General features: G+C 45.6%; 2 protein-coding genes across 2 annotated transcripts; both read left to right on the top strand.

The window, feature by feature from the left end:
• Nucleotides 1–32,946: 32,946 nt before the first annotated feature.
• Nucleotides 32,947–62,354, top strand: LOC309551086 (perilipin-3-like). Its single transcript, XM_082251534.1, has 8 exons — nucleotides 32,947–33,021; nucleotides 38,175–38,370; nucleotides 52,589–52,671; nucleotides 54,587–54,884; nucleotides 57,027–57,141; nucleotides 59,094–59,178; nucleotides 59,274–59,399; nucleotides 61,987–62,354. The coding sequence occupies exons 1-8, from the start codon at nucleotides 32,965–32,967 to the stop codon at nucleotides 62,338–62,340; spliced, it is 1,314 nt and encodes a 437-aa protein (XP_082107660.1). The 5' UTR covers nucleotides 32,947–32,964; the 3' UTR covers nucleotides 62,341–62,354.
• Nucleotides 62,355–86,183: 23,829 nt separating this feature from the next.
• LOC309551087 (perilipin-3-like) lies at nucleotides 86,184–111,053 on the top strand. Its single transcript, XM_082251535.1, has 8 exons — nucleotides 86,184–86,248; nucleotides 91,505–91,700; nucleotides 101,251–101,333; nucleotides 103,243–103,540; nucleotides 105,683–105,797; nucleotides 107,749–107,833; nucleotides 107,929–108,054; nucleotides 110,686–111,053. Exons 1-8 carry the CDS (start codon nucleotides 86,192–86,194, stop codon nucleotides 111,037–111,039), a joined length of 1,314 nt encoding a protein of 437 aa, XP_082107661.1. The 5' UTR covers nucleotides 86,184–86,191; the 3' UTR covers nucleotides 111,040–111,053.
• The last annotated feature ends 19,952 nt before the right edge of the window (nucleotides 111,054–131,005 follow it).

The raw sequence follows: 131,005 nt of genomic DNA, 5'->3' as shown, positions 1-131,005 counted from the left end.
CTGCAGCTGCTTCCCCAGCACCTGCTTCCCCACCTTCTGCTGCCTCCTGTGCTATGGCCTCCTCAAACAGGGCACCAATAAATGCGAACATCGCACTTTCTAAAAGGCTTTGGTTTTCCATTTTGAGCGCGGGAATTCGCGGGTATATATACAAACGGCCGCTAATTGCCACACCTGTGAGCCTGCTATAAAATCAGCACATGGCCAATATGGCTGATGGATGTTACAGAGTGAAGTCTGCCAGCAAGACCCCGTGAGCCACAACTTCCATTATCTTTAGGTAAGACAATTGTATCTCTCTCTCTCTTTATATATATATATATATATATATATACATATATATACATATGTCTGTCTGTCTGTGTGGTCTTGCTCACCGTTATTGCTTCCTGAAGTATGCAATTTTTACTGATCTTGGGGGTGATTTAGTTGTCTATGGTGAATCCCCTCCAACCCACAATACCTCGGGAACCCCTCAAGTGTCTTTTAATCATTGTCAGTTGCCCCCATGTGCATGTTGTTTTTACATGTGTTTTCTCGTGTTTGTTTAATGTTTGCAGTCTATATTTTGCCTGAAAACCTGCCCCCTTACCTTCCCAGCTTCCAAAGACCCCCTTTTTGCTTTCCTGCTAAGTGTCATTTCCTCTCATGTGCAGGCATTTAGCTCATGCCATTTCTCATGTTTGTTTAATGTTTGCAGTCTATATATGGATATACCTTCCACCACCACCACCAAGCAAGCCAGTTTAGTGCCCTTAGGTAAGTGTTTTAAGGGCCTCGTGCAATGTTTTTGCATATGCGATTTCTAATGTTTCTATTTTCTTTGCAGCCTCCTTTTGGCTATACCTTCCACCACCACCACCACCAAGCAAGCCAGTTTAGTGCCCTTAGGTAAGTGTTTTAAGGGCCTTGTGCAATGTTTTTGCATATGCGATTTCTAATGTTTCTATTTTCTTTGCAGCCTCCTTTTGGCTATACCTTCCACCACCACCACCACCACCAAGCAAGCCAGTTTAGTGCCCTTTGGTAAGTGTTTTAAGGGCCTTGTGCAATGTTTTTGCATATGCAATTTCTAATGTTTCTATTTTCTTTGCAGCCTCCTTTTGGTTATACCTTCCACCACCACCACCAAGCAAGCCAGTTTAGTGCCCTTAGGTAAGTGTTTTAAGGGCCTCATGCAATGTTTTTGCATATGCGATTTCTAATGTTTCTATTTTCTTTGCAGCCTCCTTTTGGCTATACCTTCCACCACCACCACCAAGCAAGCCAGTTTAGTGCCCTTAGGTAAGTGTTTTAAGGGCCTCGTGCAATGTTTTTGCATATGCGATTTCTTAATGTTTCTATTCTCTTTGCAGCCTCCTTTTGGCTATACCTTCCACCACCACCACCAAGCAAGCCAGTCAGTTTAGTGACCCTAGGTAAGTGTTTTAAGGGCCTTGTGCAGTGTTGTTGCATATGCGATTTCTCATTTATTTTTTTTCTTTGCAGTCTATATTGGGCTATACTTTCGGCCACCACCACCACCAACGCAGCTTGGAAAGCAATCAGTGGCTAGCTTTGGTAAGTGTGTTCTGTAACTGTTCACTAATTATACTGTATTTTTTTGCATTGTGAAACTCATGTTTTTTTCTCTTTCCTTTTTGCTCTTTTTTTATTGCAGATTGTGGCGTTGAGGCTATTTGCTGCTGCTGGGCAGCCAGATTACCTGCCCAGCTCATGCTCCCATGGCCCCACCCACTCGGACAGGGACTAGGAGGAGTAGTAGGGTAGCGGGTAGGGTGGCCAGGGGGGGCAGATCGTCTGGCTCTGGTGTGAGGGAGGCTCCAGCTGTATCCAGAAGGGAGTCCACCGTCTCCATCCCAGAGGAGGAAGCCTGGGGGGGGGGGGGTGTTACCACACCAAGTGGACAAGCTGCCTATTCTCCCAGTAGTCCTGGAGAGGGAACTTCCACAAGAGGCAGCTTGTCCTCAGTCCCCCGGCGTCCCCGTTTCTCCTTCAATCAGAGCCGGGTCCTGGTCCAGGCCTATATGGCAAGATATGATCGCCTACAAGGGACCAGGGCCCAGGCTACCTCTGCCAGTGAGAGGTTACGATTGTGGGAGGAAATCCGGGATGCCGTAAATGCACTGGGTGGTACACATCGCTCTACTGAAAGTGTGCGGAAGAGGGTCAATGACATCCGTGGGTCCGTTCGGAAGAAGCTAACTGCATGGGCTGCGGAGGGCCTTTATGACCGACAAGGTCGGCTGAATCCAGGTGCTGAACGTTCTCTCTGGATTTATCAATTGCCTTTTTTGAGGATCCTTGGCCCCGACACCATCTTTTCCAGGGAGGACGTCGATTTGGATGCTTTGCGCCAAGGTAGGTTATTAACTTGGATGTAAATTGTGTGAGTTGTTGTGAAAATATGAACTACTATCCTATGTGTGTCATGAATTGACTTTTATACTTGGCCTTCAAATTGTCCTTTTTCTTTTCCAAAACCTGCAATTTGTTCATTTGTAGCACGGATATCAGCCCCTCCACAGCCCATGCAGCTTGGCGACCCGGACGGACTCACGGCTGGTGACATCAGTGTTGACCCTCCTCCTGGTAGGTCCCATATCGTACTTTGCTAAACAATGTAGATGGCTATTTTATCCTTTCAAAGATAGCTCACATTGCTATGTCCTCTTTACAGAAGAGCAGTAGCAGGGAACCCCCCCCCCCCCCCCCGCCCAGTGAAGCAAGGCCTGGAGGAAGGTGTTGGTATGTATTGCTAATGTTTATTTTTAGGAATGTTATTATTAACCCAGTTGAAGCAAATGTCATTTCTTTAGAAAGAGTGTTGGCTTTTAGATGTCGACCCTTCAAAACACCGTTGTCATCATTCATGGGTGCCCTATTTAGTATTCTGACCATGCCTTCTTATCCTTTGGGAGGGTGCTAGCAAGTGTCCTATGAGCCCAGGAAAACACTTTTGAATGTTTGGCCTCAATGCTTAATTCCTGAAGCTAGGATGGAAATCTGCCCCAAATCTTTACTGCATAAGGTTATTTACTAAACCTTTTATTTCTTTTTTTCAAAGAACATCAGGCCCCTCTTGAAACAGCAGCTGGAGTTGGACCAGGAGCTGGCGAGGATTCTGCATCCAATGCTGGGGTATGTGATATAAGGGAACAAGGTGCAAATGTTAAATTTCAATGGTAGTACTGTTTTTGGGCTAGATGTGGCTTACATTGTCTGTGTGAAATTTGTGCAAGGACATTCTGACGATGCACCAGCACCACAAGAATTAGATCCTGAACGTCAGGGAATTATTGTATAATTTCGGGGGCCAAAAAAGTTTCTAAAACATACAGGACCTTTAAAGTCCTGCCAGTCTGTGATTTTCCATGTCAAACTTCATGTGTGTATTTTTGTGGGGGTGTCATGTAGCCTATTTCTGGCCAGATTTTAGACAACATACTTAGATGTTGAAAGTCATTGGTGTAGTAACAGACTTTGCTAAACCCGAATGAACCTACCAGACCGTGGTTAGTTTTGAACTGGTTCATGTAGAAACTGTTTTGCCATTGCCATATTAGTAATACAAACATAATATGTACCCATTATCAGAAGTGTTGCTAGCTTGGATAACATTACAATGAACAAGTATTTATTAGAAGCACATCAACTGTTCTAAGTTCTGCTTGGGGTGTTAAGTTGTCAAACTAATCTTAATTCTTTTGTAATGATGTTTTCTTAATAATTGGTCTTTTTCTTCTGATTTCAGCCAGCATTGGATGCAGCGGGATTGTCACCTACCCCACCTCGTCCATCTCTTCTGGATGTGGCCCAGATGCTGCTTGCCAAGTATCGGCTCCAAAATGAGTCAAGGAGGCCTGCTGATCAATTTAGTGAGTTAGTACGGTTGCTAGGGCTCATACAGGAATCTGTAGCAATGATGGCCAGAAATCAGACAACTTTGGTACAGGTTCAACAGGATATGCGTGACTGCCTGCTAAGGTTAGCAGACCAGCATCCACGGGATCGGCAAAGTGTTGACACTCAGGTGCTGGCCACACACCATGCCTGGTTGGAGCTGAAGATGCTCCATTGGCAGAGCCCTCCCAAACACCAAAACCACTGCAGGTTGTGGTAGTGGGAGGGCGATGCCAGTGTTGGCCACTTGGCAGGCAGCTGGGGAGGGGACAATTCCTCCTGTAGCCACTCCCAGCACTTCACAGTCCCTTCCAAATCTCACACCCCTCAATGAGCAATCCTCTTGCACAACCTCATTGCGAACTGGTTCCACAATACCCCTTCCAACAGACTACACTCCCTCCACACCTTTCTCGGTTCACTCCTCCCCAGGCCGTCCCCCTTATTTGTCACCACACAGACATCTCACTTACCCCCGCACCGTGGCCCACACCGTCAAACAATCCAGCACAAGTCCCCACACATCTTCACAACCCTTGCACCACCAGCAGCCACAAGTAGCCTGGGTGGAGCTGCAGCAGCCATAGCCGCAGCCACAGACACAACAGCAGGCACTACTTCAAATGGCACAACTGGCACAACTGCTGCATCTGACCCCGGAGCAGAACTTAATTTTGACTCAACAATTTTTGTTAGGTTCTTTTCCTGGTTCAAGCACACCTCATCAGCCACCACCTTAGTTTTTTTTTTATTTGTAGTGTTTTTGGATATTTATTGTATATATTTGTTCTTGATATATGTGACCATTGGCCAAATTGTGGGGTCATTTTTTTATTAAAAATTTGAGGGTGGCAGGATATTATTTATTAATTGTTTTTTTGTGATTCAATAAATTTATCTAGAAAACGATTAGTTTGTATTTGATCTCTGGTATTTTGGGAGTGTTGGCCAAGTAAGGGCCCTGGTTAATGTAGGCCTTTCTACGCACGTGCTTCTCTATCTCCAAACATATGGTTAAATTTGAATTTTATAAACTCAATCTTCACATAATGACCCAAAAAAAGGTCTCCCTTCAAATTTAGCCTGATTCCAGGTCTCATGGAGAACAGAAACCAAAGCCAACATGCAAACAATTACAGAACACCCCACTCAGAATAAACTAAACAAATCCAACTCACAACAGATTCAATGTTGAAAAAGACACAAACTTATTTTTGTTGAAAACATACATATTTTTTTTTTTTTTTACTAAATGTGTAATAGAAAATTTTTATATTTAAAAAAATAATATTTTAAAATCAAAATAGTAACAACATTCTGTTGCAACGTGCAACATTAAAAAATAAAAACAACATTTAATGCAGTGGGAAAACATCCCGAACAAACGGATCTCTGGGGTGAGGATCAACCCCCAACCTCTCCTCCAAGTCGGCTATCCGATCCCCACACCACTGTAAGTATTCAATGGCCCCCTCCTTGGTGAGGTCGGTGTGCCCTGGGTAGAAAAAGAGAGGATAATTATCTTGAGGCAAAATGAGGCAAACAAGGATTGTAAGAAATGTGCATCAACAAATATGCTTTGGAGTATATTGGGTGGCTTTTATCAACATTGTTGAGAAAATATGATATATTGCTGGTCTAAATATTTACAATCAAAAGCGTTATACACAAACATGTTTTGGGCAGCTGTAAGGTGAATTCTATAGTCCACCCAAATACATTTTTCTTTTTTTTTTTTTTTCACAATAATAAACTTTATTTAGAAAAAATACAAGGGGCATACATAGTGCAATACAATGAATAAAGTGCTACATGCACTCAACATAAGATAAAAATAAAATCTCTTTCAGTAACAAATGTTATGGAGCATTACATCATTGCGAATACAAAGTATGAATTCTTATAAATATTGTAGAAGAAAATATTTGGCACATACTCATTTGCTCCTTAACTTAGAATTACTTATATATAAGTTTTGATTCTCATAGTTACTGTTTTCCAAAGGTACATCATAGATGGGCCTAAAGCAGAGGTCCATCTAAGATATATAGAAGTATTGGAAAGTATAGAAAAGACTAGAAAGAAGAGAAGGGAAGAAGGGGGAGGAAAGGGGGGGGGTGGGGGAAAAGCTCTGATGTTTTGACAGCATATGACTTTCAATTTCAACCTTACATTCAGCTTTTCTTGAGATCTAAGTATTCCTGTGATACTGTAAAAATTCTCCAGGGGTACCATTGTTTATGAAACAAATCATTCCTTTCATTTTTAATGGCAAGTGTTTCTTCCATTTAGTGAATATGTCCTACTTTAACAAGCCAGTCATTAACATTTTTCACTTCAACCTCTTTGCATATGGATTGTTTGGGAATGCTAGACAATTGCATACACACAGGAACAGAGCTTCCCTATTGGGCTGATAATTTGAGTCATCACAAGTTTGGGAAGGGAGGAGGTCTAGCAACCTTAGGTGTGGTCTTTCATCTCTTACCATTGAAGCATGAAGATGGTAGAGATGACAGTGGAGCAAGCACTTTGTTGGTGTTAACACATAAATCCTAGGTGCGCCAGCTTTACTAGGACCTAAACCTTGAACTCCAACTTCCATGGCAAATTGTTCCAAAGGTTACACAAGATGGCTTGGAATGTTAGTAGCAGTTCCACCAAAGCAATGTAAAAGGCTTTCCATGTCAACACAACCAAACATTTAGAACAAATGTAAGGTGTGGTGTTCAATTGCTTCCCACAATACATGTGCACACATCTCTCTCTATCACCATAATAATTTGGATTGATTACTCTCTCCCTCCTACTTTCTATAGATTGAAATAGACACATTGTAGAGACTCACCCCTTGGAAGACGGATGCCAAAGGTTTTCAGGGCTTGATTCCTCCCCAGCCAATATCCGCTTGGCTGCAGTATAACTGTGTTAAGAGAGAGAAAAAAGTTTATCAAGGAATGTACTCACACTAAATGTAGGTTAGGCAGTCTGGAAAAAGCTGTATCAGCCACTCCTTCCCCTCCACACTCCCCTGAAAATGTGAGTTTTGTCTTTTTGGTGTAGGGAGGTTGATTTCTATACTGCAAGCTTAAGGCTTTTGGGTGAAGGTTGTAGACTTTAAGATATGTAATCCATGTTTTGCTGCTGATTGTGTTTCTGCCTCAGCCCTGCCTGTTCTAAATGTTGGGAATATCTCCTTTTTGGATGGCTGGGCTAAACAAATCAGGTTATACTTACCCGCTGTTGCTTGTTTTGGACGAGAGCAGTCATGATCCTCCTCTTAAAATGGCTCCTCTACACCCCTATAGGCACCTCCCTCCTGTTGATTGACCCCACAGCAGGCAACTTGCTATGGAGGCACCTGAGATGAAGCCAAGCACCATGTGTGTGTTCAGGCACTAGGCTGTGAGCCAGCCTGGCCCCCCTCCCTTCCGATAGTCTCAATGATTTGGAGTGACAGCATTAGGAGGCAATCTTGGCATGCTGTCACCTCAGCTAAGGAGGAGGGGGAGTCAGGATCAGACAAGTGTTTGCTCTAAAATTAGTGCAGTAAGAAAAGGGCCCTGGTAAGTGTAAGGGGGCATATGTACAACAAATACTTGGAATAGTAATGGATAGAATGCATTTACATAAAGAACCTGCTGCCTTTATAACTACTTGAAGCCTGATCGGGGACATACACATGTAGCATTTCTCCACTTACTAAGTAGACACACATTACAGCAAAAGCACACATTACTTACCATTAGCCATGTATTTTGTGGCCAATGAGCCAGTTGGCCTTTGGTCATGAGAATCTGTTAAAAAAAAATCAAAATGTTACCTAGAATTTGTGACATTCCCGGGGATGAGCATTTTTGACATATTGTGAAACACACACAGTGTTCAAGCCAAGCCACACAAATTTTAAGTGTTGTCAAGATCAGGACATGAGTTAATTAACATGGTCCCAAACAAATTAGAAGTCCAAAGAACGCCATTTCCTTTGTAGGTAAAAGAACACAAATTTAGAGGAGGGTGGCTTGAGAAAGCAAACAATGACTAACATGTCCAGTAATGCTCCCCAATACCACCTTCCAAACATGAAGGTTAAGCAATAGTGTTTCATTATCAACCTTCCTGTCACATGTAGCAAAACTACACTTGCTTTGACTACAACTTAGATTATCACAGATACACATCATCCTAGCACACACAATACATGTGATAATCACATTTAATTGTACTTACAGTCTCGTTCAGGGGAGCCGGACAAAAATGTGGAGGAATGATCCTCCACCCCTGGAGTGGGGGACGATTGGGGAGACCCTGCATGGGGTGATGGTGTTGGAGATCCTAGAAACACAAAGACAAGAATACAATCATTGGACAACAGCAATTTTATAAAGGCACACAGAAAGTAGTCCCTAAACATTGAAGGTAGTAGTTACAGTGGACTGGGTAAGCAGCAGCCCCTCTTCCCCAGTCCTCCACAACAAACATCCTCAATGTCAGCTGCTACATAACCCCAATGGAAAAAAATATATATTACAGCCCTTATATTTACCGGGACACATTGAACACACAAACACATGTAGAGTACTTACTTCCCATATGAGGAGAGCTGTTGTCCTCATCACTGAGGGACAATTCTGCCTGGTCCTGCCCACCCACTTCCTCATGGTCCCGGCCCTCCTGCCTCGGGGCCACGTTACTTGGGCCTGCCTGCTCAGGCTCCGCTCTCGCTGAAGCTACATCAAACACAAAAGAGAAAAAAAAAATCATTCCTCAAAGTTAGACCTAATACACAACACACCAGCACATCCACATTACTTACAGTGGGCCCGAGAAGGCTGAGCCTCCAGCTCCTCGTCACTTGTTTCTAAAAAAAAAAAAAAACATCACAATTTACACACTATTTTTGGACACAAATAGGCAGAAACCTCTCAACATGCTAGCACCATACTCAATGCCCCTACAATTCTGCACATAGAAGAGCACTTACATCAATGAGATGCATTGATCATGTTTAGAAACAGGAGGCCAACATCCATTCACAATGGGTCACCCCCCCCCCTCCCCAATATCATGTGTTCACTCTGCAGTCACATTAGTCTGAGTTCCAGAAAGTGGATGATAAAGTTTGTTAATCTGCCCTTGATTTTACACATTGACCATGTAAAGTTTCATTTAGGAAAATATAGCAAATTAACCATGGACACATCTACACACTTTTCGAGTATTATACAATAACTTTAATTTGTCAACATTGCTTATACACCTCCACTCCTGAGTAGTTTGCTGTTACCATGTTGCTCTAACACAGTTCAGCATGAAGTGTTAGATAACTACATACAAATACATAGGTTCAAACAAATGCACCAACATTATTAGTCCTGATCACTAACCCCCAAAAATTTTCTATTTGACATTTCTACAATTAAAATGTTTCTGCTTACGATCAACAATTCTGAGCCGGTCTAGCGGCTCGCTCCCAGGTACCACATACTCCAGTGTGGCAGTCCTCCTCCTCCCCTTCTTGACCAAACACACCACCGGGTGTTGTCCGTCCACTTTGGCTAGAACCAGAAGATAAAGAAGAACAAAATAAAAGACCAATGTACATAGTAGTAAAAAAGGTTGTGAAGAGACACTTGATGGAGGTGGGAAAGGTAGGGGGCAAAGGGAGGGGGGGATTGTTGCATACCTAAACACAGGCCCGCCTACCCAAAAATTAATCACATATCTGGTCACATGTAATGTATATCTTTACTTACCGGAGATTTGTTCCACAGCTTTTCGCAGCAGTCTGGGTGATCGTCTCTTTGCATCACTCCAAGCCCGCTGCAGGTCCACGAAAAGGGCACGGAAGTGAAATCTCCGCCGCAGCCTCATCCGGACACGACACAGGATGCTGTGTTTGGTGTGAAGGTGGGTGTTTATCTGGTCATAACCACCGAGGAGGAGGAGCTGTGGAAAGAGCAATGTATGTTTGAGTCAAACTATGTTCAAAAATGTCAATTATTCCAAAAACATGCTAGATCGTCTTTTAGATATTGTAGAACAAAGAATCCCATTTCTGGTGATACATATACATCTATGTTCAAATCTAGCTCCATGACATAGGTTGACCCAAACTGGTGATTACCTCAACATGATGTTGGCATTGTGTCAATTGTCCATTCAATACACACCTCAAAGTATCATAACAACATGTAGAGGCTTATACACATCACCATGGCTAGTGTTTGGGGAGGGGGGGGCTGTTTTTTTTAGCACATAGGCAGAAGCCACATTACAAATCTGACAAGCAGATCCTGTCCCCACCCCCCACAAACAAAAGTCTACTAAGTACTTTAGTTATGTGTTACTTAACACAATACATACTCATTGACAGGAGGGAGGGACATTTGAAATGGTGAGGGCCTATCATAGGTGAACACACTTTTTTCATGAAAAATTACAACATCTCAAAGTCTCATAGACACAGAGATGAGTAAAGCCTTTAGGGCACTTCCCTGGAAGAATGCCCATGTCCAAGATATGGACACGCTTATTTAGGTTATTGGTGACAGGGCGCCTAGAGATGTTAGTTTAGAGGGGAGCTCTGACATTCCCTGAGCACAACTTTTAGCCTATTTATTACTTCCCAAAAGCTAGACAAGCAAGAAAGGGCACAATCTCTATTGTTGGTGCTTTCGAAGATGTTTTATTTTTGAGGTGTTTTATCATGTACATGCTAAAGTGACTCTTTACACATCTTGGAATCTATACCAATGGAATTTGTGGGATCACATGTTAGAGCTAACATCGAAGTCTCGACACAAACATACGTTATTGATCAAGCTAATCATGTGTTGACGCCCTTTTCACACTGGGATGACTTGTGTGATTACTTCGGCTGCCCATACACAATACAATTTGATTATAATTGGCATAACAAATTTGGATCAATTTAATGTGGCTGAATTATCAACACAATCACAGTCAAATCACACATAATCCTTTTTTGTGGTCCACAGCAGAATTGGATCGCATAGTGGTTCACAGCAGTGCCATCCGATTCATGTTCGACCTGTAAAATCCCAAAGCGATCTGATCTGGGGGTGTTGTTAACTTGCAATGGACACCCCCATGGATTCACATATGCCAGTGTGAGATGCCTGTGCTGTGAATGCGATCCATGAACACGCAGGCAACTCGCAGTGTTATCACATCAGTATCAAGTGAACACACACTCATGTCTTGCCTTTTTTGCTGCTTTATCCAATGCAATCCTTTGAAGACATGACCAGGCCAGATTTTTGTGATCACTCATTCCATCTCAGGTGAACAAATTAGCTGCTGTCTGCACATCCATCTTATGATGGTGACTCTCTGTAACGCTCCTGCGTTTTACGTATGATGTGGATTTTCAGCTGCAGAAATATTCCACTTCAGTAGTCATGTAGAGAAACGCTGAGACACCATTCCCAACTCTCAATTACTCATCATGTGTGGATGATCTCAATTCAGCAAGTAAATACACACACTCAATAAGATGTTTCCTAGAGTGACTTATGTATATAGTAACACAGTGATGATAGGCTGAAGAGACAGGTTGGGTAGAGATGGTAGATGACAGACACTTGAAAGGAAATGTTCTTGAAAGTAAGATAGTAGCAGATGGGATGCAGATAGGTTTAGCAATCATGTATGGTAGCAGATGACAGAGTAGCAGGTGGACATACAAGAGAGATCAACCCAGTGCAAGAACAGGTGGTAGTAGGCTCAAGAGCTAGCAATCTTAGATAATGCAGATGTAGTAATAGTCCTTAGTATGCAGAGCTAGATAGTGTAAGCTTTAGTATAAAGGTTATAGAGGTTTCCCCTGTGGGGTACTTATCACTAATAGCAATGTAGCAGAGGAGAGGTTCGGCAAGAGCGGATGATCCGGTAGCGGGATACAGGGATCAGCGCAGCGTGGTTCCGACAGCGAGGTATGCTTGCAAGCATGAGAGCTTCAAGACAGGTTAGCATCAAGGCACAAAGCAGTTTGAACGAACACATGTGAGTGAGAGCCGGCGATCTAAATAGCCATCCAGTCCGGCGCTCAGTGATGACAGCATCAGTCTTAAAGGTGTATGCGCACCTTACCAAAAGAGAATGGTGGGGCGCATACACTTATGAAAGAGTAATTAGGGTACCCAAAGGTACCAGAACATTACAGTACCCCCCCCTTAAGGCCGGCTCCTGAAGGCCTCTGGAGCTGGTTTGTCTGGGTACTTCGTATGAAAATTGCGGATTAATCTAGAGGCATGTATGTCAGAGGTGTTTAGCCAGGTGTCGCCTTGGGGCCCATAGTTCTTCCATCGAACCAAGTACTGAAGTCTTCCTCTGTGGATACGAGAATCCAGAATCTCTTTTATCTTATATTCTTCTCCACCTTCAACTTGTACAGGAGGAGGAGGTGGGATAGTAGGCCTTATTCCTTGGTCAGGAACATAGGGCTTCAGTAGCGACACATGGAAAATGGGATGTATTTTGAGGTCTATTGGCAATGTAAGCTGTACTGCAGCTTTTCCAATAAGTTTCTTGATTGGGAAAGGTCCCAAGAACAGAGGTCCAAGCTTTTTGCTAGGGATTTTCAGTCTTAAATTTTTTGTTGAGAGCCAAACGAGGTCCCCGATAGCGTACTGAGGAGAAGGTCTTCTGCGAAGATCATAGTACTTCTTTTGTTGACTATGAGCGTGTGCAATGGTAGTATTAAGCAAACCCAGAGAGTCCTTTATTTGGGTAAGATAGTCTGAGGCTACTGGGTTATTTGAAGGAAGGATGCGTGGTGGAAGAATAGAGGGATGAAACCCATAGTTCAAGTAGAACGGACTCTGCTTGGTCGTACTGTGGGTTGCGTTGTTGTAGGCAAATTCTGCCAGAGGGAGAAGATCCACCCAATCATCCTGTTGGTAAGAAGTGTAACAACGTAAATATTGCTCGATGCATTGGTTGACTCTTTCAGTCTGTCCGTTGGTCTGCGGATGGTAAGGAGAAGTGAGCTTCCGCTCGATCCGTAGTATGTGACATAGTTCTTGCCAGAACTTGGAAATAAATTGTGATCCACGGTCAGACAGAAGAGTTTTTGGGATACCATGTAACTTAAAGACATGTTTCATCAGGAGTTCTGCCGTTTGTTTGGACCAAGGTAGTCTGCGAATAGCAATGAAATGTGCCATTTTTGTCAGATGGTCCACTGACACTAAGATGGTATTAAATCCTTTGGAAGGAGGCAATTCCACTATAAAGTCTAAGGACACAACTTCCCATGGAGTTTGGGGTATTGGTAGACTGCATAGTAGACCGGATGGTCTCGTAGTGTCAATTTTGGACCTGGCACAGACATTGCATGAGGAGACGAATTTTTGTATAGATGTTTTCATGTCAGGCCACCAGAATTGCCTGGCAATCAGATTAAGAGTCTTTGTCATACCCATATGTCCTGCCATAGGCACATCATGCGATAATTCCAAGATCTTGGTGCGTATGGTAGGTGGTATGTAAAGTTTGTCGTTGTAGTAGAGGAAGCCTTCTGCTTCAGTATTTAGTTGTGGTGGGGGTGAATCCAAACTTATACCATGCAAAACCTCTTCCTTCAAGGAATGGACAACTCCAATAATGCGTTTGTGAGGTATTATAGGAACGGAAGGGATTTCAAAGTAGTTTTCTTCAGTTAGTCGTGATAGTGCATCCGCCTTTTTGTTCTTATCTGCAGGTGTGTAGGTCACTAGGAAGTTAAACCTTAGAAAGAATAGTGACCATCGTACCTGTCGGTGAGAGAGAGTTTTGTTAGTCTGAAGATATTGGAGATTTTTATGGTCCGTGTATATAAGTATTGGTAATTGGGTGCCTTCGAGTAGATGTCGCCAATTCTCCAGAGCCAATTTTATAGCAAGCAGTTCCTTTTCACCCACGGGGTAATTTATCTCTGGACTGCTTAGGGATTTAGAAAAAAAGGCGACTGGATGAAGTGGTGAAGTGTGAGTTGGTCGTTGGGAGAGTATTGCTCCTACTGCCATGTTTGACGCATCTACTTCCAGAATGTATTGGAGGGATGGGTCTCGTTGGCGTAATATGGGAGCAGAAGTAAACCTTGTCTTTAACAGGTGAAAAGCTTTATTTGCTTCCTCTGACCATTTGAATGTTTTTTTAATGCTAGTGAGCTGTGTGAGGGGTCTCACAATGGCAGAGAAGTTTCTGATGAACTTCCTGTAGAAATTAGAAAATCCAAGGAATCGCTGTAGCGCCTTGCGTGTGGTTGGTGTAGGCCAATCCTGAATGCAGGATATCTTACTCATGTCCATCTCGATTCCTGTTTTGGATATGATGTAGCCTAGAAACAGTACCTCTTCTTTATGAAACAAGCATTTTTTCAGTTTCACATAAAGGTTGTGTGCAAGCAATCTCGATAATACTAGTCTTACATGTCTTATGTGTTCAGACAGGGATCGTGAATATATAAGTATATCGTCCAGATATACCACAACACAGACATCTAGTAAGTCTCTGAAAATATCGTTTATAAATCGTTGAAAAACTGCAGGGGCGTTGCATAGCCCGAATGGCATTACAAGATATTCGAACAATCCGTATCTGGTTCTGAATGCAGTCTTCCACTCGTGTCCAGCACGGATTCGAATGAGATTGTATGCTCCTTTCAGATCCAATTTTGAAAAATAGGTAGCTCCACGCACCTGCTCAATGAGCTCAGGGATAAGCGGTAGAGGATAGCGATCTTTTATTGTAATAGCATTCAATTGCCTATAGTCGATGATAGGCCTGAGACTTGAGTCCTTATTGCGGACAAAAATAGTCCTGCTGCTCTGGAAGAAGTGGAAGGTCTAATAAAACCTTTCTTCAAATTCTCATCCAAATAGTCTTTGAGATGGGAAAGTTCATCCTGTGAAAGAGGATAAACATGACCGAACGGCAATTTGCTATTTGGGAGTAGATCAATGCTACAATCATAGTCTCGATGGGGAGGTAGTGCTTGAGCATTTTTTTCAAGAAAAACCTCAGAGAGATCCTGATAACATAGTGGTGCAATCTCATCTGTCACCACAGACAGGATCTTCCCGAAAGACGGGAGGTTACACGTACCCTCGCAATAGCAAGAGAGGAAGGCCAGGGTCCGTTCCTTCCAATCTATGGTTGGTTGATGTGTGTGCAACCAGGGAAGTCCCAACACAATGGGAAAGTGGGGTGAAGGTATTAGATCGAAGGTAGTGGTCTCCACATGAGACCCGTTAGTAGTGACTAGGAGTGCCTGTGTCTGATCAGTGATTGGACCAGAGGATAAAGGAACACCGTTAATAAGACTTACTGAGACAGGTTTAAGTTTAGAAATAATAGGAACTTTATTTAAAGCAGCAAAACGTATGTCAATATAATTTCCACAAGATCCTGTGTCAATCATGGCCTTAGTAGTAATCCTGTTCTGGTCCCACTGTAATGTTAAGCAAACAGAAAGGTAAGGGTTAGTGATTGAAGTTGTCAATCCCCCTAGGAGGACATGTGAACACTCACCCTTCTTTTTGTAGACTAGGGGACAGACGTTTATCTTGTGATCCGGGGATGCACAGTACAAGCAGAGATTACCAGATCGTCTTTTGGCTCTTTCCATAGTTGATAGAGGTGGGCGTATGGTTCCTACCTCCATAGGAACGGGGTCAACGGCCGAAATCCGAGAAGAACTGGATAATGGCATTCCCATTTTCTCAGCCTTTCTTTCTCGTAGTCTTCTATCTATGGTGATACTGAGTTGTATCAATGCATCCAGGGTTTTTGGCAGATCCGCTCGGGCGAGCTCGTCTTTAACGGCCTCTGATAGGCCAAGCCTAAATTGGGTTTTCAGAGATGCATCATTCCATTCTGAATCAAGGGTCCATCTCTTGAATTCTGCGACAAAGTCTTCTACAGGTCTCCTACCTTGTTTCAAGGATCTTAATTGAAGATCGGCAGTACTCTGCCTATTGGGATCATCATATAGGCTAGTGAGTTCTGCTAGGAACAAGGCATAGGAGTTGAGAAGCTGGTCGTTTTTCTCAAAAAGAGAGTCTGCCCAGGCCCGAGGATCGCCTGTTAGGTAAGAAATAATAGTACAAACCTTAATGTGATCAGTAAGGTAGGTACGGGGTTTTAGCAAGAAAAGTAACTCACATGCATTTTTAAATTCGCAAAATTTTTTGCGATCGCCTGTAAATACCAAAGGAGGATTTATTTTGGGTTCAGGGGACTGAACAGTGGTAAGTTGTGTCAGTCTAATTACCTGCTGCGACAGAGCCTGATTGTCTTCTTTTAATTCAGCAAGTGCGTGTATTAACGCAGTTACTTGCTGTTTTAATTGTGTCATCTGAGTGGTTATTTCTGCTGAATCCATTTGTGGTTCGTTCAATCTGTAACGCTCCTGCGTTTTACGTATGATGTGGATTTCCAGCTGCAGAAATATTCCACTTCAGTAGTCATGTAGAGAAACGCTGAGACACCATTCCCAACTCTCAATGACTCATCATGTGTGGATGATCTCAATTCAGCAAGTAAATACACACACTCAATAAGATGTTTCCTAGAGTGACTTATGTATATAGTAACACAGTGATGATAGGCTGAAGAGACAGGTTGGGTAGAGATGGTAGATGACAGACACTTGAAAGGAAATGTTCTTGAAAGTAAGATAGTAGCAGATGGGATGCAGATAGGTTTAGCAATCATGTATGGTAGCAGATGACAGAGTAGCAGGTGGACATACAAGAGAGATCAACCCAGTGCACAAACAGGTGGTAATAGGCTCAAGAGCTAGCAATCTTAGATAATGCAGATGTAGTAATAGTCCTTAGTATGCAGAGCTAGATAGTGTAAGCTTTAGTATAAAGGTTATAGAGGTTTCCCCTGTGGGGTACTTATCACTAATAGCAATGTAGCAGAGGAGAGGGATCAGCGCAGCGTGGTTCCGACAGCGAGGTATGCTTGCAAGCATGAGAGCTTCAAGACAGGTTAGCATCAAGGCACAAAGCAGTTTGAACGAACACATGTGAGTGAGAGCCGGCGATCTAAATAGCCATCCAGTCCGGCGCTCAGTGATGACAGCATCAGTCTTAAAGGTGTATGCGCACCTTACCAAAAGAGAATGGTGGGGTGCATACACTTATGAAAGAGTAATTAGGGTACCCAAAGGTACCAGAACATTACACTCTCAGCCAAACCTGTCGACCACCAGAGCTTGCAGTGTGTATGTATGTATTTATACCTAAAATTGTTGTTTAAATTTATTTAGGGAATATCATGTTTCTAATCTTGCATCTATGAAAAGGGGCAATCCATTGTCTTTATCTAGACAGATTCCAAAACGTCTTAGCAATATGTAACTTATTTGTTTATTAAAATTTTTACCAAATGTTAATTATTTTTATATATATATATATATATATATATATATATATATATATATAAAATCTTTATATATATATATATATATATACACACACACACACACACACACACACACACACACACATATATATATATATATATATATATATATATATATATATATATAGACATACAGTATATACATACATATATACACATACACGCAACATAGCGATAAAGATTATGTCGCTATAGATTTGGGAACAGGTTCACATGCAGGAAGTTTCTAGAATAGGGAAACTGACGTATATTAGGCAGGAAGTGCACGTGTGGGAAAGTACACTAAAACAAAAATTACTTGGACACCCGCTAGATAGGCGACAGACCCCCCCCACTGGCTAACAGAGATCTCGCACATTCATTTTCACACACAAACACACACACACATACACCTCTCACCTTGCAGATGAACGCCACAACATCGGGAGTATAGAGCGATAGCGCCATGTTGCTCAGAATTGCGAGAGGAACTGTACACATTCCGGAAACGTGTGCACCCAATAATAGTGTCTTTCCAGTTGAATTTGGAAATGTGAAAACGCTTTTTCTAATATTAGCAAATTCGCGAACAAAAGTAACCATTGCCTATACACAATCAGCATGTCTAACAAACATTGCAAAAAAAAACATAACATACATTTGTGGAGACCAAAAGACATTTTTATTTATACACATAAACAATGTTTTGAGAAGACATTTGAAACATGCCCGCCCACCACCATCAATGTTTATTACAAACAGAATACACAGCTCAAACATTTCACATGACATTTTTTGCACAGTCTCCACAGTATCCCAGTGAAGCAACACAGTTTTGAGATATTTTATAACATTAACTTCGTAAAAAATGTATACCATATACATCAACAAAGATCCAAGAATATTCAGATACATGTGCAGATTGACTAACACAATTATGTTAAAACAAACAAATACTTACAGAGAGTCAAGTGGGCTATGTGTCTTTAGACATAACAGACAACACAGCCAAATCCCACCTCCCACCTCAAAATAACAAATGCCCCCAAATGTTAAACATAAAGCATGTCCCACGCACAATATATTGGACCTGTTGCCAGGCCAAATCTTCTCTCATGTCTGAGTGTTTTTTATATGATCCAGGAAACCACACACCCAGTAATGGTAACGCCCAGGAGAAAATTTAAGAGAGAGAGAGAGACCTAAACCAAAAAAATACATATATGTATGTATGTGTATATATGTGAATTTACAAATGTTTTTTTAGGGTTTACTAAACATTATTTATAATGTTTATATAAAGGTATAGATACATATATATATATATATATATACAAATACATGATATATACATATATATCTATATATATATATATATAGTACTATATTAAATGTATATGTATATCTATATCTATATATATATATATATATAGATAGAGAGGGAGAGGGAGAAAGAGAGATCGTTTTTATTTTTTTTGCAAATTTGAAACCCAAATTTTTGCTTTGAAATTATTTGGGGGGGTGGGGTTGAACATTTATTTTGGAGTTCAGATTGTTGTTTGAATGAAGATTGAACATATAGCTAAGCCAATAATCATGCTCATCACTCATAAACATCCTTAATCTTGGCGTTGCTATTATATCAGGCGTTCTTATGGGCGTTTTTGCAGGCGTTTTAACAGACAGATTGAATAGAGACCAATGGAAAACGCCTGTAATCTGCCAAAAAATAACCTCATGTACTTTTTTGAGCATTGGGCGTTTTGCTCACGGCGTCAAAACGCTCAGGTGTGAACAGGGGCCATTGAAATGAATATGATTAGTCTTGTTGGGCGTTTCCAGAGCTGATCCTAGAGCAGAAAAACGCCCCCAAAATGGCCCAAAACGCCTACATGTGAACGTAGCCCGTTTTGGTGCGTTTTTGGGGAGTTTTTCTGCTCTAGGATCAGCTCTCAAAACGCCCAACAAGACAAATCATATTCATTTCAATGGCCCCTGTTCACATCTGAGCGTTTTGACGCAATGAGCAAAACGCCCAACGCTCAAAAAAGTACATGAGGTTATTTATTGGCAGATTACAGGCGTTTTCCATTGGTCTCTATTCAATCTAAAAACGCCTGCACAAAAAACGCCAGGAAAAACGCCTGTAAAACGCCCATAAAAACGCCTGAAAAAAACACCCATAAAAACGCCTGTAATAGCAACACCGAGATGTGAACATAGCCTAATAATTTTGGCGTTGTAAGGACTGAGAAATAGCACAATGATTAGGGAGTCTGCCTTCCTGCTGTAGGTTTGTGAGTTTGAATCCAGAATGAGCCCTCTGTATGGGCAATAATTGGAGGTCTCCAACCCTCCAAATATTAACATCAAGACTTTTGCTATTGTTTGACATAGGCATGTGTATCAGCAAACTCTTAATATAAAGACATTACCTAAATACAAAAGATGCCACATAAAGTCAATATCTAGCTATATTGAGAGATAGAGCTAATATTTGTTTGTTTACCATACTTTGCTAATTAGCCAAGTATGGGGATATACTTGCTGTAAAATGTGTACTAAAATGCAAAAGCTTGGCAATACCCATATGTAAGAAAAATGTATTTCCAATATATTTGGAAAAAATTAAAACATTTTTTTTAAAATATATTTTTAATATATTTTTCTTCCATGTGGGTACGTCTTTCCTGATTAAATATTTTGTGGGATACCCTAGATAATGTGGAGGTTTGATCTAAAAACTATATATAAGATTGTTCTAGTGAAATATGATTGAGCAGGAAAGGTATCTAGAACGTGGTAATGTGATGGTGTTTACTAAGGAATCACTTGCTAGAAGTATAAACTATGTGCATGTTTTTCAAATCCGCCAGTTCATTGCATTTTACATGGGCGATACAGCGGATTTTCCGTTCGCATTCAACATACCGCATGCTCAAGTTTGTGAAAGCGCAACTTTTTGAGCCTAGTTGGCGTTGCGCATGCGCACATGAGCTCTCTTGCAGCTCGGGACTTGAGGAGCTATTTTTACTTTCTACACTTTTAAAGAAATCTCTCTTTCTAGGTCAGTTTTTGACACAGTTTAAAAGCTATTCATCTCCAAATGAGCTCGCACACCTTCCACAGTGATTTGGGATTTTTGGGGTACTCAAAAAATTTTGCAAAACATTAGTCCAGCTTTTAGCTGACCTGTTTTTAAGTCGTGCCCTGACGTTGTAGCATGTTAATGAATCTAACACTATACGTTATTGGCCGTCGGCGGGACGTTGAATACATACTCCATACGTTCAAATTCGCTAGTTCACAAAAATCCCGGTGTTAGCCAAATAGCGGTACTATGAATTAGGCCCTGAGTCACACTCCTGAGTGGGGAAACCAGTAACGAGCAAGAGAGACTCTAAGGTTTGGAAAACATTTTGTACTTGGCGTAGGCAGAAGCAGATTTCTTCTACCTCTGTCCCCGTAATCTTAGATTTCCTACAATATTGGGTAGAGAAGGGTATGGCGGTCAATACTCTTCGGGTACAAATGGCAGTTTTTTTTTTTTACATGGAATTTTTTCCTTATTTTGTTCCCGATTGAGAATCTACAATCGCAGCTCCACTGTGACATAGCCCCACTGGATGGGGGCTGGCCTGCGAGTTAAACTTCTCGCAAGGGTGGATACGACCTGGCTTCGGCCTTAGTCGCAGCATTCCTCTTGGCCGACAGCACCTACATTACGATAGAGTTGTGGTCTGTCTGGAGTGGTGCCCACCCTATCCTGATGTGGTAAGTAGCTGTCCCCCTCTCTACCCCTGGAGGGTTTTGGGGGGAATGTGGGCCACTCCCAGGGATGGTCCGACCCCCCCCCACCTCTCCGGGCTCCCCTCCTTCCCTAACAGAATCCCCCCCTTCTCGGTCTTCTGCAGGTCTTGGTCACCCCCTTATCTGCCCCATTGGGTGGACATACTGTTGTAGGTCAGTCTGGGGTATTGAGCTGGCAATGGGGGTGGGGAGCATGCCTCCAGAGACGGACGATTGAACTTTGGGAGGGGGATGGGCCTGGTGGGGACCCCCTTCCTGTTGGATTGTTTTTTTTTTTTTTAAACTCCTGGGGTCCCTTCTGGGAGCCACGTGGGGCCGCCATTTTCTTGTAGCCTTTTATGCTCCCGTTCAAGGTAGATTTGGTCATGGAAAATGGGCTAACAAATAGCGTCCCCTGCCTTCACCAGCTTCCTCGGTCTCATCAAATCCTTAATCTGATTCGGCCACTGTAGGTGCGAGTTACCCTTCTGGGTCTGCATCCTGCATGCTCAGATAGGATGATTCCTCTGCTCCTCTTGCCGCAAATGAAAAGGCGCTAGTGGATGCGCTGATTGTATCAGTGCGGGAAACCCTAAATGATCATCAATCTTCTTCTCCTGGATACTGTTGTGGAAAGGAGTGCGGGGTGCCGGTGGTGCATGGAGGCTGTTGTCTGGCAGCCCATCTGATGGTGCTGTGGTGGTGGAGGACTCTCAGTGGGGCTCCACTTCCTACTTCCTGTCAGCCCAACATCAATTCCCGTGAGGCGGAGGGAAAGATGGGCGTTGCTAGCTTTCGGAGCATCCGTGATCCTTCATTAGGCGGTCCCATTTACCTACCAGCCTTTACTTACCTAAGAGTAAGTCACTATGTGTTTTTTGTATCAATAAACCTTATGCTTCACTAAGCTGGCGCTGCTTTCTTTGTGTTTAAGTCATTCACTCCGGCTACAAGATCGAGTTTCGATCTTATCCTCCGGAATGATTCTTCCCTTCCAACCTGCGCGTGTCTCCAGATCGTTTAGGGGATCTCTTTGGGGTTTTATTCAAATCTGTTTACAGTTCCCAGGAAGGAAGGCAAGGTACTTCCAATTCTGTACCTCAAGGCGCTAAACTGCTTTGTGCGGGTACAGAAGTTCTGACTGGAGTCCATTTGCACGGTAGTGGCGACCCTACACCAGGGAGTTTTCCTTGCTTCCATTGACATCAAGGACGCCTTCCTTCACATGGGTGAGGAACATTATCAGGTTCTGGTGTTACCCTTTGGTCTTGCCTCTGCTCCTCGGGTCTTCACAAAAGTTTTGGCCCCCGGTGCTAGCATTGTTGCGGCACTGGGGTACTTGGACGATATGCTTTTGCAAGCAGAGAATCTGAGGGAGTTCAGTTGGATTCTGAATCTTCGGAAGTCTGCTCTGGTTCTGTCCACCAGTCTGGACTATCTGGATCTGACTCTGGACTCGGCAGAGTGTTTTTTTTCCTCTGGAAAAACTCCAGAAATTGCAGGAGACAATTCAGCTTCCGCTGTCCAGCAGTCATCTCTACGTAATAGCATGTGGGTGCTGGGCCTTATGGTGTCTACCTTTTTTGAGGTGGTTCTGTTTGCTCAGTTCCACGCAAGATCTCTACAAAAAAGAGATCCTGGTAAAATGGAACAAGAATCCTCAGTCTCTAGACAATCTGACCCCGTTGAGTCGGAGTATGAGAGGGTACCTGGTTTGGTGGCTTAGTTGTTTCAGCACTTTGTCAGGGAAAATCTTTTCTTCCCCTGTACTGGATGGTCATCACCACGGATGCCAACTTGTCTGGGTAAGGAGGCATCCTCCGCACAGATTGTGTCACCGCTAAAGGCTCTGATATACACTGCAACTTTGTATCCCTGCTCGTGATGTGATCCGAGCAGCGGGCGGATTGTATACGTGCAGACGCCAACAAATGTGAGTGGTTTACCACTAATATTGTTTTAATAAAGAAGTTATACACAGTATCATGCTATGTGTGGCATCCCTTCCTCTGTTTTTCTATGTGGCTGTCTGTGAGATGAGATCCATCCTGAAGGGATTGGGTGAAGTGTAAGGAGAGAGGTTTCCATATAACAACCGATTGCTGCTCAGGTGTGTTTTCTGGTTTATAATTTAACCAGCTCAACTTCTGGTGAGTTTACATGAATACTGTGGTGGAAGAACTTTCACTCAAGCACAGCACTGAAAAGCACTTTATAATTGGATGATCAGCACTACTTTCACTTTGTCACTGGAAGATTATAACAAGGACTTTTATTGATGAACTTTGTATTTTCACTTATATTGATTGATATGAAGCATTGCACTATATAAGCACTTTTCCTTTGATGTATGCACTTGCACTTTATTTGATGTATTTTTGATGATTTATTAATTTTGGTTTGAGCTTTTTACACTCCATTGATCATAATTATATAGTCACATCAGCACTTTAATCAATTTATTTATTTTCAATTTATATATATATATTTTTTTTTTTTTCACAAAAAAATTATTTTACCTTATATTCATATTTTGAATTATAACACACTTCTAAATAGTAACTTTTCCACTCATAGTGGTTGCGCTGATTTTAATCCTTACCCTATATCTATATAGCTTTGCTATGGTGTGTAACATAAATGTCAGATTTAGGGTAGCTTTGCATTAGCGAAATATGAAGTGATCTGTGGAAATAGTGAATAGTAGATGTAGTGTCATTTTGGGTTAATTAATGTAGTATCAGTCACACACATGTCCTGTTATTAGCATCTGAAAAAGACGGGGCCATTCTCTAGGATCTAGTTGACACCTACATGCCAATGAAGCCTCCCAGACAAATGAAAAAAAGCTGTTACTTCCCTGAAGCTTCAAAAGAAGACTGCTAGTCATTTTGGCTGCGGAAATCCGCAAGGGATCAGTGAGAAGCTCCTAACAGTCTGCCAGCATGGATTGATATCATCAGATCAAAGGAATGTATTTTATCTCTCATAAAAGTTAAAATATTAGTGGCAGAGAGATGAAAATAATTACTTCTTATGATTGACCTGGTGGGCTACAAGTACATGTAAATCTGTGTCTGTGGCGTGTGTGGAATCCTAGAGAATTGCACAAAACCGCTGTATGGCGCCTGATTGCGGCAGGCAGGCAGTGTTTGGTACTGTCGCGATCAGACCGATGCGCTGGTGTCAGAACTCCTATCCCTGACCCAGCGGTCAGCGCCGTTCTGGACCAATTCAACTCTGGTCAGTTTAGAACACAGAACATCGTGTGGGCTGAGGTGGGGACACCCCCCTGGGGTTGATTGGTCAAGGGCTAAAGTCCAGCCCACATTCATATTCCAATGAATTGGGAAACCTGAGAAATTAACATTGTTCTTCCTTGAAGCAAGTTCTGAACTGGGGAGTTCCCACACGGTTTCCGATATGCTTCTGCCACGGGATAAGCTTCGGTAAAGTTTATTTCTGTTTTATTCCTTTTTATTCCTTTTAACAACAGACACAGCACAGCATGGCAACGTCTCACCTGGCATGTGGAATAGGTTCTGGGGATCTTGGGCGGCACATCGGAAGAGACGGTAGCAGTGGAAAAGGAGGAGTCAGCCGAGGAGGAGAGGGAGGATGGAGTAGGAGGAGGAGAAGAAGAGGCAGGCCTGCATGTAATCCATGGCGGTAAAACCAAATCTGCACGGGTGCCACGGGTTACAGTGCAGATTTGGTTTTACCGCCATGGATTACATGCAGGCCTGCCTCTTCTTCTCCTCCTCCTACTCCATCCTCCCTCTCCTCCTCGGCTGACTCCTCCTTTTCCGCTGCTACCGTCTCTTCCGCTGCACCGCCCCAGAGAACCTATTCCACATGCCATGTGAGACATTGCCATGCTGTGCTGCGTCTGTTGTGCCTGGAAGCCAAGAGCCACACTGGTCCTGCACTCCTTTCAGCTTTGCGTTCACAGGCTGATCAGTGGCTGACACCGCTCAATTTGACAGTTGGTAAAGTGGTGTGCGACAACGGTGCCAATCTGCTGAGCGCACTGAAACAGGGCAAAATTACACACGTGCCATGCATGGCACACATCCTGAACTTGGTCGTGCAGCGATTCGTTGCCAAATATGATGGGGTCCAGGACGTCTTGCGGCAGGCCAGGAAAATCTCGGGCCATTTCAGAAGATCTTACACAGCCATGGCTCGCCTTGCTGACATTCAGCGATGACACAACCTGCCCATAAGCCGTCTTATTTGTGACTGCCCGACGTGATGGAACTCAACGTTGTATATGCTTGATAGGCTGCTCCAGCAGAAACATGCAGTTAACGACTACCTGTACAAACTCTGCGGCAGGACAGGTTCTGGGGAGCTTGGGTTTTTGGCTGCTCATGCGCGACGCATGCAGACTTCTGCGGCCATTTGATGAGATCACCAAACTGGTCAGTCACGGCCACAGCGCCATAAGTGACATCGTACCTTACGCCTTCTTTCTGGAGTGTGCATTGCAGACATGGGAGTAAGTCACACATGTGCAAGTCACAAGCAAGTCTCAAGTCTTAACCTTCAAGTCTCAAGCAAGTCCCAAGTTACTGTGGCGAAAAGCAAGCAAGTCAAGTCGAGTCCCTGCTAGAAGTCAAGCAAGTCAAGTCAAGTCATTTATTTTGGTCAAGTCACAAATCAAGTCAAAATACTGATCTACCCCAATTTTCACCTTTAAATCAGTTAAAAGTCAGTGTTCAGGAAAGGTTTTGTTTTATTTTCAACATTAACAAAACTGCTTAGTGCTTTTTTCTTGGCATATTAAAGAAACACTTTGAATGCCCAAACAGCTCAAAATCCTGCGTCCGGTCATGTTTCAACACCACAGTCACTAAAAACATGTTAAGTATTTCCATTGTTAAACAACCAGTGTCCTAAAAATCAGAACACACTGAGGTGTTTTAGTGACTGTGGTGTCAGGAACATAACAGGCATATTCATTTTGCTTTAACACATCTTGAGAAAATGCAAATATTTAATAACTTCAGAAAGTAAAGTCATTTCAAGTCATATGTCTCAAGTCAAAGTCAAGTCTCAAGTCATGAATACCAAGTCAAGTGGAGTCTTTTATTAATTTTAGTCAAGCAAGTCTCAAGTCCTCAAACTGGTGACTTAAGTCTGACTTAAGTCAAGTCATGTGACTCGAGTCCCCCACCTCTGGTGCATTGCATTGTGTCATTGATCAAGCCATCGAGGAGCAGGAAGATGAGGAAGTCGCAATGTTGGATAAATTCCCAGTGGGTGCTACTCACAACAGCACAACAACAGGAGTCTGAAGAGGAGTCAGAGGAGGATGATGTCGGGGCGTTTGAAGAGGAGCAAGAAGAGCATGCTTTAAACAACAGGTGTCAAACTGGCAGCCCTCCAGCTGTTGCAGAACTACAAGTCCCATGAGGCTTTGCTGTTACAAGTATGACTCCTATAGGCAGAGGCATGATGGGACTTGTAGTTCTGCAACAGTTGGAGGGCCATCAGTTTGACACCCCTGCAAACCTTTCTGGGATCCCTGGTGTTGTCCGTGGATGGGGGGAGGAGAACGAGGACGACATTATCCTGGATGATGAGCTGGAGCCAGGCCACTACACCGCGTCCAGTTTAGTGCAAGTGGGGGCCTTCATGCTCCAGTGTTTTAAGGGGGACCCCCATATAAAAAGCATAAAGGGCAAAGACCAGTACTGGGTGGCAAGGTACTTAGACCCCCGGTACAAACAAAAAATGGCGGAAATGTTACCACCATCACAGAGGTCAGAATGCAGCACTTCCAGGCCTTGCTGCGAGAAATGCTGCATTCTGCTTTTGCGTGCGCTGGCTGGAGGAATTTCCACTCACAGAGAAACAGTTGTGGGTAGCAATCCAACAGTGCCTGCAAGAAGAGGGCGGTTTGAAGATGTGTTGGTCACTTCAGATATGAGATCCTTCTTTCAGCCGACCCATCGACAGCTGTACTCCGGATCCAGCATCAGGGAATGCCTAGACCGTCAGGTGTCCGACTACATCGGGTTAACGGCCGATGTGGACGCTCTGAGGAGTGATGAACCCCTGGACTACTGGGTGGGCAGGCTTGACCTCTGACCAGAGCTTGCACAATTTGCAATGGAACTGTTGGCTTGCCCCCCGTCCAGTGTCCTGTCCAAAAAGACGTTCAGAGCAGCAGGGGGGATCATGACCGATAAGCACACTCGCCTAGCTCATAACAGTGTTGACTACCTCACATTTATAAAAATGAATGAGGCATGGATCTCTGAGGAATTCAACACGTGACAGGTAGACCATGTTTGATTACAATTTCTCATGACAGGCCACAAATATCTGCCGGACCGCCATCCACCCACAACAATTCATGGTCCTTTTCTTTGGTAAATACAGCGGCATAAAAGGCATTTCATGTCCATTGAATGCCTCATTTTTGGGGCCTTTCATGTCCGACAATTATTTTTTCTGTCAATGCCTAATGTACCTCCAGCCACAGAATACAACGTTCTTAGCTGTCAGGTAAACCCATGTGGGCTAATTTTTGGGGCCTATACTGGCCGACACTTACTTCTGTATCCTGTGAATGCCTAATGTACCTTCAGCCACAGAATACAACGTTCTTAGCTGTCAGGTAAACCCATGTGGGCTAATTTTTGGGGCCTATACTGGCCGACACTTACTTCTGTATCCTGTGAATGCCTAATGTATCTTCAGCCACAGAATACAATGTTCTTAGCTGTCAGGTAAACCCATGTGGGCTAATTTTTGGGGCCTATACTGGCTGACACTTATTTCTGTATCCTGTGAATGCCTTATGTACCTTCAGCCACAGAATACAACGTTCTTAGCTGTCAGGTAACGCATGTGGGCTAATTTTTGGGGCCTGTACTGGCCGACACTTACTTCTTTATCCTGTGAATGCCTAATTTTTCAGTTTGGAATTGAAAATCAATGGGTCTGTAAACGTTCTGCCAAATTGTGGAATGGATGCGGACCCATTTTACAGACGTGTGAATGGACCCTATATGTATTTGACATGTATTTACCGGCTGCTGTGAGTTTTGGCTGATTTAGGAAAAAATAAATCCATTTTTTTGCTGTAAAAAAAAATTTTTTTAGGGCAACGTTTCCAATACCAATACTTCTGTTATGACATTGTCCATGTGGTGGGACTATTTGTGCACAGCTAGTAAGCGTTTTGTGGCTGAAAATATGACCTAAAGGTTTTTAAAGTTTGCCAAGTCAATGGTGCCCGCCGCGAACTTGCGGTTCGCGAACATTTGAGAAACTTTGCGGCTAACGTTCGCGAACCGCCCCGGCCGATGTTCGTCCATCACTACTTATCAGAGATTCTCGCCACGGTCTTCTTCAGCGCTCATGGGCTTTGCCTTTTGACGTCACTTCAAAAACACTGCAGGTCCTGCACTGATGTGCGGTGGTGGAATCTCTGCCACAGCTTTGTCTTCAGATTCCTCATAATGGTCTGTTTGGTAAAATTTTTGCATGGCCCATCATAACGCCAGAGGAGGATTGTCTGTGGAAACAGTGTGGTGTGTGCAGACATGCTACAGGAGATGGACAGAGAGTGTGAGGAGTGAGGACAAGATACAGGAAATGGTCAGAAAGTGTACGAACATGATACACGAGATGGTCAGAGAGTGTTCGAACATGATAAAGGAGATGGTCAGAGAGTGTGCGGACATCGTACAGGAGATAGTCAGAGAGTGTGCGGACATGATACAGGAGATGGTCAGAGAGTGTGCGGACATGATACAGGAGATGGTCAGAGAGTGTGCGGACATGACATATGAGATGGTCAGAGAAGGTTTGGACATGATACATGACATGGGCATGATGCAGGAGATGGGGTTGGAGATTGTGGACAAGAGACGGTCAGAGACTAAGGACACAGCTGATAGCACAGAGAGATGAAGAGGTGTACAGAGAAGATGGGGTGGTAATCATTTTCAGTCCTGCCATGTCAGGTCAGTCCCTGGACTCCTCCGCTCACAGCCCAGCAGCTCCATTCACCAGTGGCTCGGAGGGCATGCCCCCCTTATTCAGGGCAGCAGTACCCACCAGTAGTACTAGTCAGCAGTACCCACTAGTAGTACCAGCCAGTAGTACCTGCCAGCAGTACTTGCCAGCCGTACCAGCCAGCAGTACACACCAGCAATACCCTCCAGCAGTACCAGCCAGCAGTATCATCCAGCAGTACCAGCCCTGGAGGACAGCCAGCAGCAGCCACCAGCCATACCCGCCTCGGGGACAGCAGCAGCCAGAGATACCTGCAGGAATCCTGAAGAAGAAGTGAAGACTGAGGTCAGTTGAGGTGCAGGTAAACCGCAGTGCATCTGTGTGAAAGCAGCAGTTTTGCCAACCGCCCATAGATTTACGGGCAGCCCGTAAAAACAGGGCACTTTTAGGCTGCCCGTAAATGCCCGTAAGAACCAGTAAGTGGCAGTAAAAATGGCTGCTACGGGCTCGAGTGAGAACTGCGCATGCGCAGTTCCGGAAATCGCAGAGTCAATCCGATCTTGAGTCCGCGCCACCCACAGATTATGTCATGCCGCACAGGCGCCAATCGGCAGTACACCTGCCTAAAAAAATTAAAATGCCAGGAGCCGACTGAGCCGCGGCGCGGGCTGAAGGGAGGAGTAGACTTGTTCTGGTGTGATCAGTGCAGGGGAGCCGAAGGACTGGCAGCACTAAAGACAGACAGCGTGGACCCGACGGAGCCCTATCAACTTTATCTCTTCAAGTGACACTGACAAGTATTGTAAAAAGGTACCCAAACTTAGCCTGCCTTCTAGGCGATCCAGCTCTGTATTCTTTCTCCCACTGTAATCAATGCAGGAGCCAATCTTCCTCTCAATGACTTCTAATGGAAGTTTTTGCTCCTGCAAATCATCAATTCTTGGGGTGTTTCTACTCCTACTGACCACTCATTTATGGGGCAGACCTCTTGTTGAATACCAATTGCCATTCCTGCACCCAATGACCACCACTGCTGGGGCATACCTGTTCCTACTGTTTACCAATGGTGGCACAATCCTCCTACCACTGAGCACTAGTGCTTGTACATACCTGCTGAGTGCTGACAGTGAACAAGGCTGGCAAATTTCTGCTCCTACTGACCATCAACCTATATGGCTGTCTTTCTCCCACTGACATCTACTGTATGTAAAGAGCAGTCCTTCTTCCACTTCCATACCAATGTAAGGGGCTGTCTTCCTCCCAGAGTCCCAATGACCACCAATGCCGGGGCATCCTCTGACCATTCCTTGTACCATTTCTGTATCCTCTGACCGCCTCCTGTATCCCGTCCGCATCCTCTGACCGCCACCTGTATCCCGTCCGCATCCTCTGACCGCCACCTGTGTCCAGTCCGCATCCTCTGACCGCCACCTGTGTCCCGTCCGCATCCTCTGACCGCCACCTGTGTCCCGTCCGCATCCTCTGACCGCCAACTGTATCCCGTCCGCAGTGTCTGACCACCTCCTGTACCATGTCCGCAGTGTCTGACCACCTCCTGTACCATGTCTGCAGTGTCTGACCACCCCCTGTACCATGTCCGCAGTGTCTGACCACCTCCTGTACCATGTCCCCAGTATCTGACCACCTCCTGTACCATGTCCCCAGTATCTGACCACCTCCTGTACCATGTCCGCAGTGTCTGACCACCTCCTGTACCATGTCCGCAGTGTCTGACCACCTCCTGTACCATGTCCGCAGTGTCTGACCACCTCCTGTACCATGTCCACAGTGTCTGACCACCTCCTGTACCGTGTCTGACCACCTCCTGTACCATGTCCGCAGTGTCTGACCACCTCCTGTACCATGTCCGCAGTGTCTGACCACCTCCTGTACCGTGTCTGACCACCTCCTGTACCATGTCTGCAGTGTCTGACCACCTCCTGTACCATGTCCACAGTGTCTGACCACCCCCTGTACCATGTCCGCAGTGTCTGACCACCTCCTGTACCATGTCCCCAGTATCTGACCACCTCCTGTACCATGTCCGCAGTGTCTGTCCACCTCCTGTACCATGTCCGCAGTGTCTGACCACCTCCTGTACCATGTCCGCAGTGTCTGACCACCTCCTGTACCATGTCCGCAGTGTCTGACCACCTCCTGTACCGTGTCTGACCACCTCCTGTACCATGTCCGCAGTGTCTGACCACCTCCTGTACCATGTCCGCAGTGTCTGACCACCTCCTGTACCATGTCTGACCACCTCCTGTACCATGTCCGCAGTGTCTGACCACCTCCTGTACCGTGTCTGACCAGAGTCTGCAGACTCTGATGTAAGGGGGAACTCTGTGCTGGCTGGGTTATGGTAACCCAACCTTCATGTACATTTGAGAAATATGTTTTTTGACTTTTGTTTAACTTTAACACATTGCTAATAGCACTAGCTATATGTTTATAGTTAAAATATTGATATTTGCACTGTTTAGCATTGAAAATTGTTATTTTAGGTACTTTTTTCAGTGTCCATAAAAATGCGGCTTGGTCAGTAAATTTCATGATTTTTTGCCAGTAAAAAATTTGGATGTTCTGCCAGTAAATTTACCTCCGGGGGGTTGGCAACACTGGAAAGCAGCCTTAGGCTGGCCATACACTATACAATTTTCTTGTTCAACTTTCCTTTAGATTTACCAAAACCATGTAATATAGGGTCAAACCTAAACACTTTTAATTTGTATGCAGTGCACTACATAGTTTAAGGTAAATCTAAAGGAAATTGAATAAGAAAATTGTATACTGTATGGCCAGCCTTAGGCCCCTTTCACACGATCGGTCTGATCTGGTCCGCCTGTTTGTTTTTCAGGTGGACCCAATCAGACCCTCCATTCACCTCTGTAGAGTGGTAGGTGTAAACGGACATATCTCCAATCGGATCCACTTAAAAAAACAGAAGAGGATCCGTCCCCTCCTGTCTGGGCAGAATGGATCGGAGGACCCAAAGAGTAGAGCGGCCTGTCTCTGTGTCTGCTCTGCATATGCTGACCTGTCATCTACCCGCTCCACTCATTATGGCTTATGACTGGTTACCAAGTCGCTAAAGTGGCGGTATATATACACTCTATATATATACACACTTTTTTTTATTTTTGAGGTGGGATCTTGGGTGAGTTCCCACACTTTTTTCCCATGACTTGACCCCTGGGCAGCATGATGTCATTGTGCATGCCGCCCGAGCAGCGCATGCGCAGTTGGAAAATTGGCCCTCGGCCATGTTTTTACTGATGGAAGCTGCGGCAGCCCAGGGACAAAGCCAATTTTTTCCGCGATTCTTCCCGGGATATGGGTCTGAATTCTGTGAACGTCCCGGGAAAATTGGGACAGTTGGCAACTATGAGGGTGGCTCCTGCAAGTCAAAGCAACCATTGTATAGGCGGAGACTCCACACAGCGAACTTTCAGAGGCTGATTATGGTAAAGGAAGACATGAGAATACAGCTACATATAATATAATATTACTTTCTCTCACTGTCACTGACAGCCCCACTTTTTGTACAACAGGTGACACGTGACCACCCCAATCACAGCAGCCAGGACACTCCCCGCCCTTCTCTCCTAGGACCCGCCCCTCACTCGCAGGAACCCAATCAAGCGCTGACGTCACACCGCTCTTATAAGGCGAGTGTGGGAGGCGGTAGAGGAATCGCAAGGAGGAGCTGGTGAGTTTTCAGGGTGGGGGCGGAGTCTCAGCGGGATGTCATCACACCTGCTGTTAGCGGGCGAGAAGTTTCTTTTTAGGTGGCGCTGATGTCCTTTGGCTGTCTTGTCTTTGTAGTGTGATCTCTCTACCGACCGGGATATGTCATCACTCTGCACCGGAGACTCCGACATGGCTTCCAACGGTACCGACACCTCCGATCTGACCGAGCAGAGCCCCGAGCAACAGGTGAGGAGCCCGGGGAACCCTCTGTTACATTGTATCCCCCGGACACCACTGTCTGCTGTGCATTCTATCATTCCAGGAGCGATCCTGTGTAACATTGTAACCAATCATCTGTATTGTGTATTCCAGGATCTGTCCCCTGGGGATAAGAATCATGTCTGTGTTCATCCATTCCCATAGACAGATCCTCCAATACACATGACTGTTACAATGTTACACAGGAGCTGATATTTCTATATTACAGTAATAGGATCTGTTCCCAGGAACTATGAATGTATGTAACATTGCAACCAATCATCTCTATTGCAGGGGTGACCTGTCCATTGGGGGTGCATTGGTGCTGCCCCCCCCCCTATCCGTGCGTCTGGCAGTGGCCCCCCTAATCTATGTGCTGGATGCATGGTTTCCAATGGTGTGGTTTTTTTTTTTTTGCACGTGATTAGAGCCAGAGGCTCTAATAGGCTTAAAAAATAGGGTGGGCTCCGGGAGCAGAGCAGTGCGCCCTGAGCCCACCCAGTTGTGTGACAATAGCGAATGAATATTCACTATTTTCACATGGATTCTCCTTCTGGCCAATCAGGAAGTGGGTCCTGAGACTCGTTTCCCAATTAGCTGAAAGAAGCCATGCCATTGGCCGAGGAGAGAGGAGACGCAGGAGACCGATAGGGAAGCTGTTGACTGCCCTCCACATGTTCAGGGTGAGTGAGCCGGCCACAAGGGGGGGGGGGGGGGGGTTGTGTATGGTGTGGTCCATCTGCTGCTCCCTCCCCTGGGCCATGGAGCACCAGCCGCCACTGCATTATTGTATATTAGAGCAGTGGCCTCCAACTGTGGCACTTTATATGCATGTATGCTGCCTTTGTGGGTCCCCCATGATTTAAGGTACTATTCCTCCCAATGATGGGGCTCTTCCCCCCCCCCCTCCATGATTTTAGGTACTATTCCTCCCACTGATGGGGCACTATTCCTCTCTCTTCCCCCCCCCCCCTCCATGATTTAAGGTACTGTTCCTCCCACTGATGGGGTACTACCCCCCCCCCCCCCCCCCATGATTTAAAGCCGAGTTCCACCCTGGAATACTTTTTTTTTTTTTTAATAAAAATACCCCAGGGACAGTCAGGGCTAGTACATTCCACTATGGCTAGCCTCTGATCTGTCCCGGGTTGCACTTACCTTTTAGGACGAATACTTGCCTTGAAAAAGTATTGTCCAGCGTTGCCATCTCAGGTGTGGGCAGCTTGAAGCCAGCGCGATCCTCTTCTGCGTCTTCTTCGGTCCCACGATGCACTGCACCGCCCCCGCCGTCACTTCCGGTGCACGCGCGTCATCCCTCCACAGCTTCTGGGCATGCAAAGCCAGGAAGTGACGACTCGCCGTGGCCGCCGAGGGGAGGAAGAAGGAAGTATATTTTCTTCTGTACGAGGTAAGTTAAAAAAAAAAAAAATTATCCATTTGTTTTTCAGGTGACCTGGAACGAGAAGATGGAGGGAAGTATCGTTTTAGGGTGGAACTCCACTTTAAGGCACTATTCCTCCACCCCCCCCCCCCCATGGTTTAAGGTAGTATTCCTCCCACTGATGAGGCACTATTCCCCCCCCCCCCTCCATGATTTAAGGTACTATTCCTCCCACTGATGGGGCACTATTCCCTCCCCCCCCCCCTCCATGATTTAAGGTACTATTCCTCCCACTGATGGGGCACTATTCCCTCCCCCCTCCATGATTTAAGGTACTATTCCTCCCACTGATGGGGCACTATTCCCTCCCCCCCCCCCCCCCCTCCATGATTTAAGGTACTATTCCCCCCCCCATGATTTAAGGTACTATTCCTCCCACTGATGGGGCACTATTTTCCCTGTCACAATCTGAGAAGTGTCCGTAATTTTAAGAATGTCATTGCCTTGGTAATGGATTCTTAAAGTGTTTAGTAAGAACTGCCTGAATTGATGGCAGTGTCTTGGTGCATACTGCCCTAAATTTGGATGTCAGCTGACAGGTTGTCAGGCTGCTGGCAGTCGGTCTGGACAGACACCTCCTGCAGCTAAAAGCCTGAGCTCCATGCATTGGGCCTAAACATCAGGGTGCATGGGACCTAAAGGGACATTGAGACAAATTGTATTTCCCCCCCCCCCCCCAAGAGAAATTGTCTTGGCTTATGTCTTGCGTTCCTGCTCTGGAACAACTGTTCTAGATTTCTCGTGTTTAGGTTCTGCCAAGGGGTGACACGCCCCCTAACGCTGATCTGTTTGGTGGAAGCCAGTGCTTCAGCATGGTCATGTGATTCACTGTCAGGGCTTTGAGCAGCAGCTTCTTTAGGGCTGCATCGACTCTTTATCCTTTTTTCAAGGCTTTAAAGTGGATCTAAAGGTCGGTTTTTACCTTAATGTATTCTATGCATCAAGGTAAACCTCTGGGAGCAGCTCCCCCCTTACACTCACACCTGATTCCCCCCCCCCCCCCCCCATCTAAATCCAGCAATGTGCGAGAGTAGCCGCTCTCCTGGGTCTCTCCCTCATTGGCTCACACAGCAGTAGGAGCCATTGGCTGTGTGGGCAAACGGAAAGTCTATTGAGGTTTGTCTCTGCGAGTACCCCCAATTAGTAAGCTTGCTATGGGAGGGGGGGGGGGCACTAAGCAGGAGGAGCCAGTCCATTGGCAGGGAACCCAAAAATAGGATTGGGACTGCTCCTGTGCAAAAACCATTGCACAAAGCAGGTAAGTATGACATGTATGTTAAAAAAACAGCCTTTAGAATCTTTCAGGTAGGGAACTAGAAGGTACTTTAACCATGAGTTAAAGGTATGATGCACCTTGAACAGAAATCAGTGTTTTGATGGATGTAATGGGGTCAGTCCACCATGAGCTTCTATTGGTGGTTGGTGGATGCTGTAGAAATCCATGTAAACGCCTTGCTATCTGTATGTCCCAGCAGAAACCATCTGACTATTTGTACTCTCAACCTGTCTGAGCCAGTCGGCAGTAATTCCTACACAACTGCCACCCTGGTTCAGACCCGGTGCCTGGAAGGTGTCCAAAAGATGGCATCATACTGGTGAATCGATTTTCATTTTGTGGGGGGAGGGGAGATGAGTTGAAAGGCATAGGGGGCAAGTAATACAATGTGTTTTTGGTGGTGCTTGTTTTGCTGAACCAGCCCATGGCTTCTTCTGTCCTAGGCACTCCCAACAGCCAGATCATCCTGCCATGGTATCTGGCTGTTTCTATCCACCTGAAGTCATGTTCCTGTTCCCCCTCCACCTTGTGTTCCACCTCCTATTGTGTGAAGGTGCCCATTTATACAGGTCATGGTATAGCTACTAGCTGGTCATTCAACTGGACTTCTATGTTGTCATACTTGTCCAAGCTGCTGCTTTAGTTCACAATATCCTCTCAGGTTTGGCCTTCATGTTTGACTTTGTAGGACAGGTGGGGTTATAGTAATACTGATATCTGATAACTGTAGGCAGGCCTGGCCAATGGCTCCAGGTGCCCCAGCAAAGCCAGTGAGACCCAGAAGTGAGGGGAGAAGAGCTGCAGACGTGCACAGCGCTGGCTTGAATGAGGGCTCAGGTATAAGAGGGGGCGAGAGGCCAAAATGCTTAAAGCGGAGTTCCGGCCACAAAATCGACCTAATCGATTTTGTGGCCATCCGCTTGCTTTTCGTCACCTGAAAAGGAAATGGATAGTTGCTATTTTTTTTTTTCTTTACTTGTTGTAGAAATATACTCTTTTCTTCCACTTCCTCCCTTGTGCCGTCACTTCCAGTTTGCAATGATTCCTGGGAGCTGAACGTCATTGCTCCCAGGAATCAATGCGACGGCACCGACCCCCGCTCGTCACTTCCGGTGCGGCGCCGCATTCCCTGCTAAACAGCTTCTGGGCATGCCCAGAAGCTGTGGAGGAATGCAGCGCCGCAAGTGACGTGCGGGGCCGGTGCAGGCGCATTCTGGGAGAAGAGGACACAGAAGAGGATCGTGCTGGCTTCAGCTGCCCACATCTGAGATGGCAGCGCTGGAGAAGAAATTTTTAAAGGGAAGTATTTCTTCTTGCAGGTAAGTGTGACCCAGGACAGTACAGACGCTATCCATTGTGGAATGTACTAACCCTGACTGTCCTGGGGGTATTTTTATTGAAAACATTTTTTCATGGCAGGAACTCCACTTTAAATCTTTTTACATTAATAATGTACAAAATGCATTCAGGTAAAATTTGGGCTTTAGCATCGCTCTTAAGTATTCCATGTGTGGATATTTTTACATTAGTCCAGCTTGTACCAGTGTATCTATGCATGTTCTATACCTGTGGGATCCATCTAGAGTTTGGATTCACTGTATTATGCATTGCTACTCCAGTAATCTCCACTTACTTCTTGGCCCCATGCTGATTGGCTGCCCTTTATGTTAAGCCTAAATGCAAGTTAGCATAATGAAGGAATTCCTAGGCAGAGGTTGCCTTTAGTGGAACCTATCTCAAAAAATGTAGATGGCTCCATTTTTAACTGAACTTTTTTTTTTTTTTTTTGGGTTTGTAGCCTCATCTCCATGACTCCAGTGTGATCTCATTGGCAGCTCAGGAGGTGGAAGGCCTGGATTTGATTTTAAGGGTGGTCAAATGTATCCTTCTGGATCACAGGAATGCACTTAAGCTGATTCTGGGTCCTGAAAGAGCAAGCTTATGTTGGAGCCACTCTAGTCTCTGGAAGGAACCTGACCATGTTCAGATCCACCCAGATGCCTGATCAGCAGCTGGCTCGGCCTTTCAGCATGTAGCTAGCTGCTCCCCTTCCTGGCACTCTGTAATTACTGGAGGGGCAGGGTGAATTGTCACTACTCTGTTCTCCAACAGGGTCAGAACTGAACGATCAGCAGTCATGCAATTGCTCATTTCTTGGGCTTAGAGCTGGCAAGGGACAGCTGCAGAATTTTCCCATGCTGCAACATTGGTGTGAACTGTTTGCAAAACTTTTCTCTACAGTTCGCTTGTCTGTTCTGTAAATCTGCTTATTTAACTTTGAATTTTGCTCAAGGGTTACCACCTACTTGAGCACTTTCTTTACCAAAAAAAAACTTACCTGATTTGACTTTGGTTTTGTTGCTGGATTTGGATAGATCATGTAGTCGTTTTTTTTTTTTTTTTTTTTTTTTTTTTTTTCTTTAGAATTTGGTGGAACGTGTTGCCAATATACCCCTAGTGAGCTCAGCCTGCAGTATGGTCAGTGGCGTATACACCTCTACAAAGGACAGTCATCCCTACATCCGCAGCGTGTGCGACGTCGCTGAGATGGGAGCAAAGACCTTAACTGAGGCTGCAGTCACTGGATCAAAGCCCATTGTAAGCAGGCTGGAGCCACAAAGTAAGTGGTGATTGCAATTGCATTGGTTATAGAAAGTAAACATTACTGGACACTTAATACAGCCAGCATAAAAAACTGAACCGAAAAATGTCTAATATTAAACCCCAGTTCTTGCTATAACCTTCATGTGAATTGCATTTCTGTGCAGTTCACATGCAAATCGGGGTGGTGCAATTTGAGCCTATTTATTCTGAATGGGTTCAAATCACACTGCTTTGCTCTCGAAGTATAGGCATCTTTTTTTTTTTTTTTTTTTTTATATTTTATGGTTGGGGCATTTGGCGTCCTGGGGGGTGGCTTTTTTTCTCTCCTGCTGGGTCTGGTTGTAGATCTTAAGGCCTTCATATTGGGGGTCCCTGACCACATGCATGTCGACCGCGCTGCCATCTTTAGTGTGGGCAATGGAAAATATTTTTCCCAAGTCCTCTTCCAGGACAGCTTAATTGAGATATAGGCTCCTCCCACCTAGCACATGAAACGCAATACACATTAGTTTAAATACAGGTGAGAGGCAGATTTCACCCCTCCCCCCTGACAGGGATCACTCAGAAGTGGGTGCGGTCAGGTTCCGTGCTGGGTGGCAGGAGGGGGGGGGGGGGTGCTACTGCTGGAGTGGGGAGGGGGGAAAGAAAGAGGGAGGGACCCCCCTCTCCCTTTAGTTTGTCTGGTGGGGCCTTACCCGGTCCTCAGAGATGCAGAGTTCCAGCGGTGCCTGTTCAGGCGCTCGTCCCAGGTCTCCTGTGGTGTGTAAGGCTCCATGTACACAGGACGCTGGAAATGGCCGTTTAGGAGCAGTTGGGCGTTTTTTTCAGAAGTCCCTGAACGCAGCTCCATGTTATCTTATCTGTCCATGTACACATGGTCGTTTGCAGTCATTTGCAGGCAGTTGCGTTCAGGGACTTTTTTTAGAACGCAATTATATTGCGTTCGAACGTGTGTTTCCCGAAGTTTCAAACGCAGAAACGCGGCCGAACGTGACTAAACGTGACTGAACGTGATGAACCTACGTTCAGCCACGTTATACGTTTTTTTTTCTTCCATTCAAAATCAATGGTTCCCTATGGGAGCCTATTGATTTGAATGGAAGTCGCACCGCAAGTCGGATCAGGATGATCCGACTTGCGGCGCGACCTGCACTGTGAGAATCTTGAGGGGGAACTCCACCCAAAAATGGGAAAAAAATTGCGTGGGGTTCCCCCCCAGGTTCCAAACCAGGCCCTTCGGGTCCGGCATGGAATTTGAGGGTAGCCCCACGCCGAAAAAACGGCGTGGGGTCCCCCCCAAAATCCATACCAGACCCTTATCCGAGCATGCAGCCCGGCAGGCCAGGAAAGGGGAGGGGACGAGCGAGCGGCCCCACCCCCCCTGGACCACACCAGGCCACATGCCCTCAACATGGGGGGGTCTTGGTGCTTTGGGGCAGGGGGAGCTCTGCACCCCCCACCTCAAAGCACCTTGCCCCCATGTTGATGAGGACAAGGGCCTCATCCCCACAACCCTGGCCGGTGGTTGTGGGGGTCTGCGGGCAGGGGGCTCATCGGAATCTGGAAGCCCCCTTTAACAAGGGGCCCCCCAGATCCCGGACCCCCTCCCTATGTGAATGGGTATGGGGTACACTGTACCCCTACTCATTCACCACATAAAAGGCAGTGTGTGGAAATAACGACAGGAGACGTTTTGGAAAGTTTTATTAAAAATCTTCATCCGGCTCTTCTTGTTTTCTCCTCTCCGGGGTCTTCTGCTCTTTTGCTGTCCCCTCTCCAGGGTCTTCTGCTGTCCCCTCTTCTGCTGTCCTCTCTTCTTTTCTTCTCTACTCCGGGGTCTTCTGCTGTCCTCTCCTTTTCTTCTCCTCTCCGGGGTCTTCTCCTCTCCGGGGTCTTCTGCTCTTTTGCTGTTGGCTGTCGGCTCTTCTTCCTCCGGTCCTCCTCCGACGACGTCTCCTTTTGATTATGACGTTCTCCGGTCTCTGCAGCTTGTTATATAGCCATTAGGGCGTGGCCACGATGACGTCATCGGGAGGCCCCGCCCCTCACGTCACAGATTACGTCATCTGTGACGTGAGGGGCGGGGCCTCCCGATGACATCATCGTGGCCACGCCCTAATGGCTATATAACAAGCTGCAGAGACCGGAGATCGTCATAATCAAGGAGACGTCGTCGGAGGAGGACCGGAGGAAGAAGAGCCGACAGCCGACAGCCAACAGCAAAAGAGCAGAAGACCCCGGAGAGAAGACCCCGGAGAGGAGAAGAGAGGACAGCAGAAGACCCCGGAGTAGAGAAGAAAAGAAGAGAGGACAGCAGAAGAGGGGACAGCAGAAGACCCTGGAGAGGGGACAGCAAAAGAGCAGAAGACCCCGGAGAGGAGAAGACAAGAAGAGCCGGATGAAGATTTTTAATAAAACTTTCCAAAACGTCTCCTGTCGTTATTTCCACACACTGCCTTTTATGTGGTGAATGAGTAGGGGTACAGTGTACCCCATACCCATTCACATAGGGAGGGGGTCCGGGATCTGGGGGGCCCCTTGTTAAAGGGGGCTTCCAGATTCCGATGAGCCCCCTGCCCGCAGACCCCCCACAACCACCGGCCAGGGTTGTGGGGATGAGGCCCTTGTCCTCATCAACATGGGGGCAAGGTGCTTTGAGGTGGGGGGTGCAGAGCTCCCCCTGCCCCAAAGCACCAAGACCCCCCCATGTTGAGGGCATGTGGCCTGGTGTGGTCCAGGGGGGGTGGGGCCGCTCGCTCGTCCCCTCCCCTTTCCTGGCCTGCCGGGCTGCATGCTCGGATAAGGGACTGGTATGGATTTTGGGGGGGACCCCACGCCGTTTTTTCGGCGTGGGGCTACCCTCAAATTCCATGCCGGACCCGAAGGGCCTGGTTTGGAACCTGGGGGGGAACCCCACGCAATTTTTTTCCCATTTTTGGGTGGAGTTCCCCCTCAAGATTCTCACAGTGCAGGTCGCGCCGCAAGTCGGATCATCCTGATCTGACTTGCGGTGCTCCTTCCATTCAAATCAATAGGCTCCCATAGGGAACCATTGATTTTGAATGGAGGCAGAAAAACGCTGCTAAAAGCAACGTGGCCAAACGTGCAATAACGCAAATGGAAAAAGCTACTGAAAGCACGTTTAACAGCTGCTTTTTCCCGGCGTCAGAAATAGCTTTGCAGGACGTTTTTTCTAATGTCCCGTGTACATGGAGCCTAAACCAGGAGATGGGGAGGCTCCGGCCTGGCATTGTCTTCAACCCTCATGGGAGGAAGCGGAGGGTTCGGATGGAGAATCCACCAGAACCTCTAGCTACAAACTGACCCTGGAAGAGGTGGGGGCCTTCTGGGGGCTTTCCACACTTCATTGGGAATTCAGGAGGAAAAGACCTTGTCCCTCAATGATCAGATGTACGTGGGTTTAGGCAAACCTAGTTTTCCCAGTACATGAGGTCCTGATAGATGCTGTTAAGGAAGAATGGCGGGATCCAGAAAGAGCCTTTCTCTTCCAGGGCTCTAAAGGTTTCCTTTTTCCAACTTTGTGGTCTGGAACAAGTCACCAAAACTGGACGCAGCTTTTTCACGGGTCTCTAGACATACAGACCTAGCCTTTGAGGATATGGGTTTGCTTCCTGATCCCATGGACAAGAGCGGACTCCATGAAAAAGGCGCGGGACTCATCCTTGGGGAAATCTTAAACCGGAGTTTTCAAGCCCCTCCTCGCAGAATGCTCATTACCATTACCAAAATGCAGGAAAAAGGCCTCGGCCATACACTCCTCCCTCAAAGCTGAAGGTAACACTGAGCCCCGGTTCACACTTCTGCGTGTGCGGGGTTCGCATGTAATGTCGGAGCGCACTGCTCCGACATTACATGCGATCAGCTGTGCGGTGCGAGTTTAGCCATACAGTTTGTATGGCTAAATTCGCATCGCACCCGCAGCAAACACGCACAGGAGGCATTTTTGCTGCCGCATCAGGATCGGATCGCACAGCGGTTCACACTTGTGCAATCCGATCCTGTGCGAACTGCACGATCGCACTGCGATATGCGATCAAACTGGGGGTGTCGTTAAGATTACATTGACACCCCCAGCGTATCGCATATGGCAGTGTGAACTGCCGGGGGTGCGTGTGCGATGCGGGAAAAGGCTGCGAATTTGCAGCCTTCCCGCATCGCATATATGTAAACCGAGCCTGAGGTAGGAGGGGGTTTTACACCCACGTCTTTGTGGTACAAAAACCCTCGGGCAGTTAGACTGATCTTGAATCTAAAGACCCTGAATCATTCAGTTGTTAACAGAAAGTTCAGGATGGATTCGATCTATTCAATAACTATTCCCCCCCCCCCCCCCAATTATCATGGCCTTGATGGGACCTCAGACACCTAACTGCACATTCCCATTGCAGAAAAGGGCCAAAAATTCCTCATGTTGGCAATTTCAGGCCCTCCCATTCGGGCTAACCTCTTACCCACCCCCTGCATGTTTATCAAGGTCATGGCAGAGACCTTGGCATTCATGCGCCTTCAAGGTTTGTCAGTCATCGCTTACCTAGATGACCTGCTGCTGTTTGCTCCTTCTCAGGAATAGTTGTACAGGGATCTCCAAAAGGCAAGGCGTGTTTTGGAAAGCCTAGGATGGCGGATGAATTTAGAAAAAGCCACCCTAGTGCCGACACAAAGGATCGTGTTCCTAGGCTACGAGGAGACTCCACTATTCAAAAGGTCTTTATGCCTCTCAACAAACAAAAATGGAGTGGTGGGCCTGTTGCAAAACAATCAAGCAATCTCGGTAAGACAAGCCATGTCAACACTGCAGTTGCTTACAACGGCTATCCCAGCAGTAGTGGGCGGGTCTACATTTCCGTCCCCTACAGCTGTTAATCCTAGAGGCCTGGGACCACACTCGGGGCTCTCTCGATTTAATTCACATCCCAGCACAGGTGAAAAGATTGCTGTGGTGGTGTGAAGGCCTCAAATCTATCTCAGGGCCTCCCATGGGTCCAGACAGCTTACAGCATTGTTGCCACGGATGCTTCCAGCATTGTCACCATGGATGCAAGTGGCACAGGCTGGGGGGCCCATCTGGGGGTCCAAGCTAGTGCATGGGTCTTGGGGGCCCAAAGAGGCGAAGCAATCCTCAAACTGGAGGCAACAGAGCAGTAGAATTGGCCCAGAGCTTTCCAGGGGGAGTTACCGGCACACAGAATCCAGGTCCATTTGGACAACTTCACGGTAGTGACTTGTGTCAACCGACAAGGGGAACGAGGAGCAGTGCCCTGTGGGTGTTGGCAGAGAGGATCCTTCAGTGGCCGAAGCCCAGGTTCTCTCCCTTTCAGCTGTTCACCTCAGAGTTGAACCAGTTGGCAGACTTCCTCAGCAGAACCGTAAAGGAGGGCGACTGGACTCTAAATCAGGAGGTTTTCAGTTGGGTAACCCAAAAATGGGGAATAGAAAGCGTTGATCTTTGCCTCTCAGCAAAACTGTCGCCTTTTCCCTGAGCAGATGGGACGGAGCTCTTGGAGTAGACTCCCTCGCACAAACATGGCTCTTTCCCAAATGTTATGCATTCCCTCCGCCGGCACTGATATCGCAGTCCTGAGACTTTCAGGAGAAAATACTACTGATTCTCATAGCACCACACTGGCCGAGGAGACCATGGTTCTCGGTCCTAAAAAATTCTAGCAGTGGATTCTACCAGTTTGGGAGGATGTTCTCGATCAGGGCCCAGTACTATGTCCACAGGTGCAACTTTGGAACCTTGCAGCCTGGCTTCTAAGGAAGAACTATTAAGTAAAGGATTTTCAGACCAACTGGTGACAACTCTGCTAAAAAGCAGAAAGCAGGAAATGCGTAAAGCAGAAAGGAAATGGGGAGCATTTACCTAATAACTGGGAATAAGCTTTGGTGTGCAAGAAGCTCCTTAGATGTAGGTAGCCCAGAGACAGTACTCCAATTTCTGCAAGAGGGGGCAAACAAGGGTCTAGCTGTCAGCACCCTGAAACGCTAAGTTTTGGCTATTGTCGTCTTAGTGACATCTTTGGCAAAGGATCCCTGTGTGATTTGGTTCTTTAGAGCCTTAAACATGCAAAGACCAGCAGGAAATCTCCCCTTTCCTATGTGGTATTAATCTGTGGTCTTACAGGCTCTCCTGAAAGAACCATTTGAACCTATAGCATCTTGTACGGTGAAATTTTTAACCCTCAAGGGTTTTTTTTTTTGTCAGTGGCAATCCCTACCGCCAGAAGGGTTAGCTCGAAGCCCTTTACTGTTAGAGCACCTTTTCTGCAGATATTTTCGGATCGCATTATTTTTAAAATCCGGCTTTTCTTCCTAAAGTGGTCTCACAAAAGTTTCATAGAGACCAGGAAATGGGTTAACTTTTGTTCAAATCCGGTGAAGGAACAGGAAGTAAACTTCAATAAGTTGGACATTGGATGTTTTCTTCAATACATAGCCATCACAAAGAGTTAAGGAAATCAAATTCTTTTGCTGGCACGAATAAGGGTGCTAAAGCATCTAGACGTTCATTAGCCAGATGGCTTAGACTAGCCATTAGTCAGCCCTATAGTTTTTCTGGGAAGGAGGTGCCTATCAAGGCACATTCCACTAGAGCTATGGCAGCTTCTCAGGTGGAAAGAGCTGGGGCTACCCTGGAGCAGATCTGTCGGGCAGCAACCTGGTTATACAACTTTTACCAAGCACTACAGACTGGACCTACTGTACACTAAAGATCAGGCCTTTGGGCGAAAGGTCCTTCAGGCGGTTGTCCCACCCTAAGAGTAAGTACTCGCTTATCCTCTCAAAGGTGCCTGTCCTGAAAGACAATAAGGGAAAAATAGTTACTTACGGGTAATGTGTTTTTCCAGTAGTCTTTCAGGACAGCACCGTTACACACCCAAAGGTTTAGGTTCTCTCAAAGGTGCCTGTCCTGAAAAGACTACTGGAAAAGTCCATTACCCGTAAGTAACTTTATTTTTCTACTCGCTGGATGAGTTGATCAAGGGTCTGACTGGTGGGGAAAGAGTACTCTTCCTCAATCCTCTGAGCAGTAAAGGAAGGCCCCTGCTTAGTACAGGGTGCTTTACTTTCGTAGACTTTTTTTTTTTTTTTTTTTCTCGTGCCTCTGGGGTGCAAGGAAAAGGTTCTGGTTCAGAGCTTCTGGAGGGACTAGGAAGCACTGGGGCAAGCCCAAGACCAGTCAGCCCGGTTCTGCGGACAAGTCCTCTTCAGCATGAAGGGGCGCCCTCACCTGCTTCTGGGGTGGGGGGGCATCTGCACTTTCAGGAACCCTGGACTTCCTTCATTCAAGACAAATGGGTTCACAAACTGATTTTATTCTGGGTACAAGATTGAATTTTGATCCCGGCTGGTGGACAGGTTTTTTTACCTGTCTCCGGATCGTTTGAAAGATCCCTGGGAGGCTGTGCAGGATCTCCTGGCTCAAGGAGTGGTTGTGCTGGTTCCTCCGCAGGAATGCTTTCAAGGTTTCTGTTCAAACCTGTTCAGTGCCCAGAGAGTGAAAGGTGCATCCAATCCTGGATCTCAAGGCTCTTAACCACTTTTTGTGGGTGCAGAAGTTTTGAATGGAGTCCATTCGGTCAGTGGTGGCATCTTTGAATCGGGGGGGGGGACATCAGATCTCCACTTTGCGGAGGCAGAGGAGCACTTGTGGGGTTAACCTTGGTCCCACTTCCAGAGGTTTTTACCAAGGTCCTGGCCCCAGTGCTGGCCTTGTTACGTCAGGAATTGCATTTTGGGATAGCTGGATGATCTCCTGTTGTGAGCAGACTAATTTGGATCTTTGGGGAACATATCAATTACAGTTCAGACCCTTCAGGAATTCAGAGGGACGATCAAGTTAAAAACTGCTGACTCCATCTGTATGGGTCACACCTGGGGCTGACTCTTGCCTCTGCCCTGGCTAGCGTTTTTTTCTTCCCTTGGAAAAGCTTCAGAAGCTGCAAAGGGTGATCAGGTTGCTGCTGGAAACCGATCGGTCTTCCCTACAGACTTTCATGAGGGCCCTGGGTCTGATATATCGACCTTCGAGGCGGTCCTGTGTTTTTTTTTTTTTTTGTTTTTTTTTTGCTTGGTCTCACTCGAGACCTCTGCAAAAAAGTTCTTGCAAAATGGGAACAGGGACCCTCGGTCATTGGACCAGAAGATTTGTTTGAGCCATCTCACAAGGTCAGCTCTATCCTGGTGGATCCAGTCACCAGCTTTGTCGGGGGGGAAGTCCTTCCTGCCACTGTTCTGGACGGTGATCACCAGACGCCAGCCTGTCGGGCTGGGGTTGAGTGCTTGGGAAGCTGTGCCCAGGGGACTTGGTCAACAGTCTTCCTTGCTGATCAATATTCTGGAGCTCGGAGCGATCAAGCCTTGCCTGTTCCACTGGACGAGTCAGCTACATGGGTCTCCGTCTCTGTTTCAGATACAATCGGACAATGCCACAGCCATGGCTTGCATCAATTAAGGGGGCACCAAGAGTGTCCTGGCGGCCATGGAGGTGGCTGAGATTCTGGTTTGGGCAGAAGTTCATGTTCTGGCTCTTTCCGCAGTCCACATTCCAGGTGTGGAGAATTGGCAGGCAGATTACCTGAGTCAGGTGTTGGATCAAGGGGAATGGTCCTTTCATCCGGAATTTTAATCTCCTGTGTCCAGTGGGGGACTCCAGAGATGGATCTGTTGCGTCTCACTAAACGGGGAAAGTTCAGATGTGTTTGTGGCCAGGTCTCGGGATCCCCTGGCTGACTCCAGGCGCTTTGTTTTTTTTTGGAGCCAGTGTTGGCTGATCTATACCTTTCCTCTGCTCGTACTCCTGCCGAGGTTTGTTCAAGGGGTGGCTGAAGGCATTTTGGTCATTCCAGTGGCACCAGACTGGCCCCGGCAGTCTTGGTATGCAGACTTGCTGTCTCAGGGACCGATCTTCCATCCTGCTTTACAGTCGCTGACTTAACAGTGTGGCTATTGAAAGCAAGGTGTTGAGGTATAGTCCTTTCTGACTCGGGGATTCCTATACTTTTGAAGGCCAGGAAGATCTATCATCTGTCGGGGTTATTGGGGGTTGATTAAAATAATAATAGGTAAAAAGAAAAATGATTTTAAAAGCCATGTATATTTCATATTATGCATATAAGAGATTCTGAACAGGATGGCGTCCATCTTGTTTTTAAGGTGAAACAAAGTTCATATATATACTTGTTAAACAAAATGTCTCTCACAGGCTTACAAAGGGTCTATGGTTTCAACAGAGATCTTTGTATTTCTATGTAATCGTAAATAAGATCCCTTTTGACATCTCGATCAGATAAAACTTAGTCAGTCTGACGCTATGTTAAAGGGGGTGATATCTCAGTCTGTCTATAGGTATTTAACAATAGACAATGGCTCCGTGTTTCTCATCAAACATTTAAAGATGAACTATATAAGTTTTTTTTTAAAGGTACATCATTATATGTGAGAAGATATTAGCCATAATTATATCATTATATTATGTAAGGCATATACATATGTATTTAGGAATATTGTATCACATTTTGGGTTTATATTCTCATGGTAGTCATCTTACTTAGACTTAAAACTAAAGTGAAAACGAATTACTTCATGTTAAAGGCATGTGGTAGGAGTGTTTATATAAGAATTGCTTTTGGCTAGTTTAGTGCTCAAGGTGTCGTAAATATTCCCAAACCTAGACTATATCTGACAGCCCTTTGGCATGGTCAAATAAGTAATTGCTTTTCACTAGCCGACAGGTCAATAGGTCATCAGATAACAAATTGTTTTAATTATATTAAATACAAAATCTAATGAACGGTACAATACTGCCCTCTGGAGACGAAATACCAGGTGCAGTCTTGAGATAATTTGAAATATTCCAATATAAAAATATTATATTGTGTTAAATAATATAATTATTGAAATGGCATTACTTGCCAAGATGAATAATGGAAATACAGGTGGACATTTATGTATGTACTGGTAGTCTGGACAAAGTTTTATGTTGTGTTATATGATTAATCTTACATATAGAGGAATCATCCTTAATTTTATTAGACCAAGTATGGGGTTAATTATCAATAGGGGTGTGTCTCTGACCTCACTAGTTTAGGTATAGAATATCCCGACCAATTGGGATAATGTTTCATCCCTCTGGGTTTTACTTATGGTAATTTTTATAGCTCTTTGTTCTTACCATAAAAGACCAACCCAGATGAGAGATAGGACACACACACTTGACACTACTGACAACACACCTCACACTTACACCACACACGCTATTACATTTTTCAATAGACTCATCCAGACATACTTCCTGGTCCATCATTCATCTGAAACTTGAAGGGAATCCACCATCTTAAGAAAGGCATCCATCTTAGGACTCTGGTAACACCATCTTAAGTGTGGTAATTATGCCTTGCTATGTTATTTGATTTTATTCAACAATTGTTTATTCCTTCCTTATATGTTTTATATTGCATATTTAAAGGGTAATGAGATTACAATCCCAGCCGTATAAGCCATGGTAGATTTTTCTCTAAAAAGCTGATTTTTGTTTTTATACATTATTATTAATATCAGATTAAGTGCATTATTTGCAATTTTAAGTCTTCCGTTTTGCATGGCTTATTCTCATTCCTTCTGCAGTGGAATGACTTTGGGCCCTGTGATTCGCAGACCATTGTAGTCTGTTTATATAGAACATTAATTTATGGCTTATACTATACCTGGGAAGAAATGGTAATCTTGCTTTCGTTTTGCTTTCACTTTAACTTTGCTTTAGTTTCACTTTCATTATTGAGCTAAACATCACATTGCATTGATTATTTGAAGTTAGTATTTTTTTTGTAGAGTTATCTTTTTGTGTCACTTCTTGTTTGATCATATATTGTGTTTGCATGTCTTGAGAATAAATATTTTTATATATATTCCACGCTGTAGACTGTACTCACCAAGATTGGTATATGCTTTTAAAAAGAAATTAATCAATTAAAAAGAATTCACGACATTGATTTATGGCAATAGGTGAAGACTCTCCTTTTTCACAGATCTTTGCTTATTAACCATAAATAAATACACTGCTATATTCAGAGCAGTATAAATATTCTGACATAAGTACGAGCGCGAGATATTTATTATTAAATATTCTTACACATCGCAAGTGTAAATTGTACATTTTCATGGTGTGAATCGCTGCAGCTGCACCCTTGCTATAGCTAGGGTTTTGGCTTTCTTAAAAAGGGGTTGAGCAGCGATTGGCTTTGGGCACTATCAAGGGCCAAGTGTCTGCCTTGGCTATTCACTTCCAACATCTGTCTGCTACTAATGGCTTGATTCGCACCTTTGTTCAGGGGCCTCGTCATCTGGCTTCTCCGAGGAGATCCCTGTTGCCTTTTCTGTTCTTTAAAAGCCTCCCTTTTAGAATATTAGGGAGATTGCTTTTCTTACCGAAGGTTGCCTTTCTGGTGTTTGTTACTTCTGCTTGCAAGAGTGTCTGTGTTGGTGGCGCTGTCCTGTCTGCCTTATTTGGTGGTCCAGAGATAAAGTGGTACTCTGACCTAATCCGACTTTTCTCCTTAGGTGCCTGTGTCGGCTTCATCTCAATTAAGACATTGTGTTGGCTGCCTTATGTCCTAGGCCTAAGCATCCCAAGGAAATTGCCTTGCACTCTGGATGTGGTTCAGTCCTCAGTAGTGAAAGTTAAAGCAGCGACTTGGTCGTCTGTGCACTAACAAAATTCTACAAGGTTGATTTGTTGGCATCTTCATATGCTTCCTTTTGGCCGCAAGGTTTTGCAGGCTGCGGTTTCGTAAGAGAATCTTTATTTCTCTTTAGGGTTTTTTTTTCTCCTGGGTTAGCTCCTGTTGCTCTGAGCTTCATGTTACCCAGTTTAGCCTTTGGAGTTTACATTACGATCTGGTTGCGTTCTTCCCACCCCCCCCCCCCATGCCTATACTGTTTTGGGACCTCCCAATGGGATAAGTATGAAAGCTGCGCCTGTCAGTGAATAATACAAATCCAGTTCTCTAAGAACATACCGTAAAATCCTTTTCTAAAGTCCATTGACAAGACGCAGCACCCGCCCCTCTGATATAGGGATGGGTTTTTGTATCTCGCTGCTTACAACGAACTGGTTTGCTGGAGCAGAGGGTGTGGTGTTGTGCCTATGGGGACAGCCCCATGGGTGAATGGTTGTTTTGTTTTTTGTTTTCCGTTTAGTTAGAACAAGAACTATTTTTTTCTTATGTAAAAATGTTATGCCAAGCAAATTGATACCTAAAATGTCATGCTTCAAAATTGAGCAACAACCATTGGTACTTAAAACTCCATAGGCAACGCTTTAACAATTTCATGGGTTACCAGTTAGAGTTGGGAGGTCTTTGCTCTTGCTCTAACAATTGCAGCGATGCCTCATGTGTGGTTTGAACACTTGCATATGCGTCTGCTTCTGCGCACAAGCTTGGTGGGGTGCTTTAATTTTTTTTCTTGCCTTATTTTTACACATACAATAGTGAAGCTGCAATCATCCAATACATAGAACAGTAGGTCAATAAATGGTGTATGTATGTATTACACAGGTATAGTAGGATTATGGTGATATACATTAAGTAATAGACTTCAATGCTGTAAACGGGGTCTCTGTATGTGGTGCTTTTTGTAAATATTATAATGTGACTGCAGTGCCAGTCCTAAAATATTTAGGTGACGCTAATGGATGAAGTAAAACTAGAGTGATATTAACCAATTTATCATAAAACAAGATGGTACAGGTGCTGTAGATAAAATCAGAGTAAGGTCTCCTTTTTTTTTTTTTTTTTGTATTTATCACTGCCACTTATCTTGGATCCACCTTTGCTGTCACCCAGTCAGTTCTGGATCACTGGTATCCTACTACAGTTTTTATAGTAGCACTAGCAAGCACCTTACTCTGATTTTTATCTACAGCACCTGTACCATCTTGTTTTATGATAAATTGGTTATCACTCTAGTTTTTCTTCACCCATTAGTGTCCCTTAATTTATTGTAGGATTGGCACTGCAGTCACGTTATATTTGCAAAAGCACCACTTAAGCACCTTTATCCGGAGACCCTGTTTACAGCACTGAAGTCACTTTAAATTACTTTTGTGTATATCGCCATAATCCTACTATACCTGTGTATTTTTTATATATATACCATTTATTGACCTACTGTTCAATGCATTGGATGAGCGCAGCTTCACTATTGTATTTAGAGCTGGCTGAACTATTTCTAGAGCAAGGCTGAACTAGGAGCTGCAGCTTTCCCTTGCTGTCTGCTATCTCTGTATCGTCATCTCATGATAGTGCAGAGGTTCTCACTCGGTTTATTTTTACACTGCCCCTTAAAGTGTACACTTTTATTCCTTCCTATTACAAGAAATGTAAACCTCCCTTCTAATAGAAATAAGCAGGACAGGTCCTGCTTAATGTGAGGTATGTAGTACAAGGGCCTGTCTGCCTACAAAATTGAGTCTTTAGATATTACCAAAACTATACAATATGGAGGTAACACCTAAAGGAAAATTAAGAATATATGGCCAGCCTAATGTAGGTTTAAGCATAGCCTTTCATAGCAAACCCATCTCACCAGTCCTGGCTGAAGGAGTACTGGGAGAGTACCTTTTTAGTATAATTAAATGCACAATATTGAGGTTTCAATCCCTCATCCAAAAATTTTTTTTTTTTTTTTTTTTTTTTTGCAGTCTGTGCCCCCCATTAAGGAGATTCACCATCTCTCCTTTTTGTTTTACTATTCTCAAACTCCACATTTTGGGTTGTCCCCAAAGAAGTAAAAGAAGTAAGAGGGTAAAATTATCCAATTGGAACACTAGTTCTGGTGACCTAGGTGTCCCCAAGGGCTTTCCTTTCAGGAATCTGCCCCCACTTTCTGTTTGGTTATGGAACATGAAGTGAAGAAATCCTTGTAGTGAGACACAGCAAAAATACAGGGGTTATAACCTTTCCTTGCTTTATCCAAAAGATTTGGGGGGGGGGGTTGCCTAATCTGCATCTAGTAAGATGAATCTCTACCACAATCTGCCAATGAAATCTGCCACTTGTGTAATTCAGGGTTCTGCTCCTTTGTCAGAGTAGCAGCAATGCCAGACCTCAAGCCTTTAGAACCCCATATTAAGTGTTGTGACTTATGTAGTGCTCAAAGAAAGCGGGTCGCCAGTTCTGCATGGATTGATATACTGTATTAACTTATTTCAGTTGCAGCCGCTAATGACCTGGCTTGCAAAGGTCTGGATAAACTGGAATCCTCTCTACCTATTCTCCAGCAACCAGCTAAAAAGGTAAGTGCCAACTACATAGTGGTTTGAAATGCTCTTACAAACTTTTCGTTGGTGGTCACCTGACTTGGATCTGCCAGTCTAATCAAAATGAATCTTAATGTATCCTCTGCATAAAGGTAAACCTTTTCGTTTATCAGAACTCCCAGGCCTCCAATTATACTTGCCTGGGCTGATCTCGATCCAGCAGTGTGAGTGCTCTTGGCTTTGTTCTTCGTTACTGGTCTGAAAGCAGTGGGAGTCTTTGGCTCTCGCTGCTGTCAGTCAAAATCGGACAAGAGTGGGGCAGAGCTGCCCTGTCAATGGATGCAGATGGGGCGGCTTGAGAGGTAGATTGCCTATGGTACTTTTTCTGCATTTGTGTAGCAATTACAGAAACCAACAGAGCAGTGTGTAGGCACCTACAGGTGTTGGTTATAAGGTGGGTGTATGTAAAGGTAGTGTTGGGGGGGGGGGGGGGGGGGGGTTGCATAGTTTTGATTGAGCAAATTTGACATATTGGGTAATTTTAAAAGGGGTCCTGTTTGTAAATTATAGTCGGGACTTACTTTAAGCTTGGCAAGTGTGAACTTACAGAATAAATCCAACACTAAAATCCCAGCATCTACAGACATCAACAATCTTAACACTATCTGTGAAGAAATCGGTATACATAACTTTTTTTGCCGATTACCCGATCCCACACTGAGATGTCAGTGGGTGCAGAGGACATCAGAAGCCCCATAGTAAGTTTATTAAGGTCGTCGTTGTCTGCTGTGTCCTCTGCAGAGCTTCCACTGCTGGAGATCTGACTGGATTGGCTTGAAAAAGGTATGTATAACATGTATTTGCAGGGTTAGGTAGGTTAGTGTTGGACTGTCTCAGAGATTTTAGTGTTAGGGTGGCTTTCTTACATTTTAGGAACTTTATTAATGCAGCTGAATGTTTCATTAGGGACCCCATCTTCTCTAGGTCTTGGACTAGTAGAAGTTCAGATGGCTAAGTGTACTATAATAACCCTGTTGCACCCATTTGCTTAAAATATCCAATTTTTTTTTTTTTGTTTTTTTAATGAACTGTTTATGGCACTCATTACATTTCAGAACTCATTAAATTTCATAATAGTCAAAACAATTTGTCACTTCATGTAACACTGACTCCCATCACTCTCCCGCTCTGCAGCTTCCCAAAGGTGGGTATGAGTGGATTGCTTTGTGTGGTTCCAGATGTGCTTCTTGCAGCAGTTCCTTGCATGCTAGATTGGTGGGCAACAAGAGTCCTGCTACTGCATTTCTTGCAGCAGTGGTGTGTATGAAATCTTTGTTGCATGATAAACCTTAGACTTTAATTTTCTGATTATCAGCTCTTTTCTGAACCCTGAGCTGATTAGTAAATCTTCTGCAAGAGGGCATGTTCTAATTCACTGAAATGAGTGGGGGGCTGATTGACACAAGTAAACCAACTTTGCATAGTCTCACTTGTCAAGCCACAGCAAGAAAACCTACAGTGGGCGAAACAAAATAAGACTTGTTCCTAACATAGTCACGGCTGGGAAATATGCAGTTGTGTAAGAATATAAAGTCAGAGCAAACGGAATGTGATCTGCCACCTTGCATGTCTAGTTGCCTCCATCCTTAAATATGTACATGAACAAAGCCCAAGATGTGGGACTTTAAATTAGGTCAACTAGACAAATACATTTTATTGTATGAATCACATGTACAACCTATAAGGACACACAGAAGGGACATGTAGCAGGTTATATAATTCATATTAAATAGGAATAAATACAATTTTACAAGAATACAAAGTGTTGGTTCTACCAAAGCCAAGGGGGAGCCTACAGTGGGATGAACAAAATAGTCTTGGTCCTGCCAAGACACCTGAATACTTTGACCATTTGAGTGACCTTTTTTCTTCCCCCCCCCCCCCCCTGCAGGTGGTATCTGATGCCAAGTCTCTGGTGACAGGAGCGCGTGATGCAGTTGTTGGTGCAGTTACAGGCACTGTGACAGGTGCTCGGGATACTGTAACTGGTGTGGTGTCTGGTGCTGTGTCCGGTGTCATGGGCCTGGCAACAGGAGCCATTCAGGGCAGCATCAATGCCACTCGATCTGCAGTTCCCACAGTTATGGAGTCTCATGTGGGACAGTTTGTGACCAGCGGTGTGGACACTGTTTTGGGGAAAACTGAGGAATGGGTTGATCACTACCTTCCCATGACAGATGAAGAACTATGTAAGTAGCTAAAGCAGCCATATGTAATAGTTGGGTTGTAGTTAGTAAAACGCCACAAACTAAGAGGTTGTGTTGCAATGGTCATGTGCTGCTTCTCCCTTCCTGTCCACTCAGAAGGGTCAAGCCCTTTAAGTGATAGTGAATTGCCAGAGGTCTGTGTATCAGAGCTTTGTGCCTTTAGCACTGACAGAAATGTAAGTTCTCTGGGAGATTTTAACTACTTGCACGAGTTTAATCTTTTTGCAGTTTATTGAACCCAAAACCAAAGATGTTGCTGCTCAACAATCATTAGAGATGGTGTCTGCATTTGTTTTTCTTATGGGTTTTTTCCCTCTCCAGCTGGTGGTTTGGCCAGTAACACCACCTGGCATGTCCCCACTCTGGATGAAGGGCACCTTGGACAGCAGCTTTGTCAGTTGGAGGGTGTAAATGTACTAGAGCAGGTTTAAATAGGCTAACAAAATTAAAGCTAAACGCCAGCTAATATGTATAAGCAGTTACAGCGAGCAGGTGGTTTACTTTTGGGTGGGGGGGGGGGTGTTAACATCCGATTGTAAGAACCCCTGTCAGTGGTCCCTGTAAATGGATACAACTGTAGAAGTTTGTGGGTTTTTTTTTTTCCAGACTTACTGGCCAGATCACCAGGTGAATAGTCACAAAACCAATGCAGCCATCGCATCTAAAATGGTATGCCGCAATGTTTGCTTTTGGGTTTAATGCCCCATCTCTAGACTGAAAACTGAGAGATCAAGCACTGATCACTCTGCTGTCCTCAGTCTGCAGAGACTGCCAGTCACCACTCTCTGCCCCTCCAGCACTCACTAGAGCGCTGAGCCCTGGAAGGGACCGGGTGGCTGGTTTAGGATCTTAGTGGATCACTAAGAGGCTGAGCTGTTGGTCCAGGCTTCTAGGCAGATCTTAACCATATGGTCTGGATCTTAGTGCCTGGACCAGCTCTGTCTGCTGATAATGGGTCACAGGAGTGCAAAACCAACTAAACTCCTTTTGATCCATAGTAGTAGAGCCAGTCTCTTGGAACACCATGTGTACCATTTTAGGCAATGCTTTAGAACATATAGTAATGGGGGTCATAAACTGACCTAGTCTAGGTTGTAAAAAGCATACTAGACTAAAGACTTAGTCCAGGTCTGTCATTCACCCACGCTAGCCAAGTAACGGGTACACTTTATGGGAGGCATGGTAAAGCAGTTCGTACTTGACACAGTTGATCCAACCAGAAACCCATCATGCTCATAGCATCTGTAATGAGCCAACAAGGTGGCTGCACCAAAATCCCGAGTAGTGTTTGCCCTGCCCAGTTCTCCCTTGCTGAACTACAGAAAACTAATCTTTTATGAAGAGTGGGCGAGGGAAGTATCCTGGGTCCAGGGTTATTTAAGCAGACCTTCCCTTTTAGTAAAATTCCCATTAGCTTCAGCATGCACCTCTGAATAGGAGGACAAAACCTTTTCAAAATGGTGGTGTGGGAGCACACTGGCTGCAGAGAAGCAGTGTGGATTTAAGCAAGCGTACAATGTGTTGTCAGTTCTTGCAGGCGAAAGGGGGTTCTATTTAAAGGGATGAATCTTAAATCTGCATATATTGCAGCGGTGTACTATGTAGGGGTTTTGCCCCCTGACCTTCACATTTCTATAGCTATAAAGGTTTAATGAGGATGTTTTAGACCAGTAATGAGGATGTTTTAGACCAGTGTTTCTCAACTCCGGTCCTCAGGGCACACTAGCAGGCCATATTTTAGGTATTACCTTGGGGAGATGCAGACTAGAATACTGCAATCACTGAGCAGCAAATATCACTTGTGATGTATTTCAGTTTTCTTGCAAATCTGGCCTTTTAGTGTGCCCTGAGGACCGGAGTTGAGAAACACTGTTTTAGACTATGTAAGTACTTAATGGGCATAGTCCTGGGCACAGGTTCACTTGAGTGTTCATGACTGGGATAAGAGCTCTTTACCAAATCTTGAGGCCAACATTACAAATATTCAAAGACTATTCTTGACACTATAAAACATCTTGTTACCTGGCTGAAGGCAAACACTTGAGATTTGAGAGCTTGTTTCCTGTTGAGTTATGTAAATGTTTGTACTGTAATGTATTGTCGGAATTTTTTTTTTTTATACAGCCCAGCTTGCATCCACTGTGGAGGGTTTTGAGGTTGCACCATTGCAGCAGCAAAGAGATCAGCAGACTTACTATGTGCGCCTGGGCTCCTTGTCTTCACGAATTCGTCACCGTGCTGTAAGAATATTTAATAATATCTCACGCTCGTACTTCCATTATGTCAGAATATTTATACTGCTCTGAATATAACAGTGTCTATTTGTGTCAATAAGCAAAGATCTGTGAAGGAGAATCTCCACTTATTTCCACAAATCAATATGTAGCAAATTCTTTTTCTTTTTAATTTTTTCTTTTTAAAAGCATATACTAATCTTGGTAAGTACAGTCTACAGTATGGAATATATAAAAATATTTATTCACAATATATGATCAAACAAGAAATGACACAAAACTCTACAGAAAATACTAACGTCAAACAATCAATGCAATGTGATGTTTAGCTCAATAATGAAAGTGAAACGAAGTGAAAGCAAGATTACCATTTCTCCAGGTATAGCATAAACCATAAGTGTTCTATATAAACGGACCACAATTGTCTGCGAATTGCATAGCCGAAAGTCGTTTCACTGCAGATGGAGCGAGAATAAGCCATGCAAAACGGAAGACTAAATTCGCAATAATGCGCTAAATCTGATATTAATAAAAATGTATAAACAAATCAGCTTTTTAGATAAAAATCTACTATGGTTTATACGGCTGGGATTGTAATCTTATTACCCTTAAATATGCAATATAAAACATATAAGGAAAGAAATAAACAAACAATATTGAATAAAATCAAATAACACAGCAAGGCATATTTACCACACTTAAGATGGCTGCTAGCTTCAAATGGTCGTTACCAGAATCCTAAGATGGACGCCTTAAGATGGTGGACAGTGAGGGAGGAGTTTCTTTTGACGTCCCTCAAAGTTTCAGATGAATGATGGAGTATGTCTAAATGAGTCTATAAATGGGATGTAGTGTGTGATGTATGTGTATTGTATGTTGGGCAATGTAATGTGTCCTGTCTCACATCTGGGTTCTCTCTTTTTTTGTTATTGAACAAAGGACTATTAAAATTACCATAAGTTAAACCCAGAGGGAGGAACATTATCCCCATTGGTTGGGATAGTCTATACCTTAAGTGGTGAGGTCATAGTCAAACCTCTCCTAATTAACCCAATACTTGTATAACAAAATTAAAGGATGATTTCTCTATGTTCAAGACTAACTATAAAACTTTGTCCATACACTCAGTACATACATAAATGTCCATCTAATCTCCATCATTCACCCTGGCAAGTGATGCCATTTCAATAATATTTATATAATATAATATTTCTATATTGGGAAATATCTAAATTACCCCAAGACTGCATTTGGTATTTCGTCCAAAGAGGGCAGTATTGTACCGTTCATTAGATTTTGTGTTTAAAATAATTAGAACAAATCCTTATCTGATGACCTTATTGACCTCTTGCTAGTGAAAGTCCATTAATTATTTGAATTCTGTCAGACATTTGGACTTGGATTGGAAGATCTATTAGTCTATTCTAAAGCAATTCTTATATAAACACTCCTACCACATGCCTTTAAAATGAAGTAATTTAAGTGGAATTACTTTTACCTAAGTAAGATTTGTTATTTAGCAAGAATATAAACCTAACATATGGTAGACAAACCATTTCTAAATATATATGTATATGCCTTACATAATATAATGACATAATTATGGCTAATATCTTCTCACACACAATGTATCTTAAAAATATATGTTCTAAATGAACCTATTGTTTATCTTTAGAATACAGACAATTAAGGGGATATCACCCCCCCTTACATCTGGTATAGCGTCAGGCTGACTGAGTCTTATCTGATAGAGATGTCAATGTATCACCTTATTTACGATCTTAAAAGAAATACAAAGACCTCTGTTGAAATTCTACTCTCTTGTAAGACCTTTTGCAAGAGGACATATATGAACTTTCCTTCACCTTCAAACAAAATGGAAACTATGTTGTTCAGAATCTATATGAGACTGAATATACATGGCTCTTTAAATCCATTTTTATAATCCCGACAGCGCATACCAGCACTCATTGGGCAAGGTGAGGAGCGCCCAAATGAGCACTGCAGAGGTTCTGTCACAACTGCACCAAACTTTTGATCTGGTAGGAGTTATTGTACATTAATGCATGTGAACTGTCCAGCACAATTGAAAGTAGTCATTGTCTGCTTTTTGTCCCCCTCCTCACATTATTTCAAGGTGGAGTCTTTCAATCAGAGTGTTCAGGGACGAAAAGAGAAGCTGCACCAGCTATGGGTTGATTGGAGCAAACAGCAGCCAAAAGCAGAAACCTCTGCTGCTGGTGAAAATGGATGTGGGGATCAGGTAATGGATTATGAGAAATGTGGTCTGTATTAGATTTATGAATGTGGTAAATTTGATTCCTTCCAAATACTAATGTACATCTCAATTGAATAAAAATACCTTTTTCATAAAACCAAAAAGCCAGCACCACTTAATTTTCCTTTATTATGAAAACCAACTAAGTTAAAAATTGTGAGGCCACGTCACCCAAGCGGCTGTGACTCCTCCCCTGGCCAGATATTGGAATAGTCAGCTAAGAGTTTACAGGAAGTACAATGGACTTGTACGTATTATGTAGTGATTGCCCCGATTCAGAATATGGCTTTTGGTATAGAGGACATAAGCGCAATGACTGTGGTAACAGATCGCCTGACAGCAGCAGAGTCATTGGTTCAAATCCTAACCATGGCACTACCTGCCTGGAATTTGCATGTTCTGCCTGTGTTGGTTTACTCCAGATATAAAGTCTGCTGGTAGGTTAATTGGCCCTAGTATGTGAGTTGGGGAGCCTTATATATTGTACATTCAAATCAGTCCCTTACTGAGCTTTTATTCACACAAGTCCCTTACTGAGCTTGCAGACTATGCACTAATATTTGTGCCACATTGTTGGTGCTATAGAAGTCCCTGTAATGGAGGAAAGCCAATTGCCCTCTTGATAGTTTAAAGTGTGAAGAATACAACCATGATCCCCCAGCTTCCATCTTGGAGTACCATGCATCCATTTATTGTACATGGGGAGTGGTGTTCCCAGGTTTTCCATTCACAGTACCTATGGCTCTCTGCATGTGTGGTTGAACTTGGGTAAAACATGGTTCATGTAAATTCCTCCCAGGCATAGGAGAAAGTGTCCATAAATATTACGTTGTGTATTCAAGACAATTTGCACATCAAAAGTACGTGCATGCATATAGACCAGGGGTATTGAATTAAAATTCATGGAGGTCCGATTAGCAAAATTTTCTTCCAGCAGAGGTCCAGATTGCATTTTTGCGTGATGACTCGGATTCTTTACATCACAGCCCAGGTGTGCAGGCACGACAGCCCATGCATTTGAATGGGCTGTTGTGTCTGTGTTTTCTGCTGCGAAAAGGCCCTGGCACCTTTTTAAAAACGCTGTCGCATTGAAACTGCATGGCGCGTATGTACCATGCAATTTTCCATGTGTGGGAAACCGCACCTTGTATTTCATTGCATTTAAGAGTCAATTGTACCCTGCACGTTTTCTGTGCAGCTGCTTATCCCCCTTTACATCACCACTCACAGCACTGTCCCCCTTCACATCACCACCCCCACACACACAAAGCACTGTCCCCTTCATATATCCCCCCCATCAGCACTGTCCCCTTCATATATCCCCCCCATCAGCACTGTCCCCTTCATATATCCCCCCCATCAGCACTGTCCCCTTCATATATTCCCCCCCATCAGCACTGTCCCTCTTGCATATCCCCCCAACAGCACTGTCTCTCTTTACATCACCCCCCCCCCACCCCCCCCACACACACCACTGCCCCCTTATATCACCCCCACAGACCTGCCCCTTTGCATCACCCTCACACACATACACAGCACTGCCCTGTTAACACACACCCCCATAGCACTGCCCCCCTTTACATCAACACAGACCACTACCCTCTTAACATATCACCCCCACAGCATTGCTCCCCTTTACATGAAACACCACACTACCCCCCCCCCCCTGCACATGACCCCTGCTCCCCAATCAAACTTCACAGCCCTGTCCTCCCTTCACTCTCCTACCTTACACAGAGCGGAGAGCAGGAGGCGGGACAATCTCGAGGAAGACAGAGGAACAGCAGCGCTGCATGCATAGAGGCAGCCGACTGTGTGCCTCCCAGCAGCCAATCACCTCCCGCCTCCCAGCAGCCAATCACCTTCCGCCTCCCAGCAGCCAATCACCTCCAGCCTGAAATGCTAATTCAGGCAGCTGCCTCCCTCCATTCAATGCCGGTCCCGCCCCCAGTCTCAGTCCCGCCTCCTGCCATCCGCCCTGCTCTGTTAATGACAGCAGCAGAGACAGGGAAGAAATCCAGCAGCTGATGGCGGCGGTCCTGATGGAGCAGCAGCGCGGGCCGGAGACGGCCCGCGGGCCGCCATTTAGTGATGCCCGATATAGACCATCTTTAATGACTATTGCATTTTGGGGGGTTGTCTGCACCAGAATTGGTGATTTCTGCAAATCACCCTTCAACTTGCAAACCGTTTTTTTTCAGGGCGTCAATAACTTGATACTCTGCAATCGGTTTGCATGAGTGGGTTGCGATTTTGATGCAGTGTGGAATCCGCAGTAAATTTGCACCAATTCTAGTGTAAACCGGAGCTAATACAACAGAAGCGCAATGAACCAGTGTGAAGACCTACATAGAATATTTTTCTTAACCTTCATATTTTAAGTGCATGACTTTAAGTCAAACTATATAGCTATATAATACTGTTATCTTTCAGTTTTTGGCCAAGTGCATTTTTATTTTTTGGCACTGCAATTTCCATTTTGGTGTACCTTCTAACTTGTCTTTTCTGTCCCACTGGACATTTCTGCTGTCATAAGACTTTACATTGTGAGTAATAGACTTGTCTTCTACAGGCACTTGACTCCAGAGTACTCAGCATGACCCAAATGATGACTAAACGGCTTCAGACCACATGCTTCACCTTAATATCTGGGGCACAAGGGCTTCAAGCCAACATCCAGGAGCGCATGCAGCACCTGCGACAGAACGTACAAGAACTGCACACCTCATTTGCCTCCGATCGCTCACTTGGTGATCTTTCGGCTGGAATTCTGGCACAGAGCCGTGCAAAAGCCACTCAGGTTCATGAACACGTCAATGAGCTTTTCAGCTATGTAATGGCAAACACCCCGTTGACTTGGGTGGCGGGACCATTTGCCCCTCAGATTGTTGAGCGTCCAGAAACTCCAGAAGACCTCAAAGAATAAGTGACTGGATGCTCTGCTCTTTGCTTTTGTAAAGGGAGTTGGAGGGGGGAGATATGATTCTTAAAACAAAGGTTGTAACTGCACTGAATCTCCTCTGCTGCACTTTTTTCCTAAACTAGCACTTTGTAAACTAGCACTTTGTAAACTAGCACTTTGTAAACTTCATTCTGAAACTGCCTTGTATGATTGTCAAAATACACTAACATGATCTGAAGCTGGTTTCTTGTGCGCTTTGTGAAATTTAAAGGAAAGTGGGTTTCATTTGTATTAAACAGAGGTGAAAGCTTTTTTATTTTATTTTTTTTGAGGGTTCTTGCGGTTTGGCCCTGGCCTGGAGAAAGAACCGATCAAATCCCCCCCCCCCCCCCCAGGGCAAAAAACAGAAAGGAACCCAAGAGAAAGTGGCGTTTTGGTAGAGGTAGGCAAAGAAGAATTTGCTCCCCCGCCCCCATTCTGTTTCAAGCATGAAAGATGCAAAGTGATGCCAGAGGCAGACTGTCTCACTTCATTTCCCAGTGGGACGAAATCTCAGTCAGTCCTTGATTGAGAAGAGAAAATCTATGAAGGCTACAACCTAGAGGTTCTCGTCCAGTCCAAACCACCATACAAAAAAAAAAAAAATTGCAGTAACATCTCCTCCCCACCTGGGATATGTCCTATTAAAAGGAATCCAGAAATTGGTGTTGGTGGAACAGTAAGTGGTAGTGCCGGAAGTTTAGCTTTACCAAGGCTTTTTACTCCCATGTTTGTGGTACCCAAACCCTTGGAAATGTCATCTTATCATAAACCTCAGACTGTTTTAAGAAGTTCCTTTAAACTAAAAGTTTTCCATGGAAGGTATTTATGCAGTACCCAAAAACCTTTTAAGATGTGTTTTTTTTTTTTTTTTTTTTTTTTTTTTTTGACTATAAAAAGATATATTGTCTGAGTATTTTATGACTACTCTGGATCTAAGGGATGCCTACTTGCATGTTACGAATAATCTGGAAAACCAGGCTTTCCTGAGATGTGTGGTCGTAACCCAGAATGGGGTCTCATTGGCAGTTCAGGGCACTCCCATTTGGTTTAGCAGCTAGTCCAAGTATTTTCACAAAGATCTGGCAGGTAGCTTATCTTAATCTCCAGCAGTGAAAAGGCTTGAATTCCTTACCTGGATGATCTACTAATCTTTGGCTCTTCAGCAATCCAGGTGAGAGACACCCAGGTGATAACAGTCCTGCAGATGCTAGGCTGGTTGGTCAGCATGGAAAGGTAATCCCTGGTTCCAGGCCAGGTTCAGACCTATTTAGGTTACAGGATAGACTTGCAGGTACAAAACTCTTCCTGCCAAGGGAAAATGTGGAGAAAGTTATCTCATTGTTAAAATGGCTAATGGGAGTCCCTTGCTTCAGGAGAGGGATCCTGAGCTTTCTGGGGCTCATGTCAGCTAGCAGTTTGGGCACAGCTGCACTCAGACCTTCAATGCTTCCACCTTTTCTTCCTGGGACAAAAAGGGTTGAGTCCCTGGACTAAGTTTAATCCTTACCCGCTCAGGTAAAATATTCCCTAAAATGGTCAGTACCCAGCCATCTGGAGCAGGGCAGGCCCTTGGGTTAGTGGGGTCCTATGAAAGTCACCATAGACTCAAGCACCTGGGGAGGGGGGGCCCACCTAGAGGAAGCCAGGGCACCTGGAACAAGGAAGTAGCCCAGGCTCGGAGCAGGGAGCCACAAGCTCTAAAGGCCTTTGACTTCCATTTCATGCAATGAGATTCAGGTCTGAAACTCTATGGCAGTAGCTTACCTGAAGTGCCAAGGAGGTACCAGGTCCAGACCCCTCCTGGACCTAGCCAAGGAGATCTGGTCTGTCGGCAATTCACATAAAAGGGGAAGCAATTGGGGAGCGGATTTCATCAGCCATCAACCAATAAGACAGGGAATGTGAGCAGATTTGGAAGCTTTCGGACACCAGTCCAGAAACTTGGCTGCTCAGAAATTTGCCAGCTTTAAGAACAAGAAGGCAAGGAGATTGCTTCTTCCCCTCGGAAAGAGTTGGAGGGCCCGGATGCTCTGGCAGTTTGCGTTAGCTTATGCCTTTCTCTAATCACTCGAGTCATACAGAAACTCAGTCGTTCCTTGGGCCTCATTGCATTTTGGTGGCCAAGGAGGGGGTGGTTCGCGGCTTTGAAGGCCATATGAGTGGCGCCTTCTTGAAAGCTCCCAGACCTATTCTCTCGGGGTCCAGTATTGCACCCTAGGCCGGAGTTCTTCCAGCTGACGGCCTGGTTAGTGAGCGCTAGATCCTTAGATTGAAGTGTTGCTCAGACAGTGAGTCACACTCCTGAGTGGGGAAACCAGTAACGAGCAAGAGACTCTTATGCCCCATACACACGTGCAGATTATCTGCAGACTTTTGTCTGCAGACTTACCAAAACCATATAATATGAGGTCAAACCTAAACACTTCCAATTTGTATGCAATCCGGCAGGCCCTTGCACTACATAGAAAAGGTAAGTCTGCAGACAAAAGTCTGCAGATAATCTGCACGTGTGTATGGGGCATAAGGTTTGGAAAACATTTTGTACTTGGCGTAGGCAGAAGCAGGTTTCTTCTACCTCTGTCCCCGTAATCTTAGATTTCCTACAAGATTGGGTAGAGAAGGGTATGGCGGGCAATACTCTTGGGGTACAAATGGCAGTTTTTTTTTATGGAATTTTTTCCTTTTGTTCCAGGTTGAGAATCTACAATCGCAGCTCAACTGGATGGGGGGGGTCGCAGGTTAAACTTCTCGCAAGGGTGCATACGACCTGGCTTCGCCCTTAGTCGCGGCATTCCTCTTGGCCGACAGCACCTACATTACGATAGTTGTGGTCTGTCTGGAGTGGTGCCCATCCTGTTCTGGTGTGGTAAGCAGCTGTCCCCCCTCTTCTACCCTTGGAGGGTTTTGGGGGGGAATGTGGGCCCCTTCTGGGATGGTCTGACCCCCCCGGGTTTCCCTCCTTCTCTACAGAATCCCCCCTTCTCCCCCCTTCTCAGTCTTCTGCAGGCCTCGGTCCCCCCTTATCTGCCCCCTTTGGGTGGTCCTACTGTTGTAGGTCAGTCTAGGGTGTTGGGGGTGGGTGGGGGGTATGCCACCAGAGCTGGGACAACAAAACTTTGGGAGGGGGCTGGGCCTGGTGGGGGCACCATCAGGGCCCACCTTCCTGTTGGATCATTTTTAACTCCTAGGATCCCTTCTGGGAGCCACGTGGGGCTGCCATTTTCTTGTAGCCTTTTATGCTCCCATTCAGTGGACATGTTTGTGTAGCCTCGGTGGCCATTTTTTTTTGTGGTTTCCGAATGCAAATGGTGACGGCCATGTTTTTGAAGCCGGATGGGTGGTGATCAGCGTTGGGAGCCCCTCCTCAGACCCTAGTGCTGATCCCTCACCATTTCTCTTCCTAAACTCTGCATGGTGTGCACCTCTGTGCTGTAAGTGCCTGATTGATGGTGAATTTCTTAATCTGATTCGGCCACTGCAGGTGCGAGTTACCTTTCTGGGTCTGCATGCTCAGATAGGATGATTCCTCTGCTCTTCTTGCCGCAAATGAAAAGGCGCTAGTGGATGCGCTGATTGTATCAGTCTGGGAAACCCTAAAGAAGGATGCTACTAACGCAGCATTGGAGGCACGGGTCACCTTTTGGCAATCGCAGGTCCTCCAAGGTGGCAAAGGTCCCCCCCCCCCCTTCCTACTTTCATTCACAATATTGTCCCAAAACAGTGAGGGTGCCCAAAATGCACCTTTGCGGTCCCTGGTTTGGCACTTAGGCCGGTGTTTACTATTGTCCTGGTGTCGCAAGCTATGACTGAGTGGGCAAAACTTCTACACTGGGACCTGAAAGGGGAAAAGCTCCCCCTGCGCCTTTGCGGAGCTGGGTGGATCAGTTGGTCCAAGGGCTACAGTTTGACGCCTCTTTGGATGCGGCTCCCTTGTTTTCTAGACTGTCTGCCTCAGTAGTGGTCCTGCTGCGTAATATCTAGCTGAAATGATGGTCTGCGGACCATGCTTTTAAGAAGGCCTTATCCGAGCTTCCATTTGTGGGGGATTGCCTGTTTGGAGCTTCCTTGAATGACATCATCAAAGGCCTCACAGAGGGAAAGAGTACTCTGCAACGGGGTTCCTTTCCCTTGAAAGCCTGTGAAAGAAGATTGGGACCTTTTTCTTTTTAGCTCACAAGCGGCCTTTTCATCCCTCAGGGTCTCAACACAAGGGTTCTAAGGCCTCCATCTGCGGACAAGGTTTCCTCTGCATGAAGGGGAGCCGTTACCTGTATCTGGGTTGGGGGGGGGGGGGGGTGGTTCAGGAACGCCTTTCATGGTTTCTGGATCCGTGGAAACTCCCTGATACAGAACAAGTGGGTCTACGAAGTCATTCACTCCTAAAGTCAATGATTACATGGCACTGTCTGATGTTGGTGGGTGGCACACCATGAGGGGGAAAAAGGTAAAAATATAGAAAGTAAAAAAAATATATAAAAGGATGAGGTGGAAGGGGGGGGGGGTGCTTGAAAAGTGGCTGGAGCAAGGAGAGGCTCTGAGGACAGAAAAAAAGCAGCACCAGCTTAGTGAAGCATAAGGTTTATTGATACAAAAAACATTGTGACTTACTCTTGGGTAAGTAGAGGCCGGTACGGTAGGTGAATGATCATCAATCTTCTCCTGGATACTGTTGTGGAAAGGAGTGCGGGGTGCTGGTGGTGCATGGAGGCTGTTGTCTGGCAGCATGTCTGGTGGAAGACTCTCAGTGGGGCTCCATTTCCTGTCAGCCCGACATCAATTCCGGTGAGGCGGAGGGAAAGATGGGCGTTGCAAGCTTTCGGAGCATCCGTGCTCCATTAGGCGGTCCCATTTACCTACCAGCCTTTACTTAAGAGTAAGTTGCTACGTGTGTTTTGTATCAATAAACCTTATGCTTCACTAAGCTGGTGTTGCTTTCTTTGTGTTTAAGTCATTCACTCCGGCTACAAGATCGAGTTTCGATCTTCTGGAATTATTTTTCCCTTCCTACCTGCGCGTGTCCCCAGATCGTTTAGGGTATCTCTTTGGGCTTTTATTCAAACCTGTCTACAGTTCCCAGGAAGGAAGGCAAGGTACTTCCAATTCTGTACCTCAAGCCACTAAACTGCTTTGTGCGGGTACAGAAGTTCTGATTGGAGTTCATTTGCATGGTAGTGGTGACTCTACACCAGGGAGTTTTCCTTGCTTCCATCGACATCAAGGATGCCTTCCTTCACATGGGTGAGGAGCATTATCAGTTTGTGATGTTACCCTTTGGTCTTGCCTCTGCTTCTCGGGTCTTCATAAAAGTTTTGGCCCCCATTGTTGTGGCACTGGGGTACATCTATGATATGCTTTTGCAAGCAAGAGTCTCCTACTGCTCTTCTGGATAATTTGGAAATTAATCTGTGGGAGTTTGGTTGGATTATGAATCTTCGGAAGTCTGCTCTTGTTCCGTCCACCGTCTGGACTATCTGGATCTGACTCTGGACTCGGCGCAGTGGTTTTTTCCTCTGGAAAAATTCCAGAAATTGCAGGAGGAAATGCAGCTTCTGCTGTCCAGCAGACAGTCATCTCTATGTAATGGCACGTGGTTGCTGGGCCTGATGGTGTCTACCTTTTTTGAGGTGGTTCTGTTTGCTCAGTTCCACGCAAGATCTCTACAAAAAAAGAGATCCTGGTAAAATGGAACAAGAATCCTCAGTCTCTAGACAATCTGACCCCGTTGAGTCGGAGTATGAGAGGGTACCTGGTTTGGTGGCTTAGTTGTTTCAGCACTTTGTCAGGGAAAAATCTTTTCTTCCCCTGTACTGGATGGTCATCACCACGGATGCCAACTTGTCTGGGTAAGGAGGCGTCCTCCGCACAAATTGTGTCACTGCTAAAGGCTCTAAAATACACTGCAATTTTGTATCCCTGCTCGTGATGTGCTCCGAGCAGCGGGAGGATTGTATAGGTGCAGACACCAACAAATGTGAGTTGTTTAATAAAACAATATTAGTGGTGGTAAAGAAGTAATACACAGTATCACATTATGTGTGGCATCCCTTCCTCTTTTTTTTCTATGTGGCTGTCCGTGAGATGAGATCCATCCTGAAGGGATTGGGTGAATTGTAAGGAGAGAGTTTTCTATATTACAACCGATTTGCTGCTCAGGTGTGTTTTTCTGGTTTATAATTTAACCAGCTCAACTTCTGGTGAGTTTACCCAGGGAAGTTATATGAATACTGTGGTGGAAGAACTTTCACTCAAGCACAGCACTGAAAAGCACTTTATAATTGGATGATCAGCACTACTTTCACTTTTGTCACTGGAAGATTATAACAAGGACTTTTATTGATGAACTTTGTGTTTTCACTTATATTGATTGATAAGAAGCATGGCACTATATAAGCACTTTCCTTTGATGTATGCACTTTATTTGATGTAATTTTGATGATTTATTAATTTTGGTTTGAGCTTTTCACACTCCATTGATCATAATTTATATAGTCACATCAGTACTTTAATCAATTAATTTTCAATTTATATATATTTTTAACTTATATTAACTCGTATTCATATTTTGAATTATAACACACTTCTAATAGTAATTTTACACTCACAGTGGTTGTGCTAATTTTAATCCTTACCCTATATCCATATAGCTTTGCTATGGTGTTTGGCTGCATCCCTGTTTAAATTACTATTGAGTCAAAGCCTTTTTAATTTTTTACTACCCAAAAATTTTCTGTGCGCTCATTCCTTCCTTCTCCCCCTATCTATCAGAGTGCACTCTGGATTCTATAGGGGACCCCCTTTACATTCGATTGCAAGAGTCTCCTGGATGATCAAGTCCTTGCTAGTCTTCGCCGGCAAAGGAGTCCTTAACCAATCCAGGGAATGTATTTGTAATCCACGGTAAAGGTGATTAACTGTAATCCACCACAGGAATAACCATTAACTGTAATCCAAACAGAAAGGGAGAAGATAGGTTCCTGTACTCCACAGCTGGTAGCTAATCTAAAACTGAAAAGAGGGGCAAGGCTTTCTGGTCTGCCATGCACTAATCAATGCTGCAGTGTCCTGTGGCGACTGTTAAAGCTAGTGTGGCCTTCTGCTAGAACTGCTCTGCAGACCTGCCCTGGCTTAGTCTTGTAGTACAGTAAATACTTCAGATTGGATCTCTCACCCAGTGTGATGAGCTCTGTGTCCCACAGTCTACACCGTCAGCAACACTCGCAGCCTCTCAGGGCGTCCCTCCGCTCAAGCAACCACCGAGATCCTTCCGCACACCGCTCTCTCTGTCTCTGGTGTCTGCCCTCTAGGCCTTCGGCCTATCCTTCTCTGCACTCCGCATCAGCTCTCTTCCTCCTCACAGCACGCTGTGCTCGAGGCAAGAGAGCGAACCTTGGTCCTGCCCCCTTTATAAAGACACTCCCAACTGCCCCTGCGAGTCCCACTGCTCCCTGGGAGTATAGTTCCATCACACAGACAATCCATGATTCATCTCCCATAAGTCAGTATTTTGAAGAAACTTTAACAGAACGAACAGTTTGAACAACACCAGCCTTGCGACCAGGCTACATGTACTTATCAGTAGGGATGGCCTGGCGGTCGGTTCGCTGCAAACTTTGCTCGTTCTCAGTCTGCCGATTTTACGAACATATGGCGTTGTTTGCGGCGGCCATATTAGTTTACATTGGGGAGAACTTTGACCCATGACACAGCCGTCAGGTGAAATGGGACAGCCAATTAAGACATTTCAGCACATGGACATGCCCCCTACCCTATAAATAGACCTGACCTGACAGCCATTTCACATTCTGCTTTTTGTCAGTGTAGGGAGAGGTTGGCTGTGTGCACTAGGGACAGATTGTCCGTGAGAAAAAAAATCGCTTTGTTAAGGTCCACAAAAGTCCTTTTAAGGATTGGTATAGGTGTACTATTCTTTGGTGTGCAGTGCACTTTATAGGGGTGTAATACACTTATAATATACTTTCTAATATAGAAATATTATAGTAGATTTGTATTGTGCACTGTGCAGCATTGTGACTGGTGTAGTTAGTGTTTCTGCAGCAATACTACAAACAGTGACGAAAGCACTTTTAATGTATTATAATTGGTGTGATAGACCAGTGGCCCCCCAATACCACAAATTGAAGTGGCGTGTTATCTGAGTATACTTTTATAAGTGTATTTGTGTCCTGCAAAAATATTGCCTCTTTTGCTGTGTTAACTCTGCTACACACAGTGCCAAACTTACTGGCCAATTTTTTGTACAACTGGTGTGATAGACCAGTGGTCCCCCAATAGTGATGGATAAACATTGGCCGGGGCGGTTCGCGAACGTCAGCCGCAAATTTTCTCAAAAGTCTGCGAACCGCAAGTTCGCGGCGGGCCCCATTGACTTTACTGGTAAGCAAACTTTAAGACCCTTAGGTCATATTTGCAGCCACAAAAGACTTACTAGCTGTGCTCAAATAGTCCCAGCACATGGACAATGTCATAACAGAAGAATTGCAATTGGAAAAGTTGCCCTAAATATTTTTTTTTTTTTTTTGTTTTTTTTACAGCAAAAATTTTTTTTCATAAATCAGCCAGAACTCACAGCAGCCGGTAAATACATGTCAAATACTGTACATATAGGGTCCATTCATACATCTGTAAAATGGGTCCGCATCAATTTGGGAGGAACCTTTAAGCCCCGTACACATGTAGCTATTGTCGGCCGAACGATCGGCCGTCTTTTGTCCGGTGCTGTCCTGTCGGCTGAAAAGTGCTAAAGACTGAACACTAATTTTGTCGGCCAACAACAGCCGACTGCAGAAGTGATGTCATGTGATGGTTAACTTTCCGTGTCTTTTTTCTTTTCTGAGCATGCCCAGTCTTGCAAATCTGCTGTTTGTCGGCCGAATTCTGTACTGACTGGCGAACAATCGGCCGTTCTGGTGACGGCCAACAAAAATTTTAAAGTCTGCACGCCAGATTCTGTTTGGCCGAAAAGTCGCAGTCGGTTGTCGGAAGCATCATACTAACAAGCCGACAATCGACCGATCGGACGGTGGCCGAATATTTACGGCCGACAATCGCTACGTGTGTACGGGCCTTTATAGACCTATTGATTTTCAATTCCAGTCTGAAAAAAATAGGCATTCACAGGATAAAGAAGTAAGTGTCGGCCATTCCAGGCCCCAAACATTAGCCCACATGTGTTTACCTGACAGCTAAGAACGTTGTATTCTGTGGCTGAAGTTACATTAGGCATTCACAGAAAAAAATAAGGCTGCAAAAATTTGGCATTCAATGGACATGAAATGCCTTTTATGCCGCTGTATTTAGAGAAGACAAGTACCAGGAATTGTTGTGGATGCATGGCGGTCTGGCGGATATTTGTGGCCTGGCATGAGGAATTTCAATGAAATATGGGCTACTGGTCACATGTGTTAAATTCCTCAGAGATCCATGCCTCATTCATTTTTATAAATGTGAGGTAGTCTACATTGTCATGAGCTAGGAGAGTGCGCTTATCGGTCGTGATTCCCCCTGCTGCGCTGAACGTCCTTTCGGACAGGACACTGGATGGGGGGGGGGGGCAAGCCAACATTTCCATTGCAAATTGTGCAAGCTCTGGCCAGAGGTCAAGCCTGCCCACCCAGTAGTCCAGGGGTTCATCATTCCTCAGAGCGTCCACATCGGCCGTTAACCCGATGTAGTTGGACACCTGTCGGTCTAGGCGATCCGCTGGATCCGGAGTACAGCTGTCAAGGGTTCGGCTGAAAGAAGGATTTCATATCTGAAGTGACCAAGACATCTTCAATCCGCCCGCTTCTGCAGGCGCTGTTGGATTGCTACCCGCAACTGTCTCTCTGTGACTGGAAATTCCTCTGCCAGCGCACGCAAAAGCAGAATGCAGCATTTCCCGCAGCAAGGCCTGGAAGTGCTGCATTCTGACTGCCCTCTGTGGTTGTGGTAACATTTCCGCCATTTTTTGTTTGTACCAGGGTCTAAGTACGTTGCCACCCAGTACTGGTCCTTGGCCTTTATGTTTTTTTATACGGGGTTCCCCATCAAACACTGGAGCATGAAGGCCCCCCATTCGCACTAAACTGGAAGCGGTGTAGTGGCCTGCTTCCTGCTCATCATTCAGGATAATGTCGTCCTCCCTCCATCCACAGATAACACCAGGGATCCCAGAAAGGTTTAAAGCATGCTCTTCTTGCTCGTTCTCATCCCCCCCCCCCCCCGGCACCATCCTCCTCTGACTCCTCTTCAGACTCCTGCTGTTGACTAGTCTGAGATGGAGTAGCACCCACTGGGAATTCATCCAACATTGCGACTTCCTCATCTTCCTGCTCCTGCTCCTCGACAGCTTGATCAATGACACGATGGAATGCACACTCCAGAAAGAAGGCGTAAGGTATGATGTCACTGATGGCGGCCTGGCCGTGACTGACCAGTTTGGTGATCTCATCGAATGGCCACAGAAGTCTGCATGCGTCCCGCATGAGCAGCCACTGGCGAGGTGAAAAAAACCCAAGCTCCCCAGAACCTGTCCTGCCGCAGAATTCATACGGGTAGTCGTTAGGCTGCTCCAGCAGAAACGTGCAGTTATCAAACATATGCAACGTTGAGTTCCATCACGTTGGGCAGTCACAAATAAGACGCCTGACGGGCAGGTTGGGTCGCCGCTGAATGTCAGCAAGGCAAGCCATGGCTGTGTAAGATCTTCTGAATCTGGCCCGAGATTTTCCTGGCCTGCCGCAAGATGTCCTGGACCCCAGGGTATTTGGCAACGAATCGCTGCACGACCAAGTTTAGGACGTGTGCCATTTTGCCCTGTTTCAGCGCGCTCAGCAGATTGGCACCGTTGTCGCACACCACTTTACCAACTGTCAAATTCAGCGGTGTCAGCCACTGATCTGTCTGTGAACGCAAAGCTGAAAGGAGTGCAGGACCAGTGTGGCTCTTGGCTTCCAGGCACAACAGATACAGCACAGCATGGCAACATCTCACCTGGCATGTGGAATAAGTTCTGGGGATCTTTGGCGGCGCAGCGGAAGAGACGGTAGCAGCGGAAAAGGAGGAGTCAGCCAAGGAGGGGAGGAAGGATGGAGGAGAAGAAGAGGCAGGCCTGCATACAATCTGTGGCGGTACAAGCAAATCTACACGGGTGCCACGGGTTACATGCTTGACGGCCGTCAGAAGGTTCACCCAGTGGGCAGTAAAAGTGATATACCTTCCCTGCCCAGTGGGCAGTAAAACTGATATACCTTCCCTGCCCGTGTTTGCTAGACCATGTGTCTGGTCAGATGCACCTTGGCACCAACACTGTGTGCCAGAGATACAGTGCCTTGTGAAAGTATTTGGCCCCCTTGAACTTTTCGACCTTTTGCCACATTTCAGGCTGCAAAGATAAAGATATAAAACTGTAATTTTTTGTGAAGAATCAACAAGTGGGACACAATCATGAAGTGGAACGAAATTTATTGGATATTTCAAACTTTTTTAACAAATAATAAACTGAATAATTGGGCGTGCAAAATTATTCAGCCCCTTAAGTTAATACTTTGTAGCGCCACCTTTTGCTGCGATTACAGCTGTAAGTCGCTTGGGGTATGTCTCTATCAGTTTTGCACATCGAGAGACTGAAATTTTTGCCCATTACTCCTTGCAAAACAGCTCGAGCTCAGTGAGGTTGGATGGAGTGCGTTTGTGAACAGCAGTTTTCAGTTCTTTCCACAGATTCTCGATTGGATTCAGGTCTGGACTTTGACTTGGCCATTCTAACACCTGGATATATTTATTTGTGAACCATTCCATTGTAAATTTTGCTTTATGTTTTGAATCATTGTCTTGTTGGAAGACAAATCTCCGTCCCAGTCTCAGGTCTTTTGCAGACTCCATCAGGTTTTCTTCCAGAATGGTCCTGTATTTGGCTCCATCCATCTTCCTATCAATTTTAACCATCTTCCCTGTCCCTGCTGAAGAAAAGCAGGCCCAAACCATGATGCTGCCCCCACCATGTTTGACAGTGGGGATGGTGTGTTCAGGGTGATGAGCTGTGTTGCTTTTACGCCAAACATAACGTTTTTGCATTGTTGCCAAAAAGTTCGATTTTGGTTTCATCTGACCAGAGCACCTTCTTCCACATGTTTGGTGTGTCTCCCAGGTGGCTTGTGGCAAACTTTAAACGACACTTTTTATGGATATCTTTAAGAAATGGCTTTCTTCTTGCCACTCTTCCATTGTTGTCCTATGGACAGAGTCTCCCACCTCAGCTGTAGATCTCTGCAGTTCATCCAGAGTGATCATGGGCCTCTTGACTGCATCAGTCTTCTCCTTGTATGAGCTGAAAGTTTAGAGGGACGGCCAGGTCTTCGTAGATTTGCAGTGGTCTGATACTCCTTCTTCCATTTCAATATTATCGCTTGCACAGTGCTCCTTGGGATGTTTAAAGCTTGGGACATCTTTTTGTATCTAAATCCGGCTTTAAACTTCTCCACAACAGTATCTTGGACCTGCCTGGTGTGTTCCTTGTTCTTCATGATGCTCTCTGCACTTTAAACGGACCTCTGAGACAGTGCAGGTGCATTTATACAGAGACTTGATTATACACAGGTGGATTCTATTTATCATCATTAGTCATTTAGGTCAACATTGGATCATTCAGAGATCCTCAGTGAACTTCTGGAGAGAGTTTGCTGCACTGAAAGTAAAGGGGCTAAATAATTTTGCACACCCAATTTTTCAGTTTTTTATTTGTTAACAAAGTTTGAAATATCCAATAAATTTCGTTCCACTTCATGATTGTGTCTCACTTGTTGTTGATTCTTCACAAAAAATTACAGTTTTTATATCTGTATGTTTAAAGCCTGAAATGTGGCAAAAGGTCGCAAAGTTCAAGGGGGCAGCATACTTTCGCAAGGCACTGTATATTCACTTGCCGCTGAACATGGCCATACAGCTCTGGAATGCCCTTCTGCGAGAAATATTTCCTGCCTTGGACCTTCCATTGTGGTGTTCCAATGGCCACAAATTTACTAAAGGCCTCCGAGTCTACCAGTTGATATGGCAGTAGTTGGTGGGCTATCAGTTCCGACAAGCCAGCAGTCAAACGTTGGGCAAGAGGGTTATCCGGTGTCATCATTTTTTTACGCTCCAACATTTGGGCCACAGAAGCCTGCCTTTTTTCAGAACAACGTGATGACGGCATCATGCAAGGTGGAGTGGAGGACAAATGTGAGGAGAAGGAGAAGAGGTCGTCCCTAGGTGAGTGTTGGGCTTACCGCAACGTATGCGTTGACTGCAAAGGCTGCAGATGGCAACACTGTTGTCAGCAACAAACACATTTAAAAAAGTCCACACTGCGGAGCCATGTGCCGGCGTCCTGGGAGCGCCAGATGTGACTGTACATGGTTGATGGCTCGCTCCTGATACATTGGCATTCTGCTTTGTACCTCTTGTGCAATGCAAGTTCTGCCTGCCTCTCCTCCCTATCTGCCGGTCCATCTCTCCCTCAGATCTTCCCTCCTCTTCATCTCTTTTGGCTGCCCACATGACGTCCATAGACACGCAGAGATGTATAGTAACTAAGTAGAACTACTTCACTACTGTACTTAAGTACCGAAAGGCGGTATCTGTACTTTCTTAGAGTAGAATTTTTTTCTCCTACTTCTACTTTTACTTCACTACATTTTTTCAATGATTTCAATACTTCTACTCCGATATATATTTTTTTTGTGCTGCATAGTTACTCGTTACAATTATAAAAATTACCACTGCCAGAACAGTAGATGGCAGGTTTCATGAAGCTCAAAACATGTGTAAATCAGCACATACGAAAATAAATGCTACTGTATGTATAAATAAAAGCTGCATTTGAAATAATAAAAAACAATATGATGTTCAAACTTGACTTCTTTCTTTAGTAACTACATAACACAGTACTTGTACTTTTACTTTCAGTACTTGAGTAGCAATTTTTTTTTAAACTACTTGTACTTTTACTTTCAGTACTTGAGTAGCAACATTTTTAAAAAAACTACTTGCAATACTTATGTACAAAAAATGTTGAATACTTTAGTACTTCTACTCAAGTCACTTTTTGATCGAGCACTTCCACTTCTACTCAAGTCACTTTTTGATCGAGCACTTGTATTTTTACTCAAGTATGGGTTTCGAGTACTTTATACAACTCTGTAGACACGTCATCATCCATGTCACCTTCCCCACCACTAACTTTCGAGATCTCGGAGTAGGCAGCAGCAGCGGGGACCAACCTCCTTGGGCTGATCCAGGTACTGTCGTCAGACTGCTGAGTGGCGGCTGTTGCTACCTCCTCTTCCTGATCCGATGCCAACAATGGCTGCGTATCGCAAATGTCTTGTGATGGATCGGAAAATAATTCCAGTGACTCAAGCGGAGGGGAGGTGGTGGTGTCTTTGGGGGAGCACATTTAAAAAATGACAGGCAGAGGAAGAGGCAGGCCCTTACGCAGGGGTGGTAGGGCAGGAGCAGCAGGCTGGAGCCAAAGTGTGAAGTTGCAGAATGGTGCGTTCAGTTACGTCAAAGGACGCACCAGATTTGGTTGAGTGGCTCACCCAGCCTTCCTCTTCTGCACCATCCTCATTCTCTGCTGTGTGCACCCTCAAAGCCACCACCACCATATACCCTCCGCTTGAGTCACTGGAATTATTTTTTCCAAAACATTTGCAATGCGCAGCCATTCTTGACATCGGATCAGGAAGAGGAGGTAGCAACAGCCGCCACTCCGCAGTCTGACGACAGTACCCAGATCAGCCCATGGAGGTTGGTCCCCGCTGTTGCTGCCTACTCCGAGATCTCGAATGTTAGTGGTGGGGATGGTGACGTGTCTATGGACATCACATGGTTGCCCACCAGAGAGGAAGAGGAGGGGAGTTCAGAGGGAGAGACGGACCAGCAGATAGGGAGGAGAAGCAGGCAGAACTTGCATTGCACAGGAGGGACAAAGCAGACTGTAAATGTATCAGGAGCGAGCCATCAACCATGTACAGTCACATCTGGCGCTCCCAGGACACCGACACGTGACTCCGAAGTGTGGGCTTTTTTTTAATGTGTCTGCTGCTGACAATAGTATTGCCATCTGCAGCCTTTGCAGTCAACGCATAAGTCGCTGTAAGCCCAACACTCACCTAGGGGGGACTGCCTTAAGAAGGCACCTGGACTCCCATCACCGAGCCCAGTGGGAGCAACACCGTCAGAACCCATAAAGCCACACTCCAGGCTCTCACCGTCCAGCCTCTCCTCCTCCTCCTCACAATTGTCCTTCACTCCACCTTCCATCATGCCGTCCTCACGTTGTTCTGGATAAAGGCAGGCTTCCGTGGCCCAAATGTTGGAGCGTAAAAAAATGATGACGCCAGATAACCCTCTTGCCCAACGTTTAACTGCTGGCTTGTCGGAACTGATAGCCTGCCACCTCCTGCCATATCAACTGGTGGACTCGGAGGCCTTTCGGAAATTTGTGGCCATTGGAACACCACAATGGGACAAAGGCAGGAAATTTCTCGCAGAAGGGCATTCCAGAACTGTATGGCCATGTTCAGCGGCAAGTGAATGTATCTTTGGCACACAGTGTCGGTGCCAAGATACATATGACCACAAACACATGGTCTAGCAAACACGGGCAGGGAAGGTATATAACTTTTACTGCCCACTGGGTGAACCTTCTGACGGCCGTCAAGCATGTAACCCGTAGCACCCGTGTAGATTTGGTTTTACCGCCACGGATTACATGCAGGCCTGCCTCTTCTCCTCCTCCTGCTCCATCCTCCCTCTCCTCCTCTGCTGACTCCTCCTTTTCCGCTGCTACCGTCTGTTCCGCTGCACCGCCCCAGATCCCCAGAACCTATTCCACATGCCAGGTGAGACGTTGCCATGCTGTGCTGCGTCTGTTGTGCCTGGAAGCCAAGAGCCACACTGGTCCTGCACTCCTTTTAGCTTTGCGTTCACAGGGTGATCAGTGGCTGACACAGCTCAATTTGACAGTTGGTAAAGTGGTGTGCGACAACGGTGCCAATCTGCTGAGCGCTCTGAAACAGGGCAAAATTACACACGTGCCATGCATGGCACACGTCCTGAACATGGTCGTGCAGCGATTCGTTGCCAAATACCCTTGGGTCCAGGACGTCTTGCGGCAGGCCAGGAAAATCTCGGGCCAGATTCAGAAGATCTTACACAGCCATGGCCCGCCTTGCTGACATTCAGCGGCGACACAACCTGCCCGTCAGGCGTCTTATTTGTGACTAATACAATCAAGGGGGGAAAACTGTGCTAAATAATGATGAAAATAGAAGATCAAATAATGTTTAGCAGCTAGAACACTGGACCTATAGAAATCCAAACAATAATGCGTATCAAATAGTGCAGCGCTAAAAAATAACTATGATAAATATATTGCAAAAAATCATTGGTGCAGTGAAGTCAAAACAACCAGTGAAGTCAACAACCAACATATGAAAGTCCATGAGAATCACAAATCCCAGACATGGATCTGAGGTGGAGAGAAAAAAGTCAAAAAAGAAGGTGAGGTCCCAAGGTGTGGTGAGCAGGAGGAAAACACCCGTGGTGAATAGATAAAGGTGGCTGCTTACCAAAGGGAATGGGCCCCCAACTTAATGGACAGGCCACTCAGGCTTGAGACAAAAACACTCAGGATAGACTCTTTCCTCCACATAATAAGACATGGATCACCTCCAACCACTTCTTAGCTCTCCAAGGTATAACACACAGCCGTGGTGAAGCTTGTGAGTAGCTCCGGTATTAATGGTAAACCAAATGGGAAGGAAGAAGGAAGGAAACCATAGCGTAATCCAGCAAAGATGTTCAATCGTATTTATTAAAGGTTCTACTTACATAACACAAAACAAGTACAAGCAGACATCGTAAGATCGTGGCGTCCCGCGGTAGTGAAGTGAGCCGGCGTCAAGAGGGGCGTGACAAACGTGGTGTCCGGAACCGCCCGACTGGTTTCGTCAGATGTGACGTCGTCAGGGGGGTGGTTACCGGGCACCACAGTCACGCCAATAAATCCCCTGTATGTCCAGCACTTCCGCTCTCTCAACCAATCAATATCTACTGAGGGCGGAAGTGACGCAACTGCACCGCGGCCCATGAGGGCGGAAGTAGTAAAGTTATAAATAGTGTTCATTGATCGCAAGCCAAAATGGACTAAAAGAATAATAATGCCAGGAAACAATGATAGACCTATAATTCAGACCTATAATTTCAGCACGAGATAATTCTCTCTTAGCGTTGGCTCCTCGCCAATTGGGAACAAAATGGTCAAATGCCACAAATAGAGTATTACGAGGGTCCTTATGATGGCACAAATCGAAATGCTTCGACACACTATGGCCAGGGAAGCCCTTTCGAATGTTGGCTACATGCTCCCCCATGCGTATTTGCATGGTACGCAGAGTGCGCCCAATGTATTGTTTTCCACATTTACACTGGAGCATGTAGACAACATTTGGTGTCGAGCAGGTAATGAAAGAATTAATAGGGTATTCTCTTCCAGTAATTTGAGACCTAATTTTTACTATCTTTCTACCTTTGAAAGCGTTAAGAGAGCAGATGTTACATCTCTTACAAGGATAAAAATCCTTCAATTCCGGGAAAAATAGGGGTTTACGAGGCCTTTCGATGACATTGTGGGCCACCTGGTGCCGCAAAGAGGGGGCTCCTCTAAAAATGACATTGGGCCGTTCAGGGAGAGCAGGGCCCAATATCCTATCATTTTTAATTACAGCCCAATGCTTCTGCATAATTTTTTTAATCTCATAGTGTTGCGTACTGAATGATGTAACAAAACAATTTTTAAAAGGTTTACTGTCACAATTGGTTCTTACACGTGGGGCCAACAGGGTTGATCTTTCCATATCAGCCACCTCCCTAATGATTTTATCCAAAGAATCTGATTGGTAACCTGTATCCAAGAACGTATTCTTCAATTGTGAGGCTTGTGAAAGGAAACCATCAAGGTGTGTACAGTTTAGTCGCAGTCTCATAAACTGTCCCTTGGGGACAGCCTGCAACCAAGATTTGTGGTGACAGCTGTCCACTGGGATAAAGCTGTTACGGTCTGTCTTTTTGAAATAAGTAGATGTAACCAGCCTGTCCCCATCAACAATCAGATTTAAGTCCAAGAACTGATATTTGTGGTGCTACTGGTACAGTCCAGTTTGATTCCTCTGTCATTAACGTTGAGAGTAGACATAAAAGAATCAAGAGAGCCCTGATCTCCATCCCAAAGGAGGATAATGTCGTCTATGTACCTACGCCACAGCACCAGCTGGGGCGGACGGTCCCTATAGATGACAACCTCCTCCCACCTGGCCATGAATAAATTGGCCAGGCTGGGGGCAAACTTTGCCCCCATGGCCACACCACGGCATTGCAAATAATAGATATTGTTAAACCCAAAAAAATTGTGAGTCATGGCAAAATTTAAGATGTTTAAAATAAATCTTATTTGTTCCTTGTCAAGGCCACTAAGGATGTTTAAGTAATGTTGTACAGCCTCAATCCCCAATTGATGGGGAATGATAGTGTACAAAGACATTACGTCGGCCGTGGCCACGATCATACCCTCCTTCCATGTAGCATCTTTGATACTATTAAGAACATGTGTAGTGTCCTTAAGATAGGATGGCATTTGTGACACTAGTGGTTGGAGGAATTCATCTACGTATTTTCCAATACGAGAACAAAGGAAGTCAATCCCACTAATGATGGGACGACCGGGAGTCTTATTTGTGACTGCCCAACGTGATGGAACTTAACGTTGTATATGCTTGATAGGCTGCTCCAGCAGAAACATGCAGTTAACCTGTATGAACTCTGTGGCAGGACAGGTTCTGGGGAGCTTGGGTTTTCTTTCACCTCGCCAGTGGCTGCTCATGCGGGACGCATGCAGACTTCTTCGGCCATTCGATGAGATGACCAAACTGGTCAGTCACGGCCAGGGCGCCATCAGTGACATTGTACCTTACGCCTTCTTTCTGGAGCGTGCATTGCGTTGTGTCATTGATCAAGCCGTCGAGGAGCAGGAAGATGAGGAAGTCGCAATGTTGGATGAATTCCCAGTGGGTGCTACTCCATCTGAGACAAGTCAACAACAGGAGTCTGAAGAGGAGACAGAGGAGGATGGCGCCGGGGCGTTTGAGGAGGAGCAAGAAGAGCATGCTTTAAACCTTTCTGGGATCCCTGGTGTTGTCCGTGGATGGGGGGAGGAGAATGAGGACGACATTATCCTGGATGATGAGCTGGAGCCAGGCCACTACACCGCGTCCAGTTTAGTGCGAATGGGGACCTTCATGCTCCAGTGTTTTAAGGTGGACCCCCCGTATAAAAAGCATAAGGGGCAAGGACCAGTACTGGGTGGCAACGTACTTAGACCCCCGGTACAAACAAAAAATGGCGGAAATGTTACCGCCATCACAGAGGGCGGTCAGAATGCAGCACTTCCAGGCCTTGCTGCGAGAAATGCTGCATTCTGCTTTTGCGTGTGCTGGCTGGAGGAATTTCCACTCACAGAGAAACAGTTGCGGGTAGCAATCCAACAGTGCCTGCAAGAAGAGGGCGGTTTGAAGATGTGTTGGTCACTTCAGATATGAGATACTTCTTTCAGCCGACCCATCGACAGCTGTACTCCGGATCCAGCATCAGGGAATGCCTAGACCGACAGGTGTCCGACTACATCGGGTTAACGGCCGATGTGGACGCTCTGAGGAGTGATGAACCCCTGGACTCCTGGGTGGGAAGGCTTGACCTCTGACCAGAGCTTGCACAATTTGCAATGGAACTGTTGGCTTGCCCCCCGTCCAGTATCCTGTCTGAAAGGATGTTCAGAGCAGCAGGGGGGATCGTGACCGATAAGCGCACTCGCCTAGCTCATGACAGTGTTGACTACCTCACATTTATACCAAAATGAATGAGGCATGGATCTCTGAGGAATTCAACACATGTGACCAGTAGACCATGTTTGATTACAATTCCTCATGACAGGCCACAAATATCCGCCAGACCGCCATCCACCCACAACAATTTATGGTCCTTTTCTTCTGTAAATACAGCGGCATAAAAGGCATTTCATGTCCATTGAATGCCTAATTTTTGGGGCCTTTCATGGCCCACAATTATTTTTTCTGTCAATGCCTAATGTACCTCCAGCCACAGAATACAACATTCTTAGCTGTCAGGTAAACCCATGTGGACTAATTTTTGGGGCCTATACTGGCCGACACTTACTTCTGTAGCCTGTGATTGCCTAATGTACCTCCAGCCACAGAATACAACGTTCTTAGCTGTCAGGTAAACCCATGTGGGCTAATTTTTGGGGCCTGTACTGGCCGACACTTACTTTTTTATCCTGTGAATGCCTAATTTACCTGCATCCACAGAATACAACGTTCTTAGCTGTCAGCTAAACCCATGTGGACTAATTTTTGGGGCCTATACTGGCCAACACTTACTTCTGTATCCTGTGAATGCCTAATGTACCTTCAGCCACAGAATACAACGTTCTTAGCTGTCAGGTAAACCCATGTGGGCTGATTTTTGGGGCCTATACTGGCCAACACTTACTTCTGTATCCTGTGAATGCCTAATTTTTCAGTTTGGAATTGAAAATCAAAAGGTCTGTAAACGTTCCGCCAAATTGTGGAATGGATGTGGACCCATTTTACAGACGTGTGAATGGACTCTATATGTATTTGACATGTATTTACCGACTGCTGTCAGTTCTGGCTTATTTGGGAAAAAATAAATTTTTTTGCTGTAAAAATAATTTTTTTAGGGCAACGTTTCCAATACCAATACTTCTGTTATGACATTGTCCATGTGGTGAGACTATTTGTGCACAGCTAGTAAGTGTTTTGTGGCTGCAAATATGACCTAAAGGTTTTTAAAGTTTGCCTCCCATTAAAGTCAATGGGGCCCGATGTGAACTTGCGGTTCGCGAACATTTGAGAAACTTTGTGGCTAACGTTCGCTAACCACCCTGGCCGATGTTCGTCCATTAGTACTTATCCGAGATTCTCTCCATGGCCTTCTTCAGCGCTCGTGGGCTTTGCCTTTTGATGTCACTTCAAGAGCACTGCAGGTCCTGCACTGATGTGCGGTGGTGGAATCTCTGCCACAGCTTTGTCTTCAGATTCCTCATAATGGTCTGTTTGGTCAAATTTTTGCATGGCCCATCATAATGCCGGAGGAGGATTGTCTGTGGAAACAGTGTAGAGTGTGCAGACATGCTACAGGAGATGAACAGAGAGTGTGAGGACAAGATACAGGAAATGGTCAGAAAGTGTGCGAACATGATACAGGAGATGGTCAGAGAGTGTGCAGACATGATACAGGAGATGGTCAGAGAGTGTTCGAACATGATAAAGGAGATGGTCAGAGAGTGTGCGGACATCATACAGGAGATGGTCAGAGAGTGTGCGGACATGATAAAGGAGATGGTCAGAGAGTGTGCGGACATGATAAAGGAGATGGTTAGAGAGTGTGTGGACATCATACAGGAGATGGTCAGAGAGTGTGTGGAGATGGTTAGAGAATGTGCGGACATGATACAGGAGATGGTCAGAGAGTGTGCGGACATGATACAGGAGATGGTCAGAGAGTGTGCGGACATGATAAAGGAGATGGTCAGAGAGTGTGCGGACATGATAAAGGAGATGGTTAGAGAGTGTGTGGACATCATACAGGAGATGGTCAGAGAGTGTGTGGAGATGGTTAGAGAATGTGCGGACATGATACAGGAGATGGTCAGAGAGTGTGCGGACATGATACAGGAGATGGTCAGAGAGTGTGCGGACATGATACAGGAGATGGTCAGAGAGTGTGCGGACATGATACAGGAGATGGTCAGAGAGTGTGCGGACATAATACAGGAGATGGTCAGAGAGTGTGCGGACATGATACAGGAGATGGTCAGAGAGTGTGCGGACATGATACAGGAGATGGTCAGAGAGTGTGCGGACATGATACAGGAGATGGTCAGAGAGTGTGCGGACATGATACAGGAGATGGTCAGAGAGTGTGCGGACATGATACAGGAGATGGTCAGAGAGTGTGCGGACATGATACAGGAGATGGTCAGAGAGTGTGCGGACATGATACAGGAGATGGTCAGAGAGTGTGCGGACATGATACAGGAGATGGTCAGAGAGTATGCGGACATGATACAGGAGATGGTCAGAAAGTGTTTGGACATGACATATGAGATGGTTAGAGAGTGTTTGGACATGATACATGACATGGACATGATACAGGAGATGGGGTTGGCGATTGTGGACAAGAGACGGTCAGAGACTTACGACACAGCTGATAGCACAGAGAGATAAGGAGGTGTACAGAGAAGATGGGGTGATAATCATCTTCAGTCCTGCCATGTCAGGTCAGTCCCTGGACTCCTCTGCTCACAGCCCAGTAGTTCCATTCACCAGTGTCTCGGAGGGCATGCCCCCCTTATTCAGGGCAGCAGTACCCACTAGTAGTACCTGCCAGCAGTACACACCAGCAATACCCGCCAGCAGTAGCAGCCAGCTGTACCCACCAGCAGTATCATCCAGCAGTACCAGCCCTGGAAGACAGCCAGCAGCAGCCACCAGCCATACCAGCCTGAGGGACAACATCAGCCAGAGATACCTCTAGGAATCCTGAGGAAGAAGTGTAGACTGAGGTCAGTTGAGGTGCAGGTAAACCGCAGTGCATCCATGTGAAAGCAGCCTTAGGCCCCTTTCACACGATCGGTCTGATCTGGTCCGCCTGTTTGTGTTTCAGGTGGACCCAATCAGACCCTCCATTCACCTCTATAGAGTGGTAGGTGTAAACGGACATATCTCCAATCGGATCCACTTAAAAAAACAGAAGAGGATCCGTCCCCTCCTGTCTGGGCAGAATGGATCGGAGGACCCAAAGAGTAGAGTGGGCTGTCTCTGTGTCTGCTCTGCATATGCTGACCTGTCATCTACCCGCTCCACTCATTATGGCTTATGACTAGTTACCAAGTCGCTAAAGTGGCGGTATATATACACTCTATATATATACACACTTTTTTTTATTTTTGAGGTGGGATCTTGGGTGAGTTCCCACACTTTTTTCCCATGACTTGACCCCTGGGCAGCATGATGTCATTGTGCATGGCCCCCCTCCGCCCGAGCAGCGCATGCGCAGTTGAAAAGTTGGCCCTCGGCCATGTTTTTACTGATGTAAGCTGCGGCAGCCCAGGGACAAAGCCAATTTTCCGCGATTCTTCCCGGGATATGGGTCTAAATTCTGTGAACGTCCCGGGAAAATTGGGACAGTTGGCAACTATGAGGGTGGCTCCTGCAAGTCAAAGCAACCATTGTATAGGCGGAGACTCCACACAGCGAACTTTCAGAGGCTGATTATGGTAAAGGAAGACATGAGAATACAGCTACATATAATATAATATTACTTTCTCTCACTGTCACTGACAGCCCCACTTTGTACAACAGGTGACACGTGACCACCCCAATCACAGCCGCCAGGACACTCCCCGCCCTTCTCTCCTAGGACCCGCCCCTCACTCGCAGGAACCCACTCAAGCGCTGACGTCACACCGCTCTTATAAGGCGAGTGTGGGAGGCGGTAGAGGAATCGCAAGGAGGAGCTGGTGAGTTTTCAGGGTGGGGGGCGGAGTCTCAGCGGGATGTCATCACACCTGCTGTTAGCGGGCGAGAAGTTTCTTTTTAGGTGGCGCTGATGTCCTTTGGCTGTCTTGTCTTTGTAGTGTGATCTCTCTACCGACCGGGATATGTCATCACTCTGCACCGGAGACTCCGACATGGCTTCCAACGGCACCGACACCTCCGATCTGACCGAGCAGAGCCCCGAGCAACAGGTGAGGAGCCCGGGGAACCCTCTGTTACATTGTATCCCCCGGACACCACTGTCTGCTGTGCATTCTATCATTCCAGGAGCGATCCTGTGTAACATTGTAACCAATCATCTGTATTGTGTATTCCAGGATCTGTCCCCTGGGGATAAGAATCATGTCTGTGTTCATCCATTCCCATAGACAGATCCTCCAATACACATGACTGTTACAATGTTACACAGGAGCTGATATTTCTATATTACAGTAATAGGATCTGTTCCCAGGAACTATGAATGTATGTAACATTGCAACCATTCACCTCTATTGCAGGGTGACCTGTCCATTGGGGGTGCTGCCTCCCCCCCCCCCCATCCATGCGTCTGGCCCCCCCTAATCTCCATGCAGGGTGCTGGATGCATGGATGGATTCCTATGGTCGGGGGTTTTTTTTTTTTTTTTCTTTTTGAAGCACGTGATTAGAGCCAGAGGCTCCACTAGGCTTCAAAAAATAGGGTGGGCTCCGGGAGCAGAGCAGTGCGCCCTGAGCCCACCCAGTTGTGTGACAATAGCGAATGAATATTTTTTATTTTCACATGAATTCTCCTCCTGGCCAATCAGGAAGTGGGTCCTGAGACTCGTTTCCCAATTAGCCGAAAGAAGCCATGCCATTGGCCGAGGAGAGAGGAGACCGATGGGGAAGCTGCCGACTGCCCTCATGTCCAGGGTGAGTGAGCCGGAAACAAGGGGGGGGGGGCGGTCGTATGGTGTGGTCCATCTGCTGCTCCCTCCCCTGGGCCATGGAGCACCAGCCGCCACTGCATTATTGTATATTAGAGCAGTGGCCTCCAACTGTGGCACTTTATATGCATGTATGCTGCCTTTGTGGGTCCCCCATGATTTAAGGTACTATTCCTCCCACTGATGGGTCACTTTCCCTCCCTCTCCTCCATGATTTAAAGCGGAGTTCCACCCTGGTATACTTTTTTTTTTAATAAAAATACCCCCGGGACAGTCAGGGCTAGTACATTCCACTATGGCTAGCCTCTGATCTGTCCCGGGTTGCACTTACCTTTTAGGACGAATACTTACCTTGAAAAAGTATTGTCCAGCGCTGCCATCTCAGGTGTGGGCAGCTTGAAGCCAGCGCGATCCTCTTCTGCGTCCTCTTCTGTCTTCTTTGGTCCCACGATGCACTGCACCGGCCCCGCCCCCGCCGTCACTTCCGGTGCACGCGCGTCATCCCTCCACAGCTTCTGGGCATGCAAAGCCAGGAAGTGACGACTCGCCGTGGCCGCCGAGGGGAGGAAGAAGGAAGTATATTTTCTTCTGTATGAGGTAAGTAAAAAAAAAAAAAAAAAATATCCATTTGTTTTTCAGGTGACCTGGAAGATGGAGGTAAGTGTCATTTTAGGGTGGAACTCCACTTTAAGGTACTATTCCTCCACCCCCCCCCCCCATGGTTTAAGGTAGTATTCCTCCCACTGATGAGGCACTATTTCCCCCCCCCTCCATGATTTAAGGTACTATTCCTCCCACTGATGAGGCACTATTTCCCCCCCCCCTCCATGATTTAAGGTACTATTCCACCCACTGATGGGGCACTATCCCCCCCCCCTCCATGATTTAAGGTATTATTCCTCCCACTGATGGGGCACTATTCCCCCCCCCCCCTCCATGATTTAGGATACTATTCCTCCCACTGATGAGGCACTATTCCCCCCCCCCCCTCCATGATTTAAGGTACTATTCCACCCACCCCCCCTCCATGATTTAAGGTACTATTCCTCCCACTGATGGGGCACTATTTCCCCCCCCCTCCATGATTTAAGGTACTATTCCTCCCACTGATGGGGCACTATTTCCCCCCCCCCCCCTCCATGATTTAAGGTACTATTCCTCCCACTGATGGGGCACTATTCCCCCCCCCCCTCTGTGATTTAAGGTACTATTCCTCCCACTGATGGGGCAGTATTCCCCCCCCCCCCTCCATGATTTAAGGTACTATTCCTCCCACTGAGGGGGCACTATTTTCCCTGTCACAACCTGAGAAGTGTCCGTAATTTAAGAATGTCATTGCCTTGGTAATGGATTCTTAAAGTGTTTAGTAAGAACTGCCTGAATTGATGGCAGTGTCTTGGTGCATACTGCCCTAAATTTGGATGTCAGCTGACAGGTTGTCAGGCTGCTGGCAGTGGGTCTGGACAGACGCCTCCACCTGCAGCTAAAAGCCTGAGCTCCATGCATTGGGCCTAAACATCAGGGTGCATGGGACCTAAAGGGACATTGAGACAAATTGTATCCCCCCCCCCCAAGAGAAATTGTCTTGGCTTATGTCTTGCGTTCCTGCTCTGGAACAACTGTTCTAGATTTCTCGTGTTTAGGTTCTGCCAAGGGGTGACACGCCCCCTAACGCTGATCTGTTTGGTGGAAGCCAGTGCTTCAGCATGGTCATGTGATTCACTGTCAGGGCTTTGAGCAGCAGCTTCTTTAGGGCTGCATCGACTCTTTATCCTTTTTTCAAGGCTTTAAAGTGGATCTAAAGGTCGGTTTTTACCTTAATGTATTCTCTGCATCAAGGTAAACCTCTGGGAGCAGCTCCCCCCTTACACTCACACCTGATTCCCCCCCCCATCTAAATCCAGCAATGTGCGAGAGTAGCCGCTCTCCTGGGTCTCTCCCTCATTGGCTCACACAGCAGTAGGAGCCATTGGCTGTGTGGGCAAACGGACAGTCTATTGAGGTTTGTCTCTGCGAGTACCCCCAATTAGTAAGCTTGCTATGGGAGGGGGGGGGGGGCATTAAGCAGGAGGAGCCAGTCCATTGGCAGGGAACCCAAAAATAGGATTGGGACTGCTCCTGTGCAAAAACCATTGCACAAAGCAGGTAAGTATGACATGTATGTTAAAAAAACAGCCTTTAGAATCTTTCAGGTAGGGAACTAGAAGGTACTTTAACCATGAGTTAAAGGTATGATGCACCTTGAACAGAAATCAGTGTTTTGATGGATGTAATGGGGTCAGTCCACCATGAGCTTCTATTGGTGGTTGGTGGATGCTGTAGAAATCCATGTAAACGCCTTGCTATCTGTATGTCCCAGCAGAAACCATCTGACTATTTGTACTCTCAACCTGTCTGAGCCAGTCGGCAGTAATTCCTACACAACTGCCACCCTGGTTCAGACCCAGTGCCTGGAAGGTGTCCAAAACATGGCATCATACTGGTGAATCGATTTTCATTTTGTGGGGGGAGGGGAGATGAGTTGAAAGGCATAGGGGGCAAGTAATACAATGTGTTTTTGGTGGTGCTTGTTTTGCTGAACCAGCCCATGGCTTCTTCTGTCCTAGGCACTCCCAACAGCCAGATCATCCTGCCATGGTATCTGGCTGTTTCTATCCACCTGAAGTCATGTTCCTGTTCCCCCTCCACCTTGTGTTCCACCTCCTATTGTGTGAAGGTGCCCATTTATACAGGTCGTGGTATAGCTACTAGCTGGTCATTCAACTGGACTTCTATGTTGTCATACTTGTCCAAGCTGCTGCTTTAGTTCACAATATCCTCTCGGGTTTGGCCTTCATGTTTGACTTTGTAGGACAGGTGGGGTTATAGTAACTCTGATATCTGATAACTGTAGGCAGGCCTGGCCAATGGCTCCGGGTGCCCCAGCAAAGCCAGTGAGACCCAGAAGTGAGGGGAGAAGAGCTGCAGACGTGCACAGCGCTGGTTTGAATGAGGGCTCAGGTATAAGAGGGGGCGAGAGGCCAAAATGCTTAAAGCCGAGTTCCGGCCACAAAATCGACATAATCGATTTTGTGGCCATCCGCTTGCTTTTCGTCACCTGAAAAGGAAATGGATAGTTGCTATTTTTTTTTTTTTTTTACTTGTTGTAGAAATATACTCTTTTCTTCCACTTCCTCCCTTGTGCCGTCACTTCCAGTTTGCAATGATTCCTGGGAGCTGAACGTCATCGCTCCCAGGAATCAATGCGACGGCACCGACCCCGCTCGTCACTTCCGGTGCGGCGCCGCATTCCCATGCCCAGAAGCTGTGGAGGAATGCAGCGCCGCAAGTGACGAGCGGGGCCGGTGCAGGCGCATTCTGGGAGAAGAGGATCGTGCTGGCTTCAGCTGCCCACATCTGAGATGGCAGCGCTGGAGAAGAAATTTTTAAAGGTAAGTATTTCTTCTTGCAGGTAAGTGCGACCCAGGACAGTACAGACGCTATCCATTGTGGAATATACTAACCCTGACTGTCCTGGGGGTATTTTTATTGAAAACATTTTTTCATGGCAGGAACTCCACTTTAAATCTTTTTACATTAATAATGTACAAAATGCATTCAGGTAAAATTTGGGCTTTAGCATCGCTCTTAAGTATTCCATGTGTGGATATTTTTACATTAGTCCAGCTTGTACCAGTGTATCTATGCATGCTCTATACCTGTGGGATCCATCTAGAGTCTGGATTCACTGTATTATGCATTGCTACTCCAGTGATCTCCACTTACTTCTTGGCCCCATGCTGATTGGCTGCCCTTTTATGTTAAGCCTAAATGCAAGTGAGCATAATGAAGGAATTCCTAGGCAGAGGTTGCGTGGAACCTATCTCAAAAAATGTAGATGGCTCCATTTTTAACTGAACTTTTTTTTTTTTTTTTATGGTTTGTAGCCTCCTCTCCATGACTCCAGTGTGATCTCATTGGCAGCTCAGGAGGTCTGGATTTGATTTTAAGGGTGGTCAAATGTCTCCTTCTGGATCACAGGAGTGCACTTAAGCTGATTCTGGGTCCTGAAAGAGCAAGCTTATGTTGGAGCCACTCTAGGCTCTGGAAGGAACCTGACCATGTTCAGATCCACCCAGATGCCTGATCAGCAGCTGGCTCGGCCTTTCAGCATGTAGCTAGCTGCTCCCCTTCCTGGCACTCTGTAATTACTGGAGGGGCAGGGTGAATTGTCACTGCTCTGTTCTCCAACAGGCTCAGAACTGAACGATCAGCAGTCATGCAATTGCTCAGTTCTTGGGCTTAGAGCTGGCAAGGGACAGCTGCAGAATTTTCCCATGCTGCAACATTGGTGTGAACTGTGTTTGCAAAACTTTTCTCTACAGTTCGCTTGTGTCTGTTCTGTGAATCTGCTTATTTAACTTTAAATTTTGCTCAAGGGTTACCACCTACTTGAGCACTTTCTTTACAAAAAAAAAAAAAAAAAACTTACCTGATTTGACTTTGGTTTTGTTGCTGGATTTGGATAGATCATGTAGTCACTTTTTTTTTTTTTTTTCTCTAGAATTTGGTGGAACGTGTTGCCAATATACCCCTAGTGAGCTCAGCCTGCAGTATGGTCAGTGGCGTATACACCTCTACCAAGGACAGTCATCCCTACATCCGCAGCGTGTGCGACGTCGCTGAGATGGGAGCAAAGACCTTAACTGAGGCTGCAGTCACTGGATCAAAGCCCATTGTAAGCAGGCTGGAGCCACAAAGTAAGTGGTGATTGCAATTGCATTGGTTATAGAAAGTAAACCTTACTGGACACTTAATACAGCCAGCATAAAAAACTGAACCGAAAAATGTCTAATATTAACCACTTTACCACTGGAGGATTTTCCTGCTAAAAGACCAGGGGTTATTTTGCGATTTTTTTTACTGCGTGACTTTAACGGACAATCGCGCGGTCGTGCGACGCTGTACCTAAACGAATTTCACGTCCTTTTTTTCCCACAAACAGAGCTTTCTTTTGGTGGTATTTGATCACCTGTGCGATTTTTTTGATCACGTAAATATACTGTGCGCAGTCGGCAAGCGGTTAAACCCCAGTTCTTGCTATAACCTTCATGTGAATTGCATTTCTGTGCAGTTCACATGCAAATCGGGGTGGTGCAATTTGAGCCTATTTATTCTGAATGGGTTCAAATCACACTGCTTTGCTCTCGAAGTATAGGCATCTTCTTTTTTTTTTTTTTTATATTTTATGGTTGGGGCATTTGGCGTCCTGGGGGGTGGCTTTTTTTCTCTCCTGCTGGGTCTGGTTGTAGATCTTAAGGCCTTCATATTGGGGGTCCCTGACCACATGCATGTCGACCGCGCTGCCATCTTTAGTGTGGGCAATGGAAAATATTTTTCCCAAGTCCTCTTCCAGGACAGCTTAATTGAGATATAGGCTCCTCCCACCTAGCACATGAAACGCAATACACATTAGTTTAAATACAGGTGAGAGGCAGATTTCACCCCTCCCCCCCCCCCCCCCCCCCCTGACAGGGATCACTCAGAAGTGGGTGCGGTCAGGTTCCGTGCTGGGTGGCAGGAGGGGGGGGTGCTACTGCTAGAGTTGGGAGGGGGGAAAGAAAGAGGGAGGGACCCCCCTCTCCCTTTAGTTTGTCTGGTGGGGCCTTACCTGGTCCTCAGAGATGCAGAGTTCCAGCGGTGCCTGTTCAGGTGCTCGTCCCAGGTCTCCTGTGGTGTGTAAACCAGGAGATGGGGAGGCTCCGGCCTGGCATTGTCTTCCACCCTCATGGGAGGAAGCGGAGGGTTCGGATGGAGAATCCACCAGAACCTCTAGCTACAAACTGACCCTGGAAGAGGTGGGGGCCTTCTGGGGGCTTTCCACACTTCATTGGGAATTCAGGAGGAAAAGACCTTGTCCCTCAATGATCAGATGTACGTGGGTTTAGGCAAACCTAGTTTTCCCAGTACATGAGGTCCTGATAGATGCTGTTAAGGAAGAATGGCGGGATCCAGAAAGAGCCTTTCTCTTCCAGGGCTCTAAAGGTTTCCTTTTTCCACCTTTGTGGTCTGGAACAAGTCACCAAAACTGGATGCAGCTTTTTCACGGGTCTCTAGACATACAGACCTAGCCTTTGAGGATATGGGTTTGCTTCCTGATCCCCATGGACAAGAGCAGACTCCATGAAAGGCGCCGGACTCATCCTTGGGGAAATCTTAAACCGGAGTTTTCAAGCCCCTCCTCGCAGAATGCTCATTACCATTACCAAAATGCAGGAAAAAGGCCTCGGCCATACACTCCTCCCTCAAAGCTGAAGGTAACACTGAGGGAGGTAGGAGGGGGTTTTACACCCACGTCTTTGTGGTACAAAAACCCTCGGGCAGTTAGACTGATCTTGAATCTAAAGACCCTGAATCATTCAGTTGTTAACAGAAAGTTCAGGATGGATTCGATCTATTCAATAACTATTCCCCCCCCCCAATTATCATGGCCTTGATGGGACCTCAGACACCTAACTGCACATTCCCATTGCAGAAAAGGGCCAAAAATTCCTCATGTTGGCAATTTCAGGCCCTCCCATTCGGGCTAACCTCTTACCCACCCCCTGCATGTTTATCAAGGTCATGGCAGAGACCTTGGCATTCATGCGCCTTCAAGGTTTGTCAGTCATCGCTTACCTAGATGACCTGCTGCTGTTTGCTCCTTCTCAGGAATAGTTGTACAGGGATCTCCAAAAGGCAAGGCGTGTTTTGGAAAGCCTAGGATGGCAGATGAATTTAGAAAAATCCACCCTAGTGCCGACACAAAGGATCGTGTTCCTAGGCTACGAGGAGACTCCACTATTCAAAAGGTCTTTATGCCTCTCAACAAACAAAAATAGAGTGGTGGGCCTGTTACAAAACAATCAAGCAATCTCGGTAAGACAAGCCATGTCGACACTGCAGTTGCTTACAGCTGCTATCCCAGCAGTAGTGGGCGGGTCTACATTTCCGTCCCCTACAGCTGTTAATCCTAGAGGCCTGGGACCACACTCGGGGCTCTCTCGATTTAATTCACATCCCAGCACAGGTGAAAAGATTGCTGTGGTGGTGTGAAGGCCTCAAATCTATCTCAGGGCCTCCCATGGGTCCAGACAGCTTACAGCATTGTTGCCACAGATGCTTCCAGCATTGTCACCATGGATGCAAGTGGCACAGGCTGGGGGGCCCATCTGTGGGTCCAAGCTAGTGCATGGGTCTTGGGGGCCCAAAGAGGCGAAGCAATCCTCAAACTGGAGGCAACAGAGCAGTAGAACTGGCCCAGAGCTTTCCAGGGGGAGTTACCGGCACACAGAATCCAGGTCCATTTGGACAACTTCACGGTAGTGACTTGTGTCAACCGACAAGGGGAACGAGGAGCAGTGCCCTGTGGGTGTTGGCAGAGAGGATCCTTCAGTGGCCGAAGCCCAGGTTCTCTCCCTTTCAGCTGTTCACCTCAGAGTTGAACCAGTTGGCAGACTTCCTCAGCAGAAGAACCGTAAAGGAGGGCGACTGGACTCTAAATCAGGAGGTTTTCAGTTGGGTAACCCAAAAATGGGGAATAGAAAGCGTTGATCTTTGCCTCTCAGCAAAACTGTCGCCTTTTCCCTGAGCAGATGGGACGGAGCTCTTGGAGTAGACTCCCTCGCACAAACATGGCTCTTTCCCAAATGTTATGCATTCCCTCCGCCGGCACTGATATCGCAGTCCTGAGACTTTCAGGAGAAAATACTACTGATTCTCATAGCACCACACTGGCCGAGGAGACCATGGTTCTCGGTCCTAAAAAATTCTAGCAGTGGATTCTACCAGTTTGGGAGGATGTTCTCGATCAGGGCCCAGTACTATGTCCACAGGTGCAACTTTGGAACCTTGCAGCCTGGCTTCTAAGGAAGAACTATTAAGTAAAGAATTTTCAGACCAACTGGTGACAACTCTGCTAAAAAGCAGAAAGCAGGAAATGCGTAAAGCAGAAAGGAAATGGGGAGCATTTACCTAATAACTGGGAATAAGCTTTGGTGTGCAAGAAGCTCCTTAGATGTAGGTAGCCCAGAGACAGTACTCCAATTTCTGCAAGAGGGGGCAAACAAGGGTCTAGCTGTCAGCACCCTGAAACGCTAAGTTTTGGCTATTGTCGTCTTAGAGACATCTTTGGCAAAGGATCCCTGTGTGATTTGGTTCTTTAGAGCCTTAAACATGCAAAGACCGGCAGGAAATCTCCCCTTTCCTATGTGGTATTAATCTGTGGTCTTACAGGCTCTCCTGAAAGAACCATTTGAACCTATAGCATCTTGTACGGTGAAATTTTTAACCCTCAAGGGTTTTTTTTTCTCAGTGGCAATCCCTACCGCCAGAAGGGTTAGCTCGAAGCCCTTTACTGTTAGAGCACCTTTTCTGCAGATATTTTCGGATTGCATTATTTTTAAAATCCGGCTTTTCTTCCTAAAGTGGTCTCACAAAAGTTTCATAGAGACCAGGAAATGGGTTAACTTTTGTTCAAATCCGGTGAAGGAACAGGAAGTAAACTTCAATAAGTTGGACGTTGGATGTTTTCTTCAATACATAGCCATCACAAAGAGTTAAGGAAATCAAATTCTTTTGCTGGCACGAATAAGGGTGCTAAAGCATCTAGACGTTCATTAGCCAGATGGCTTAGACTAGCCATTAATCAGCCCTATAGTTTTTCTGGGAAGGAGGTGCCTATCAAGGCACATTCCACTAGAGCTATGGCAGCTTCTCAGGTGGAAAGAGCTGGGGCTACCCTGGAGCAGATCTGTCGGGCAGCAACCTGGTTATACAACTTTTACCAAGCACTACAGACTGGACCTACTGTACACTAAAGATCAGGCCTTTGGGCGAAAGGTCCTTCAGGCGGTTGTCCCACCCTAAGAAAGTACTCGCTTATCCTCTCAAAGGTGCCTGTCCTGAAAGACAATAAGGGAAAAATAGTTACTTACGGGTAATGTGTTTTTCCAGTAGTCTTTCAGGACAGCACCGTTACACACCCAAAGGTTTAGGTTCTCTCAAAGGTGCCTGTCCTGAAAAGACTACTGGAAAAGTCCATTACCCGTAAGTAACTTTATTTTTCTACTCGCTGGATGAGTTGATCAAGGGTCTGACTGGTGGGGAAAGGGTACTCTTCCTCAATCCTCTGAGCAGTAAAGGAAGGCCCCTGCTTAGTACAGGGTGCTTTACTTTCGTAGACTTTTTATTTATTTATTTTTTTTTCTCGTGCCTCTGGGGTGCAAGGAAAAGGTTCTGGTTCAGAGCTTCTGGAGGGACTAGGAAGCACTGGGGCAAGCCCAAGACCAGTCAGCCCGGTTCTGCGGACAAGTCCTTTTCAGCATGAAGGGGCACCCTCACCTGCTTCTGGGGTGGGGGGGGCATCTGCACTTTCAGGAACTCTGGACTTCCTTCATTCAAGACAAATGGGTTCACAAACTGATTTTATTCTGGGTACAAGATTGAATTTTGGTCCCGGCCGGTGGACAGGTTCTTTTTCACCTGTCTCCGGATCGTTTGAAAGATCCCTGGGAGGCTGTGCAGGATCTCCTGGCTCAAGGAGTGGTTGTGCTGGTTCCTCCGCAGGAATGCTTTCAAGGTTCCTGTTCAAACCTGTTCAGTGCCCAGAGAGTGAAAGGTGCATCCAATCCTGGATCTCAAGGCTCTTAACCACTTTTTGTGGGTGCAGAAGTTTTGAATGGAGTCCATTCGGTCAGTGGTGGTATCTTTGAATCGGGGGGGGGGGGGGTTTCTGGCCTCCATTGATGTCAAAGATGCATATTTGTATGTTCTCCCCCCCCCCCCCATATTCCAGGGACATCAGATCTCCACTTTGCGGTGGCAGAGGAGCACTTGTGGGGTTAACCTTGGTCCCACTTCCAGAGGTTTTTACCAAGGTCCTGGCCCCAGTGCTGGCCTTGTTACGTCAGGAATTGCATTTTGGGATAGCTGGATGATCTCCTGTTGTGAGCAGACTCATTTGGATCTTTGGGGAACATATCAATTACAGTTCAGACCCTTCAGGAATTCAGAGGGACGATCAAGTTAAAAACTGCTGACTCCATCTGTATGGGTCACACCTGGGGCTGACTCTTGCCTCTGCCCTGGCTAGCGTTTTTTTCTTCCCTTGGAAAAGCTTCAGAAGCTGCAAAGGGTGATCAGGTTGCTGCTGGAAACCGATCGGTCTTCCCTACAGACTTGCATGAGGGCCCTGGGTCTGATATTATCGACCTTCGAGGCGGTCCTATTTTTTTTTTTTTTTTGCTTGGTCTCACTTGAGACCTCTGCAAAAAAGTTCTTGCAAAATGGGAACAGGGACCCTCGGTCATTGGACCAGAAGATTTGTTTGAGCCATCTCACAAGGTCAGCTCTATCCTGGTGGATCCAGTCACCAGCTTTGTCGGGGAGGGGGGGAGTCCTTCCTGCCACTGTTCTGGACGGTGATCACCAGACGCCAGCCTGTCGGGCTGGGGTTGAGTGCTTGGGAAGCTGTGCCCAGGGGACTTGGTCAACAGTCTTCCTTGCTGATCAATATTCTGGAGCTCGGAGCGATCAAGCCTTGCCTGTTCCACTGGACGAGTCAGCTACATGGGTCTCCGTCTGTTTCAGATACAATCGGACAATGCCACAGCCATGGCTTGCATCAATTAAGGGGGCACCAAGAGTGTCCTGGCGGCCATGGAGGTGGCTGAGATTCTGGTTTGGGCAGAAGTTCATGTTCTGGCTCTTTCCGCAGTCCACATTCCAGGTGTGGAGAATTGGCAGGCAGATTACCTGAGTCAGGTGTTGGATCAAGGGGAATGGTCCTTTCATCCGGAATTTTAATCTCCTGTGTCCAGTGGGGGACTCCAGAGATGGATCTGTTGCGTCTCACTAAACGGGGAAAGTTCAGATGTGTTTGTGGCCAGGTCTCGGGATCCTCTGGCTGACTCAAGGTGCTTTGTTTTTTTTTTTGGAGCCAGTGTTGGCTGATCTATACCTTTCCTCTGCTCGTACTCCTGCCAAGGTTTGTTCAAGGGGTGGCTGAAGGCATTTTGGTCATTCCAGTGGCACCAGACTGGCCCCGGCAGTCTTGGTATGCAGACTTGCTGTCTCAGGGACCGATCTTCCATCCTGCTTTACAGTCGCTGACTTAACAGTGTGGCTATTGAAAGCAAGGTGTTGAGGTATAGTCCTTTCTGACTCGGGGATTCCTATACTTTTGAAGGCCAGGAAGATCTATCATCGCAAGTGTAAATTGTACATTTTCATGGTGTGAATCGCTGCAGCTGCACCCTTGCTATAGCTAGGGTTTTGGCTTTCTTAAAAAGGGGTTGAGCAGCGATTGGCTTTGGGCACTATCAAGGGCCAAGTGTCTGCCTTGGCTATTCACTTCCAACATCTGTCTGCTACTAATGGCTTGATTCGCACCTTTGTTCAGGGGCCTCGTCATCTGGCTTCTCCGAGGAGATCCCTGTTGCCTTTTCTGTTCTTTAAAAGCCTCCCTTTTAGAATATTAGGGAGATTTCTCTGCTTTTCTTACCGAAGGTTGCCTTTCTGGTGTTTGTTACTTCTGCTTGCAAGAGTGTTTGTGTTGGTGGCGCTGTCCTGTCTGCCTTATTTGGTGGTCCAGAGATAAAGTGGTACTCTGACCTAATCCGACTTTTCTCCTTAGGTGCCTGTGTCGGCTTCATCTCAATTAAGACATTGTGTTGGCTGCCTTATGTCCTAGGCCTAAGCATCCCAAGGAAATTGCCTTGCACTCTGGATGTGGTTCAGTCCTCAGTAGTGAAAGTTAAAGCAGCGACTTGGTCGTCTGTGCACTAACAAAATTCTACAAGGTTGATTTGTTGGCATCTTCATATGCTTCCTTTTGGCCGCAAGGTTTTGCAGGCTGCGGTTTCGTAAGAGAATCTTTATTTCTCTTTAGGGTTTTTCTTTTTTCTCCTGGGTTAGCTCCTGTTGCTCTGAGCTTCATGTTACCCAGTTTAGCCTTTGGAGTTTACATTACGATCTGGTTGCGTTCTTCCCACCCCCCCCATGGGGGGGCCATGCCTATACTGTTTTGGGACATCCCAATGGGATAAGTATGAAAGCTGCGCCTGTCAGTGAATAATACAAATCCAGTTCTCTAAGAACATACCGTAAAATCCTTTTCTAAAGTCCATTGACAAGACGCAGCACCCACCCCTCTGATATAGGGATGGGTTTTTGTATCTCGCTGCTTACAACGAACTGGTTTGCTGGAGCAGAGGGTGTGGTGTTGTGCCTATGGGGACAGCCCCATGGGTGAATGGTTGTTTTTGTTTTCCGTTTAGTTGGAACAAGAACTATTTTTTTTTCTTATGTAAAAATGTTATGCCAAGCAAATTGATACCTAACATGTCATGCTTCAAAATTGAGCAACAACCATTGGTACTTAAAACTCCATAGGCAACGCTTTAACAATTTCATGGGTTACCAGTTAGAGTTGGGAGGTCTTTGCTCTTGCTCTAACAATTGCAGCGATGCCTCATGTGTGGTTTGAACACTTGCATATGCGTCTGCTTCTGCGCACAAGCTTGGTGGGGTGCTTTAATTTTTTTTTTTCTTGCCTTATTTTTACACATACAATAGTGAAGCTGCACTCATCCAATACATAGAACAGTAGGTCAATAAATGGGTGTGTGTGATATACACTAAGTAATAGACTTCAATGCTGTAAACGGGGTCTCTGTATGTGGTGCTTTTGCAAATATTATAATGTGACTGCAGTGCCAGTCCTAAAATATTTAGGTGACGCTAATGGATGAAGTAAAACTAGAGTGATATTAACCAATTTATCATAAAACAAGATGGTACAGGTGCTGTAGATAAAATCAGAGTAAGGTCTCCTTTTTTTTTTTTTTTTTTGTATTTATCACTGCCACTTATCTTGGATCCACCTTTGCTGTCACCCAGTCAGTTCTGGATCACTGGTATCCTACTACAGTTTTTATAGTAGCACTAGCAAGCACCTTACTCTGATTTTTATCTACAGCACCTGTACCATCTTGTTTTATGATAAATTGGTTATCACTCTAGTTTTTCTTCACCCATTAGTGTCCCTTAATTTATTGTAGGATTGGCACTGCAGTCACGTTATATTTGCAAAAGCACCACTTAAGCACCTTTATCCGGAGACCCTGTTTACAGCACTGAAGTCACTTTAAATTACTTTTGTGTATATCGCCATAATCCTACTATACCTGTGTATTTTTTTTATATATATATATATAATTTATTGACCTACTGTTCAATGCATTGGATGAGCGCAGCTTCACTATTGTATTTAGAGCTGGCTCAACTATTTCTAGAGCAAGGCTGAACTAGGAGCTGCAGCTTTCCCTTGCTGTCTATCTCTGTATCGTCATCTCATGATAGTGCAGAGGTTCTCACTTGGTTTATTTTTACACTGCCCCTTAAAGTGTACACTTTTATTCCTTCCTATTACAAGAAATGTAAACATCCCTTCTAATAGAAATAAGCAGGACAGGTCCTGCTTAATGTGAGGTATGTAGTACAAGGGCCTGTCTGCCTACAAAATTGAGTCTTTAGATATTACCAAAACTATACAATATGGAGGTAACACCTAAAGGAAAATTAAGAATATATGGCCAGCCTAATGTAGGTTTAAGCATAGCCTTTCATAGCAAACCCATCTCACCAGTCCTGGCTGAAGGAGTACTGGGAGAGTACCTTTTTAGTATAATTAAATGCACAATATTGAGGTTTCAATCCCTCATCCAAAAATTTTTTTTTTTTTTTTTTTTTTTTGCAGTCTGTGCCCCCCATTAAGGAGATTCACCATCTCTCCTTTTTGTTTTACTATTCTCAAACTCACATTTTGGGTTGTCCCCAAAGAAGTAAAAGTAAGAGGGTAAAATTATCCAATTGGAACATTAGTTCTGGTGACCTAGGTGTCCCCAAGGGCTTTCCTTTCAGGAATCTGCCCCCACTTTCTGTTTGGTTATGGAACATGAAGTGAAGAAATCCTTGTAGTGAGACACAGCAAAAATACAGGGGTTATAACCTTTCCTTGCTCTATCCAAAAGATTTGGGGGGGGGGGGGGGGTTGCCTAATCTGCATCTAGTAAGATGAATCTCTACCACAATCTGCCAATGAAATCTGCCACTTGTGTAATTCAGGGTTCTGCTCCTTTGTCAGAGTAGCAGCAATGCCAGACCTCAAGCCTTTAGAACCCCATATTAAGTGTTGTGACTTATGTAGTGCTCAAAGAAAGCGGGTCGCCAGTTCTGCATGGATTGATATACTGTATTAACTTATTTCAGTTGCAGCCGCTAATGACCTGGCTTGCAAAGGTCTGGATAAACTGGAATCCTCTCTACCTATTCTCCAGCAACCAGCTAAAAAGGTAAGTGCCAACTACATAGTGGTTTGAAATGCTCTTACAAACTTTTCGTTGGTGGTCACCTGACTTGGATCTGCCAGTCTAATCAAAATGAATCTTAATGTATCCTCTGCATAAAGGTAAACCTTTTCGTTTATCAGAACTCCCAGGCCTCCAATTATACTTGCCTGGGCTGATCTCGATCCAGCAGTGTGAGTGCTCTTGGCTTTGTTCTTCGTTACTGGTCTGAAAGCAGTGGGAGTCTTTGGCTCTCGCTGCTGTCAGTCAAAATCGGACAAGAGTGGGGCAGAGCTGCCCTGTCAATGGATGCAGATGGGGCGGCTTGAGAGGTAGATTGCCTATGGTACTTTTTCTGCATTTGTGTAGCAATTACAGAAACCAACAGAGCAGTGTGTAGGCACCTACAGGTGTTGGTTATAAGGTGGGTGTATGTAAAGGTAGTGTTGGGGGGGGGGGGGGGTTGCATAGTTTTGATTGAGCAAATTTGACATATTGGGTAATTTTAAAAGGGGTCCTGTTTGTAAATTATAGTCGGGACTTACTTTAAGCTTGGCAAGTGTGAACTTGCAGAATAAGTCCAACACTAAAATCCCAGCATCTACAGACATCAACAATCTTAACACTATCTGTGAAGAAATCGGTATACATAACTTTTTTTGCCGATTACCCGATCCCACACTGAGATGTCAGTGGGTGCAGAGGACATCAGAAGCCCCATAGTAAGTTTATTAAGGTCGCCGTTGTCTGCTGTGTCCTCTGCAGAGCTTCCACTGCTGGAGATCTGACTGGATTGGCTTGAAAAAGGTATGTATAACATGTATTTGCAGGGTTAGGTAGGTTAGTGTTGGACTGTCTTAGAGATTTTAGTGTTAGGGTGGCTTTCTTACATTTTAGGAACTTTATTAATGCAGCTGAATGTTTCATTAGGGACCCCATCTTCTCTAGGTCTTGGACTAGTAGAAGTTCAGATGGCTAAGTGTACTATAATAACCCTGTTGCACCCATTTGCTTAAAATATCCAATTTTTTTTTTTTTGTTTTTTTAATGAACTGTTTATGGCACTCATTACATTTCAGAACTCATTAAATTTCATAATAGTCAAAACAATTTGTCACTTCATGTAACACTGACTCCCATCACTCTCCCGCTCTGCAGCTTCCCAAAGGTGGGTATGAGTGGATTGCTTTGTGTGGTTCCAGATGTGCTTCTTGCAGCAGTTCCTTGCATGCTAGATTGGTGGGCAACAAGAGTCCTGCTACTGCATTTCTTGCAGCAGTGGTGTGTATGAAATCTTTGTTGCATGATAAACCTTAGACTTTAATTTTCTGATTATCAGCTCTTTTCTGAACCCTGAGCTGATTAGTAAATCTTCTGCAAGAGGGCATGTTCTAATTCACTGAAATGAGTGGGGGGCTGATTGACACAAGTAAACCAACTTTGCATAGTCTCACTTGTCAAGCCACAGCAAGAAAACCTACAGTGGGCGAAACAAAATAAGACTTGTTCCTAACATAGTCACGGCTGGGAAATATGCAGTTGTGTAAGAATATAAAGTCAGAGCAAACGGAATGTGATCTGCCACCTTGCATGTCTAGTTGCCTCCATCCTTAAATATGTACATGAACAAAGCCCAAGATGTGGGACTTTAAATTAGGTCAACTAGACAAATACATTTTATTGTATGAATCACATGTACAACCTATAAGGACACACAGAAGGGACATGTAGCAGGTTATATAATTCATATTAAATAGGAATAAATACAATTTTACAAGAATACAAAGTGTTGGTTCTACCAAAGCCAAGGGGGAGCCTACAGTGGGATGAACAAAATAGTCTTGGTCCTGCCAAGACACCTGAATACTTTGACCATTTGAGTGACCTTTTTTCTTCCCCCCCCCCCCCCCTGCAGGTGGTATCTGATGCCAAGTCTCTGGTGACAGGAGCGCGTGATGCAGTTGTTGGTGCAGTTACAGGCACTGTGACAGGTGCTCGGGATACTGTAACTGGTGTGGTGTCTGGTGCTGTGTCCGGTGTCATGGGCCTGGCAACGGGAGCCATTCAGGGCAGCATCAATGCCACTCGATCTGCAGTTCCCACAGTTATGGAGTCTCATGTGGGACAGTTTGTGACCAGCGGTGTGGACACTGTTTTGGGGAAAACTGAGGAATGGGTTGATCACTACCTTCCCATGACAGATGAAGAACTATGTAAGTAGCTAAAGCAGCCATATGTAATAGTTGGGTTGTAGTTAGTAAAACGCCACAAACTAAGAGGTTGTGTTGCAATGGTCATGTGCTGCTTCTCCCTTCCTGTCCACTCAGAAGGGTCAAGCCCTTTAAGTGATAGTGAATTGCCAGAGGTCTGTGTATCAGAGCTTTGTGCCTTTAGCACTGACAGAAATGTAAGTTCTCTGGGAGATTTTAACTACTTGCACGAGTTTAATCTTTTTGCAGTTTATTGAACCCAAAACCAAAGATGTTGCTGCTCAACAATCATTAGAGATGGTGTCTGCATTTTTGTTTTTCTTATGGGTTTTTTCCCTCTCCAGCTGGTGGTTTGGCCAGTAACACCACCTGGCATGTCCCCACTCTGGATGAAGGGCACCTTGGACAGCAGCTTTGTCAGTTGGAGGGTGTAAATGTACTAGAGCAGGTTTAAATAGGCTAACAAAATTAAAGCTAAACGCCAGCTAATATGTATAAGCAGTTACAGCGAGCAGGTGGTTTACTTTTGGGTGGGGGGGGGTGTTAACATCCGATTGTAAGAACCCCTGTCAGTGGTCCCTGTAAATGGATACAACTGTAGAAGTTTGTGGGTTTTTTTTTTTCCAGACTTACTGGCCAGATCACCAGGTGAATAGTCACAAAACCAATGCAGCCATCGCATCTAAAATGGTACGCCGCAATGTTTGCTTTTGGGTTTAATGCCCCATCTCTAGACTGAAAACTGAGAGATCAAGCACTGATCACTCTGCTGTCCTCAGTCTGCAGAGACTGCCAGTCACCACTCTCTGCCCCTCCAGCACTCACTAGAGCGCTGAGCCCTGGAAGGGACCGGGTGGCTGGTTTAGGATCTTAGTGGATCACTAAGAGGCTGAGCTGTTGGTCCAGGCTTCTAGGCAGATCTTAACCATATGGTCTGGATCTTAGTGCCTGGACCAGCTCTGTCTGCTGATAATGGGTCACAGGAGTGCAAAACCAACTAAACTCCTTTTGATCCATAGTAGTAGAGCCAGTCTCTTGGAACACCATGTGTACCATTTTAGGCAATGCTTTAGAACATATAGTAATGGGGGTCATAAACTGACCTAGTCTAGGTTGTAAAAAGCATACTAGACTAAAGACTTAGTCCAGGTCTGTCATTCACCCACGCTAGCCAAGTAACGGGTACACTTTATGGGAGGCATGGTAAAGCAGTTCGTACTTGACACAGTTGATCCAACCAGAAACCCATCATGCTCATAGCATCTGTAATGAGCCAACAAGGTGGCTGCACCAAAATCCCGAGTAGTGTTTGCCCTGCCCAGTTCTCCCTTGCTGAACTACAGAAAACTAATCTTTTATGAAGAGTGGGCGAGGGAAGTATCCTGGGTCCAGGGTTATTTAAGCAGACCTTCCCTTTTAGTAAAATTCCCATTAGCTTCAGCATGCACCTCTGAATAGGAGGACAAAACCTTTTCAAAATGGTGGTGTGGGAGCACACTGGCTGCAGAGAAGCAGTGTGGATTTAAGCAAGCGTACAATGTGTTGTCAGTTCTTGCAGGCGAAAGGGGGTTCTATTTAAAGGGATGAATCTTAAATCTGCATATATTGCAGCGGTGTACTATGTAGGGGTTTTGCCCCCTGACCTTCACATTTCTATAGCTATAAAGGTTTAATGAGGATGTTTTAGACCAGTAATGAGGATGTTTTAGACCAGTGTTTCTCAACTCCGGTCCTCAGGGCACACTAGCAGGCCATATTTTAGGTATTACCTTGGGGAGATGCAGACTAGAATACTGCAATCACTGAGCAGCAAATATCACTTGTGATGTATTTCAGTTTTCTTGCAAATCTGGCCTTTTAGTGTGCCCTGAGGACCGGAGTTGAGAAACACTGTTTTAGACTATGTAAGTACTTAATGGGCATAGTCCTGGGCACAGGTTCACTTGAGTGTTCATGACTGGGATAAGAGCTCTTTACCAAATCTTGAGGCCAACATTACAAATATTCAAAGACTATTCTTGACACTATAAAACATCTTGTTACCTGGCTGAAGGCAAACACTTGAGATTTGAGAGCTTGTTTCCTGTTGAGTTATGTAAATGTTTGTACTGTAATGTATTGTCGGAATTTTTTTTTTTTATACAGCCCAGCTTGCATCCACTGTGGAGGGTTTTGAGGTTGCACCATTGCAGCAGCAAAGAGATCAGCAGACTTACTATGTGCGCCTGGGCTCCTTGTCTTCACGAATTCGTCACCGTGCTGTAAGAATATTTAATAATATCTCACGCTCGTACTTCCATTATGTCAGAATATTTATACTGCTCTGAATATAACAGTGTCTATTTGTGTCAATAAGCAAAGATCTGTGAAGGAGAATCTCCACTTATTTCCACAAATCAATATGTAGCAAATTCTTTTTAATTTTTTCTTTTTAAAAGCATATACTAATCTTGGTAAGTACAGTCTACAGTATGGAATATATAAAAATATTTATTCACAATATATGATCAAACAAGAAATGACACAACTCTACAGAAAATACTAACTTCAAACAATCAATGCAATGTGATGTTTAGCTCAATAATGAAAGTGAAACGAAGTGAAAGCAAGATTACCATTTCTCCAGGTATAGCATAAACCATAAGTGTTCTATATAAACGGACCACAATTGTCTGCGAATTGCATAGCCGAAAGTCGTTTCACTGCAGATGGAGCGAGAATAAGCCATGCAAAACGGAAGACTAAATTAGCAATAATGCGCTAAATCTGATATTAATAAAAATGCATAAACAAATCAGCTTTTTAGATAAAAATCTACTATGGTTTATACGGCTGGGATTGTAATCTTATTACCCTTAAATATGCAATATAAAACATATAAGGAAAGAAATAAACAAACAATATTGAATAAAATCAAATAACACAGCAAGGCATATTTACCACACTTAAGATGGCTGCTAGCTTCAAATGGTCGTTACCAGAATCCTAAGATGGACGCCTTAAGATGGTGGACAGTGAGGGAGGAGTTTCTTTTGACGTCCCTCAAAGTTTCAGATGAATGATGGAGTATGTCTAAATGAGTCTATAAATGGGATGTAGTGTGTGATGTATGTGTATTGTATGTTGGGCAATGTAATGTGTCCTGTCTCACATCTGGGTTCTCTCTTTTGTTATTGAACAAAGGACTATTAAAATTACCATAAGTTAAACCCAGAGGGAGGAACATTATCCCCATTGGTTGGGATAGTCTATACCTTAAGTGGTGAGGTCATAGTCAAACCTCTCCTAATTAACCCAATACTTGTATAACAAAATTAAAGGATGATTTCTCTATGTTCAAGACTAACTATAAAACACAACATAAAACTTTGTCCATACACTCAGTACATACATAAATGTCCATCTAATCTCCATCATTCACCCTGGCAAGTGATGCCATTTCAATAATATTTATATAATATAATATTTCTATATTGGGAAATATCTAAATTACCCCAAGACTGCATTTGGTATTTCGTCCAAAGAGGGCAGTATTGTACCGTTCATTAGATTTTGTGTTTAAAATAATTAGAACAAATCCTTATCTGATGACCTTATTGACCTCTTGCTAGTGAAAGTCCATTAATTATTTGAATTCTGTCAGACATTTGGACTTGGATTGGAAGATCTATTAGTCTATTCTAAAGCAATTCTTATATAAACACTCCTACCACATGCCTTTAAAATGATGTAATTTAAGTGGAATTACTTTTACCTAAGTAAGATTTGTTATTTAGCAAGAATATAAACCTAACATATGGTAGACAAACCATTTCTAAATATATATGTATATGCCTTACATAATATAATGACATAATTATGGCTAATATCTTCTCACACACAATGTATCTTAAAAATAGATGTTCTAAATGAACCTATTGTTTATCTTTAGAATACAGACAATTAAGGGGATATCACCCCCCCTTACATCTGGTATAGCGTCAGGCTGACTGAGTCTTATCTGATAGAGATGTCAATGTATCACCTTATTTACGATCTTAAAAGAAATACAAAGACCTCTGTTGAAATTCTACTCTCTTGTAAGACCTTTTGCAAGAGGACATATATGAACTTTCCTTCACCTTCAAACAAAATGGAAACTATGTTGTTCAGAATCTATGAGACTGAATATACATGGCTCTTTAAATCCATTTTTATAATCCCGACAGCGCATACCAGCACTCATTGGGCAAGGTGAGGAGCGCCCAAATGAGCACTGCAGAGGTTCTGTCACAACTGCACCAAACTTTTGATCTGGTAGGAGTTATTGTACATTAATGCATGGGAACTGTCCAGCACAATTGAAAGTAGTCATTGTCTGCTTTTTGTCCCCCTCCTCACATTATTTCAAGGTGGAGTCTTTCAATCAGAGTGTTCAGGGACGAAAAGAGAAGCTGCACCAGCTATGGGTTGATTGGAGCAAACAGCAGCCAAAAGCAGAAACCTCTGCTGCTGGTGAAAATGGATGTGGGGATCAGGTAATGGATTATGAGAAATGTGGTCTGTATTAGATTTATGAATGTGGTAAATTTGATTCCTTCCAAATACTAATGTACATCTCAATTGAATAAAAATACCTTTTTCATAAAACCAAAAAGCCAGCACCACTTAATTTTCCTTTAATATGAAAACCAACTAAGTTAAAAATTGTGAGGCCACGTCACCCAAGCGGCTGTGACTCCTCCCCTGGCCAGATATTGGAATAGTCAGCTAAGAGTTTACAGGAAGTACAATGGACTTGTATGTATTATGTAGTGATTGCCCCGATTCAGAATATGGCTTTTGGTATAGAGGACATAAGCGCAATGACTGTGGTAACAGATCGCCTGACAGCAGCAGAGTCATTGGTTCAAATCCTAACCATGGCACTACCTGCCTGGAATTTGCATGTTCTGCCTGTGTTGGTTTACTCCAGATATAAAGTCTGCTGGTAGGTTAATTGGCCCTAGTATGTGAGTTGGGGAGCCTTATATATTGTACATTCAAATCAGTCCCTTACTGAGCTTTTATTCACACAAGTCCCTTACTGAGCTTGCAGATTATGCACTAATATTTGTGCCACATTGTTGGTGCTATAGAAGTCCCTGTAATGGAGGAATGCCAATTGCCCTCTTGATAGTTTAAAGTGTGAAGAATACAACCATGATCCCCCAGCTTCCATCTTGGAGTACCATGCATCCATTTATTGTACATGGGGAGTGGTGTTCCCAGGTTTTCCATTCACAGTACCTATGGCTCTCTGCATGTGTGGTTGAACTTGGGTAAAACATGGTTCATGTAAATTCCTCCCAGGCATAGGAGAAAGTGTCCATAAATATTACGTTGTGTATTCAAGACAATTTGCACATCAAAAGTACGTGCATGCATATAGACCAGGGGTATTGAATTAAAATTCATGGAGGTCCGATTAGCAAAATTTTCTTCCAGCAGAGGTCCAGATTGCATTTTTGCGTGATGACTCGGATTCTTTACATCACAGCCCAGGTGTGCAGGCACGACAGCCCATGCATTTGAATGGGCTGTTGTGTCTGTGTTTTCTGCTGGGAAAAGGCCCTGGCACCTTTTTAAAAACGCTGTCGCATTGAAACTGCATGGCGCGTATGTACCATGCAATTTTCCATGTGTGGGAAACCGCACCTTGTATTTCATTGCATTTAAGAGTCAATTGTACCCTGCACGTTTTCTGTGCAGCTGCTTATCCCCCTTTACATCACCACTCACAGCACTGTCCCCCTTCACATCACCACTGTCTCCCCCCCCCCCCCCCACACACACACAGCACTGTCCCCCTTCACATCACCACCCCCACACACACAAAGCACTGCCCCCTTCATATATCCCCCCATCAGCACTGTCCCCTTCATATATCCCCCCCCATCAGCACTGTCCCCTTCATATATCCCCCCCCCCATCAGCACTGTCCCCTTCATATATTCCCCCCCATCAGCACTGTCCCTCTTGCATATCCCCCCAACAGCACTGTCTCTCTTTACATCACCCCCCCACCCCCCCCCACACACACCACTGCCCCCTTATATCACCCCCACAGACCTGCCCCTTTGCATCACCCTCACACACATACACAGCACTGCCCTGTTAACACACACCCCCATAGCACTGCCCCCCTTTACATCAACACAGACCACTACCCTCTTAACATATCACCCCCACAGCATTGCTCCCCTTTACATGAAACACCACACTACCCCCCCCCCCCCCCCCTGCACATGACCCCTGCTCCCCAATCAAACTTCACAGCCCTGTCCTCCCTTCACTCTCCTACCTTACACAGAGCGGAGAGCAGGAGGCGGGACAATCTCGAGGAAGACAGAGGAACAGCAGCGCTGCATGCATAGAGGCAGCCGACTGTGTGCCTCCCAGCAGCCAATCACCTCCCGCCTCCCAGCAGCCAATCACCTTCCGCCTCCCAGCAGCCAATCACCTCCAGCCTGAAATGCTAATTCAGGCAGCTGCCTCCCTCCATTCAATGCCGGTCCCGCCCCCAGTCTCAGTCCCGCCTCCTGCCATCCGCCCTGCTCTGCTAATGACAGCAGCAGAGACAGGGAAGAAATCCAGCAGCTGATGGCGGCGGTCCTGATGGAGCAGCAGCGCGGGCCGCCATTTAGTGATGCCCGATATAGACCATCTTTAATGACTATTGCATTTTGGGGGGTTGTCTGCACCAGAATTGGTGATTTCTGCAAATCACCCTTCAACTTGCAAACCGTTTTTTTTCAGGGCGTCAATAACTTGATACTCTGCAATCGGTTTGCATGAGTGGGTTGCGATTTTGATGCAGTGTGGAATCCGCAGTAAATTTGCACCAATTCTAGTGTAAACCGGAGCTAATACAACAGAAGCGCAATGAACCAGTGTGAAGACCTACATAGAATATTTTTCTTAACCTTCATATTTTAAGTGCATGACTTTAAGTCAAACTATATAGCTATATAATACTGTTATCTTTCAGTTTTTGGCCAAGTGCATTTTTATTTTTTGGCACTGCAATTTCCATTTTGGTGTACCTTCTAACTTGTCTTTTCTGTCCCACTGGACATTTCTGCTGTCATAAGACTTTACATTGTGAGTAATAGACTTGTCTTCTACAGGCACTTGACTCCAGAGTACTCAGCATGACCCAAATGATGACTAAACGGCTTCAGACCACATGCTTCACCTTAATATCTGGGGCACAAGGGCTTCAAGCCAACATCCAGGAGCGCATGCAGCACCTGCGACAGAACGTACAAGAACTGCACACCTCATTTGCCTCCGATCGCTCACTTGGTGATCTTTCGGCTGGAATTCTGGCACAGAGCCGTGCAAAAGCCACTCAGGTTCATGAACACGTCAATGAGCTTTTCAGCTATGTAATGGCAAACACCCCGTTGACTTGGGTGGCGGGACCATTTGCCCCTCAGATTGTTGAGCGTCCAGAAACTCCAGAAGACCTCAAAGAATAAGTGACTGGATGCTCTGCTCTTTGCTTTTGTAAAGGGAGTTGGAGGGGGGAGATATGATTCTTAAAACAAAGGTTGTAACTGCACTGAATCTCCTCTGCTGCACTTTTTTCCTAAACTAGCACTTTGTAAACTAGCACTTTGTAAACTAGCACTTTGTAAACTAGCACTTTGTAAACTTCATTCTGAAACTGCCTTGTATGATTGTCAAAATACACTAACATGATCTGAAGCTGGTTTCTTGTGCGCTTTGTGAAATTTAAAGGAAAGTGGGTTTCATTTGTATTAAACAGAGGTGAAAGCTTTTTTATTTTATTTTTTTTGAGGGTTCTTGCGGTTTGGCCCTGGCCTGGAGAAAGAACCGATCAAATTCCCCCCCCCCCCCCCCCCCCCCAGGGCAAAAAACAGAAAGGAACCCAAGAGAAAGTGGCGTTTTGGTAGAGGTAGGCAAAGAAGAATTTGCTCCCCCGCCCCCATTCTGTTTCAAGTATGAAAGATGCAAAGTGATGCCAGAGGCAGACTGTCTCACTTAATTTCCCAGTGGGACGAAATCTCAGTCAGTCCTTGATTGAGAAGAGAAAATCTATGAAGGCTACAACCTAGAGGTTCTCGTCCAGTCCAAACCACCACACAAAAAAAAAAAATTGCAGTAACATCTCCTCCCCACCTGGGATATGTCCTATTAAAAGGAATCCAGAAATTGGTGTTGGTGGAACAGTAAGTGGTAGTGCCGGAAGTTTAGCTTTACCAAGGCTTTTTACTCCCATGTTTGTGGTACCCAAACCCTTGGAAATGTCATCTTATCATAAACCTCAGACTGTTTTAAGAAGTTCCTTTAAACTAAAAGTTTTCCATGGAAGGTATTTATGCAGTACCCAAAAACCTTTTAAGATGTGTTTTTATAGTCAAAAAAAAAAAAAAAAAAAAAAAGATATATTGTCTGAGTATTTTATGACTACTCTGGATCTAAGGGATGCCTACTTGCATGTTACGAATAATCTGGAAAACCAGGCTTTCCTGAGATGTGTGGTCGTAACCCAGAATGGGGTCTCATTGGCAGTTCAGGGCACTCCCATTTGGTTTAGCAGCTAGTCCAAGTATTTTCACAAAGATCTGGCAGGTAGCTTATCTTAATCTCCAGCAGTGAAAAGGCTTGAATTCCTTACCTGGATGATCTACTAATCTTTGGCTCTTCAGCAATCCAGGTGAGAGACACCCAGGTGATAACAGTCCTGCAGATGCTAGGCTGGTTGGTCAGCATGGAAAGGTAATCCCTGGTTCCAGGCCAGGTTCAGAACTATTTAGGTTACAGGATAGACTTGCAGGTACAAAACTCTTCCTGCCAAGGGAAAATGTGGAGAAGGTAATCTCATTGTTAAAATGGCTAATTGGAATCCCTTGCTTCAGGAGAGGGATCCTGAGCTTTCTGGGGCTCATGTCAGCCAGCAGTTTGGGCACAGCTGCACTCAGACCTTCAATGCTTCCACCTTTTCTTCCTGGACTAAGTTTAATCCTTACCCGCTCAGGTAAAATATTCCCTAAAATGGTTGGTCAGTACCCAGCCATCTGGAGCAGGGCAGGCCCTTGGGTTAGTGGGGTCCTATGAAAGTCACCATAGACGCAAGCACCTGGGGAGGGGGGGCCCACCTAGAGGAAGCCAGGGCACCTGGAACAAGGAAGTAGCCCAGGCTCGGAGCAGGGAGCCACAAGCTCTAAAGGCCTTTGACTTCCATTTCATGCAATGAGATTCAGGTCTGAAACTCTATGGCAGTAGCTTACCTGAAGTGCCAAGGAGGTACCAGGTCCAGACCCCTCCTGGACCTAGCCAAGGAGATCTGGTCTGTCGGCAATTCACATAAAAGGGGAAGCAATTGGGGAGCGGATTTCCTCAGCCATCAACCAATAAGACAGGGAATGTGAGCAGATTTGGAAGCTTTCGGACACCAGTCCAGAAACTTGGCTGCTCAGAAATTTGCCAGCTTCAAGAACAAGAAGGCAAGGAGATTTCTTCTTCCCCCTTGGAAAGAGTTGGAGGGCCCGGATGCTCTGGCAGTTTGCGTTAGCTTATGCCTTTCTCTAATCACTCGAGTCATACAGAAACTCAGTCGTTCCTTGGGCCTCATTGCATTTTGGTGGCCAAGGAGGGGGTGGTTCGCGGCTTTGAAGGCCATATGAGTGGCGCCTTCTTGAAAGCTCCCAGACCTATTCTCTCGGGGTCCAGTATTGCACCCTAGCCCGGATTTCTTCCAGCTGACGGCCTGGTTAGTGAGCGCTAGATCCTTAGATTGAAGTGTTGCTCAGACAGTGAGTCACACTCCTGAGTGGGGAAACCAGTAACGAGCAAGAGACTCTAAGGTTTGGAAAACATTTTGTACTTGGCGTAGGCAGAAGCAGGTTTCTTCTACCTCTGTCCCCGTAATCTTAGATTTCCTACAAGATTGGGTAGAGAAGGGTAGGGCGGGCAATACTCTTCGGGTACAAATGGCAGTTTTTTTTTTATGGAATTTTTTCCTTTTGTTCCAGGTTGAGAATCTACAATCGCAGCTCAACTGGATGGGGGGGGGTCGCAGGTTAAACTTCTCGCAAGGGTGCATACGACCTGGCTTCGCCCTTAGTCGCGGCATTCCTCTTGGCCGACAGCACCTACATTACGATAGTTGTGGTCTGTCTGGAGTGGTGCCCATCCTGTTCTGGTGTGGTAAGCAGCTGTCCCCCCCTCTTCTACCCTTGGAGGGTTTTGGGGGGGAATGTGGGCCCCTTCTGGGATGGTCTGACCCCCCCGGGTTTCCCTCCTTCTCTACAGAATCCCCCCTTCTCAGTCTTCTGCAGGCCTTGGTCCCCCCTTATCTGCCCCCTTTGGGTGGTCCTACTGTTGTAGGTCAGTCTAGGGTGTTGGGGGTGGGTCGGGGGTATGCCACCAGAGCTGGGACAACAAAACTTTGGGAGGGGGCTGGGCCTGGTGGGGGCACCATCAGGGCCCACCTTCCTGTTGGATCATTTTTAACTCCTAGGATCCCTTCTGGGAGCCACGTGGGGCTGCCATTTTCTTGTAGCCTTTTATGCTCCCATTCAGTGGCCATGTTTGTGTAGCCTCGGTGGCCATTTTTTTTGTGGTTTCCGAATGCAAATGGTGACGGCCATGTTTTTGAAGCCGGATGGGTGGTGATCAGCGTTGGGAGCCCCTCCTCAGACCCTAGTGCTGATCCCTCACTATTTCTCTTCCTAAACTCTGCATGGTGTGCACCTCTGTGCTGTAAGTGCCTGATTGATGGTGAATTTCTTAATCTGATTCGGCCACTGCAGGTGCGAGTTACCTTTCTGGGTCTGCATGCTCAGATAGGATGATTCCTCTGCTCTTCTTGCCGCAAATGAAAAGGCGCTAGTGGATGCGCTGATTGTATCAGTCTGGGAAACCCTAAAGAAGGATGCTACTAACGCAGCATTGGAGGCACGGGTCACCTTTTGGCAATCGCAGGTCCTCCAAGGTGGCAAAGGTCCCCCCCCCCCTTCCTACTTTCATTCACAATATTGTCCCAAAACAGTGAGGGTGCCCAAAATGCACCTTTGCGGTCCCTGGTTTGGCACTTAGGCCGGTGTTTACTATTGTCCTGGTGTCGCAAGCTATGACTGAGTGGGCAAAACTTCTACACTGGGACCTGAAAGGGGAAAAGCTCCCCCTGCGCCTTTGCGGAGCTGGGTGGATCAGTTGGTCCAAGGGCTACAGTTTGACGCCTCTTTGGATGCGGCTCCCTTGTTTTCTAGACTGTCTGCCTCAGTAGTGGTCCTGCTGCGTAATATCTAGCTGAAATGATGGTCTGCGGACCATGCTTTTAAGAAGGCCTTATCCGAGCTTCCATTTGTGGGGGATTGCCTGTTTGGAGCTTCCTTGAATGACATCATCAAAGGCCTCACAGAGGGAAAGAGTACTCTGCAACGGGGTTCCTTTCCCTTGAAAGCCTGTGAAAGAAGATTGGGACCTTTTTCTTTTTAGCTCACAAGCGGCCTTTTCATCCCTCAGGGTCTCAACACAAGGGTTCTAAGGCCTCCATCTGCGGACAAGGTTTCCTCTGCATGAAGGGGAGCCGTTACCTGTATCTGGGTTGGGGGGGGGGGGGTGGTTCAGGAACGCCTTTCATGGTTTCTGGATCCGTAGAAACTCCCTGATACAGAACAAGTGGGTCTACGAAGTCATTCACTCCTAAAGTCAATGATTACATGGCACTGTCTGATGTTGGTGGGTGGCACACCATGAGGGGGAAAAAGGTAAAAATATAGAAAGTAAAAAAAATATATAAAAGGAAGGGGGGGGGGGGCTTGAAAAGTGGCTGGAGCAAGGAGAGGCTCTGAGGACAGAAAGAAAGCAGCACCAGCTTAGTGAAGCATAAGGTTTATTGATACAAAAAACATTGTGACTTACTCTTGGGTAAGTAGAGGCCGGTACGGTAGGTGAATGATCATCAATCTTCTCCTGGATACTGTTGTGGAAAGGAGTGCGGGGTGCTGGTGGTGCATGGAGGCTGTTGTCTGGCAGCATGTCTGGTGGAAGACTCTCAGTGGGGCTCCATTTCCTGTCAGCCCGACATCAATTCCGGTGAGGCGGAGGGAAAGATGGGCGTTGCAAGCTTTCGGAGCATCCGTGCTCCATTAGGCGGTCCCATTTACCTACCAGCCTTTACTTAAGAGTAAGTTGCTACGTGTGTTTTGTATCAATAAACCTTATGCTTCACTAAGCTGGTGTTGCTTTCTTTGTGTTTAAGTCATTCACTCCGGCTACAAGATCGTTTCGATCTTCTGGAATTATTTTTCCCTTCCTACCTGCGCGTGTCCCCAGATCGTTTAGGGTATCTCTTTGGGCTTTTATTCAAACCTGTCTACAGTTCCCAGGAAGGAAGGCAAGGTACTTCCAATTCTGTACCTCAAGCCACTAAACTGCTTTGTGCGGGTACAGAAGTTCTGATTGGAGTTCATTTGCATGGTAGTGGTGACTCTACACCAGGGAGTTTTCCTTGCTTCCATCGACATCAAGGATGCCTTCCTTCACATGGGTGAGGAGCATTATCAGTTTGTGATGTTACCCTTTGGTCTTGCCTCTGCTTCTCAGGTCTTCATAAAAGTTTTGGCCCCCATTGTTGTGGCACTGGGGTACATCTATGATATGCTTTTGCAAGCAAGAGTCTCCTACTGCTCTTCTGGATAATTTGGAAATTAATCTGTGGGAGTTTGGTTGGATTATGAATCTTCGGAAGTCTGCTCTTGTTCCGTCCACCGTCTGGACTATCTGGATCTGACTCTGGACTCGGCGCAGTGGTTTTTTCCTCTGGAAAAATTCCAGAAATTGCAGGAGGAAATTCAGCTTCTGCTGTCCAGCAGACAGTCATCTCTATGTAATGGCACGTGGTTGCTGGGCCTGATGGTGTCTACCTTTTTTTAAGGTGGTTCTGTTTGCTCAGTTCCACGCAAGATCTCTACAAAAAAAGAGATCCTGGTAAAATGGAACAAGAATCCTCAGTCTCTAGACAATCTGACCCCGTTGAGTCGGAGTATGAGAGGGTACCTGGTTTGGTGGCTTAGTTGTTTCAGCACTTTGTCAGGGAAAAATCTTTTCTTCCCCTGTACTGGATGGTCATCACCACGGATGCCAACTTGTCTGGGTAAGGAGGCGTCCTCCGCACAGATTGTGTCACTGCTAAAGGCTCTGATATACACTGCAATTTTGTATCCCTGCTCGTGATGTGCTCCGAGCAGCGGGAGGATTGTATAGGTGCAGACACCAACAAATGTGAGTTGTTTAATAAAACAATATTAGTGGTGGTAAAAAAAGTAATACACAGTATCACGTTATGTGTGGCATCCCTTCCTCTTTTTTTCTATGTGGCTGTCCGTGAGATGAGATCCATCCTGAAGGGATTGGGTGAATTGTAAGGAGAGAGGTTTCTATATTACAACCGATTTGCTGCTCAGGTGTGTTTTTCTGGTTTATAATTTAACCAGCTCAACTTCTGGTGAGTTTACCCAGGGAAGTTATATGAATACTGTGGTGGAAGAACTTTCACTCAAGCACAGCACTGAAAAGCACTTTATAATTGGATGATCAGCACTACTTTCACTTTTGTCACTGGAAGATTATAACAAGGACTTTTATTGATGAACTTTGTGTTTTCACTTATATTGATTGATAAGAAGCATGGCACTATATAAGCACTTTCCTTTGATGTATGCACTTTATTTGATGTATTTTTGATGATTTATTAATTTTGGTTTGAGCTTTTCACACTCCATTGATCATAATTTATATAGTCACATCAGTACTTTAATCAATTAATTTTCAATTTATATATATTTTTAACTTATATTAACTCGTATTCATATTTTGAATTATAACACACTTCTAATAGTAATTTTACACTCACAGTGGTTGTGCTAATTTTAATCCTTACCCTATATCCATATAGCTTTGCTATGGTGTTTGGCTGCATCCCTGTTTAAATTACTATTGAGTCAAAGCCTTTTTAATTTTTTACTACCCAAAAATTTTCTGTGCGCTCATTCCTTCCTTCTCCCCCTATCTATCAGAGTGCACTCTGGATTCTATAGGGGACCCCCTTTACATTCGATTGCAAGAGTCTCCTGGATGATCAAGTCCTTGCTAGTCTTCGCCGGCAAAGGAGTCCTTAACCAATCCAGGGAATGTATTTGTAATCCACGGTAAAGGTGATTAACTGTAATCCACCACAGGAATAACCATTAACTGTAATCCAAACAGAAAGGGAGAAGATAGGTTCCTGTACTCCACAGCTGGTAGCTAATCTAAAACTGAAAAGAGGGGCAAGGCTTTCTGGTCTGCCATGCACTAATCAATGCTGCAGTGTCCTGTGGCGACTGTTAAAGCTAGTGTGGCCTTCTGCTAGAACTGCTCTGCAGACCTGCCCTGGCTTAGTCTTGTAGTACAGTAAATACTTCAGATTGGATCTCTCACCCAGTGTGATGAGCTCTGTGTCCCACAGTCTACACCGTCAGCAACACTCGCAGCCTCTCAGGGCGTCCCTCCGCTCAAGCAACCACCGAGATCCTTCCGCACACCGCTCTCTCTGTCTCTGGTGTCTGCCCTCTAGGCCTTCGGCCTATCCTTCTCTGCACTCCGCATCAGCTCTCTTCCTCCTCACAGCACGCTGTGCTCGAGGCAAGAGAGCGAACCTTGGTCCTGCCCCCTTTATAAAGACACTCCCAACTGCCCCTGCGAGTCCCACTGCTCCCTGGGAGTATAGTTCCATCACACAGACAATCCATGATTCATCTCCCATAAGTCAGTATTTTGAAGAAACTTTAACAGAACGAACAGTTTGAACAACACCAGCCTTGCGACCAGGCTACATGTACTTATCAGTAGGGATGGCCTGGCGGTCGGTTCGCTGCAAACTTTGCTCGTTCTCAGTCTGCCGATTTTACGAACATATGGCGTTGTTTGCGGCGGCCATATTAGTTTACATTGGGGAGAACTTTGACCCATGACACAGCCGTCAGGTGAAATGGGACAGCCAATTAAGACATTTCAGCACATGGACATGCCCCCTACCCTATAAATAGACCTGACCTGACAGCCATTTCACATTCTGCTTTTTGTCAGTGTAGGGAGAGGTTGGCTGTGTGCACTAGGGACAGATTGTCCGTGAGAAAAAAAATCGCTTTGTTAAGGTCCACAAAAGTCCTTTTAAGGATTGGTATAGGTGTACTATTCTTTGGTGTGCAGTGCACTTTATAGGGGTGTAATACACTTATAATATACTTTCTAATATAGAAATATTATAGTAGATTTGTATTGTGCACTGTGCAGCATTGTGACTGGTGTAGTTAGTGTTTCTGCAGCAATACTACAAACAGTGACGAAAGCACTTTTAATGTATTATAATTGGTGTGATAGACCAGTGGCCCCCCAATACCACAGATTGAAGTGGGGTGTTATCTGAGTATACTTTTATAAGTGTATTTGTGTCCTGCAAAAATATTGCCTCTTTTGCTGTGTTAACTCTGCTACACACAGTGCCAAACTTACTGGCCAATTTTTTGTACAACTGGTGTGATAGACCAGTGGTCCCCCAATAGTGATGGATAAACATTGGCCGGGGCGGTTCGCGAACGTCAGCCGCAAATTTTCTCAAAAGTCTGCGAACCGCAAGTTCGCGGCGGGCCCCATTGACTTTACTGGTAAGCAAACTTTAAGACCTTTAGGTCATATTTGCAGCCACAAAAGACTTACTAGCTGTGCTCAAATAGTCCCAGCACATGGACAATGTCATAACAGAAGAATTGCAATTGGAAAAGTTGCCCTAAATATTTTTTTTTTTTTTTTGTTTTTTTTACAGCAAAAATTTTTTTTAAATTTTTTTTCATAAATCAGCCAGAACTCACAGCAGCCGGTAAATACATGTCAAATACTGTACATATAGGGTCCATTCATACATCTGTAAAATGGGTCCGCATCAATTTGGGAGGAACCTTTAAGCCCCGTACACATGTAGCTATTGTCGGCCGAACGATCGGCCGTCTTTTGTCCGGTGCTGTCCTGTCGGCTGAAAAGTGCTAAAGACTGAACACTAATTTTGTCGGCCAACAACAGCCGACTGCAGAAGTGATGTCATGTGATGGTTAACTTTCCGTGTCTTTTTTCTTTTCTGAGCATGCCCAGTCTTGCAAATCTGCTGTTTGTCGGCCGAATTCTGTACTGACTGGCGAACAATCGGCCGTTCTGGTGACGGCCAACAAAAATTTTAAAGTCTGCACGCCAGATTCTGTTTGGCCGAAAAGTCGCAGTCGGTTGTCGGAAGCATCATACTAACAAGCCGACAATCGACCGATCGGACGGTGGCCGAATATTTACGGCCGACAATCGCTACGTGTGTACGGGCCTTTATAGACCTATTGATTTTCAATTCCAGTCTGAAAAAAATAGGCATTCACAGGATAAAGAAGTAAGTGTCGGCCATTCCAGGCCCCAAACATTAGCCCACATGTGTTTACCTGACAGCTAAGAACGTTGTATTCTGTGGCTGAAGTTACATTAGGCATTCACAGAAAAAAATAAGGCTGCAAAAATTTGGCATTCAATGGACATGAAATGCCTTTTATGCCGCTGTATTTAGAGAAGACAAGTACCAGGAATTGTTGTGGATGCATGGCGGTCTGGCGGATATTTGTGGCCTGGCATGAGGAATTTCAATGAAATATGGGCTACTGGTCACATGTGTTAAATTCCTCAGAGATCCATGCCTCATTCATTTTTATAAATGTGAGGTAGTCTACATTGTCATGAGCTAGGAGAGTGCGCTTATCGGTCGTGATTCCCCCTGCTGCGCTGAACGTCCTTTCGGACAGGACACTGGATGGGGGGGGGGGGGGCAAGCCAACATTTCCATTGCAAATTGTGCAAGCTCTGGCCAGAGGTCAAGCCTGCCCACCCAGTAGTCCAGGGGTTCATCATTCCTCAGAGCGTCCACATCGGCCGTTAACCCGATGTAGTTGGACACCTGTCGGTCTAGGCGATCCGCTGGATCCGGAGTACAGCTGTCAAGGGTTCGGCTGAAAGAAGGATTTCATATCTGAAGTGACCAAGACATCTTCAATCCGCCCGCTTCTGCAGGCGCTGTTGGATTGCTACCCGCAACTGTCTCTCTGTGACTGGAAATTCCTCTGCCAGCGCACGCAAAAGCAGAATGCAGCATTTCCCGCAGCAAGGCCTGGAAGTGCTGCATTCTGACTGCCCTCTGTGGTTGTGGTAACATTTCCGCCATTTTTTGTTTGTACCAGGGTCTAAGTACGTTGCCACCCAGTACTGGTCCTTGGCCTTTATGTTTTTTTATACGGGGTTCCCCATCAAACACTGGAGCATGAAGGCCCCCCATTCGCACTAAACTGGAAGCGGTGTAGTGGCCTGCTTCCTGCTCATCATTCAGGATAATGTCGTCCTCCCTCCATCCACAGATAACACCAGGGATCCCAGAAAGGTTTAAAGCATGCTCTTCTTGCTCGTTCTCATCCCCCCCCCCCCCCGGCACCATCCTCCTCTGACTCCTCTTCAGACTCCTGCTGTTGACTAGTCTGAGATGGAGTAGCACCCACTGGGAATTCATCCAACATTGCGACTTCCTCATCTTCCTGCTCCTGCTCCTCGACAGCTTGATCAATGACACGATGGAATGCACACTCCAGAAAGAAGGCGTAAGGTATGATGTCACTGATGGCGGCCTGGCCGTGACTGACCAGTTTGGTGATCTCATCGAATGGCCACAGAAGTCTGCATGCGTCCCGCATGAGCAGCCACTGGCGAGGTGAAAAAAACCCAAGCTCCCCAGAACCTGTCCTGCCGCAGAATTCATACGGGTAGTCGTTCGGCTGCTCCAGCAGAAACGTGCAGTTATCAAACATATGCAACGTTGAGTTCCATCACGTTGGGCAGTCACAAATAAGACGCCTGACGGGCAGGTTGGGTCGCCGCTGAATGTCAGCAAGGCAAGCCATGGCTGTGTAAGATCTTCTGAATCTGGCCCGAGATTTTCCTGGCCTGCCGCAAGATGTCCTGGACCCCAGGGTATTTGGCAACGAATCGCTGCACGACCAAGTTTAGGACGTGTGCCATTTTGCCCTGTTTCAGCGCGCTCAGCAGATTGGCACCGTTGTCGCACACCACTTTACCAACTGTCAAATTCAGCGGTGTCAGCCACTGATCTGTCTGTGAACGCAAAGCTGAAAGGAGTGCAGGACCAGTGTGGCTCTTGGCTTCCAGGCACAACAGATACAGCACAGCATGGCAACATCTCACCTGGCATGTGGAATAAGTTCTGGGGATCTTTGGCGGCGCAGCGGAAGAGACGGTAGCAGCGGAAAAGGAGGAGTCAGCCAAGGAGGGGAGGAAGGATGGAGGAGAAGAAGAGGCAGGCCTGCATACAATCTGTGGCGGTACAAGCAAATCTACACGGGTGCCACGGGTTACATGCTTGACGGCCGTCAGAAGGTTCACCCAGTGGGCAGTAAAAGTGATATACCTTCCCTGCCCAGTGGGCAGTAAAACTGATATACCTTCCCTGCCCGTGTTTGCTAGACCATGTGTCTGGTCAGATGCACCTTGGCACCAACACTGTGTGCCAGAGATACAGTGCCTTGTGAAAGTATTTGGCCCCCTTGAACTTTTCGACCTTTTGCCACATTTCAGGCTGCAAAGATAAAGATATAAAACTGTAATTTTTTGTGAAGAATCAACAAGTGGGACACAATCATGAAGTGGAACGAAATTTATTGGATATTTCAAACTTTTTTAACAAATAATAAACTGAATAATTGGGCGTGCAAAATTATTCAGCCCCTTAAGTTAATACTTTGTAGCGCCACCTTTTGCTGCGATTACAGCTGTAAGTCGCTTGGGGTATGTCTCTATCAGTTTTGCACATCGAGAGACTGAAATTTTTGCCCATTACTCCTTGCAAAACAGCTCGAGCTCAGTGAGGTTGGATGGAGTGCGTTTGTGAACAGCAGTTTTCAGTTCTTTCCACAGATTCTCGATTGGATTCAGGTCTGGACTTTGACTTGGCCATTCTAACACCTGGATATATTTATTTGTGAACCATTCCATTGTAAATTTTGCTTTATGTTTTGAATCATTGTCTTGTTGGAAGACAAATCTCCGTCCCAGTCTCAGGTCTTTTGCAGACTCCATCAGGTTTTCTTCCAGAATGGTCCTGTATTTGGCTCCATCCATCTTCCTATCAATTTTAACCATCTTCCCTGTCCCTGCTGAAGAAAAGCAGGCCCAAACCATGATGCTGCCCCCACCATGTTTGACAGTGGGGATGGTGTGTTCAGGGTGATGAGCTGTGTTGCTTTTACGCCAAACATAACGTTTTTGCATTGTTGCCAAAAAGTTAGATTTTGGTTTCATCTGACCAGAGCACCTTCTTCCACATGTTTGGTGTGTCTCCCAGGTGGCTTGTGGCAAACTTTAAACAACACTTTTTATGGATATCTTTAAGAAATGGCTTTCTTCTTGCCACTCTTCCATTGTTGTCCTATGGACAGAGTCTCCCACCTCAGCTGTAGATCTCTGCAGTTCATCCAGAGTGATCATGGGCCTCTTGACTGCATCAGTCTTCTCCTTGTATGAGCTGAAAGTTTAGAGGGACGGCCAGGTCTTCGTAGATTTGCAGTGGTCTGATACTCCTTCTTCCATTTCAATATTATCGCTTGCACAGTGCTCCTTGGGATGTTTAAAGCTTGGGACATCTTTTTGTATCTAAATCCGGCTTTAAACTTCTCCACAACAGTATCTTGGACCTGCCTGGTGTGTTCCTTGTTCTTCATGATGCTCTCTGCACTTTAAACGGACCTCTGAGACAGTGCAGGTGCATTTATACAGAGACTTGATTATACACAGGTGGATTCTATTTATCATCATTAGTCATTTAGGTCAACATTGGATCATTCAGAGATCCTCAGTGAACTTCTGGAGAGAGTTTGCTGCACTGAAAGTAAAGGGGCTAAATAATTTTGCACACCCAATTTTTCAGTTTTTTATTTGTTAACAAAGTTTGAAATATCCAATAAATTTCGTTCCACTTCATGATTGTGTCTCACTTGTTGTTGATTCTTCACAAAAAATTACAGTTTTTATATCTGTATGTTTAAAGCCTGAAATGTGGCAAAAGGTCGCAAAGTTCAAGGGGGCAGCATACTTTCGCAAGGCACTGTATATTCACTTGCCGCTGAACATGGCCATACAGCTCTGGAATGCCCTTCTGCGAGAAATATTTCCTGCCTTGGACCTTCCATTGTGATGTTCCAATGGCCACAAATTTACTAAAGGCCTCCGAGTCTACCAGTTGATATGGCAGTAGTTGGTGGGCTATCAGTTCCGACAAGCCAGCAGTCAAACGTTGGGCAAGAGGGTTATCCGGTGTCATCATTTTTTTACGCTCCAACATTTGGGCCACAGAAGCCTGCCTTTTTTCAGAACAACGTGATGACGGCATCATGCAAGGTGGAGTGGAGGACAAATGTGAGGAGAAGGAGAAGAGGTCGTCCCTAGGTGAGTGTTGGGCTTACCGCAACGTATGCGTTGACTGCAAAGGCTGCAGATGGCAACACTGTTGTCAGCAACAAACACATTTAAAAAAGTCCACACTGCGGAGCCATGTGCCGGCGTCCTGGGAGCGCCAGATGTGACTGTACATGGTTGATGGCTCGCTCCTGATACATTGGCATTCTGCTTTGTACCTCTTGTGCAATGCAAGTTCTGCCTGCCTCTCCTCCCTATCTGCCGGTCCATCTCTCCCTCAGATCTTCCCTCCTCTTCATCTCTTTTGGCTGCCCACATGACGTCCATAGACACGCAGAGATGTATAGTAACTAAGTAGAACTACTTCACTACTGTACTTAAGTACCGAAAGGCGGTATCTGTACTTTCTTAGAGTAGAATTTTTTTCTCCTACTTCTACTTTTACTTCACTACATTTTTTCAATGATTTCAATACTTCTACTCCGATATATTTTTTTTTTGTGCTGCATAGTTACTCGTTACAATTATAAAAATTACCACTGCCAGAACAGTAGATGGCAGGTTTCATGAAGCTCAAAACATGTGTAAATCAGCACATACGAAAATAAATGCTACTGTATGTATAAATAAAAGCTGCATTTGAAATAATAAAAAACAATATGATGTTCAAACTTGACTTCTTTCTTTAGTAACTACATAACACAGTACTTGTACTTTTACTTTCAGTACTAGAGTAGCAATTTTTTTTTAAACTACTGGTACTTTTACTTTCAGTACTTGAGTAGCAACATTTTTAAAAAAACTACTTGCAATACTTAAGTACAAAAAATGTTGAATACTTTAGTACTTCTACTCAAGTCACTTTTTGATCGAGCACTTCCACTTCTACTCAAGTCACTTTTTGATCGAGCACTTGTATTTTTACTCAAGTATGGGTTTCGAGTACTTTATACAACTCTGTAGACACGTCATCATCCATGTCACCTTCCCCACCACTAACTTTCGAGATCTCGGAGTAGGCAGCAGCAGCGGGAACCAACCTCCTTGGGCTGATCCAGGTACTGTCGTCAGACTGCTGAGTGGCGGCTGTTGCTACCTCCTCTTCCTGATCCGATGCCAACAATGGCTGCGTATCGCAAATGTCTTGTGATGGATCGGAAAATAATTCCAGTGACTCAAGCGGAGGGGAGGTGGTGGTGTCTTTGGGGGAGCACATTTAAAAAATGACAGGCAGAGGAAGAGGCAGGCCCTTACGCAGGGGTGGTAGGGCAGGAGCAGCAGGCTGGAGCCAAAGTGTGAAGTTGCAGAATGGTGCGTTCAGTTACGTCAAAGGACGCACCAGATTTGGTTGAGTGGCTCACCCAGCCTTCCTCTTCTGCACCATCCTCATTCTCTGCTGTGTGCACCCTCAAAGCCACCACCACCATATACCCTCCGCTTGAGTCACTGGAATTATTTTTTCCAAAACATTTGCAATGCGCAGCCATTCTTGACATCGGATCAGGAAGAGGAGGTAGCAACAGCCGCCACTCCGCAGTCTGACGACAGTACCCAGATCAGCCCATGGAGGTTGGTCCCCGCTGTTGCTGCCTACTCCGAGATCTCGAATGTTAGTGGTGGGGATGGTGACGTGTCTATGGACATCACATGGTTGCCCACCAGAGAGGAAGAGGAGGGGAGTTCAGAGGGAGAGACGGACCAGCAGATAGGGAGGAGAAGCAGGCAGAACTTGCATTGCACAGGAGGGACAAAGCAGACTGTAAATGTATCAGGAGCGAGCCATCAACCATGTACAGTCACATCTGGCGCTCCCAGGACGCCGACACGTGACTCCGAAGTGTGGGCTTTTTTTTAATGTGTCTGCTGCTGACAATAGTATTGCCATCTGCAGCCTTTGCAGTCAACGCATAAGTCGCTGTAAGCCCAACACTCACCTAGGGAGGACTGCCTTAAGAAGGCACCTGGACTCCCATCACCGAGCCCAGTGGGAGCAACACCGTCAGAACCCATAAAGCCACACTCCAGGCTCTCACCGTCCAGCCTCTCCTCCTCCTCCTCACAATTGTCCTTCACTCCACCTTCCATCATGCCGTCCTCACGTTGTTCTGGATAAAGGCAGGCTTCCGTGGCCCAAATGTTGGAGCGTAAAAAAATGATGACGCCAGATAACCCTCTTGCCCAACGTTTAACTGCTGGCTTGTCGGAACTGATAGCCTGCCACCTCCTGCCATATCAACTGGTGGACTCGGAGGCCTTTCGGAAATTTGTGGCCATTGGAACACCACAATGGGACAAAGGCAGGAAATTTCTCGCAGAAGGGCATTCCAGAACTGTATGGCCATGTTCAGCGGCAAGTGAATGTATCTTTGGCACACAGTGTCGGTGCCAAGATACATATGACCACAAACACATGGTCTAGCAAACACGGGCAGGGAAGGTATATAACTTTTACTGCCCACTGGGTGAACCTTCTGACGGCCGTCAAGCATGTAACCCGTAGCACCCGTGTAGATTTGGTTTTACCGCCACGGATTACATGCAGGCCTGCCTCTTCTCCTCCTCCTACTCCATCCTCCCTCTCCTCCTCTGCTGACTCCTCCTTTTCCGCTGCTACCGTCTGTTCCGCTGCACCGCCCCAGATCCCCAGAACCTATTCCACATGCCAGGTGAGACGTTGCCATGCTGTGCTGCGTCTGTTGTGCCTGGAAGCCAAGAGCCACACTGGTCCTGCACTCCTTTTAGCTTTGCGTTCACAGGGTGATCAGTGGCTGACACAGCTCAATTTGACAGTTGGTAAAGTGGTGTGCGACAACGGTGCCAATCTGCTGAGCGCTCTGAAACAGGGCAAAATTACACACGTGCCATGCATGGCACACGTCCTGAACATGGTCGTGCAGCGATTCGTTGCCAAATACCCTTGGGTCCAGGACGTCTTGCGGCAGGCCAGGAAAATCTCGGGCCAGATTCAGAAGATCTTACACAGCCATGGCCCGCCTTGCTGACATTCAGCGGCGACACAACCTGCCCGTCAGGCGTCTTATTTGTGACTAATACAATCAAGGGGGGAAAACTGTGCTAAATAATGATGAAAATAGAAGATCAAATAATGTTTAGCAGCTAGAACACTGGACCTATAGAAATCCAAACAATAATGCGTATCAAATAGTGCAGCGCTAAAAAATAACTATGATAAATATATTGCAAAAAATCATTGGTGCAGTGAAGTCAAAACAACCAGTGAAGTCAACAACCAACATATGAAAGTCCATGAGAATCACAAATCCCAGACATGGATCTGAGGTGGAGAGAAAAAAGTCAAAAAAGAAGGTGAGGTCCCAAGGTGTGGTGAGCAGGAGGAAAACACCCGTGGTGAATAGATAAAGGTGGCTGCTTACCAAAGGGAATGGGCCCCCAACTTAATGGACAGGCCACTCAGGCTTGAGACAAAAACACTCAGGATAGACTCTTTCCTCCACATAATAAGACATGGATCACCTCCAACCACTTCTTAGCTCTCCAAGGTATAACACACAGCCGTGGTGAAGCTTGTGAGTAGCTCCGGTATTAATGGTAAACCAAATGGGAAGGAAGAAGGAAGGAAACCATAGCGTAATCCAGCAAAGATGTTCAATCGAATTTATTAAAGGTTCTACTTACATAACACAAAACAAGTACAAGCAGACATCGTAAGATCGTGGCGTCCCGCGGTAGTGAAGTGAGCCGGCGTCAAGAGGGGCGTGACAAACGTGGTGTCCGGAACCGCCCGACCGGTTTCGTCAGATGTGACGTCGTCAGGGGGGTGGTTACCGGGCACCACAGTCACGCCAATAAATCCCCTGTATGTCCAGCACTTCCGCTCTCTCAACCAATCAATATCTACTGAGGGCGGAAGTGACGCAACTGCACCGCGGCCCATGAGGGCGGAAGTAGTAAAGTTATAAATAGTGTTCATTGATCGCAAGCCAAAATGGACTAAAAGAATAATAATGCCAGGAAACAATGATAGACCTATAATTCAGACCTATAATTTCAGCACGAGATAATTCTCTCTTAGCGTTGGCTCCTCGCCAATTGGGAACAAAATGGTCAAATGCCACAAATAGAGTATTACGAGGGTCCTTATGATGGCACAAATCGAAATGCTTCGACACACTATGGCCAGGGAAGCCCTTTCGAATGTTGGCTACATGCTCCCCCATGCGTATTTGCATGGTACGCAGAGTGCGCCCAATGTATTGTTTTCCACATTTACACTGGAGCATGTAGACAACATTTGGTGTCGAGCAGGTAATGAAAGAATTAATAGGGTATTCTCTTCCAGTAATTTGAGACCTAATTTTTACTATCTTTCTACCTTTGAAAGCGTTAAGAGAGCAGATGTTACATCTCTTACAAGGATAAAAATCCTTCAATTCCGGGAAAAATAGGGGTTTACGAGGCCTTTCGATGACATTGTGGGCCACCTGGTGCCGCAAAGAGGGGGCTCCTCTAAAAATGACATTGGGCCGTTCAGGGAGAGCAGGGCCCAATATCCTATCATTTTTAATTACAGCCCAATGCTTCTGCATAATTTTTTTAATCTCATAGTGTTGCGTACTGAATGATGTAACAAAACAATTTTTAAAAGGTTTACTGTCACAATTGGTTCTTACACGTGGGGCCAACAGGGTTGATCTTTCCATATCAGCCACCTCCCTAATGATTTTATCCAAAGAATCTGATTGGTAACCTCTATCCAAGAACGTATTCTTCAATTGTGAGGCTTGTGAAAGGAAACCATCAAGGTGTGTACAGTTTAGTCGCAGTCTCATAAACTGTCCCTTGGGGACAGCCTGCAACCAAGATTTGTGGTGACAGCTGTCCACTGGGATAAAGCTGTTACGGTCTGTCTTTTTGAAATAAGTAGATGTAACCAGCCTGTCCCCATCAACAATCAGATTTAAGTCCAAGAACTGATATTTGTGGTGCTACTGGTACAGTCCAGTTTGATTCCTCTGTCATTAACGTTGAGAGTAGACATAAAAGAATCAAGAGAGCCCTGATCTCCATCCCAAAGGAGGATAATGTCGTCTATGTACCTACGCCACAGCACCAGCTGGGGCGGACGGTCCCTATAGACGACAACCTCCTCCCACCTGGCCATGAATAAATTGGCCAGGCTGGGGGCAAACTTTGCCCCCATGGCCACACCACGGCATTGCAAATAATAGATATTGTTAAACCCAAAAAAATTGTGAGTCATGGCAAAATTTAAGATGTTTAAAATAAATCTTATTTGTTCCTTGTCAAGGCCACTAAGGATGTTTAAGTAATGTTGTACAGCCTCAATCCCCAATTGATGGGTAATGATAGTGTACAAAGACATTACGTCGGCCGTGGCCACGATCATACCCTCCTTCCATGTAGCATCTTTGATACTATTAAGAACATGTGTAGTGTCCTTAAGATAGGATGGCATTTGTGACACTAGTGGTTGGAGGAATTCATCTACGTATTTTCCAATACGAGAACAAAGGAAGTCAATCCCACTAATGATGGGACGACCGGGAGTCTTATTTGTGACTGCCCAACGTGATGGAACTTAACGTTGTATATGCTTGATAGGCTGCTCCAGCAGAAACATGCAGTTAACCTGTATGAACTCTGTGGCAGGACAGGTTCTGGGGAGCTTGGGTTTTCTTTCACCTCGCCAGTGGCTGCTCATGCGGGACGCATGCAGACTTCTGCGGCCATTCGATGAGATGACCAAACTGGTCAGTCACGGCCAGGGCGCCATCAGTGACATTGTACCTTACGCCTTCTTTCTGGAGCGTGCATTGCGTTGTGTCATTGATCAAGCCGTCGAGGAGCAGGAAGATGAGGAAGTCGCAATGTTGGATGAATTCCCAGTGGGTGCTACTCCATCTGAGACAAGTCAACAACAGGAGTCTGAAGAGGAGACAGAGGAGGATGGCGCCGGGGCGTTTGAGGAGGAGCAAGAAGAGCATGCTTTAAACCTTTCTGGGATCCCTGGTGTTGTCCGTGGATGGGGGGAGGAGAATGAGGACGACATTATCCTGGATGATGAGCTGGAGCCAGGCCACTACACCGCGTCCAGTTTAGTGCGAATGGGGACCTTCATGCTCCAGTGTTTTAAGGTGGACCCCCCGTATAAAAAGCATAAGGGGCAAGGACCAGTACTGGGTGGCAACGTACTTAGACCCCCGGTACAAACAAAAAATGGCGGAAATGTTACCGCCATCACAGAGGGCGGTCAGAATGCAGCACTTCCAGGCCTTGCTGCGAGAAATGCTGCATTCTGCTTTTGCGTGTGCTGGCTGGAGGAATTTCCACTCACAGAGAAACAGTTGCGGGTAGCAATCCAACAGTGCCTGCAAGAAGAGGGCGGTTTGAAGATGTGTTGGTCACTTCAGATATGAGATCCTTCTTTCAGCCGACCCATCGACAGCTGTACTCCGGATCCAGCATCAGGGAATGCCTAGACCGACAGGTGTCCGACTACATCGGGTTAACGGCCGATGTGGACGCTCTGAGGAGTGATGAACCCCTGGACTCCTGGGTGGGAAGGCTTGACCTCTGACCAGAGCTTGCACAATTTGCAATGGAACTGTTGGCTTGCCCCCCGTCCAGTATCCTGTCTGAAAGGATGTTCAGAGCAGCAGGGGGGATCGTGACCGATAAGCGCACTCGCCTAGCTCATGACAGTGTTGACTACCTCACATTTATACCAAAATGAATGAGGCATGGATCTCTGAGGAATTCAACACATGTGACCAGTAGACCATGTTTGATTACAATTCCTCATGACAGGCCACAAATATCCGCCAGACCGCCATCCACCCACAACAATTTATGGTCCTTTTCTTCTGTAAATACAGCGGCATAAAAGGCATTTCATGTCCATTGAATGCCTAATTTTTGGGGCCTTTC

This window comes from Pelophylax lessonae (genome assembly GCF_965119305.1).
Source record: "Pelophylax lessonae genome assembly, chromosome: 3".
NCBI lineage: Eukaryota > Metazoa > Chordata > Amphibia > Anura > Ranidae > Pelophylax > Pelophylax lessonae.
This window is presented reverse-complemented; position numbering and strand designations above follow the sequence as displayed.

Coding starts and splice junctions, on each gene's coding strand:
- LOC309551086 (XM_082251534.1), top strand. CDS start 32,965: ATGGCTTCCAACGGTACCGACACCTCCGATCTGACCGAGCAGAGCCCC. Junction 38,371..52,588: donor AAGCAGGCTGGAGCCACAAA/GTAAGTGGTGAT, acceptor AACTTATTTCAG/TTGCAGCCGCTAATGACCTG. Junction 54,885..57,026: donor CATGACAGATGAAGAACTAT/GTAAGTAGCTAA, acceptor TTTTTTATACAG/CCCAGCTTGCATCCACTGTG.
- LOC309551087 (XM_082251535.1), top strand. CDS start 86,192: ATGGCTTCCAACGGCACCGACACCTCCGATCTGACCGAGCAGAGCCCC. Junction 86,249..91,504: donor AGCAGAGCCCCGAGCAACAG/GTGAGGAGCCCG, acceptor TTTTTTCTCTAG/AATTTGGTGGAACGTGTTGC. Junction 101,334..103,242: donor TCCAGCAACCAGCTAAAAAG/GTAAGTGCCAAC, acceptor CCCCCCCTGCAG/GTGGTATCTGATGCCAAGTC.